The 131700-nt window shown below is 45.8% G+C and overlaps 4 protein-coding genes across 16 annotated transcripts; 1 reads left to right on the plus strand and 3 right to left on the minus strand.

Annotated features, from left to right (window-relative positions):
* Positions 1 to 35536: 35536 nt before the first annotated feature.
* Positions 35537 to 101459, minus strand: LOC122681791 (guanine nucleotide-binding protein G(s) subunit alpha isoforms short). 6 transcript variants are annotated; one of them, XM_043884229.1, is made up of 13 exons: positions 101330 to 101459; positions 49945 to 50017; positions 46961 to 47005; positions 42677 to 42731; positions 42471 to 42590; positions 40609 to 40706; positions 37439 to 37493; positions 37234 to 37307; positions 37052 to 37110; positions 36823 to 36943; positions 36537 to 36667; positions 36254 to 36321; positions 35537 to 36031 (listed from the first exon to the last, which is right to left on the minus strand). In XM_043884229.1, the coding sequence occupies exons 1-13, from the start codon at positions 101370 to 101372 to the stop codon at positions 35885 to 35887; spliced, it is 1089 nt and encodes a 362-aa protein (XP_043740164.1). In that variant the 5' UTR covers positions 101373 to 101459; the 3' UTR covers positions 35537 to 35884. The 6 variants fall into 6 exon arrangements, with proteins under 6 accessions (XP_043740164.1, XP_043740165.1, XP_043740161.1 ...); XM_043884230.1 differs by lacking the exon at positions 101330 to 101459 and adding an exon at positions 56189 to 56250 and having other exon boundaries at positions 42677 to 42734; XM_043884226.1 differs by lacking the exon at positions 101330 to 101459 and adding an exon at positions 53697 to 54159.
* LOC122681795 (neuroendocrine secretory protein 55) lies at positions 42705 to 102097 on the minus strand. Of its 2 annotated transcripts, none has more exons than XM_043884237.1 (3): positions 101330 to 102097; positions 49945 to 50017; positions 42705 to 42731 (listed from the first exon to the last, which is right to left on the minus strand). In XM_043884237.1, the coding sequence occupies exon 1, from the start codon at positions 102095 to 102097 to the stop codon at positions 101372 to 101374; it is 726 nt and encodes a 241-aa protein (XP_043740172.1). In that variant the 3' UTR covers positions 42705 to 42731; positions 49945 to 50017; positions 101330 to 101371. The 2 variants fall into 2 exon arrangements, with proteins under 2 accessions (XP_043740172.1, XP_043740170.1); XM_043884235.1 differs by having other exon boundaries at positions 42705 to 42734.
* On the minus strand, positions 85846 to 89297 carry LOC122681790 (guanine nucleotide-binding protein G(s) subunit alpha isoforms XLas-like). Its single transcript, XM_043884224.1, has 2 exons — positions 87126 to 89297; positions 85846 to 86861 (listed from the first exon to the last, which is right to left on the minus strand). The coding sequence occupies exons 1-2, from the start codon at positions 89068 to 89070 to the stop codon at positions 86776 to 86778; spliced, it is 2031 nt and encodes a 676-aa protein (XP_043740159.1). The 5' UTR covers positions 89071 to 89297; the 3' UTR covers positions 85846 to 86775.
* On the plus strand, positions 91198 to 120987 carry LOC122681793. Of its 7 annotated transcripts, XM_043884234.1 has the most exons (6): positions 91198 to 91832; positions 93400 to 93584; positions 99963 to 100044; positions 100374 to 100553; positions 118316 to 118408; positions 118929 to 120987. In XM_043884234.1, the coding sequence occupies exons 2-6, from the start codon at positions 93514 to 93516 to the stop codon at positions 118950 to 118952; spliced, it is 450 nt and encodes a 149-aa protein (XP_043740169.1). In that variant the 5' UTR covers positions 91198 to 91832; positions 93400 to 93513; the 3' UTR covers positions 118953 to 120987. The 7 variants fall into 7 exon arrangements, 4 of the variants coding, with proteins under 4 accessions (XP_043740169.1, XP_043740166.1, XP_043740167.1 ...); XR_006337107.1 differs by having other exon boundaries at positions 93400 to 100553; positions 118316 to 119832; positions 119997 to 120987; XR_006337109.1 differs by lacking the exons at positions 99963 to 100044; positions 100374 to 100553.
* Positions 120988 to 131700: the final 10713 nt, after the last annotated feature.

The following is a 131700-nucleotide window of genomic DNA, read 5'->3' on the forward strand; positions in this document are numbered from 1 at the left end:
AATCACATGTAATGTCAAGTTGTTTTACCTCTCATGCTTCAAATTTGAAACAAGAGTGAAGATCTCAATTCTCAAACAAACTCACAGTGTATTTAGTTTCTGAGTTCAAACTGCAGTTCAAGTAGTGTCTTTTAGACTTTGATGCAAACTCAAAAGAAATCTACATATTCAAAAATCCATTTAACTCTGTAACCGAGCAGCTTCTACCCAACATTCAATGGGAAGTGATTAACCTGTAATGCAATGACGTGCTAAATGGAAATGTCAGGAGAAGAACCTACTAGAATTCTGTGATTGCCTTGTATGTGATGAAGATGCTCGATTAAAATCACATGCTTGTGCGCTGATGCCAGTTTTGGAAGTGCCTGTCTGTGTGAAAGGGCATTTTCAAAGATGGAAAACGAAACCTCATCACAGATCAGCATTTACAGATGAATATTTGCATTTGATTATAAGGGACACTAACTTTGATCACCAACTAAGCAAACATTATCCCCCGCCTAAAATATTCCATTCTTCTCATTAGCAGACCTATATAACAAAAATTAGTTATATTTTTAATTTCATCAATTAAAAACTTGTTTCTTCTCTTGTTTTATAAATATGTACATCATTGAGTTTGCTCTTCCTCCACAGAACCTAAAATATTTACTATCAGATGCTTTCTTTAGAAGTTTACATGTTAGAGCAGAGAAACTTAACTTACTACAGAGCTACAGTAAATCAAAACAGTGTTTGCTAACATTGTACTAGCATATAGAGAGACCTATAGACCAACGGAATAGACTAGAAAGACCTGAAATAACCAACACGTATATCATCAAATGATTTTTGACAAGACTATCAAGATCATTCAGTGAGGAAAAGGGTAGTTTTTAACAAATGGTGCAGGACCCTTACCTAACACCATGTAAAAAATTAACTCAGAATGGATCGAAGGTCTAATGTATGTAAGATATAAGACCCAAAACTGTAAAAATCTTGGAAAGCATAGGGCAAAATTTCACAATGCTAGGTTCAGCAATGATTTCTTGGACATGAACCAAAGACACAGCAATGAAAGAAAACAGAAAAATTGGACTTCCTAAAAATCTTTAAAAATTTTGTGCATCAGAAGACAAAATTCTAAAATATATATTTTTCTAAAATATATAATCTACTATAGGTTGTAGGGAATGAGTATAATTTCTTCCTTAAATGTTTAGTAGAATTTACCAGTGAGCCCCTCTCAGGCTCTTGTTTTCTGTTTTGGAAGATTATTAATTCAATTTCTTTAATATAGATAGGTTCATTTAGGTTGCCTATTTTTTTCAGGTTGTCTACTCTTGCATGAATTTTAGTAGATTTTATCTTATAAAGAATTGGCCAATTTAATCCCTATCAAATAATACTATTCCTTTTTTATCATTTTGATGTCTACAGAATCTATAGTGAAGTCCTTATTGCCATAATGGATCTTTTCAAAGAAGCAGCATTGGATTAATGATTTTCCCTATAGATTTCCTGTTTTCAATTTCATTTATTTCTGCTCAAATTCTTCATTTTCTTCTGCTCACTGTCATTTCTTTCTTTTTTTCTCTATTTTCCTAATTTGGAAGCTGATTGATTTTAGATCTTTTGTCCTTTCTAATGTATGTATTCAGTGCTTTAAATTTCCCTCTGCGCTCTGCTTGGGCTGCATCCCACAAATTTTGGCAAGTTGTGTTTTCATTGTCACATATTTCAAATTTTCTGTTGAGATTTGTTCTTAGTCCCGTGTGTTATTTAGAAGTGTTTTGTTCAATCACAGGGATTTTCCAGTCACATTTCTGTCCTTGATCTCTAGTTTCATTCCATTTGGGTTCTGAATGTATGTATGATTTCTCTTCAATTTGGGAAGGTGTGTTTTATGCCCCAGAATGGGGTCTCCGTTAATGAATGTTCCGTGAGAAACTGAGAAGAAACTACTGTTGTTGGATGATGTAGTCTGAGGATGTCAGTTAGATCCAGTTGATGGCTAGTGTTAAGTTCACCTGTGTCCTTTCTGATTTTCTGTTGGCTGAATCGGTCTATTTCTCATAGCGGGTGTTAAGTCTCCAACTATGATAGTGGATATATCTGTTTCTCTTTGTAGTTCTATTAGTTTTTTCCTCACATTGTTTGATGCTCTGTTGTTTGATACACATGTACATTGAGGATTGTTACATCTTCTTGGAGAATTGTGTATCATTATGTAATAGGCTTCTCTATCCCTGGTAGCTTTCCTTAAAGTCAGCTCTGTCTAAAACAAATATAGCTACTCCTGCTTTCTTTTGTTTAGTGTTAGCATGGTTTATTTTCCTTCATCCATTTACAGTTGACCCTTGAATAACTTGGGTATAGGGGAGCTAACCCTCTGTGCAGTCAAAAATCCAGGCACAACTTTCCAACTGACTCACCATATCGATGAATTTAGACATCCCTGGATCATGTAGTACTGTAGTACATACTTTGTGAAAGAAATCTACATATAGTGGACCCATGCAGTTCAAGCCCATGTTCAAGGGTCAACTGTACTTTAAATCTCTGTGTCTCTATGTTTAAAGAGGATCTCCTGTGAGCAACGTATACTTTGATCTTTTTGTTTGCTTTTATCCACTCTGACAATCTGTTTTTCAATTGGTACAGTTAGACCTCTAATGTTCAAAGTGATTATTGATATAGTTGGATTAATATTTACTATATTCGTTAATATCTTCTATTTGTTGCCTTTGTTTTTGTTTCTGTTTTTGTATGTCTTTTGTCAATTCAATTGAGTATTTAAATAATTCCATTTTCTCTATTTTCTTAGCTTATCAATTGTACTTTTCCCCCCAACTGTTTTTGGTAGTTGTCATAGTTTGCAACATATGCAGGTTCAATCCCTGGGTCAGAAATATCCCCTGGAGTAGGAAATGGCAACCCACTCCAGTATTCATGCCTAGAAATTCCTATGGACAGAGAGGCCTGGCAGACTGCAGTTACAACCAATCCAAATTCTTTTTCAAATAACATTATACCATTTCACAGTTAGTGTGAATGCCTTATAATAAGAAACTATTCATGATTTCTTCCTCCTATCCCTGTGTTACTGCTATCTTTCATTTTGTTTATATCTGATCACATATAAGCATATATGCACATTAAAAGACATAATCAAATATATCCTTGCTATTATTATTTTGAACAAAGTATTATCTGTTAGCTATATTAAGAACATGAAAAATAGAAGTTTTGTAACTTCCCTGGCAATCCAATAGTTAAGACCCCATTCTTCCAATGCAGGGGTGAGAGTTCAATTCCTGGTTAGGGAACTAAGATCCCACATGCCTCGAGGCCCAGCCAAGTTAAAAAAAAATAGAAAGTATTTATTTTCACTATTTCTACGTCAATGCTCTTCCTTACTTTATGTATACTACTTTATTTTCCTTCTTTTCAAAGAACTTTTAATATTTCTTGCAAGACAGGTCTACTGGCAACAGAGTTCCTTACTTTTTTTGTTTGCTTGTTTCTCTGAGAAAATCTTTTATTTCTCCTTAATTTTTTAAGGATAACTTCCCAGAATAAAGAATTATAGGTTAGTGGGGTTTTCTCTTAACACTTCAAATAATTCAGTTCACTCTCTTCTTGCTTGCATGAGGAGAAGTGAAGTATAATTCTTACCTTTTTCTCCCTCTTTAGTTAAGATGGGCTTCCCTCCCAATCCCCTACCCACCTCTGGCTTTTTCAGGATTTCCTATTCATCTTTGATTTTCTGTAGTTTGAAAATGATCTATCTTGGTGTAGGGGTTATCCGGGGATGGGGTGGGGAGGGGGGTTGGCATTTATCCTAATTGGTGTTCTAAGCTTCCTGGATGGGTGGCCTGCTGACATTAATTTGGGGAAATTCTTGAAAGTATAGTTTCAACTATCTCTCTGCTCTTTTTTTTCTTCTTCTCCTGGTATTCCATGCATGTTACACAACTACAGTCTTTGTCCTCTTTGCTTTTCAGATTTTCAGGATTCTATCTGTAAAAGAATCCACCAGCCAATGCAGGAGATACAGGTTTGATCCTCGAGTTGGGAAGATCCACTGGAGAAGGAAAGGGAAACCCACTCCAGTATTCTCACCTGGAAAAAATTCCATGGACAGAGGAGACTCGAGGGCTACAGTCCAGGGAGTCGAAAAGAGTTGGACGTAGCTTAGCTACTTAATACAACAAATTGGTACATCCTACAGCTCAGAGACTCTTCCTGGAATCATGTTGTCTTCCAGTGAGCCTACCATCAAAGGTATTCTTCATTTCTGTTACAGTTTTTTTTTTTTTTTTAACTCTAGTGTTTTTTAGTTTTTTCTTAAGATTTGCATCTCTCTGCTGACATTGTCCATCTGTTCTTCCCTACTGTCTACTTTATCCATTAGAACTCTTACTATATTAACTGTTTTACTTTCCTGGTCTGATAATTCCAACATCCCTGCCATGTTTAGTTCTGATGCTTGCTCCATCTCTGCAGATTGTGATTTTTGCCATTTGGTATGCCTTTTTAAATTTTCTTCTCTGCAGGTGTTTCTTTTCTTGATAGGCAGATATGATGTACTGGGTAAAAAGAAATGCTGTAAATAGCCCTTGTAAATAGTAACATGGTGGTGAGGAGTAGGGGAGGGGAAGAGTCCCATAGCCTGTGATTAAGTCTTTCGTGAGCTTGTGCCTCTGGACAGTGAAGTTCACCCGTGTTTCTCCATTTTTCTTCTCCACACTTGAGCTCAGTTCAGTCACTCAGTCCATGGGGTCACTCTTTGCGACCCCATGGACTGCCACATGCCAGGCTTCCCTGTCCATCACCAACTCCCGGCGCTTGCTCAAACTCAAGTCCATTGAGTCAGTGATGCCATCCAACCATCTCATCCTCTGTCATCCCCTTCTCCTGCCTTCAATCTTTCCCAACGTCAGGGTCTTCTGAAATGAGTCAGTTCTTTGAATCAGGTAGCCAAAGTATTGGAGTTTCAGCTTCAGCATCATTCCTTCCAACGAATACTCAGGATTGATTTCCTTTAGGATGGACTGGTTTGATCTCCTTACACTTAGGCCAAACCAAATGACTCCAATGGACTACAGTTGGGTGTTTCCCTTCCCCAGGTGCTGGTTACTTGCTTCCCCTGAGGGGCAGGCCATGTTAAAAAGAACAGATTGTTCTGAGTATTTAAAATGGTTCCTTTCCCCATCTCCATGCTGGTAGCCTGAGGGGATTCTTCTCAGATACTTGTTAATACTAGGGGAACCTCATGATATTTGGGGCCCCCCCACCACTGCTGAGCTCCTGCTGGTGAATCTCATGATATTTGAGGGCCCCTCTACCCCTGTGGTCTTAGGTTTTTAAGCTCAGAGTTATCCACGCTGCGCCTCCAGCAGTCTTTCAATTACAGTTCACCTTTCCCTGCCTGATGTTGGTCCCCAGGGTCTTGACCTGTGAGTCTCACTCTGGTAAGTAGCAATTCCTGCATTTGCTTCTTGGTCTCTCCAGTCTCAAGGCAGCAGTCTGTTCTGTGTCCTCTTCCATCTTAGAGATCCAAGAAGAATCTTGGATTTTTTTGGTTTCTGTTTTTAATAATCTGCCCAGCTTTTTACTTGTTAGGATGGAGTGACTGTTTCTAAGTTCCTTACACAGGGACTCGGAAACCAGAAGTGGTCCACATTTTCTCTTTTTTCACAGTACTCTTTTTCTTTTTGGGCGGGAAGGCGGGGCACTGTGCATCTTGTGAGTAGGAAATGGCAACCCACTCCAGTATTCTTGCCTGGGAAATCTCATGGACAGAGGAGCCTGGTGGAGTATAGTCCATCTGGTTTCAAAAAGTTGAATACCACTGAAGTGACTGACCATGGGCGTCTTATGGGATCTCTGTTCCCCAAGCTGGGTTAGATCCCAGGCCCATGGCAGTGAAAGCCCTGAGTCTTAACTGCTGGACACCCGGGCACAATGTTCTTTTCCACATACATTTATGGAAGTGGGAATGCTGAGTCAGAATGCCTCAGTTGCCCTAACCTGCCATAATTTCTGTCCTTCTCCAGCCTAATTTTCATGCTCTATCATGTACAATCATTCTTTTGCTAAAGCCTTGATTCCACTGCCCTGTTATCTTATCACATGTGCTTTCAGAACCCCAGCCCTGGGTGACTCTACTATGCCTGCACCTGGGTAGATAATTCCTATAGAGAAAAAAAGTACATACCAGGGTCACCTGATTTCCTAGAGATTCCTCATCACCAGCATCAAGTGAGCCACCTGTCCTCACCTGTCCTCAACATGTTCTCCCCTTCTTTGCAGAGATATTTCCAACTTTCTTTTTTCTCCCCAAACCTCTGACTTCACCCTCCCCACTCACGTCCTCACAGAGAATAGAGCGGCTATCCCACAAGCACCCCATCGCATTCTCCACATTACAGCTTATATAAGTGTGTATAAGTGTATATAAGCTTGTATAAGTGTGTATACACACATTATAGCCTTGTGAACACCTGGTCCTCTCCTACAGCACGCCCTTCCTACACCTGATAACAAGGAAGTGGTCCCCCCTCACAGGTGGGCCAGCCCTCCACCTGTGTTTAGAACCGCCTCCACTCTACCGCATCAGGAACCTTACCTTATGGACACAGCCTCTTTCATCTGAATATTCAAGTCTCCTTTAAAAAAAATGTATTTTATTTATGTGTCTGTGATGGGTCTCCATTACAGCATATGAGATCTTTATTTTTTTAACTTTTTTTTCCCAATTATTTTTATTAGTTGGAGGCTAATTACTTTACAATATTGTAGTGGTTTTTGCCATATATTGACATGAATCAGCCATGGATTTACATGTGTTCCGCATCCTGAACCCCCCTCCCACCTTCCTCCCCATCCCATCCCTCTGGGTCATCCCAGTGCACCAGCCCCGAGCACTTGTCTCATGCACCCAACCTGGACTGGTGATCTGTTTCACACTTGATAATATACATGTTTTGATGCTGTTCTCTCAGATCATCCCACCCTCGCCTTCTCCCATAGAGTCCAAAAGTCTGTTCTATACATCTGTGTCTCTTTTTCTGTCTTGCATATAGGGTTATCGTTACCATCTTTCTAAATTCCATATATATGCGTTAGTATACTGTATTGGTCTTTATGTTTCTGGCTTACTTCACTCTGTATAATGGGCTCCAGTTTCATCCACCTCATTAGAACTGATTCAAATGAATTCTTTTTAATGGCTGAGTAATATTCCATTGTGTATATGTACCACAGCTTTCTTATCCATTCGTCTGCTGATGGGCATCTAGGTTGCCATATGAGATCTTTAGTTGTGACATGCGGGATCTAGTTCCCTGACAGGGATCAAACCCAATCCACTGAAAAACTTACCCATGGACTCGTCCTATTTCATTTGAATATTCAAGTCTCCTTTTTAAAAAATATTTGTTTGGCTGTGCTGGGTCTTATTAACAGCATGTAGGATCTTCAATCTTCATTAAGGCCTGTGGGATCTAATTCCCTCACCAGGAATTGAACCTGGGCCCCGCTACATTCAGAGTATGAAGTCTTAAGTCACTGACCACCAGGGAAGTCACTCAGGTCTCCTCACATGGGTATTTCTTCCCCTCAGTTGTAAAATGTACTCAGATTGCTTCCATCTTAAAGAAGCAAAATACAGACCAGCTGTCCTTGACATACCTCCCTTGGGTCACCCCCTTCCCCCAGTTTCCTTCTCTCCTTCACAGAGAAACTCCTTGTAAGAATTATCTACTGTCTTAGTTACTGTGGCTATGTAACAAATGGCCCCCAAACTTAGTGACGTGGATTATTCTCATAGTTTCTTTGGGTCGGGAATTCAGATCGAGTGCAGTGGGGGGCTAGCTTGTTTCTACTCCAGTGTCTGAGCTTTGGCCGGTGGTCTGGAAAGGGGGCTGGCGTCAGCTTGTTTACTCACGTGAGGAGGGGCGTGATTGCTGTCATCTGGGATCCAAGTGGTCTCTTCATGAACTCCTTCAGGCTTCCTCCCAGCAGGGCAGCTGGGTTCCGAGGATGAGTGTACTAAAGAGAACCAGAGGTTGTTAAATGCATAGGGACAGAAAATCAAATGGTGGTTGCCAGGAGCTAGGGAGCCAGGACGGTGGAGGGTTAGAGTTTAATGGGGACCGAGTGTTAGTTTTGCAAGTTGAAAACAGCTCTAGAGATGGGTGCGCCATAATGTGAAAGGAGAGACACGCAAAAGGGCCCCAGGACCCCTCATGCAGCAAGACCGTAATACTTTTTCCAGCTTCTCCACATCACAGAGGGGACCTTCGATCGTACCATGTCCCTGTCACTTCAGTTCCTCAGAAGAAGCCAAACTTACACCCTAACAATCAATTTAATAAATTCTCAGATGCATTTTTTTTTTTTTTACATTTTGTCTGAAATCAGAACTATTCACTCTGGGGCATAGTATAGCTGAATATCAGCACTTTTTCTTCTTTCTTAGTGGTATCTGAAATAATGGTAAAGCTTCCAGTAGGTGGCACCTTGGATGATGTAAAATCTAGTCTTGACGCCACGTGTCTCCTCAACCCAGCCTGTCCCCAGAGCTCTGGACCTAGTCATCCAATTGCCTGCTTGGTATCCCTGCTCGGATGTCTCAAAGGCAACGAACTGGATGTGTCTGTGGTCTCCTCTCCCCGCTCCCTCCCCACCTCCCACCAAAGCTGAATCTTTGTCCAGCTCCCTGTCCCAGCAGACTGCACCACTGCCCACCAGTAAGAGGTGCCAGAAGCCTAAAAAGTGACCCCTGATCCCTTGCTCTCTCCAACCCCATATAGCATCCATGACCATGTTTGTTTCTCCTCCTCACTTTCCCCTGTTTTTCCAATGTAAATTGCCATCATCTCTGTTTTGAATTACAACAGCACTCTCTCAACCCTTCCCTCTTCTTCCTTTTTAATGTCATACCCATTCACCCCCTTGAAGCCAGAAGGATCTTCTAAAAACCTGAATTTATTCCTGCCATTCTCTTTACCAAGAATCCTTCAGGGGGGGGGCCTCCTGTTGCTCTTAGGATAATGTCCCTAATTCTAACCTGGCTCTCAAAAGCTCTGAATGATCCACCCCTTGAGCATCCAAGGGACCTGAAGCAAGCATACAAACAGAGGTACCTGGGTCTGAACCTTCTCTTTCATCCTTCAGGTTCCACCCTGAAGGGACTGGACATGCATGTGTCAACACCCCAGCCCACACCTCCAAGCTCTGTCCACCCCCTTGGTCATTCCTCGGGCTCAGAGTGTACACACCAGGACTCCATCTGCTTTTGGAGGGTGGCCCTGAGGGAGAAGTCTGAGCACATTCATGTTTCTACCCAGAGTTGGCAATTTTTTTAAACTTTTATCTTTTTCCCTCCCATCTTTCAGACAGGCACTGCACTTGCACTGTCACTTTCTGAATTAACTCATGTCATTTTCTCAGCTTTCCATGCGGGTGTCCACCTTGTCTGAATCTCTAAGCACTCTTTGGCACATGTGGGATCCCAATACTTTGCCGTGTGGATTACAAATGTTTTCCTCCCAATTTGTCACTAGTCTCTTGATCTTGCCTATGGAGAGTCTGATTGTTTGGTTTGTGTTTGTGCTATGGAAGTTTAGAAGGCATCAGTCTTTGTCATCATAGTGCCTGATTTTAGTGTCTTGGTTGGAAGGGCATTTGCTGAGCCCCTAATTCTTTCAGTCACCAATATTGTATTCTCGCTCCTGTGGTTTCTTCCCATTCCCGCTCCCCCCCGCCCCACGTCCAAGTCCTTGTTCATATGGAATGCATATTGATGTTAGGAATGAGGTAGAAATCTGGTCTGGATCTGGCACTTCTGGGTTCTGCTTGTCCAGCATGTCTTCTCTCTCCTGGCAAGAACTCTCTCCCTCTTTTCTATGGGGCACCCTCTCATTGTGTCTGAAGTGGCTTATCCATCATCTATCCTTGACCCCATGTCTGACCAATCAGGCAACTCCATCTGTCTGGCCACAGTGATTGGTTTAGAAAAGGGTGTGTCTTGTAGGTTGGACCAATTAGAAGTCCTCCCTATGATGTTTTTCTACCACAGAGATTAAGAAAAAACCACTTTCTTTATGCTGCTGCTGTTAAGGTCCTATGTGTGTCTGGCTGTTGGAGACACCCTACCTTGGAGAGAGCTTATCAGAGAGATGGAATCAAAGATGGGGACCTGAAGATATTATTGGAACACCTGGATTTAGCTATCCTATCCATTAGACTTTTGAGTTACTTGAACCAGTACATTCCTTTTTTAAAATTTAGTTTCAGTTGAGTTTCTGTCATTTGCAATCAAAAGAATCCTGATAGATGCATGGACTTATTTTTTATATCAAATGCCAATCCAGGGATCATCTGTTACTTTGTCCAAAAGAAGAGCATCCATCCCTTTCTCTCCCCTTCAACCCTCCCCTTTATTCTGGGAAAATTTTTTTCTTCTGTTCAGCTTTGTGGTTTAAATAGAAGTTGTCACTGTATAAGTCCCACCTTCTCAGCCACCTTCAATTGGCTCAGGTATGGCTTCAATTGGCTCAGGCTCTGATTCAAGCCTGCTCTATCTTCCTTTAATTTTTTTTCCTGCAAAGTGTTGGGAGGTGATATGTGAGCCATTAAAATAATATGTAATTCTGGGGAGACAGAAGTATATTCATATTGCTTAAATCCAAAAGATATTATAGGCCATACAGTAAAAAATTTCTACCAAAAACTCTTGAAAATCAACAATAAAACTATAGTAACCCTAATAGAAAAAAAATTAAGAAAAAGGTATGAACAAGCACTTTATAGAAGAAGACATCTAAAAGGCTGATAAGTATATGAAAAGATGCTTTAACTCATTAGAACCAGAGACTACATTAAGAACAATAGTAGCTATCACTTTATCTCTATTTGACTGGCAAAATTTTGAAAGGTGGTTATTTCCACCACATCAGAGGGATGTGGGGACAGACACACTTTTGTGCCTGCTTGTAGTTCAGACTGCAGCGGCCATCTGGAGAATCACCTGGTACTCATGAGGGAAATGAAATATGTGCTCTACTGCCCAGCAATCCCACACCTGGATGTATGTCTAAAACAGTGGCCATGGGCCTGTATGGAACACATACAAGTATGTTTATCACACCATTGTTTGGGGAATCAGGGAGTTGAAGGCAGTCCGAGTGTCCCTGGTGGTCATTAAGACTGTCCACAAATGTTCCAGCTTTCTCTTTCCATGACCACGTGGTGGGACTGAACTTCCCTGCCATGTAAGTAGGTGGGACCATGTGAAATAAAAGTAAAAGGCCATGAGAATGTGGGCAGAGTGGCTGTGTATCACCTGCAAATGGAAGTCAAGGGTTGGTGTTTTATCTACAGTGGATGTGCAGCATCTATGAGAAATAAGCCTTTGTGGTTTTAAACTATTACACAGACATCCCTTAGATGCTGCAGTTTCAGTTCTAAGCCACAGCAATAAAGCAAATCACATAAATTTTTTTGGTTTAAGGGCACATATAAAAATATGTTTATACTGTAATCTATTAAATGTGTAATATCATTGTGTTTTTAAAAACAAAAAATAAAATAAAAATAAAAACAATGTACATACCTTAATTTTAAAATACTTTATTGCTAAAAGGCATTAACACCATCTGACAAGACAGGGTTGCGACAAACCTTCAATTTGTTTATAAAAAAATGCAGTATCTGTAAACACAATTAAGCAAAGTGCAATTAAACAAGATATGCCTGTAACCTGGGGAGTATTTGTTACTGCAGTGTAATCTACTGTAACTGACTGATACAGTGGCCACACATACACAATGGAAGCTGTGGACCAGGCACACACACAGCATCGGGGATAGATCTTAAAAACAGCTGTTCAGTCACTGTTCAGTCACTAAGTTGTATCCAACTCTTTGCATGCCCATGAGCTGCAGCATGCCAGGCTTCCCTGTCCTTCACTATACAGTCAAGACATGGAAACAGCTTAAATGTCCTTCGACAAGATGAATGGATAAAGCACACAAGAGTGTTCCTCACACATTAAAAAGAATGAGATACCACCTGCTGCAACATGGATGGACCTAGAGATTATCATACTAAATGAAGTCAGAAAGAGACAAATACCATATGATGTCACTTACGTGTAGAATCTAAAATCTGACATAAATGAACCTACCTATGAAACAGAAACAGACTTAGGACAGACTTGTGCTTGCCAAGGGGAAGTGGTTGGCAGAGGAATGGGTTGGGAGTTTGGGATTAGCAGATGCAAACTAGTATACATAGAATGGATAAACAACGAGGTTCTACTATATAGCACAAGGAACTATGTTCAATATCCTGTGATAAGCCATAATGGGAAAGAATATGAAAGAGAATATATATATATAGGTATGACTAAATCACTTTCCTATACAGCAGAAATTAACAACATTGTAAATCAGCTATTACTTCAGTAAAATGCTTTTTTAAAAGTGCTGGATGAGAGAAAAAAACTGAAGGAAATCTGTATCGTAACACCATTTATATAAATTAAAAATAACATACCCCATGTTGCTTAGTGGGGTCAGAAGCAGGAATCACCATCACATCCTTGTGTCAATATGTCAAGGGCAGCTCAGGATAAAGGAAAGGTCAGAGAGGGCAGTTCTGATAAGCTCTTGATGGAAAGATATTTGATAAACTATTCTTGGTCTGATATGAAAGTTCTGTTGAAGATTCCTGGAAATATGAAAAATGGAATTTGGATACTATAGCTGCTGCTTCTCAGCAGAGCAACCATCCTGTTTCTACAATGAGTAAAATCGAATGACTAAAGGGAGCAATATGCCAGCACACATACACTCAGTATGTCAGCAAATTTGGAAAATTCAGCAGTGACCACAGGACTGGAAAAGGTCAGTTTTCAAAATTCCAATCCCAAAGAAAGGCAATGCCAAAGAATGTTCAAACTACCGCACAATTTCACTCATCTCACACGCTAGTAAAGTAATGCTCAAAATTCTGCAAGCTAGGCTTCAACAGTACATGAGCCATGAACTTCTAGGTGTTCAAGTTGGATTTAGAAAAGGCAGAGGAACCAGAGATCAAGTTGCCAACATCTGTTGGATCATCAAAAAATCAGGAGAGTTCCAGAAAAATATCTATCTCTGCTTTATTGACTATGCCAAAGCCTTTGACTGTGTGGATCACAACAAACTGTGGAAAATTCTACAAGAGACGGGAATACCAGACCACCTGACCTGTCTCTTGAGAAATCTGTATGCAGGTCAGGAAGCAACAGTTAGAACTGGACATGGAATGACAGACTGGTTCCAAACTGGGAAAGGAGTATGTCAAGGCTGTATACTGTCACCCTGCTTATTTAACTTATATACAGAGTACATCATGAGAAACGTTGGGCTGGATGAAGCACAGCCTGGAATCAAGATTGGTGGGAGAAATATCAATAACCTCAAATATGCAGATGACACCACCCTTATGGCAGAAAGCGAAGAACTAAAGAGCCTCTTGATGAACATGAAAGAGGAGAGTGAAAAAGTTGGCTTAAAGCTCAACATTCAGAAAACTAGGATCATGGCATCTCGTCCCATCACTTCATGGCAAATATATGGGGAAACAATGGAAACAGTAACAGACTTTATTTTGGGGGGCTCCAAAATCACTGCAGAAGGTGACTGTAGACATGAAATTAAAAGACGCTTACTCCTTGAAAGAAAAGTTATGACCAACGTAAGCAGCATATTAAAAAGCAGAGACATTACTTTGCCTACAAAGGTCTGTGGTTTTTCCGAGTCATGTATGGATGTGAGAGTTGGACTATAAAGAAAGCTGAGCACTGAAGAATTGATGCTTTTGAACTGTGGTTTTGGAGAAGACTCTTGAGAGTCCCTTGGACTGCAAGGAGATCCAACTAGTCAATCCTAAAGGAAATTAGTCCTGAATATTCATTGGAAGGACTGATGCTGAAGCTGAAACTCCAGTACTTTGGCCGTCTGTTGCGAAGAGCTGACTCATTTGAAAAGACCCTGATGTTGGGAAAGATTGAAGGCAGGAGGAAAAGGGGATGACGGAGGATGAGATGGTTGGATAGCATCACCGACTCGATGGACATGAGTTTGGGTAAACTCTGGGAGTTGGTGATGGACAGAGAGGCCTGGCGTGCTGCAGTCCATGGAGTTGCAAAGAGCTGGACACGACGGAGTGACTGAACTGAACTGAAGCTGCTGTTTCTCACCAGAGCAACCATCCTGTTCCTATAATGAGTAAAATCGAATGACTGAAGGAAACAATACTCAATATTTTGTAATAACCTATAAGGGAAAAGAATCTGACAGTATATATAAGTATAAATAATATATATTATTCTTTAGATTCAGATGTATATAACTGAATCACCATTCTGCACACCCAAAAGTAGCACAATATTGTAAATCAACTATACCTCAAAAAAAATCCAAAAAATATTTGATCTATCCAACATGCATGCATGCTAAGTTGCTTCAGTCATATCTGACTCTTTGGGACTCTATGGACCATAACCTGCCAGGTGGCTCTATCCCTGGAATTCTCCAGGCAAGAATACTGGAGTGGGTTGCCATGCCCTCCTTCAGGGATTCTTCCCGGCCCAGAGATCGGGAAGTTCTGCCTACTCTCTCCTGCATTGGCAGGAGGGTTCTCTACCACGAGGCCACCTGGGGAGCACCCAATCTATCCAAACCTTTTTTTTTTTTTTAATGAATGAAGATAGGCAAACAGAGCCCATTGGGATTATTGGAAACTGATGCACAGTGAACTGTGATCCCTGAAGGAGAATAAAAAAACAAGAATAGAAGGTTAAAAGTGAAATTTGAAGGAATGAGTGGTGGGTGAAGTCTGTTATGTTTGTGTTTAGTTTGGTGGTTAATCTGAATCCAGGTTTGTTGCTGCTGGTTGATCAGAGTACATGTTGCCATACACCATCTAATTTTGGGGTGACTAATGAGATACCATAAGATAACTAGCATAGTAACTAACATGTTTAATCCTAAAAACATCAACTTGTTTGATGTTGGCCTACATGTTTTCCACTTATTCTTAGAGCTATCACATTTGTCAAATCCAAAGTTACAAACTCATTGGGAAGGAGAGGGTGGGATGAATTGAGAGAGTGGCACTGAAACACATATATTACCATATGTAAAATTAGATAGCCACTGGAAATTACTGCATGATGCAGGAAGCTCAAATCTGGTGCTCTGGGATAACCTAGAAGGATGGGATGGGGTGGGAGGGAGACTCAAGAGAGAGGGTACATATGTACACCTATGTTTCATTCATATTGATAAATGGCAGAAACCAATATAATATTGTAAACCAATTATCCTCCAATTAAAAATAAATTTAAAAAATGAAGTTACAAACTCATTGGACAAATGCAGATACTGAGCAAATGTCTGTGTTCTCTTCAAAACATTGCAGATATATCTATTAAGAAGCATGTTCAGGAGAAGGAAATGGCAACCCACTCCACTAATCTTGCCTGGAAAACCCCATGGACAGAGGAGCCTGGCAGGCTACAGTCCGTGGGATCACAAGAGTCAGACACGACTTAGCGACTAAACCATCCACCACTACAAAGTGAATATATGCCTAAAGATAATGCGTGAAAAGGATATTTGCCATATACTAGCTAGTTTTTTGGTGGGAGGGTGTGAGTCAAGGAAGACTTGGGGTTATTTTTTCATCAACTTCCATTTTATACTTATTTATAATGGCCATTATTTTTACTAATACTGTAAAACTATGAAAATGAATAAAATACTAAAAGTTTCATATAGCCAAAAAAAAAAAAAAGAAGCATGTTCAATATTCACATGGAAATTCAAGATAAGTGACTTCAAAGCCACACGCAATCATTTAGAATAGTTTCATTTGGTGAAGGTGCAGAAAATGGAGAATGGGTTCAAGTAAATGACATCTGATATGCCTCTTGCTGTGATCGCACTGTTTTAATATATAAACTTGCTTCATTGTTTTTGAAAATGTGCCCCCAGACAATTTTCACATTTTCCCCAAGCACACACACACCAAAGGGTTAGATATCTAACATCCTGGAATTGCTGGCAATGGTGGAAAGGGAAATTGCAGGTAAAGGGGAATAAGCAGATCAATAAAACAAGATGTGCCCGCACAGAGCAGAGATGGCTGGGCTGTGACCTGGGGACCATCTTTAACGCTTTTCCTGAGGTCCAGTAAAGGGAAAAGATTCTCACCTTGTACCTGCTCCCTGGAGGCATCCAATATTGCCTGTTTACTATGCATCCTGCTGGGGTGGGCAAAGCTTAAACATATGCAAACAGATACACATGCTCCCCCAACACCACACGCATGCATGCTTTTCGTACAAAGGGAAGTGTGGGTGAAGGTATGATGCTTGGTCTGTTGCTTGGTTCCTGTTTCTCAGTCAAGTTTTGATGGTGAGATTGGAAGAACTGGGGCAAGGGACAGAGTTTTCACCATATGAGGGAAAAAAAATCTGGGAGGATAAATCCAAGATGCAGATATCCACCCTTGATCTTCCTGGAGTGTTACGAATCTCCATCCAATCCTCACTTTGCTTCAGCTATTTCATAGTGAGTTTCTGTTACGTGTAACCCATGAATCCTGACCAATGCATTCAAATGCCACTTGGATCATACATTAGATTTCCAAATACTTGAGTCTCTTCTCTGGACTTGTGTTTTGTTCTAATGCTCTGTCTCTTTATAACATGGTTGGACTATTTAGAATATTTTTATATCTAGTCGGCAAGTCTCCTGTCCATAACCTTAACTGTCAGAATTTTATCTGCTTTTCTTTTGTATGATACAATCTCCAGGGTGAACTACATAGCATAATTTTGCTGCTTTCAAAAAATTTTGTGGGGAAAAAAAAATCAGGGTAGGAAATTTCCTAGAGGTCCGGTGGTTAGGACTCTGCCCTTCCATGGCAGGGGCCATGGGTTGGATTCCTGATTGGGGAACCAAGATCCCACAAGCCACATGGAGTGACAAAAAAAAAAAAAAGTGTACTCTGAGGTTGTGTTACATTTAGAGGTTGGTTTAGAGAGAACTGTCATCTTTCAATGTGGAGTCCTCCTAGCCAAGCACAAGGAGGGTTTTTTTTTTTTCCTTTTTCATTTAGTCCAATTTTCCTTTCTGTATTTCAGTAAAGGTACAGTTTTCATCTAATAAAAACCTGTGCTTGTTACGTTTGTTCTTAAATATTTTATAAGTTTCCTTGTTGTTGTGGTTTGTATCTTTTCCCAGTTTTACTGTATAAGAGGTTAGTGTTAGTGTTGATACATATGCTATAAACTGAGTGCATTTACTCTGTATCCAACCATCAGGTGGTTTTTAGGGTGGGTCTAATTATTGATGGTAAACAATCTGCCTGCAATGCAGGAGACCCTGGTACCGGAAGATCCCCTGGAGAAGGGAATGGCACCCCACTCCAGTATTCTTGTCTGGAGAATTCCATGGACTTCTATGTCCATGGGATCACAAAGAGTCGGACACGACTGAGCTACTAACACACCAATTATTGCAAGAAATATGTGTGTGGGCTCAGTTGCTCAGTCGTGTCTGACTCCTTGCAACCCCAAGGACTGTAGCCTGCCAGGCTCCCCTGTCCATGGAATTTTCCAGGCAAGAATACTGGAGTGGGTTGCCATGCCCTTCTCCAGGGGATCTTCCCAACCCAGGGATCGAACCCATGTCTCTTAAATCTCCTGCATTGGCAGGCGGGTTCTTTACCACTAGTGCCACCAAGAAATATAGACTCCCTGGAAGTAATCAAGGTGTGTATGTGGGAGGGTAGGAAACGGAGTGGTGGCTGAGGGGAATCCAGGCCAAGCACAGAGGCATGGGTCTGGGAGGCTGGTGAGAACCCAGCTCGGCCACCTGGCTCCTCCCACCATTCCTGGTTACCATTTCAGCTCCAAAGCGGTCCAGCTGCCGCTCCGTGGCCTCCCCCCACACGCTTCCTCTGCAGCATCTGTCACCAGTGGTTGTTTCCATGTGGTCCTTTCCTCACAGTCCTGAGGGAAGAAATCCAGTGGCCTTGCCTCCCTTTCTTTGTCCTGCATGCGCCCTGCCTTTCTGCGTGTTCCTCCCACATTCAGTGCCATGTAGCTGGGAGAATGGGGCCATTTGGAATTTTAAAAATCACACACGACATGCTCACTGAGCTTTTGACCCTTGGCAGAAGCGTTAGGACTTCCCCGGTGGAGCTACTGGTAAAGAATCCACCTGCCAATGCAGGAGATGCAAGAGCGTCTATCTATGCCTGTCTCTTTCCAGGCACAGAGCAGGCAGAGGTCTCCATGGTCAGTGGAGAGCTCAGCGGCGCCAGAGAGGGCAGGGAGCGCAGAGGTTAGGAGCAGGGGTTCTGGAGACTTCCCTGTGGTCCTGTGGTTAGGACTAGCGCTGCCACAGCAGAGGGCACCAGTTCGATCTCCAGTGTGGGAACCAAGATCCTGCATGCCCTGTGGCCCCCAGCACTGCCAGAAATCAAAAAGGAGCGATTCTGGAGTCAGAGCAGAGTTCCAGGAGCCTCATGACCTCAAATGAAGGATGCTTTCCTCCTGTACCTCAGTTTCCTCCTCCATAGATGGAGGGATTAAAAACATAATGTAGTTTAGTTGTATATAAGTTAATGTGTACTATTGTATCCATTATACACATGTAACTATGATATGAGATATATAACTATGTAGTAATGTAGCATATTGTGTGTGCTCAGGCATATCTGACTCTTTGTGGCCCCAAGGACTGTAGCCTGCCAGGCTCATCTGTCCATGGGATTTTCCAGGCGAGAATACTGGAGCCAGTTGCCATGCCCTTCTCCAGGGGATCTTCCCAACGCAGGGATCGAACCAGAGTCTCTTGCATCTCCCGCTTTGGCACATGGGAGGCCCTAAATAAAACACATTAGTAGATATTAATCTATATAACAAAATATAGTATAGCACAATAAATTATATAATTGGTAATATATTACTTTATATATATGTAATTATAGCATGTGAAATGTTATATAAGTATGTAGTAATATAAAAATATAACCATGACTAATCGGTAATAAAATTAAATTTATAATGCATAGCATAACAAATTATATATAATTTAATAGATAATGTGTAAATTCACATACATGTGTAATTATAAGCTATGTTATATAAATATATGTAGTAACAACACATTTTTAATCTATAATATCATATGACACAAACAGGATTTAAAGCCTCTTACAATTGTCAAAAGTATTGAAGTATTTTGACAAGGCCTAGCCCATAATAAACACTCAGTAGGTATAAAATTTTATTGCTATAGTTGTATAGTTTATGAGTAGCAAAGAATTCAACAGTGCCTGGCCCAGGGTAACCACTCCATAGATGTCATCTTTTACTGGTATGTAGTAGGTGAGTATTAAAACACAGTGCCCAGTGCTCAAGTTAATTTCATACTGTAGTTCACTTAGCAAGCTTTCTTTGGGATTTTCTTCCAAAGTCATACAATCATATCATCCACACATAATGAGAATGTTACCTTCTACTTTCTCATGTATTTAACTCCATTTGTTATTATTATTTTGTCCAATTGTTCTAGAAGTGCAGTTTTTCAGAACAAAATTAAATAACAGTGATGAGAACAGAAATGTGTTGTTCCTGACTTCAAAAATGTTGAGTATTGCTGGCTGTTGAATCCATTCTCACTACCGGTGATGTTAAGGAAGTGTCCTTTTATTACTATTCTGCCAAGGCCTTTAAAAAAAAAAAAAAAACAACGAACCAGGAAGAGACCTAATGCCCTCAAACGCCTTTTCAATTCCCACTGAGTTACTGAAGGGTCTTCTTTGTTCTATTAACTCGAGAAACATACTGACTGATTTGTGACGCTCATCCTTTGCCTTCTGTCCCTAAACCCCACTTTCTGTGGTCTGGATCCTGTTTATCACGATTCAATTTATCTCTTAATTTGTAAAGAGGTGCATCAAGCATCAGGGTCAGGAGACAAAGGATCAGTATCATTTGGGGGAAGAACTAAATCAAGCAGAAGCAAGCCCAAGGTAATAAGATTCCTCAGATGGTACCAACTGGTGGAACCAGGTTTGATGAACCTAAAGTCACAATGGAATGCAGAGGAAAACTGTCAGAATTGCTTATTTGAGGATAAGGGCAGAAACTGACTCTTGAAACTCACCTGAATTTAAAATCTTACAGTAAAGGTTTGAGTTGCAGCAGATTCATTGAATCAAGCCTGGAAAAGCTCTTTTCATGGTCATGTGTGAGGATGAATTAATTCCATGTCTGAATTTAAAACTCCTAATTGGGGGGGGGGAGTGACATAAGTTTAATTTTTCTCTTCAGTATGTAGATGTAAAATAAATCCTCTTTTATATAGAAAGAACAGTTTCACTTTGAAGACACGATGGATTTCATCAAGGGTTGAACCTTGATCGACTGAACTCATCACAGGCACACACCAGGGACCTCATTGTGTCTCTACTACTATTATTACTACTACTTAATAAAAGTAAAAGCCATAAGGCAAAGGGTAAGCTACTACTACAATTTATTGCTGAAACTATTATAAGAATATTTGAACCTCTATATGAAGAAAATGGAGATGTTTATAGTTGCAGAGAGAAGCAATTATGGAATTCTTTATGGGGTGATTTGTCAATGGATTGTATGATGAGTTACAATTTTATGGGTAAAGGTTTAATGCTTTGTTATAATGTACTGTCATTTTGAATTTAACCTGAATTATCTCCTGGTTTTTAGATTTTCCAGTTACTAATTAAAGAAAGGTCCCTTCTCTTTTGCAATATGTATTCATTTCTGCAATATATATTCATTGGATTCTGGTTCCTAGAGACAAATAAGAATTATTCCAGCTACTTCAGTGACAATAATTCTTTTTTTTTTTTGAGGAGAGAAAACTTGAATTTCTCCTTAAAACTTACTTCACCAGTTTGATTTCCCCCTCACCTTTTTACCATTTTTTTCTTTAGGAGCTTCTATTTCTCTGATCTACAGCTTTTTAGTGGCCAGTCTATTTGCAATTTGGTACTAAAAAATTTTTTTTGGCTTGAAATTAAGGGGAAAATGCATCATCAGATCACCTGAATGAAACTACATTAAAGGGTTCATCAAACTTAGAGAACCTAAGGCATTAGAATCTTGAGAGCCATGAGAAAGATTTTGGTAGGTAGGGTCAGGGAGGTCTTACATTCACCTTCTTTTTTTTTTTTTTTTTTTTTTTACATTCACCTTCTTATTGAAAGAGCCACTGTGGTGATCTCATTAATTTCAAGAGACAATTGATGGAAAGGCCCTCCTGTTTCTCCAGGTGTTTTGTTTTCAAAGTCTTCATGACTTGGGATGACAGGTGCTCTTCTGGGCTGTATGGTCAAGGCCATTGATTCCAGATTCTTAAATGGGAGTGTTTCTTTCTTTCACCCTCTTCCTAAACCTACTCCCAAGTGTGACCTCCCAGCCAGAATCGTGGCTCTCAGTTTGTATTTCTTACTTCAGAGAGGAAGGAATCTGGGATGCAAGGCTGGAGACCACCTACATAGCAAGACCCAAAGTCCCTAATCACAAAACCACATTTGTGTCTCAAAATGTGTGCTCTAAAGGCATGGAGGGCACCCAGACTTCCTTGGGGTTGTGCTCAGCAGCTTGAGCTCCTTGCTCATCATTTGGTCCAGCACAGGTCCACAGGGTGAATCAGTGATGGGGAAAGGATTTCCTGGATGGCACATTGACTTCCCAGGTGGAGCAGTGGTAAAGACTCCACCTGCTAATGCAGGAGAGGCAAGAGACTTTGGTTCAATCCCTAGGTCGGGGAGATCCCCCGGAGAAGGAAATGGCAACCCCGCTCCAGTATTCTTGCCTGGAGAGTTCCATGGACAGAGGAGCCTGGTGGGCTACAGTCCATGGGGTCACACAGAGTTGGATGCGACTGAGTACTGCACAACACATAATTGACTGTCTTTCAACAACATCACTGATTTATTTCCAATCCAACAAATTTGGGTGTTGAATCAAGTGTCTTAGGTCAGAGTTTAAAACCACAGGCTCTGGAGCCTGATTACCTGGATTTGACTCCCAGCACTGCCCCTTATGGCTGCTTGATTGTAGACCAAGGAAGTTGTTCAGCTTTCTGGTTGTCGGGTTCCTTGTTTGTGAATCACGGATGATAATAGCCCCTTGGGTTATTCCTTGTAAAGCACTAGACAAGGTCAACCAGGTAGTGGGCACTGAGTAACACCGTGGCTCTTACTTTTATCGTTAATTTACTTTGGCAAGTCTCTCATGGACCACTGATGTAATTACATGTAATTCTTACTTTTTTTCCATAAACTTATTTATTTTTGGCTGCACTGAGTCTTCCTTGCTGTGAGGTGGCGCTCTCAAGCGGTGGAGAATGGGTGCTACTCTCTAGCTGCGATGCATGGGCTTCTCATTGCAGTGGCTTCTCTTGCTCCTGACTATTGGGCTCTATCTAGAGCACGCAGGCTCAGTTGTTGTGGCTCATGGGTTTAGTTGCTCCATGGCATGTTGGACCTTTGTGGACCAGGGATCAAATCCATGTCCCTTGCACTGGCAGGCAGATTTTTAACCACTGGACCACCAGGGAAGTTCTAATTCTTGTTTATAATTATTTGCACTGACCACTCATTACCATGGAAGTTTAAAAAAAAAACAAAGTTTAATCTTGATATTTAGGATTTTTCTTTCTTTTTTCTTGTTTTTAAAATATTGATACAAAATGAGCACATACAGAATTAGATGGGGGTGTCATGTACAACATGGTGACTATCGTTAATAAGATTATTGTCTATTTGAAAGTTGCTAAAAGAGATCTTGAAAGTTCTCATCACAAAAAATTTTTAACTGTGTGGTGATGGATGTTAAATTTATTGTGGTGATCATTTTAATAAATTAGTCAAATCATTATGTTGCACACCTGAAGCAGATATAATATTGTATGCCAATTATGTCTCAATTTTCAAAATTAGAATAATTAATGAACCCTCCAGGACTCATCTTTCAGGTTCAACCAGGATGGATTCAAAGCTAATCTTATTTGGCCTCTGTCCGATACCAGTGATGTCCTGGAACTGACTTGTTCTGCCTGCCAAGACCCAGTTCCATGTTCTGTTCCAAGACCCAAGATTCTCTTCCCAATTCTGTGTTCAATGACACACTGCTGGGAGTTTGCAGCCAACCATGGTGGGAGTATTTACATCATGGAAATTGGCAAATGCTACAAATCAAGCCTTCTCCCCTGCTCCCACTTCTGTGCTGGAAGAGCCTGTTGTTAAGGAATTACCAGACACCTGCTGCTACAACTCCCACCCCCACCCCATTAGATTCTTTTGGAACATCATATTATTTTGTTTCAGTGTGTACATCTAAAATATTACAGTTCCTTTAAAAATAAAACCATAACTCCCTTGTCACATACTAAAAAGTTAACACTAATTTTTAAAATATTGTCAAACATCCACGTGTTCAAATTTCCCTGATAATTTCATTACTTTTTATATTTCTATTTTTATTTTTTTCATAAATGTTTCATTCAAATAAGAATTCCAAATAGGTCTGAACTGCAGGGTGGCAAAATCTAAATTAGGGAAAACCCTAGAGGACAAATAACCCTTTTCCTTCAACAACTAAATAAATTGTAATAAGAGCTGTTTAAAAAAGAAAAAGGAAGAGAGGGAGAAACCTATGAATTAGGCAAAATTTCATAGTTATATATGAGGGAGAATGGATACATGTATGTATGTGGCTGAGTCCCTTTGCTGTCCACCTGAACTATCACCATATTGTTAATCAGCTATGTGTATGTGTGTGTTAGTTGCTCAGTCATGTCCGACCCTATCCAGCCCCACAGACTGTAGCCCACCAGGCTTCTCTGTCCATGGGATTCTCCAGGTAAGAATACTGGAGTAGATTACCCTGCCCTCCTCCAGGGGATCTTCCCGACCCAGGGATCGAAACCAGGTCTCCTGCATTGCAAGCAGACTATTTACCATCTGAACCACAAGGGAAGCCCTATGCTCCAATATAAAATTTAAAAAGTCATATAAATGAAATACAACATGTGAGTCCTATCCAAGCAGTAGATTCCCATGTTTTCTCCTAAAAATTTTTGTTATTTTACCTTTCACATGCTAATTGATTTTACCCATCTTTATTGAGGTATAATAGATAATGGAAGGACTTCCCTGGTAGCTCAGCTGGTAAAGAATCTGCCTACAATACAAGAGACCCTGGTTCAATTCCTGGGTTGGGAAGTTCCCCTAGAGAAGTGATAGGCCACCCACTCCAGTATTCTTGGGCTTCCCTGGTGGCTCAGTCAGCAAAGAATCCGCCTGCAATGCAGGAGACCTGGGTTCAATCCCTGGGTTGGTAAGATTCTACAACAGCTACCCACTCCAGTATTCTGGCCTGGAGAATTCCATGGACTATGGAAAATGTGTGTATTTAGCTTGTACAATTTGATGTTTTGGTATATGTATACATTGTGAAACTATCATCATAATCAAGTTCATTAACATATTCATCATCTCACATTGTTATGATTTTCTTTTCTGTTTTTTCTTTGTAGTGAGAACACTTAGGGGCCACTCTCCTAGCAAATGTAAAGCACAATGCAGTATTAACTACAGTCATATTGTGTACATCAGATCCCCAAACGTATTCATTTGCATAGCTGAAACTTTACCTCCTAAACTATCCCTCCCCTCCCCTGCATAACCCCAACCCCTGGCAACCACCAATCCTAACCCTCTGCTTCTGTGAGTTTCACTCTGTTATATCCCACACATAAGGAAGATCACCCAGTACTTGTCCTTTCGTGTCTAGCTTATTTCACTTGGCATAATGTCACCTACGTTCATTCATATTATCATAAATGACAGGATTTACTTCTTTTTTTAAAGGTTGGATAATATTCCATTGCATATACACTATTTTCTTTTATCTATTTGTCCATAGACTGCTGTACGCCTGAAACTAACACAACATTGCAAATTAACTTCACTTTAAAAAATGGTAAAAAAAAAAATAAGTCAACTCAAAATAGATTAAAGACTTAAATATAAGACCTGAAGCCATACCACTAATACAGGAAAACATAAGAAAAAAGTTTTTGATAATGGTCAGGGTGGTGAGTCTTTGGATACTGAAAACACAGGCAACAAAAGCAAAAATAGGTGAGTGAGATTGCATTAAACCAAAAAGGTTGAGCACAGAAACACTCAACAGAGGGAAAAGACAGTGTAGGGAATAGAAGAATAGATGTGCATAAATGGTTAATATCCAAAATTGGTAAGGAACTCATAAAACTCAAAAAAAAAAAGAATCTAATAACCTGAATATAAAATAGACAAAGGACATGAATAGATATTTCTCAAAAGCAGACATACATATGGCCAACAGTATATGAAAACACATTCATTATCACTAATCATGTGGGAAATACAAATCAAAACTACCATGAGATACTGCCTCACCCCTGTCAGAGTGACTGTTATCAAAAAGGTAAAATGTAAGTGTTGGTGAGGATGTGGAGAACAGGGAACACTTACACACTATTGATTGGATATAAATTGGGGTGGCCATTATGGAAAACAGTATGGAGGTTCTTCAAAAAATTAAAACTAGAGCTCCCATATGGTCCAGTAGTCCTACTTCTGGGTACTCACCAAAAGAAATACAATCAGTGCCTTGAGATAACCCTCCCCCATTCACTGCCGCATTAGGCACCATAGCTAAGATATGGACACAATCTAGATTGATCTATTTACAGATGGATTAAAAAAAAGAATGTATATGCAATGGAATATTATTCAGCTTTAAGAAAAGAAGTAAATCCTGTTGTTTATGATAATGTGAATAAACCTGGATGACATTATGCTAAGTGAAATAAGCTAGACACAAAAAGACAAGTACTGGGTGATCTCCCTTATGTGTGGGATCGATCTAACAGAGTGAAACTCATAGAAGTATAACCATAGATATGAAATACATATAATGTAAAATAAAGTTATATGGGCATGTATTATATAGTATATAAATATATAATAATGATATACATTATGTAATAATTATATGTTATGTATATCAAATAATTATATATAATTAAGTATCTATTACATATATTTCTATTTTTATTACTGTAGCTTTGTAATGTGTTTTTTAGAATATTTATTTATTTGGCTGTGCAAGGCCTCAGTTGCAGCATGCAGGATCTTCGATCTTTTTGTTGCAGCTTGTGGGATTTAGTTCCTTGACTGGGATTAAATTTAGGCCCCCTGCCTTAGGAGCACACAGTCTTACCACACAGACCACCAAGGAGGTCACTGTAGTGTATTTTTAAAAAGAAAGTGTATTACCCCCACTTTGTTGATCTTATTCAAATTGTTTTTGCTATTTGGGGGTCTTTTGTTTCATATTAATTTTAGGATTTTTTTTTTTCTATTTCTGTAAAGAATGCCTTTGGGGTTTTGATAGTGAATGTGCTGAATCTATAGACCCATTTTGGGTACAATGGACCCTTTAATAATATTCTTCTAATCCATGAAAATAGGATGTCTTTCCACTCACCTATGTTTTCTTTAATTTCCTTCATCAGTGGTTTATAATTTTTAGTGTACCAGTCTTTCCACTCTTTGGTTTATTTCTAAGTTGTTTTTTCCTTCTTGCTATTGTGATGGAATTGTTTTCTCTATTTCCTTGTAGGATAATGTGTTGCTTGTATAGAATTGAGACCCATTTTCTATATGTTTTTCATCCTGCAACTTTACTGAATTCGTACTAGTTCTAACAGTTTTCTTGGTTTTTGTTGAGTTTTGAGAATTTTCTACATATACTATCATGTCATCTGCAAACACAATTAATTTTGCTTCCTCCCTTCCAATCTGGATGACTTTCATTTCCTTTTCTTGTCTAATACTCTGGCTACAACTTCTAGTACTATGAGAGTGGGCATCTCTGTTTTATACTGAATCTTAGAGGAAAAGCTTTCAGTTTTTCCCCATTTATTACGGTATTGGCTGTGTTTTCCTTGGTAGCCTCATTGTACTGAGGAAAGTTCCTTCTACACTGATTTTGTTGAGAGATTTTTTTAAAAATTATTTATTTATTTATTTATTTATGGCTATACTGGGTCTTGGTTACTGCCCGGGCTTTTCTCTCGTTGCAATGAGCAGGGGCTACTCTTCAATGCAGTAGCCAGGCTCTCTTAGTGCCGTGGTGTCCCGTTGCAGAGCACAGGCTGTGGGCAGGGGGGCCTCAGTGGTTGTGGTTCCTGGGCTCTAGAGCACAGTCTCAGTAGTTGTGGCACACAGGCTTAGTTGCTGTGAAGTATGTGGGATCTTCCCGGACATCTCCAGCATTGGCAGGCAGATTCTTTAGCACTGAGCCACCGGGCAAGCCCCTGTTGAGAGTTTTTAATCATGAATGGATGTTGACATTTGTCAAATGTTTTTCTGCATTGATTGAGATGATCATGTGATTTTTAATCTTCATGCTGAACTATCTTTATATCCCAGGGATAAATCCCACTGGTTCATGGTATATGATCTTTTTAATGCATTATTAAGTTTGGTTCGTTAGTGTTTTGAGGATTTTTGCATCTATGTTCATCAGGGATATCGGTTTATAGCTTTGGCTATGCCATGTGACTTACAGGATCTTAGTTCTCTGACTATGGATTGAACCCAGGCCCTAGTAGTGAAAGCAGAGTCCTACCCTGGGGCATGAGGGAATTCCCTCTTATGGTGTCTTTATCTGGGTTTGGTATCAGGGTATCAGATGCTGGCCTCATAAAATGAGTTTGGAAGTGTTCCCGCTTCTTCTGTTATTTTGGAAGAGTTTGAGAATTGGTATGAATTCCTCTATGAATGTTTAGTAGAATTCATCCATGACACCATCTTAGCCCTGGGCTTTTCTTTGTTGGGAAGGATTTGATTACTAATTCAATCTGCTTTATTTGTTATTAGTCTGTTCAGAATTTCTTCTGTTTCTTCTTGATTTAGTTTTGGCAGGTTGTATGTTTCTAGGAATTTATATATTTCATCTAAGTTATCCAGTTTATTGGCATATAATTGTTCATAATAATCCCTTATTATCTTTTTATTTTTAATAGCTGAGGCATCTATTGTAATGGCTCCTCTTTCATTTCTGATTGAGTCTTCTTTTTTTCTGTTAGTCTCACTAAGGGTTTGTTGGTTTTGTTTATATTTTCAAAAAACCAATTCCTAGTTTCCCCCCCTGTTTTTCTATTCTCTATTTGATTTGTGCCCTCTATTTGATTTACTTCTGCTCGAATCTTTATTGTTTCTTTTCTTTTGCTAGCTTTCAGCTGAGCTTGTTCTTTCTCTAGTTCTTTGAGATGTAAAGTTATGTTGTTTATTTGAGGTCTCTCCTCTTTTTGAATGTTGGAGTCCATCATTATAAACACTCCTCTTAGTGCTGCTTTTACTGCATCCCATAAGTTATGGCATGTTATATTTTCATTTTTGTTTATCCCAACATAGTTTTAAAATTTCCTTTTAATTTTCTCTTTGACTCAATCATCATTCAAGAATGTTTGTAGTGTCCACATATTTGTGAATTTCCTTATTTTCTTACTGTTTTGATTTCTAGTTTCATTCCATTTTAGATGGAAAAGATACTTAGAATGATTTTATTGTTAAATTCATTGCAATATGTTTTGTGACTTAACACATGATTTACCCTGGAGAATATTTCATGTGCATTTGAGAATAATATTTATTCAGCAGTATATATCTGTTAAGTCTTAGTGTCTATGTGTTTGTTATGTTGTTCAAGTCAGCTATTGGGTAGATCATTCAGAAGGAAAATCAAACTTGAAAGGCTATTGATTTTTGCATGTTCATCTTAGAACTCTGTTCTTTGCTAAATTCTCAATTTTTAGTAATTATTTTTCTGTGAACTTTTGGGGCAGTTATTTAATTATATCATTTGTGATAAAGAAGAGTTTTATTTCTTTCCAATTCTCAGACCACTAATTGTTTTCTTTTGTCTAATAGAATTGGCTTATATGCTCAATAAAATGATATAGTATGGCAACCTTGTCTTTTTTTATTCTTATTTCTGACATTAGTAGAAAAGCTTTAGATATTCTTCATCAAGTAAAATGTTGATTATTAGAGAAAAATATATTTTATAGATATATCATATATAATAATTTATCTATATATAGCATTTATATAATATAATTAATGTTATGTATATGTTACATAAATTCATCATATTAGGGGGCATCCATTAATCACTATTTTCTTGGATTATTAAAAAATATAAATAGGTATTAAATTCTGGCGAATATTACTGTTTTGCTAATATTGAACCAACCTTGAATTTAAAGAATAAATCTCACCTAGGCATGATGTTTTATTTTTTTAATCTAATATTGGATTCTGCTTGCTTATATTTTAAAGCTTTATGATTGATATTCATAAATGAGATTGATCTGTAATTTTATTTTTGGATGCAATCTTTGGCATGTTTTAGAATGTGTTTTACTTTATAAAAATAATTTTGAAATTTTCCTTTGGTTATATGCTTGAATAATTTAAGTAGCATTAGAATTATTTGAACTTTAAAGGTTTAGTAGAATTCCCCTATATAACTACCTGGATCTGCCTTTTTCCATTTCCTCACTATATATAAAGAATCCTTTTTTCCCTTTCATCCTAGATTCTTTTTTTTATGTATACATTACTGAAAAAAAAATCAAATGAATCATAGGTAGATAGTTCTGTGAATTTTCTCAAATAGAATATGCTTGTTTAATCAGCATTTAGATCAAGAAACAGACCCTGGAGCCCCAGAAACCACCCTCATGTTTTCTTGCACTCTCTAGCTTCCCACAAGAGCCTGAAGCTCTTTGGTCATGGTGTTCTCTAGGCTCTGTATTTTTTTTTTTTTCTATATTATATGGTCCGCTTAGTCTTTTTCTTTTTTTTTGATCTCCAGTCAATTTCGATTAAACAGTATTTTTCTGGAAAATTATCTATTTCATCCAAGCTTTCAAACTGATTTACATATAATTATGCAAGTTAGTCCTTTATGATTTGAATGTTTTACCTGTTGTATTCCCTAATCCTTAAAAACAACAGGTTCTGGGTGGAAGTATTCCGTTAAGGTCCGTGCAACAAAAGATTACAAATCCGTGTGTGTGTGTGTGTGTGTGTGTGCGTGCGTGTGCGCGCGCGCGCCTGCGCGCGCACACACACATGAATGTGCAATAGTGTTATTGAACAGATACTTTTCTGGCTGGCTGGCTAGCTAGCTAGCTATTTATTTAGCCATGTAACTATCTTGCTATCATGTGCAATAGTGTTATTGAACAGATACTTTTCTGGCTGGCTGGCTAGCTAGCTAGCTAGCTATTTATTTAGCCATGTAACTATCTTGCTATCCTGGTATCTCTGTATATTTCATATGGTAGAGAGAATGAAGGGCATCTACAAAGCATGTGCATTCCAGATGAAAGAGCTGATTGGGGCGTCCTGTTCTCCTTTCTGCTTTAGGCTAAGATATACCATTTTGCAACCGGGAGAGAGAAGCCAAGAGAACTGTGGAGGCATTGGCTCTGCCATTTGATGAGTTGCCGAGATAAAACCAGGAAACACCTACCTCCAGAATTCTTGGTGAGAGATGTAAGCCTCTGTTTGTTCCACTCCAAGTCAGGTTCCGTTATGTGTAGCTGAATACATTCCTAACTGATACAGAGAACAAGACAGGCAAAATCAGACAATTGTTTTGTTCATAGTGTATAAATGTTAATACATAGAAAAATTATCGTAGAGACACTAAATTCCCCAACTCTCTATTAGCAACCTGAGTAGCAGTTACACTAATTAAGTGAATATTTCATGACCTTTATAGTGTAACCAGTGTTAAAAGCATAGTCTGCATAAATTATTCACGATGTCTTAGATATATTTTACCTTTTTTATTTTTGTACAGTGGGGTAACAGATTGGGCACATCTTACATGGATGATAGGGTACATCCTCCTAGGGTTTCAAAATGATTAAGTGGAATAACCCCTATAAAGGGCCTAGGACACTGTCTGGCACATAAAGTGCCAGTAAAGTGTTCCATAAATGCTGACAATAATATTTTAATAATTAATATCAATAAATAAGAGTGATGTTTGCTACTGGTAACTCATACTTAAATGACCAGCTCCTTCTTATCCTCTGTATTCCAGTAAGAAAAGCCTCCTCTTCCAAAAAGCCCTCCCTGGCTATTCTATCTCAAGTGGAATCCCTCCAATAGTTCCCATTCCCCATTGCCCCCAACCTGTTTACTAGCCCAGAGGCCTTGTCATCATCTGTAATTCAATTATTTATTTGGTAAATGCATGTCTCCCCTGAGAGACGTAAATCCCATGAGAGCTAAACTCCCAGTGGCTGGCATAGATCCTCTACTCTCTATTTGTTGAGTAAAAAGACCAAAAAATGTCCAAGAAACCATTATGACAAGAGAATACCATTTGACATAGAAGGGCTGTGCTGAGGTGGCCATTTCTTTGGGGATAATTTTGAAAGTGAAGATGGGTAAAAATTCTAGACCTTCTTCAAACTAAAGCTTCATCAGGCCACTTAGTGGTTTATTATTAGTGGTAAAGAATCTGCCTGCAATGCAGGAGACATAGGAGATGCAGGTTCAATCCCTGGGTTGGGGCCTGTGTCCAGTGTCACTCTGAGGGAGCAGGACACTCCTCCCTTCCACTCTGCTGCCTACTCATGAATCTCTCTACCCCCATCACCACCGGCTATGGAATCCAATGGAGCCATGCAGGATTTCCCCTTGGGGTCCTGGGTCATGGTCTCCCCACAACTGACATCCTGGAAAGACTAGCAGGAGACCCTCTCTCTTTTCCCGTATTGTCTACAACTATAGGACCAGATAGCAGCCAAACAGTGGGCTTTGGCTACCTGAGTTTGAAGCCCATCTTCCCTGCTTACTAACCTTTCTTGGGGCAAGTTACTTTGGCCTCTCTAGGCCATGTTTAGTCATTGGTAAAAACGGCGGAAACAGCGGACCTTGCTTGGTTAGGCGCTGATGGGTGCCTGGTAGATGCTGGATAACTGTGATTCTTATTACCTTCCTTCTGGACGTCATCACAATCTCTGCCAGCTTTGATCAGCAAGGGCCTGGGGTTCTGCGATTGCATTTTTCACATATACATGTTCTATAGCCTGAGAGTTTGTTTCCTAACTGTGATGGATATGTGGCCACCGCTATGGCAACTGAAAGTGGATTATTCGGAGAAGGTTCTAGAATCCCTGGGTGGGTGGGGCCTCCGGGCGGCCATCTTGGAAGAGGGGCTTGGGAGCTATTCTCTGCCAGCACTTTACCTGGATGGGTGTTTTTATGGTGGGCTGGTCCTGTAGTTGTTGCCAAGGGTTTAGTGTTTATTTGGGGTACTTTGGAGGATTATGTGAATATAAGGGGTCTTTGGATGTATTTGCATAGCAGGCACTCATGTCGATTGTATGTTCATTTGGGTGGCTTTTGAGTGTCATTTTGTCATGAAATCTCGCTAGTAAGCACACAATTTTTACGTGGAATGAATGTTACATAGGAACTTTGGGAAGGTTAATGGATAGGGGGTGTTTGCTACTTTTCTTGCCCTCGGTGGCACACTCTTTGCTCACCTCTGCAGTACTGAGCTTGAGGAGTAATTGGCTGGGATTAATTTGACCTGGAAAATAGAACAGGAAATAGGGTTTGGGCCTGATGTACAGAGTCAACTTAACTGATGTCCCATTTGGCCTGTTTCAGAGGGTGCAATGGTTGATGCTGGGGGTGAGCTGGTCTCTCCCTCCCAACCTTCTGGGAAGCCACACCATGGGTGACCATGAGCTTAAGGGATGAGCCTGGGGATGAAGGACTATAGGGAGCCCAAGAGAATCTCAGGTCCAAGCCTTAACCCATCAAGGATTCAGTGAGTTTGGTGTGGGACCCATGAGTGCTGGTGCCCATTCCCTTTCACTTCATTATGAGTGAAGCTGCATGGTTTCCCCAATGTTAGTTAGTTAGTTGTACCTTTTTAGAAAGTGAAATTGCTTGTTCTTGTACCTTGCTCATTTTTGTGATGGGCTTGTTTATTCTTAACTCTTTGCTTATGAGGGAAATTAACCTGTTGTTGTAGATTTTTACCCAGTCTTCACCCCCGCCCCCATTCACATTTAAGTTTTGTACTCTCCTTGGCCAACCCCCCCTTTATGGTTTTTAAATCTTATGTCATGCTTATACCTTCTATAAACCAATATTTTATTTTTAAGGTAGCCATTTTAAAGATATATTTTTATATTTAAATATATGTTTTTGACCAACATTGAGTCCATTTGTGTATGGAATGAGGGTAGGGATAGTTATTTGTACCTTTTTAAAAAGTAAAATTGCTTGTTCATATACCTTGCCCATTTTTGTGATGGCTTGCTTATTAATTCTTAGAGGTTCTTTGCTTATTAGGCAAATTAATCCTTTCTTACATATTTTTACCCAGTTCCACCCCCACCCCCATTCATATTTGATCTTACATTTTATACAGCCCTCTCCTACTCCATCCCCCACTCCCACTATACATTTTTTTAATCTTAGGTCATGCTTAGATGGGCCTTCTATAAACTAAGATTTCAGTTGTAAAAATCACCATTTTAAAAGTACCTGTTTGTGTTTAAACATATGTGTTTGCCCAACACTGAGTTCATTTGTGTATGGGATGATGTAGAGATAATTAGTTATTTGTACTTTTTTAAAAAGTAAAATTGCTTGTTCATGTATCTTGCCCATTTTTGTGATGGCTTATTAAATAAGAGCTTTTTGCTTATTAGGGAAATTAATCCTTTCTTATGTATTTTTACCCAGAGTCCACCCCAACCCCATTCTTATTTGATTTTAAGTTTTGTGTAGCCGTCTCCCACCCCACCTCCCCACCCCCACTTTATATTTTTTTAATCTGAGGTCATGCTTACAGGGGACTTCCTTAAGATTTTAATTGTAAAAATCACCATTTTAAACATACATGTTTGTATTTCAACTTATGTGTTTGACCAACACTGAGTTCATTTGTGTGTGGGATGAGGTAGAGATAGTTATTTGCAGCTTTTTTAAAATTAAAATTGCTTGTTCATGTATCTTGCCCATTTTTGTGATGGCTTGCTTATTAATTCTTAAGAGCTCTTTGCTAATTAGGATAATTAATTCTTTCTTACATATTGTTACCCAGTTTCCACCCCTACCCCCACCCTGATTCATATTTTATGTACAGTCCTCTCCCATCTCCCCACTCCTGCTTTATATTTCTTAACCTTAGGTCATGCTTAGAGAGGTCTTCTATAAACTAAGATTTTAATTGTAAAAATCACTATTTTTAAAGTACATTTTTATATTTAAACATGTGTTTGACCCACTGAGTTCATCTGTGTATGAGATGAGGTAGAGGTAATTAGTTATTTGTAACTTCTTAAAAAGTAAAATTGCTTGTTCATGTACCTTGCCCATTTTTGTGATGGGCTTACTTATTAATGCTTAAGAGCTCTTTGCCTATTAGGGAAATGAATCCTTTCTTTCATATTTTTACCAAGTTCCCACCCGTGCCCCCATTCATATTTGATTTTAATTTTTTTACAGTCTTCCCCCCATTTAAATTTTTTTAATCTTAGGTCATGCTTAGAGAGGCCTTCTATAAACCAAGATTTTAATTGTAAAGATAGCCATTTTTAAAGTAACTTTCTGTATTTAAACATACATGTTTGCTGCACATTGAGTTCATTTATATATGGAATGAGATAGGGATCCAACCTAATTTTTCCCCAAATCACTATACCATTTGTTTGTAACTATTTGATAGCTTTGTACCAGCTTTATTCCTCCCCGGCCCCCTACCTCCCACCCCCCTCCCCCCACCATTTTTACTGAGTTATAATTGACAAATTTTAATATATTTAGTGTGTGCTGTGTGATGATTTAATATACATTGTACACTATTTCTTGAGTAAATCCACTTGATTTGAAACTGCATTACTAAATTCCTCCCACCCAATTGAGATGTTGGACGGACAGAGAGCTGAAAAGCAGACACCTATTTTGGGGAGAGTAGGTAAGTAGGCACACCATGAGACAGTATATAAAGGTATAAGTTGGTAGAATACTTGGATAGGGCAGCAATGATCAAAGTATAGAATTTTTTGATGGACCTTAGTGGTTTTCTTCTGGGAATGGGTTTGGGAGGAGGACAGGGTGGACATTTGGTATTGTCTGAAAATTGTTTTCAGAAACCCAAGATTAGGTCAACAAAAAGTGTGGCAAGATTTTACACCCACTTACAACCTTGGAGCCTTGTCACCTAAACATAGGGGCCTCCCAACTTTTGATGTAGTCCAAACCCTGAACAGTGCGTGTTTGCTCGAAACTGCAAATAATTCACAGGAGTCACATCTTTGCTTACATTTAATTTTTATTGATTTTTTTAATGCTGCACAACACGATATTTATTTCATTTGCTGCATTTATTTATTTCTGTTTGCTGCTATTAGTTACTTAAAGAGAGAAGGGAACATTTGTGGCCTTTTTTTCTTAACCTTAATCTATAGGCCGCCTTAAGCTTTCTAAATTTAGAATATTTAAGCAAGCTGTAGGGTAAAGGGGGTTTCGCAAAATCACTTGAGGGAAAGGAAAGGTTGCTTTGTTAATCATGCCCTATGGTGGGTGATCAACTGCGTGTACATTATATCTTACTTTTAATTAACTGTGCTTAAGGCCTTAACTAAATTTTGAGGTTCCCTTCTTAGAGCAGCTCATACTGACGGAGGTGCATGCGCTGGATGATGTCACGGCAGTCGTTGAACACACGGCGGATGTTCTCGGTGTCCACAGCGCAGGTGAAGTGAGGGTAGCAGTAGTGGCGCCCATCTCCACTAGCAGTGCTGATTCTCTGTGGGGACAGAGGGAATGGTGGTTAGTGCCACCTCGCCAGTAACTCACCAGTAGATGTCACCTACCACGTTCTGCCCACCAGTTATTGACATTATGTTGAAACAATCCCCAACAGAAGGGCACAAAGTCTAAGAGTCACGCTGGCTATCGGTGAAATAACATGGAGGAACTGGATGGTTTGATCCTCAGATTTAGAATTAAGTAAACAGTCTCTACTCACCAGAAATTCATCTCGAATGAAGTACTTGGCCCGGGTCACGCGTGGGTCCTCTCCGGGCTCGGGAGTCGCTGCAAAGAATATAAATATTTTGTTACTTAAGTAATTAGAATGAGATTCTTTTGCTCCCCCTACAGGCCCCTTATAGTATGGTGGTGGCGGCTGGGGAAGTGGAGTTCCATTCTTAGAGATCATTCATTTTTAAAATCAAGAACAGAAATCTTTAACATATGCAAGACCCTATGGGACCAATGGGTACTAATCAACTGCAGAAGGCCATACATACCATCCTCAGGAGTAGTGTAGCGAGCAAATTCTGGAAAGTAGTCCTCAATCTTCGATTTTCCAGCAAGGACTTTCTCAGCCAGCAGATCTTGCTTGTTGAGGAACAGAATCACAGAGATGGTGCGCAGCCATCTAAGAAAGAGGGAAGCAGGTTTATTGCCCAGGAAAAGAGAGTATTCTTTTTGCAAGTGGTTTGAGATGCTTGCACAAGAACTTGTACAAGATTCTCTTCTATTGACCTTGACATCAGTAGGGAGGAGATGGGAGGGGGCCGTCACTGCACAAACCTGTTGTTCCAGATGCTCTTGAAGAGGTTCAGAGCCTCCTGCAGGCGGTTGGTCTGGTTGTCCTCCCGAATGACCATGTTGTAGCTGCTGCTGGCAACCACGAAGATGATGGCAGTCACATCTTCAGCACAAGAAAGCACACATAAGGCATGTCATCAGAGAAAGTGATCCTTAACAATTAGAAAAGCACAATGTCCTTAAAGAGCAGAGAAGAACATGGCTTCCGTACCATTGAAGCATTGGATCCATTTGCGGCGTTCATCGCGCTGGCCACCCACGTCAAACATGCTGCAGGAGAGAAATGATACCTGGTCACTCAAAGGGCCAACAATGGTCCACTGCTCTCCCTACCAGAGGGAACGATAAAAAAAGATATCTTTTTTTTTTTTTTAAAGGGAACCATTTACTTACTGGAAGTTGACTTTGTCCACCTGGAACTTGGTCTCAAAGATTCCAGAAGTCAGGACACGGCAGCGAAGCAGATCCTAAAACAGAATCTCAGGTCAAGGGGTCTCAGTGACACCAACTAAAACCCGTTAATAACTGCCAACCTGGAGTTGCCAGTTAGTGGGGACAGAGGGCTCTGAGTCCTCTGCGTGTGAGAACGTGTGCGTACCTGGTCGCTGGGCACGTAGTCATCCTGCTTGATGACATCAATCTTGTCCAGGAAGCTGGGAGAAAAAGAGGCACCAGGGTGACCACATGCTCATGCCACTTCGTCCACCCACTATTCCTGCCTCTCTGCAAAGACCAACTAATGGAAATGATCACCCCACAGTTCCATGGCGTTAAGTCAGTGGGAATTTTGTGTGTGTTCATGAAGCTTATGATTCCAAGCTTATGCTTTAGAGAGGTTAGAGCAAAGATAATATAAGATAAATGTACCTGGCTGAGCAGTAGTAGGTCTAGGAATCAGGAACTCGGAGTCGGCTCTCCTGGCCTTGTTTTAATTTTAAAAGGCTAGTTCTGTGCAAATCAATCAGCTGATTGATTTTGTGCCATTTGATAATGACTGAGTTAAAGTCAAATTGTTTGGCTTTGATTAAAATGGCAAGTAGTCTGAAAATTGTACCCTTCCTGTCATGCAGTGTTTTAAAAAATGAAAGAAGAAAAAAATGGCACATTTAAAAGCAGCAAGGATTTTTTTTTCCCTCCCAAGGGACTAATGAAAATGAGATTGTTTGAGTTACTCAGAAAGGGTATCCCTTCCTTCTACTTGTAAGAAGGGGCTGGGCCCTTACCACACTGAACAGGAAACAGACACAAAGTTCCCTTCCGTTCTACTTGGTCTATGAAATAGCACAGTCCAGATATTAAACTTTAGCGTTTTCAAAAACCCTCACAGTCACCCAGCTTAGGGGCCCTTATTCAGGCTGGGAGCACTGCACAGTGGAGGGGTGGAGGTCTTAGGGGCCATCCTTAATGATGAGAAAGCTTTATCGGGAAAAGCAGTGTTTTCTACCCCCCTCTCCACAGCTATACACTGTCCCCAAAGCAAAAAGTACCTCGCTTGTGTTGCCAGACTAGATAACACTGTTAGGAAAAATAACTTCTAAAACACGAATTACTGTGTTAATGTTAAAACCAGCTCCCCGCCCCCTTGGGGGGAGGGGTCTGGAATTATTTTAAAGTGGGCTAATCAGAGGAAGAAAATCACAAAGAAAGAAAAGTCTATTTAAAGAAATTCTGTACCTTTTTTTCTTCTTTCCTCCTTCCTTTTTACCAGTTTAAAGTTAGTCTGGCTTAGAGGATATACTAACTTGCCCAATCAGTCTTACATTACAGTACCAGTCCAGAAATAGCTCCCCAGCCGCCCTGGCCTCCAGCATGTTGCCATGGCAACAGAACCACAGTTCTAAAAATAGACCATCAGCACCAAATCTTGTGAGAGAGACATCTGGAGTGGGGCCAGCCAAACCCCTGCTCAACAAATAAAAACAGGCACCTTAAGAAATGGGCAAGGTAGCAGTAGATCAACTTTTTAACATAAAGGCAGTGAAACCAGAAACACACTGGTCACTGCAGGGGCAGAGCTGCTTTTTAATCATTGGTCTGGGGAAGACATTTTATAAAATTTGAGCTGTGTTCTCTTTTTCTTAGAGTTTCCTTAAAACTTTCCATAAACTGCAAATGTTGCCTTTTTCAGATAAAGTTGCAGGAGTAATTGAGTGTTGCTTTAAAAAAAAAAAAAACACAACTTTTAAATGGTGTGAGATTTAAAAAAAAAAAGCTGGCTAAACTGTTAATTAATGAAGTTGTTACACCCTGCCCCCTCCCAGAGCACTCCAAACCGGGATGGTTAAATCCTTCTAATCTTGTACCTGTACTTCTGACTTGGATCCAAACTACAAAAGGCAAACAATTCCAGGATTTCCATTTGTTTTGCATTACTATAATTAGCACTTCCAGCTTTAAGCTCAAACTTTTGAGAAAATCAGAGACTTTGTTGAAGAGGGGGTGGGGGTGGGGGGGGATGTCACAGAGACTGGCCAAGATGGACTTTTTTTTTTTCTTACTCATTGAAAAAATATACAGATTTGCTTGTATATGAAATCACAAAATAGCTATAGGTGTGACAACTGAAAATAATCAAATGCACTTCCAATGGGAAAGCAGGGCCAGGGAGAGAGAAATTGATAGGCTTCACAGCCCCTAACATAAGCTCTTGTGATGTGTAGATAACAGGAATCTGGGGCACTTGCTTTGCGTTTGCAGCTGGAGCACTGTCACCTCTTCCTCCCTCCTGTTTATTCAAGTGGTTTTCATAAGTTCCTCAGGCGTGGGGCTCCTAAGTAATGCAATTTTAGCTTTTTGTGAGCCAGCCGGGTACCGTGTTCCTGGTTACTTAATATTTTCAATAGCAAAATTGTGTGTGTTTCAGTTACTTACATAAGAGAGGCTGAAACATCACAAATATCTCTTGCCCTTCCCCTAGTCATAAAAGACAATCCAACTTGAGAATATATGATAACTGAGACTGCTGAGTACATTTGTGCAACATCAGCAAACAAACGATACCTTTAAAATATCTTTTATGGCTCTGAACATCACATATTTGCTATATTATGTACAGGATAAGGAAGGTCGTAAACTATTTAAAAGGCAACTTTCCAGCTGTGTTTACCCCATCACTGGAAGAGAGCCCATGAAGGGACACAGCAAGGACCCCATGGGGGGAGCATCCTTGAATTAAGCCCGGTGTGAATGAATCAATAAGGATAGGAAATGGAATTCAACACAATACCCAACTCTAGATGAACTAGACATATTGGACTCTGGCAGCTACCACAGTCACTTACCTGATAGTAGAAACAGCAAGCAACGGAATGGCCACGAAGGAGGGGGGAGGCCTATTTTTGCCACACTGTTCCTCTTTGTCATGTTTTTAAATTACAGCAATAAAATATGATAGTTCTACCTTATCCAAAGTGTGAAAGCTGTCCTATCTCCCCACATGCTTTGAGGTCAATTCAATTAATTACTTCAAGGTAATTAATTATGAACATCACTTTACTGCAGGTAATTATCATTTTGCTCTACCAGGCATTACCTGTTTGTTTAAAAATAATGTCACTGCACTAAAAAGTGCAATTAAGGGCTTTATAAAACCAGTGAATTGGACTAGAACTTTCAAACTGCAGGTGGGAATAACTGGCTGGCTTCTCTGAAAAGTAACTTGAACAGTGCGAGTTGTGGTTTTTAGGATGTTCTCCATGCGTTCGTGTGTGTGTGTGTGTGTGTGTGTGTGCATGCGTGTGCGCACTGATGTGGAGACAGTGTACTTACTACTGGGCGCAGTCAATCAGCTGGTACTCGTTGGAGCGCTCATAGCAGGCACGCACCCCTTCATCCTCCCAGAGAGCCTTGGCATGCTCGTAGAATTCCTGGAAGTGAACAGAGAGGGAATGTTCAGACACGGGGGCTGCTCCCACTAAGTGAGACCAGAATCCACCCTGCCACCAACCCTGGGTGCGATTATTCCGTTTCGAGGCAAACTAAGGAGTGAGTGTTCATAAAGAACTTCGACGAGCTACACGTATTTGGAAATTGAGACCAGCTGATCTCTTATTGTGGATTACTGGTCTTGGGTAGTTTTCACCCTATACTTTTTGGGAGTGGGATGAAGGGCCAAACTAAACTAGTGAATAAGTTTCTTTCTTCACACAATTGCTTACCTAGAAGGAATATAAGCTACTTAGGACTTTGCCAATAAATGATTTGATGTCATGGAGATGAGACATCTCATTTATGAAGATGTGGTGAGACCGCAGTTTTCCTTCCAGGGAAGTGTGAATTTTAGCAAGAAATATTATGATTGGGAGTCATTGGCAAATCTGACCTTGTCAGTCAATGCCTATCAATCAAAGGAGCAAATGACCTCTGCCTGGTTTTAAACTGCAATAGGTCACAGTTCATATGTCATCTGATGAAAAAAAAATTAAAAAAAAAATTTAATTATATGGGGGCAATCTTCCCTTACAAGGGAAGAAAAGGTTTTTCTGCAATGTGAATGCAGCAAGAAAAGGGTCAAAAGCTCAATGGGAGGACTCGTAAGAGTCACCATCCTGGTGCATTTTAAATGGGCTGCCTTTTTTCTCCTATTAGAGCTATAGAATCACAGAAGAGTCTGTGTTGGGCATTATGTATGCTGTGTTTACTGCTTGACTCTTCTATTTTTTCTTATTTAAGAGAATTCACCTAGCCATACTTATTAATACTGCTTCCTGGATAGGAGACGTTTGCAGCCAAACCCATTTAAAATATACAAATACAAATTCCCACGAAATCCTGACAAAAGGCAACAATAAGTCATTGTTTTTGCCATAGACAAGTCTTTTCCTTCTGGACCTTATAAACTGGCCCATCTTTCCATCTTGTTTCCTGTTCCCCTCTTATAAACTATTCTTCCCCCACTAAGGGTCAAAACATATATGCTTAGGGCATGGGCGGTTCTCTGTTCCCTAAAAATAGTTCTTTATGGAGCTGACAAATCTGTGCAAAAAGTGTCCTGCACGCCAGCCAGGGAACAGAGAAGACAATCCCTGTGTTATGACATTTAGGTGAGGGCCTTTTGTAATTATTTTTATTAATAATAATGAGAAAAGACTTCATTTGCCCCAAGGCAAGGACTGATTTTAGAAAAAAATTTAATAACAGCTAAATGGCAAATTGTCTAAAATGAGAATATCTCCCATTTATAAAATTCAGAGCTGGCACTTCATTTCTTTATATCAGAATAGTTTCAGTCAGCTAGACAATTAGCATTTCTGTGCCATACTCAGCATACAGTACTTCGTCACAAGACGTGTATAAGGGAATAATTAAGGCTGCCACAACTCATGACTTTTTCTTCTGTGAAAATTTACTGTCCAATGCAGTGGGAACAGTAGTACTGAACTGGGATGTTTACTTGTGGAGAGGAGTGGGTCAAGACTGACAAGGGGTGACAGAACTTTGCTCAATCGTGTTGAAAAAAGCCCTAAAGATTATTACTAGTTGTTGCTGTCCTTTAAAGATTCTTAATGGGTTAACTGTTTCCTAACAGTGTCAAAGAACTGGGTTTTGCTGGCAGTGTGCAAACTGGGTTTTGTGGAAGAGTAGTGGGGGAGTCCCTGGTGGTGTGGGGAGGGGGTGCAGGCTTGGCTTACGGGAGGGAAATCAAAGTCCGGCACGTTCATCACGCTCAGAATGTAATCCACTCTGAACTGGTTCTCAGGGTTGGCCAGCTCCACAGGGGGCACCAGGTTGCTCATGGCGGCCACGATGGTCTGAAAATGATGGAGCAAAGGTCAGGGGGAGAGCACTGTCTGAAAGGGAGGCCAAAAGAAATGACAGAAAAGGACTAGGCACGTACTTCAATGGCCTCTTTCAGGTTGTTTTTGATGTCCTGCACTTTGGTGGCCTTCTCACTACAGTGGGATTGAAAAGGAAAAAAAAAAATCATATTGCATCACGTTGACTCACAGTGTCGTTTCAATCACGACTTTCCAACTAAAATAGTATTCTGTTCTCGAAGGAGTGGGGGGTTCAGATCTGTGCTGAGGTTGGAGGTTCCTGAATAATGGTGGTTTCAAATGATAACCACACATTGTGTCTTGAGGACACGCCCAAGTGGGGCAGACCCCAAGCATCTAGACAAGGATTGTAGCTACTGTACCATAAGTGTGGACTGGTTATTTACCATTCAGAGGGGCTTCTACCCTCTTGTGGCCCCCACTGCATACTAGCACTTCCTAAAAGGTTCCTACTGGTCTTTATTAGCATCCCTATTGGGGGTTCAGTTGCTCAGTTGTGTCTGACTCTTTGCAACCCATGGACTGCAGCAGGCCAGGCATCCCTGTCCTGAAGCTTTTGGCGGGGGTGGGGGTGTTATTGTAGGGTTAGGAAGGTGGGGAAAGGCCATGGTGTGCCTTGGGGCTTCGTCAGTCACTGGATTAGCGTAGGGACCAGCAGTGAATGAAATGTAGGTGGTAGTGTTAATTATAGACTTAAGGGCCCTGTTTTTATTTATTGTAAGCATTGTGTGTCCCTCTATGCGGCCAGCAGCAGTGGACAATATTTCTAGTTGATGATGTTAATATACATTGATCCCTTGATGTGAATAGGGTAAAATGGAATTCTGCCACCCCTCCCTGGAAGTCTAAGATCTGGGACTTGTGGGGGGAAGGGGAGGGAGGCAGTGTGGCCTATGCCCCATGGTTAAGTAGATGTTAGTGGCTTCACTTTTTAATTCTGATTTTAACTTGCACACCTGGGAGGGCAGGTGTGGTTTGTGTGGAACCAGCTACTTTCAGGATCCCTGGGGCCACAGGTAAAGGCCCTTTGACTCTGGGGAACCCCGATGTTGTGCTTGTCCCCATGTCTTCAGACACTGTCCATCATCAAACACAGCCAAGAAAGGTTCTTTGGGGTTGTGTTTTTAGGGGTTAGGGACCTCTTGCTCAGAGTATAAATCTTGCCACAGTATTGCCCAGAGTGGGTCACCTGTGGGCTAGGGGGTTGGTCCACATGCACGACACACCTACTGTGTATCAGGTCCTGGGAGGTGACAGTGGTGTCACAAAGATGTCACAGTGCTGTCCTCAGGGGATGGGACGGGACGGAGGGTCCCAGTGACAGAGGCAGAAGGGGACAGGGCTTATCTTTTTCTTGCTGGGGGTTTTTAAAAGAAATCTCTGGAATCCAGTTGTTGATGTATTCACGGGGTTAATTCACCTAGAGTACTGGGATGGAGGTAGAAATTATTAAACTCATAGCCCCCCAGGGGTCAAGACACGACAGGACATCAGCGTAGAGGACACGCGGAGAGGGGCTGTTAACAGCAAGAGCAGCCGAGCCGGGAGGTCAGTGTGACGTGGGAAGCAAGAGGCGGCTCCTGGGTCGGGGGTGTGGCTATGTGATCGCCTGCAAAGCCCCGCCCACCGGAGAACCTGGCCTTTCCTTTCAAAATAAGCCTTTTGCATATTCGTTTGAGCGGTGGGCTCTCGTTTTCTGAATGATCTCATTTCATCCCTGCCCCAGGGTGCAACTGGCCACTGAGACACTGCCCGTCTCGTATCTGAATGGGGGGAGCTAGTTTAGAGGTACTGCCCTCATCAGGGGCTTTAGAGGTGTATGCTTTGTGGGTGCAGGGCTACAGATGGTACCAGGAACCCCCTCATGGCTCTTTAATAAAAGTGCTGCAAGGTGGGAAAACTCCAGGAGAGCTGTGCTGCCAACCAGGAGTGGGGGATTTGTGCCCCAAACCCATGACTCTTAATGCAACCAGCCTAGATTTAAAGGGATCTCATTCTGACCCCCTCTGTGAGTTTCTGAAATTACTAATAGTGTCCCGACTTGGCGCTACATGTTTGTCCCCAACCTGCATACAGGAATTCAAAGTTAAAACCCCACAGGACAGTCCCATTCCCATTCATTAGAAAGAAGCTCCATTTCCATAGTAATGAGAGCCTTGGAGGTTTGGTTTTAAGGTCCCACGATAGTTAAAATTATGTATGTCTGGGTATTAATGCCCAAATGAGCCCAAAGCAAGAGAAAAGTTATTTCCAGAAACCTGGTTCTTTCATTCAGTTTGATATTTTGGTCTACGTAGTAGTATGGTAATTGGAAAACTTCCAGTCTTAAATACGGATATTCTGAGAACGTGTTCAGTATTCATCTACGTATGTGAATAGGTGTGGGAGTATATCAAGTATAAAACAGCTAAAATAGAAATCTGAAATCTAATTCGGGTGTGTAATACTAAAACAAAAATTCCTCCATTGAAGCAATTACTATGTAGATGGAGATATTATACTGGGGGTTGGCAGGTCTATCATAATTTTTACTATCGCTTAATGAATTTAACATTGATTGTGACATTCTCAGAGAAAGTTCTTCATAGGTCTTTGAAGTACTGAAAGCCAAAAGGTATATCAACTACATACAGAATTCTGATGGATGAAAAGTGGGGGCTGGAAGTACTGTTTGGATTTTGTAACACCCCCTCCCCCCAACATGTATAAAGCCTAAGATCAGGGCTGCTTTATATGCTGGGTTCAAATTTTAAGAGATGGTCACCCCCCCCCTCCCCCGCCCCACCCCGCCAAGTAGGGGAAGGCTATGTTGTATACTGACTCCTATACCTTTTATCTTTATGCTTTTCTTTTTATGGGGGGTGGGCAGACAGACAAAAGAAGGAAGACAGAAGACAGACGCAAGATACAGGGATTGCTGAGACATGCAGAGAATTTTTATTTATCACATTTGTTAATACTTAAGTTTTACTTGTAGAACAGAGTCACAGATAGAAGAGCAGGCCATTAGTAGTTATTAGTAGGGTTCAGTCAGGGATCTAGCATAGCATCTAGGAAGTACACAGGAGGTGGTTCAATAGGGAGGTGGTTCAATAGAGAGGGGTCATAGCTCTCAAATGCCAACTTTTGGTACAGTAAGCTGTCAATCACTGTTTATGTAGATGCTTTGGGTGGTTGATACACTACATATTTATCAATTAGGGATTACTTTTTTTGTTGATTTTTGTTTTTTTTTTTTAATTTTTTTTTTTTTTTTTTTTTTTTAGTTATCTTTAGCAGTTAGGTGTTGGGGCCCCATCCCCCCACCCCCCCACAACAGAATAGTATTCTTATTAGAAGTTCCTAAGACGGGCAATTCCAGCATGCAAAGTGTGATAGGACATAGCCGGGAAGATGAGAAATTGAAGCCATCATCTAGGGGTTATATAGTCTAAAAAAAACAGATGAACAAACATGTGTCAGTTACTTGGTCCCGACCCCCCAGTCTCCTTTGCCCCTCCCCTCCCAAGTCACAAGCTATTTTTGAGGTGCCCTAGGCTAGGTCAGTTGGCTCTGAATGTTCTCAGGACAAAGAGCTGCTCCCTCACTGCATGCTGCATACGAAGAGCAGTGCTTGGGAGAGTTACCTGGCATGCGTGTATGTGTGAGTGTGATGGGCAGTGTGGATGCAGGAAGTGAAGGGAAAAAAAAATAATTTGATAATGAGTGGAAAAAGATGGAGGCCATCATTAATTTCCTGTCCACTCGATAAAATGTCAATTTTAAAAAGACCAGAGACTTTTCGAGATCATTCTCAACAATGACCTCCCTCCTCCTCAAGGTGCCAAGCATTTATCTCCCCCCGCCCAATTAAGGACGGTGCGGCACCATGTATTTTCATAGAGGTAAAAAGTTTTTTTTTTTCCCCAAAGAGGTCTGAAATTTTAACATCAGACCAGCCACAGGGTAGATAGAATTTAGTAGTTTTAAAAACAAGTAGCCAGTTTTTAAAATAAGTAGCCAATTCAAATGGAGAGCTGGGGGTGGGGAATAGAAACTATCGATTTTTGAAATCCTAAACTGACCGTCTTAATGCTTAAGTCTATAGCTTTCCCCCAGCTGGATCTAATTATACTTTAAAGATGGCCAAAAAAACAAAACAAAACAAAAAAAACCTGTTTTGCACTTCATTTGCTCTGAAATGACAAGAAATTGTGTTGTTTGCAAATGTATATACCAAGATGGCTGATGGCCCTTAAATGATTTTGGTTTTCTTCCCGGGTCTCTGTGTCCTGTTTCCCCGTATGATCTTTGTGTATCAGGTGTGTGTGTGTGAAAGTTTTTCTGTTTTTCAATGTGCCTACCCATCGCTGTTGCTCCTTGCAGCCTGCGGGTCCTCTTCGCCGCCCCTTTTAAAGAGAGATTGAAAGCTCACCTAATCTGCAAGGCACCGCAATTTCACAAAAACCCCACACAGCCTCCCTACATTCCTAAACAAACGGCCGCCATCCTCCCGTTAATTCTTAGGTCGCCTTCATGGCTAAATTGGCACGTCTACTGAGACTGCAGGCCATGGAGGGAAGAATTCCACACCTTCACTGCAGCATTAGCAGAACCCTCTGGAGACTTCCGTCAGGTACAGGAGGGACGGATAATTATTTTCTTGTGCTTTCACTAAATGTACATGCATCAGGGAGCTAACGCAGTGATTTATCTCACAGTTCTTTGGAGAATATAGCAGCGCGTAAGGCCCCTGATGGTCCCAAGACCTCATTCGCCGTGTTGTACTGAACACACAAAGGTCCATGATTTTGGGCCCGTGTTTTCCTAGTGCATTATTAATTCCCTCCCTTCTTGGACCTGGGCAGCTACCTATGTTTTTATTTCTATACAATTGTTCCCCACAAATTGTCATCAATTAAAAGTGTGCCTGAACTGTGAGGCACACAGCAAAAAAAAAAAAAGAATAAAACCCACTACCACCAAGCCCCTCCCTCCCCAAACCCAATCTTCGTGATTGGCAGGAACTCCTTCTTAGAGGTGGGAGGGGCAGGATGGCTTAAGCTGTATACCAGGTGTTGTAATTGATTAGCTTATTAGCTCATCCAGTGTTAATGGCACTCCCCTCACCCCCAAATGTAAGGAAGACAGTTAGCTAGCGTTGAGTTAGGAAAATCCGCATTTGACCTCTGTGTTTGTGAAGGTCAGATTAATATGCAGAGGTACTCGGCACAGCAGTCTGCGGACAGTTAAGGCAAATATAATAGCTCAGCCCAGCCCTGACAAAGCGCACGTTTACGGAGCAAGGAGGCAGAGACCCTGAGCCACCACACAGAAACCCCTTGGGTGGACGGATGTCCTCACTTGGCAGGGAATTCCTAGTGGAGAAGGAAACCGCCTTTGTTGCAATACCGCAGCGAGGAAAAAGAAAAAAGGAGGCTCATTTGTATGAGATAAAAATAAGGTTTCTAGGCTCACATAAAGAATTCCCCTGTATGTCACTTTCACAGGCTAAATTTAACATCCTCAGAGATTACCTATGGCTTCCTCTACAAACAGGCAAACTGGGAATGTCTCTTCCTCTTTCGGGAAAAAAAAAAAAAAAAAAACTCAGAAAAGAGAAGTGCTGGTTTAAATGCCTCGTCTGCATTACAGACAGGCTCACTTAGGGGGGAGAAACTTTTCTCTAAAAATTAAACAATTTTAGGGCAATCCACAGAGTAATAAAACTTTAAGTGAATTATTTCAAGGATGTCCTATCTTCTATTGGACCTGAGCTAAGGTAAACAGTGGCTGCTGCATCCTTTTAAAAATGCAGGCCACATCCAGTTTTAATCAAAATATTTATCTAGAGGGTACATGGTCAAATTATTTTTGCTTAACAAGCCTCCTGAAGCAGCGCTCCCCGGAAAGTTGCTGGAGGGAAAATTATGCAAGGTTTTTCTTTAAATTACAAAATCACAGCAAAAAGCCTATTTCAGGCTTTTTGTTTTAATTGACAGGCAGCAATCTCTGGTGGCAGGGCTTTACCGAAAGGTGTGTCAAATTAAGAATTTCAGAATTGGTTTGTGACATGTGAACGTGACTTAATCAACATGTACTTGAATACCAGTAACTCATTGGGAGAGCCATTCATAAAACTGGTAAAAGAGCTCATCCCTCTAAATTTTAAACTTAAAAAGCATCCTAAACTAAATGTCCATTTGTATGGATGATGTCATCCTTTTCTCTACCTTACCCCTCGGTGATTATTTGGTCTGAGAAATTCTAGAATTTTCCATAAAGAGCTGCCTCCCGCAGTTCTTTTACTTCTAATAGGTGATAAAATTCATCCCTGTTTTCCCCTGTGTAAGTGCATAGTAGGAGACAGTAACTGGTCTTTATTAGTTTGCTGGAGGGAGGGGTTGGTGCATAACTGAATTAAAACTATGCCCCTCTGACTCAACCTCCCCTTTGGAAACTTAAGGGGAATGCAATTTTAAATTGAGCCCAGGTTTAAGAAAAGGAATAGGACTGCTAACCAACTAGTTAACTGCAAACCAGTGCCTGCAAGTGACTGTAAGGTTAACTACCCTTACCAGCCCTCGGAAAGTACACGTGGGTCTGGGGAGACCTATGCCCCTTATTTGCATTCTTCTCTATAGTTTACATCTTCATATATGCACTCTCTCTTTTCACCTTTATTCTCACTGCGGTATTGTCACATTGTCCTAAAGCAAGATGCCTTGAAGGACTTTTCAAAGGCAAAAGTGCCCCTAGGTCTGGCCGGAAGTACCTAACTCCCAGCCTTTCCATTATTTAAATATCTTTTTGTTTTATTTAGGCAAGATCATCGATTTTTAAAAAGGGAAATGATGATTTGCCCGTAATAATTCCAAAGGGGGGGGCGGGGGAATGAAGAATTACTAACAAGGGCTGACTCTTCCCACTTTGTTTTATGTGAGAATATTATTGAAACAATGTTTCCCTAATAGTGTAAAACATCCTGCACTGGTGCATTGCGCTGCAATGTGCTGGGGGTGGGGACCAGCTCTGCAGTGGTCAGCGTGGCCAGGCAAACGGATGGCCAGGGCTGCTGTCAGCCACGTTGGAGACCCACTGCACCAAAACCTACCGCAGACCTGTCATGGGGCCAACACAGGGGCTTTATTACTATTACTGCTTGTTGCTGCACCAGAGAGTAAAAACGGAGGAAAAGAGCCCCGAAAGAGCTCTTTCCTGGTAATGTGGGCTGAAAAAATTAAGCGGACATTGGCTGCCCAGTCCCTAAAAGCTACCTAAACTTCCTAAAGGTTAGTATAAAATGTGGTACTCTGAACCTTGCCCTTGGTACAGATTTGACACTTACTCTCCATTAAACCCATTAACATGCAGGATCCTCATTTGCTTCACAATGGTGCTTTTACCAGATTCTCCAGCACCTAGAAAATGAAAGTAAGTCTCAGGTTAAGAAAGAGGCATTTTACACACTTTGGGCAAGGAGGAGAGAGAGGGAGAGAGAGAGAGAGAGACACTACTGCTGTTTTCTTCATAGAAGCAACACGCAAAACAGAAGCAAAATAAGAGACGTGCAAATTTCCTTGACATTTCGACGCAGAAAAAATGAAATAAACATCCAACTTTGTGTGTACCTGCAGTATTTCACCATCGGAACAACAAACAAGAATTAAAGGTTTTGGTTTGTTTAGGTGTTTTCTTTCTTTTAGTTGTTTTAAAATTTGTGGGGTGGGCACAGAAAGAATGATGCAATTTTGTCATGGTGGGGGGAGGTAAGAAAATTACAGTTATAACTATGAAACTGGATCTTTGAACTAGGAGCGTTCACTGGTAAAAACGTACACCTTAATGTATATGGGCACATAATTCATTGTTTGTCAGCTGTTTCATGGTTAAAATACCCCAGGGTTCACAGACAATGCCCAGACCCCTATGGTGCCCCCAGATCTAAACTGACGCAGCAGCTCTCCAACATTTTCTCAAAGTAGCTGTTTTGTCTGCAGGGTTCTTGTCCCCTGGGCTACTTAAAAACCACCCCCTTAGCCCCACAATATTCCATTTGATCCACTTCTCCACACCCCTCCCCCCTTTTCACTGCAAACTTTATTTTTCTAAAGCTAAACCCTCTCTGGACATAACAACCATTTGGGGGTGGGGGGGAGATGAAAGACCATCGATTTGCTGTCTTCTTGAAAAATATTTAAATATAGTGCTTGAGAACAACCCTATTAATAACATGTTAAAAAGGACAAGACTTTAATCATAAGGGAAAATATTCCTGAAAACGACTGAATTTTCAATGATTCCAAGCCCTTCACGACTAACAGAGCTAGAAAAAGGGCGTATGCCCCCATTTGAAATCACCTTAAATTTGTAAAAACATGTATTTTATGGAAAAAACATAGTTCCACCAAGCTAGGAGGAGGATTGCTAGTTTCTCGGCCTCTGTAAATGGATACTCTCTCCAACAAATAATCCTGAGTGGGCAATTTTTGCCCCCCTCCCACACAAACCTATTTGGTTTTTTAGCCCCTTTTCACTTTTTATTGTTTTGTTTTACTGCCCAGAGAGCAAAGCATTCCTCCTTCTCTTGCCTTTTCACAAGGCTGTAATCAATATCTATAAAAAGTTAAAATTAGTTTCCACAGAAACATTGATTTCAAAGCAAACATTCTATCTTAATGAGCCTAACTCTCACAAATTAAAATATTAACGGTACTATTGAAGAGAATACATAATATTAATCAGAATCTCCAATATTGTTTCGTGTTAAAATTCGTAGCACCTCTTTTACATGCACAGAGGTCCGTGCCTCAGTTTCCACATTTAGGAAATCGGAGAAACTGAAAAACTACTGCAAGATCTTCTGTGGCCCTGTAATTGAAATTTTATTTCATAAATTAAAAAAAGAGGATCCTGGGCATCATTATGTTTCCTCCTTTTTTGGGTAGGGGGCATCATTTGGTGAGAATCACCATTTACAGATGTAAAATGCGTGGCACTGACCCAGGCTGCAAAGCCCCATGCCAGAGGTTTTTTATGATAATAGGATTAGGACACCTGGGGCAGGTTAGCCTAGTGATGCCCGGTGCATTCAGAGTTAACAGTCTCAAATTAAGGGGAGACTATGATCACTGTGCAAAGGTGTTATAAATTTAAGGTACCATTCGCATCACTTATTTAAAATAAGTATTCAGATAGCAAGAGTGTTCCTAGGAAAGATTCTAGACTTTTCTAGGCTTATACTTTGAAATCAAGTTATACGCAATTAATATTCACACACCATAATTCCACCTTTAGAAGTTTTGACAACAGCTCAACATAGGTACCATTTAATTACTGTAATTGCAAATGCATAAACACCAAAGAGACTTATTTTCACTTAATAATTTTCTGCTTTACATAAATCTGGACCCAGGAGAACAAAGACATGACCCGTCCCCCAAAAGCAAAGGAGACGCCACCACAAAGGAAAAACAGCCCTTTACATTTTATTCTTTATAATCAAGCTCTTTTGTTGATATGTGACCCTGAACTAGGTCTTAACCTAGCAAATTCACTCAGATAGCCAAATTACTAAGGAAGTGGAAAACTTCCATGCTAATTAATGCTTGTGTAATTCTTCTGGTCATTTCAACAATTTCTTTTATGCTTCTTTTATTTTTCCAAATCAGCACCTTTAAGAAAAACGGGGGAAAGGCCATCTCCTTAGAGTTAACAGCCCCCCCCCCATGCCTTTATTTATTTTTTTTTGCCAAAGATGAAAAACCGCAATCAAAAGAGAAAACCCCAAACCGAACAACCAAATGTCACTTGACAAACTACTAATTAATGTATTCTCTCCTTCCACCTGGAAAAAAAGTCTTCTCCTTCAAGTGCGCTGGATTCCCTCCCCCCCCCACCTTGAAAAGGACAAAAAAAAAAAAAAAAACCACGCCATTTCCAGACCAAGAAGCCATTTACAGACAAATGTCATTTTCCAGTTTTGATTTGTGCATGTCTTTTTTTTTTTTTTTTCCTCCTTTTTTCACAAAGCGCTCTCAATGTGGCCGACTAACAGGAAAATGTGTGTGCGCTAATGGTTTATGGGGGGGGGGGCGCTGCTGTTGGGGGGGGGGGTGGGCGGCAGCTGCTACAATTAATTCTCTTCTTTGCTTTTCAAAAAGCCTGCATATCTGGAAGGGGAAAAAAAGGTCATACTGTAAAATGACGTGTCATTTGGCTTCACTGGGCACTTCAGCGTACTAACTCCATTTTTTTTTTTTTTCGGCCTTATTTTATTCGATTCTCCTTCGCTTCCTTCCACGGCCCGACCCGGCCCGGGACACGTCTGCTCCGCGCACACAGGGTGTCCTGCCCCAAACGCACCAAGTCGCGCCCAGCGGCCGCCGCGCAGCCTCCTCCCGCCCCCCGCCCCCCCCCTCGGCTCCGGCGCCACGACTCGCCCGCGCCCCCTCCCCCTCGCTGCACCACCTTTACCACCCGGAGCCCTTCCGAGGGGCTGATGTCACCCGCCCCCCCCAACTCTCTACGGCCACTTCCCTCGCCGAACCTCCCCTCGACGAGGCCCCCTCCGCCACCGCGGCGTGCCCCCCACCCGGCTGGCTGGCTTTCTCCCTGTCCCTCTCCCGACAAATCACACACCCCACGGAGGCGGGTCCCCCTCCCGTGGCCCGCCACCCCATTTCCTGTCCCCGAAACCCTCTTTTTGTCGCAGTCTCCCGAGCCCTGTGGGACTCCCCCTCCCCCTCCCCAACACGCACCCGAAGCCCCGGCGCCGTGTAGGCCTCGCGGAGAGAGAGAGAGAGAGAGAGGAGGGCGCGGGGAAGACGGGAGAGAGACCGGGAGCGGGCGGCCAGGGCAGGGAGCCCCGCGCCCGCGTCGCCACGGCCCCCCGCCCTATTTCAGGCCCCCGCCCGGCCGAATGGCGCCCCGGGGTCCCCCTTCCGGCCTCGCCCCCCAGAGGCTGAGCCCGCGGGCGGGCGGCGGGCTCGGGAGCGCGCGCCCGGGGCGAGGGGCGGGCTCGGCGCGCGCGGCCTGCGGGGCGCCCTGAGGGGCCCCCCCGGGCCGGGCCGGGGCCGGCGCCCCCCGCCCCGCCCTTACCCAGCAGCAGCAGACGGTGCGTGGCCCGGTAGACCTGCTTGTCCTTCTGCAGCTGCTTCTCGATCTTCTTGTTGGCCTCGCGCTGCGCCTTCTCCTCGTTGCGCTGGTCCTCGGTCTTGCTGTTTCCGAGACAGCCCATGGCGGCGGCGGCGGCGGCGGCGGCGGGGCCGGGCGCGGGCGGCCTCACGCGGGCCGAGAGGGCCGGGGCAGCACCGGGCGGGCGGGCCGGGCGCGGACTCGGCTCCTCGGGGAGGAGCGCGCGGGGAGGGCGGTGTCGCTGTGTTCGAGCAGAGCGCGCGGCTCCCAACCCCTCGAGCTTGAGCCCAGGGGTCTGATGGCCGCCGCGGAGCGAGGCGGACCTGAGACGGAGCTGCGGGCGCTGCTGCCGCCGCTGCCGCCGCCGCCGCTCTTATTGCCTCGGCCGGAGCCCCGCCGCCGCCCCGACCCAGAGCTCCGCGGCGGGCGGGGGGAGGCGGGGGGAGGCGGAGGCGGCGGCGGCGAGGGGGGTGGAAGGAGGAGGAGGAGGGATGAGGAGCGGCCGCGGCGGCGGGGAGGGCGGGAGCTGGCGGAGGGAGGCGCCCCCCCCGGGTACCCGGGGAGGGGGGTCCCTCCGCCCGCGTCCGGCCCGGGACGGGACAGGCCCGGGAGACGCCCCCTCGCCCCCCCTGGCTTGGGCCCCAAGCGGGCCCGGCCTCCGGGGGGAGAGGGGGCGTCTCCGAGCCGGTGACGACCCCTCGCACGACGCCAACGCTCCACCCCCCGGGCCGCGTCGCCCTGCGGCCCCCGAGGCCGAGCGCCCCCCTCCCCTCCCGCGGGCGCCGCCGAGGGGCCGGGGTGGGCGGAAGGGGAGGGAGTGCGAGCCAGAGCCCGGACTTAGGAAAATTTTCGAAAAGAAGTGAGAGACACAGAGAGAGCTAGAGAGCAGGGAAGTGTGGAAAAAGCGAGGCGAGCACGAACCAAAGGACAGAGCAACCGAAAAAGAAAATGTGTCCAAACACACATACACAAATACTCAATAAAACTCCACACTACACAGCGATGGTGGTGTCTGGGGGCGGGGGCGGGGGGTCTGACTTAGATGAGCCGCTCCTCGCGCCCCCGGCGACGGGCGCCAGGGCCGGACCCGAAGGCACTCGAGGCCCCAGAGTGCCCTCGGCCTCTGCGCTTGGCCGGGCCGCCCACGAAGGAAAAGAAGGCGCAGCCCAGGAACATTCGGAAGCAGCAGGTCGCCCCGAAAAAGAAGCCGCAGCCGCTGCCCTCGTCCGGGTTCGGGTGCATTAGAAAGTCCAGCACCCACGCGGGGTTGCGCGCAGAGAAGACCAGGAAGGTCAGCAGTGGCAGGTGGGCGCTCAGCGCGCTCATCTCCAGCCGCCCAGACCCCCACATGGCGCTCCTGAATCCTCGCAGGGCGTCGAACAAGTCGTCGTAGTCGTCGTCGACCTCGTCGTCGTCGTAGTCGTCGTCCTCGTCACTTGAGTCCGTGTCCCACTCAATCCAGATCCTACTCGTGGCCCCGGCGCCGGCGCCCACGCCGACCCCGGCGGCGCCCTCCGCGGCGCCCTCGACGGCGGCGGCGGCGCCGGCCGCGGCGGCGACCTCCGGGCCTCGGGCCGCCTCCTGGGCTTCTAGCCCCTTCTTCTTCATCTTCTTCTGCATCTTCTCCAACTTCTTCCTCTCCTTCTCCTTCTTCTTCTCCTCTTTTTTTCTCTGCTCCAGCAGCTTCTTCTCCATCTTCCGCCGCTCTTTTTCGGTCAGCAACTTCTCGCCGGGCGCCTCTTGCTCCGACTTCTTCGGGGGCTTCTCGGCGACCCCTTTCTTCCGCGACGCGCGCTGCTCGGCCAGCGCTGCAGCCACCGCCGCAGCTTCGGCAGCCACCTCGGCCGCAGCCAACGCTGTCTTCCTCTCGCTCTCCAACGCTCGAGCTTTGAGTTTCATGGCCATCTTCAGCATGATGGCTTGGCCACCTCGGGGTGCCTGGCTCTCGCCTGGCCCGGGCGCCCTGTTTGCCCCCGGCCTCGGGCTGGCCGGACCCCGTGCGCCCCGTGTCGGGGGAGTCTGTTGCGATCCCCGCGGCTCTGTCCCGGGGGGCCGCGGAGCGCGGCTGCCGGGCTTCGTCCGGGCTGCTGGGCTGGCTGCCTAAGAGTTAGCGCCAAAACGGATGAGCAAACGAAAAGGGGGCGAGAACAAACCAAAAAGCACCCAACAATACGAGAAATCAAAAAGCACCAAGAAATGTCAAACAACTCAAAAAAGAAAAAGTGCAGAAGGCGCGATGGCACGAGTTTGCTGTTACCCTCAGACGCTCCTTGGTTAGGCTCTTGGGCACGCCAATGGAGAAAAGAGAAGAGAAGAAAGAGAATTGGGGGGTGCCCCGCAGGCTCGGGCAGGGCGGTAGCGCCGGGGCGCCCCTGCCCTGTCCCGGCCCCGGTGGCTGTTGCCCCGCGCCGGGCGACTCGCACTTCCGCGGGAGGCCACGGTGCCCCCGGACTTACATGTGAGTGAGGTGCACTCACACGCAAGGCAGTGCCTGCCTGCCTGCCTGCCGGCCGCCCGCCGCCGCCCCGTGCCGGGAGGCTTCGCTCCAGCCGCGGCGCCGCCGCCGGGAGCCGGAGAGCCAGCGAGCGAGCAGCGCGCCGGGCCGGCCACCTGACGCAGCCCGCTCCGCGGTGCCGACGCGACTGAGCGTGCCGCCGGAGAGCAGCGCTCCTAAGCGGCCCGATGACGCCCCAGCCTCTCTTCAGAGGACGGACCCACCGTGGTGGCCCCTATAAACCGAAGGGGAAGCCGAAAAATCGGCCCGCCGAGGACGTGCCTAAACGGGCTGCCATGCACCCCGAGGGTGCGGGCGGGTGCGGGGGGCTACGCGGGTGTGTGCACGGGGCGTGGGGGATGCGGCGCTGGGGGTCTCGGGGGCGCCCAAGTCGGTGGGCGCCGGACCCCGCCTCCCAGACCTGCCTCCCAATTTTCGGTGAGTGGTGTAGCCCTGAGCGGCGTGCAAAGTGTGCGACGGCGGCGCTCGCCCGGCCACGCGCCTCCTTACCTCCCGCTTCCCGGTTAGCGTGCGCGGGGCCGGCCACCCAGCCCTCCCTCCCAGCGGCGCGCGCCCGCGGAGGTAGGTGTCGGCACTAATTAATCGCGGCACTCGATAGGTGATGTGCGGTGTGATATGAGTGCGGGACCGGCATCATCGCCAGGGGAAGCCGGCGACGCAAGAGCCAAGCGCTGGTGGCCAGGTCGCGGGGTCGGCGCCCTTGGAGTCCTCCAGAGTTGGCGAGGTGGTGGGCCAGGGTGTCCCAGTTATCCGTGGCTGGGCCTGCGGGCTGTGGTGGCTGGGGGTGTTCTGGAACAGATGGAAAAGTAGTTTATTGATCATGAATTTGTTTGAGAATTGTTTAAAAACTTTGAAGTGTTTCCCCCACCCCACCACAGCACTGTCCCATTTAAGGATATGGCAGACTGAGCGCAGTGGGTTAAGGGCAGTGACACCGAGTCAGTCCTCAACGGCTCGGAGGCAGCTCGCTTTTCCTGGGACCTTGGTTGAGTCGTTTGAAGTCAAGCGGGTGTCTGCTTGGGTACAATTCATTCATTCATTCAATAAAAGTTTGGTCCCAACAGCCCACTTTGTGCCCAGGTGAGTCAAGAGTAGCCAGGACGTCAGTCTAAGACCTTGGCAACTGCCTTTGGTGGTTGACAGGCCACCTGCCAGTCAACCCAAATTCACAAGTATTCACGACTACTACTCTCTCTGTTCTTTAAGTTTCTTTCACTTTGAAACAGTCATTAAAACTTTGGATAAAAGTTGGAGTGATAAAAAGAAAACAGCCTATTTGTAAATGGAAACACAGCTAACATACCTAGGGGGGTGGGGTGATTGATTGGTTGGGTCAGAGGCCTTGAGTAAATTGTCCCTATAGTTTTTCTTTGAAAATAGAAAGGCACTGTTAATCATTCAACGGGACTGTTGAAATTCCCCCCTTCCCCCAGTTTGCTCAACTCAAAATAAGAAAAGGTGTGACAGATGAAGGTGTCACCTATTATTTGTTGTTGACCCCATCAGGTACACCTCTGCACCCCCCTTCCCCATTTCTACAAGGCCTCACTTCATGAGAGATGGTGAGGGCAATTCAAAGTCAGCAGAGAACACTCGGAATTAAGAACAGGAAGCGAAATCTTCACGCCAGACTCTCATGGTCTATATCTGCTACCTCTCCTGACAGCAGGGTCCAGACATTCTCGGACTCTGCAGAAAAGTTGCTGTGTTTGCCCTTCCACCCCCATTCCCAAATCAGCCAGGTTCTGATCACGCTCTGGATATGTCCTCTCTTTCCACACAAAAATACACCTTCTGTCGACAGAAACCTCAAAGGAACTGCCATCCACCAAAACAAAACCGGATAAAAATATTCACCCTATAGACCGGAGTGTTCTCATAAATAAATTCCACAGTAAGGCTGTCTGAAACTATGACTTAATCATTCGCCAGCTAGATTAGAAACTACCTAAAGATTGAGTTTTGTATCTTTACCTATTAAATAAAAACCTCTTGCTTGAATTTGATTAATTGATCTACTGTCGTTTTTAAAAATTGGTGAAGGCTTATGAGGAGGAGGAACAGGCCAGATTTTTGTTAAGCTTCATTTGTTCCAAAACATCTTCCTTCCTGCTTCTAATGTGGCGAAGAGCAAATACATTGTATTTAAGAGGAACAAGGTAAATAGTAACCAATACAACCTTGATACTTATGCCAGTAGCTACACATTACTACAAAGAATATAATGAAGAGTCTCCTTATTTGGAAATCCCTGAGTTGGGTTACCATCTCCCCCTTTTAGATAAATATGAAGCCTGAACTTTGAAAGGAGTGAAGCTGTCCCATGTCATATGCTGACACATATTCCAGGCAAGTACAATCAGGACTATTGTCCTAGAATGTATAAAGCAAGGTCAGGCTTCAGCCATTTCAACTTCTAACCTGGCAGGTCATTCTTGGAAAAAATTTTTTTTTCTTTAAGTGTAGGTTTCACCTATATTTTATTATGACCAACCACTGATGAACAAATAAAGCATTTACTTTGTAAATATATGACAGCAGGTGGAATCAATGGTTTACAGGTAAGCAAAGGCCACTAAGAGCTCTGAAACACAAGCTCGTTTGTGGTCTGTTCAGCTTTCTGTTTTCACTCGACACAAAGTGAAAGATGAGATTTTACTTAATTGGCGTGGTGAGCTGACACTGTCTACAGTTTTCAGTCTGGCAGTTGACCTACCCAGGGCCTTAAAAGTTTTAATTTAAAAAAAAATTTTTAAAAGGGCTTTCAGGTTCAGAGGCCACCATGCGTGACCTTTTCATATGAATTAGTGATTTATTTTAATAGGTTGTTACTGTTTTAAGGGCCTGGTTTATGCTCTGAGAGTGAGCAATCCATTAGCATAATTCTTGGAACAGCCCAGACTGGTGAGTTTTCCAGTGGAAGGGGCCTCTTGTTTGGCTCAGGGACAGATGGAAGTCGTGGAAATTTCAAGCTCTGAAGAGGGGCGAAGGGCCAGAATGTCCCGGGTGTAAAGTGGCTGGTTCAGGTGACCTGCTCCCTGCCAAAGCCAGCAAGTGGGGATAACAACACACCCGTAACCCGAACACTAAGTCACCTCCCGCTATGACTTTGTGAAACAGGGGGGTCTCATGCTATACACAGGGCTGACGGATCAGCAGCTCCCTCCAGCAAAGCATACTTTGCAACAATAGATGGGTTGGCAAGTCGGGGTTTGTTTTTTTTTTTTAGTGGTCTTGTAAGCTTCATATTTATGGGTGGATGTGCTCCTTGGCTCTTTTGCATCTTCCTGTCTGAGAAAGAATGCCTCGTCTGCTGTTAGAAGCAATATACTCGCTATAGCTCAGAATCTTGAAAACGTTTTTTACACTTAATGGTGTAATTAAGTTTTTGGACAAGCATGTGTTCTTCTTGGACTTTCATTAGATGGGTCATTGTGAGGTTCCAGAGAAAATAAAATTATGATATTATTTTAATAGCCTAGCAAACAAATAGGTTTCCAGCGAAACAGAAACCTTAGCTGTAAGTTTTTAATAATAATGCTTAGTACTTCAATGGTGCTTTCTGTCTTTAAAGCACATTTTGTACTTTATTTAACTAGAATGACTTGAGACCTGTACTATACACATGATGAAGCAGGTATTGTAAAATGCCTTCCTAGTTAATCCCTGATGAGAAGGTTTTATTACTTAGTCCCATAAAGTTCTTAAAAATCTAATGTACTGCTTACCTAGGGCATTTTTTTCCTTGTCACATTTACTAGTTAACAGTGACAACCACAGTTACCCTAAACTTTCATTCAAAACTAAACATGGTGTTCAAGTGAGTGAAACTTCCTTTCCAAAGCTGACCTCCAGGAACTAACTACAGGGCCACATGACATTTCTCAATTTGATTCCTATTAATTAATTCTAAAATAATTTATTTTTAACTCAGAATATACTCTAACCAAAACAAAATATGGAGGCATGTTGGCCAATGTGTTTGGACCCAATTTCTTGAGCCAGCGGCTTTGGGATACCAATCAAACATTTGAAAAGCACGGTTCACAAAATGAGGGAAACTGGGTCTTTGGTGCCGTGACTGGGTCTTTCCTGACTCTGCTGGACAGACGTCATCAAAGAGAGGAATGTCCTGGTCTTTGTGATGCCCAGTTCCCAAGACCCTTAGTGCCTTTCTTATGACATTCCCAGGAGTGGACTTTTAACAAAGTCACCAAACACTGTAAAAGTGGGACACAATAGAGTCTACGCTGTTCCTTTTAAAAGCGGAAACCTTAATAACGATACACATGATAGCCCTGAAAAGATTCAAGATAGATAACTTGGATGACGGGCTTACTGACATCAACCACAGATCAAAGGACCCACTTACTGGAGGTCCTAATTGAGGGATGAGGTATGTAAAACTGTTACCACTTTATAGCAGAAGAGTTAATTTTCCTAAACCAAACTAACTTCAACATCTTAGTAAACAAGTACCAACAGGAAAAAACAAAAAGCAAGTTGGCGCAATCAAGAGAGCCCTAAAGTCCTAATAAGATATGTGGAGATAAAAGAAATCCTTTAATTGTTCTGATTTTAAAGATTTTGGGTTTTTTTTTCCCATTGCATTCAATTCTTCAAATTTAGCCCCATATAATTGTTTCAATCGTTAAATACTCTGGATGAATCAGGTAATAAACTTTCTTTCATTAAGTACTGTTTTGTGTATAAAGGAAATAATTGCTAAATACAACTTTTACCATCTTGGAGTTTTTACTGTATTTACCTACCAACCAAGTGTAGATGACTGTTTTCAAACAGGCCTGCAATTAGTTACTAGCCTCAGTTTGGGACAAATAAGATTCTGATGGGGCTGTGGGTGTTACTTGCCTTCGACCCCACCCCCCCCAAACCCACTTCTATCTGTTGTTGGTAAACCCAGAATTAAGCAATTAATGGGACATAATTAGTCACACATTTATCTAAAACTGGGTACATTTTCATCTTTCTGTGCCCATACATGTTGAAAATGAAATAGAAAAATGTGTAATTATAGTTTAGCTCCACCTCCTTCCCTGGGTTTTTATTTTGAGGGGCAAAAATACTCGGTTCCCAGAGAAGCCCCGGCTTTGCCCCCTCTCCCCTCCATTTCCATTTAGCCTCTGTTTGGTCAAAACTCAGGACTTGCCCAGAGAATGTGCCCTCGACTCTATCAGCAGTCCATGGAGGACTGGGCGCCGTGTACAGCCCTCTGCCTTGATGAGCCAGGAGCTACTCAACTCAGCAAAGCCCAGATGCTACAGCGGCTTCCTCAGGTCTTTGCCGACCTCTGGAAGTTATGAGGAAGAGAGAACTAGCCAGCTGAAACAACGGGCATTTGCAATCAGTCTGCGATCAGATGGAAAGATGTTTTCATGAGCTACAGACCTCAGCTGTGCCCACAGCCGCGTCCCAGGGTCTCTGCCTGCCGCCCAGAACTGGGAAGGCGGCCTCTGCCTGCTTTCTCGAACATTCCTGTTTCTTGGTCGCTGAAGTCTCTACTACCTTCTCAGATTACGGCTCCTTTTGTGCTAATTACACCGAAAAAATTGAAAGAATGTCGCTGACTTTACAAAGAACACAAAGCAGACTTGCTTAAAAAACTAAATATAGCCAATTTCTTTCAGAAGGCGGACCACTCAGCCTTCAAAATGATTTGCACTGTGTGGATTAACTGCAGATGGACAATTCATTTATGAAGACCCAGGTGACAGAATGGAGGATACATTTAAAACGTGGGTCGCTTTGGGGGGCCGTTCACATGAAATCTGAAGATCTGATTAATGATGAACTGCCCCCCTACACCCCCCCCCACACACACACCCAGCGCTTAACTGTAAAATAAGACTTGCCAGTGATAGTAGGCTAATATAAGCTACCATAAAAAGAGGAAAGAAATGGAATGCCGCTGTGTAGAAAGCTATATACTATACAGGTAAAAATATAAATGAGAGGAAAAGAAAGTCTAACTTCTCACCCTGGAAGGCTGCGCCTGCCACAAAACAAGAAGATGCTGTTTTTGCAACTCCCTGTTCTCCATTATATAAGGAATGGTCTTTTAAAAGAGAATTGGGAAGCACATGTTGCTGGCCAAGAAAATTATGGATGGCGTCCCCATGCTCCTTCTATGAAATCCTCTAAGGGTTAATAGGTGAACAGTAGCCGCTTGAAATGATTTATTTTTCTAAGGAACATTAAATACTGAATTGCTCATGCTGAAATAATGCCACAGCTGTGACCCTTAGGGCTGCATTTTGGACACCGGTTCAAGTGACAGGTGTACTTGGTGTATGCCCAGCTTGGCTGAAATTGTGAGGCCTAACTCAAGTTTTCCCCCTCAACTCGTTGGTGGCAACTCTGGAGCCAGCCAGGAAAGGGCCTTTTGCCATAGAAGACCATGTGTGCTCAGCTGTCAACGAAAACCGCCAGCCTTGGATTGGGGAGGGGGAGGATGGGGGCCCCTGCTCCCTGAATAGAAAACAAGAAAATCAAGACAGACAGAAGACAGGGGGAAGAGGAAGTCGGAGCTGAGAAGTCTGATTTGAAATCCTTCTAGGTTTTAAAGCAAACAGATCTGTCCTTGGAGGATTTTAGCAAATGAAGCAAGCCTGGGATTCTAGGAAATGTGTCACCAAAATTGGTATTACTAGAGGAAGTGGCACAAAGCTGGAAATTCAGAGTCTAATCTGTAACATACTAACTACACCTATTTTTATCCCAGGGTTGCAGTGACCTAACACCAAGAAATGAAAACTCTACAGAAAACTAGCCCTTCATCGATAAAAGACATGAATACCTTGAGAGCGGGGGTGGCAGGGCAAAGGTTTCACTAGGTCCCTTAATCTGACCAAGGGTTAGACATCAGCAGTCACTCATGAAGGCAGCTGATTTTTGAGGAAAGCCAGTGAAGGCTCCAGACCAAACCTTGGGAGCCCTGGTGTGAAGTGAGCAACTCTGCAATGTCAAAAGTCTGGCCAGAGCAAAATGCCTATACGGTGTCCTAGTGGTTTGCAGAGGGCAAGAAGGCTGGGTAAGTCAAGAAGGAGCCCAGATGGAGCTTCCCTTCATCTATGCTACCAGCCACAAAGGCATGGGGTCCCTGTCTTTTGGCAAGATGGTGCCAGGTGGCTGATGAACAGAGAACCAGCTCCAGAAGTTGACAAATGTCCCACTTTGGGGCCTGGTTCCAATAAGGATGCTTCTCATGAAGATGATGGTTGAAGCTATTGCTCCCTTATTCTGAAAAGGCAAACCTCTACCTCCTGAGTACAGGATGCTTTCATAATTGGAATCCCTGGGAGCTGCTTCAAAAAGCTAGTGAAAGAATCTTTCAGAGGAAGCTGATATAAAACTTAGTTGGGATGCAAAGACATCTAATCTTCAAGCTAAATGGATGCTCTGTTTACTCATAACCATTCAAAGCATCCTAAAGTCTGGAAAGACCTAACTCAGTTCAGTTCAGTTGCTCAGTGGTGTCCGACTCTTCGCGATCCCATGGACTGCAGCACGCCAGGCCTTCTTGTCCATCACCAACTCTCTGAGTTTACTCAAGAGCCTAGGCACAAAGACCTAACTAGTTAGCTGCAAATTCCTATCATGGTGTTATTATTAACCCGAGCCTCAGGGGGGCGCTCCAGAGCAGGGGAACGGAAAGTCTTCCTCAGCCTTCAATTTCTTAAATAGTTTTGAGTAAAAATCAGTAATCAGCCTAAATACATTTCAGTGATCTGCCACAAGTTAGTTGAATGCAAAAGGGAAAAAAAAACCCAAATTGTGAACTAACTAGGGTGATCCCCAAGGACACTTAATGTTTTCATCTCAGATATAAGATAACTTTATATTTCATTTGCCTTGCACATTCTTAAGTGTGCTAAATAGATATGTATTCCTCACCTTGGCATAACTATATATCCTCTAGATTTACTGAGGGTACAGAAGGCAGAGAAGGGAACTTTGTAAAAAAAGAAGAGGAAAACTAAAGAATAGAATTCTACAACAAAAATTTAGTTTCTGAAATGGATGCCAAAGTAGAAGAGACTGAGAGAAAAATATATGCGTTTTCAGTAAAACTACAAACACACCAAAAAAGGTACTAACAACATGAAAACCCCAGGGAAACAAACAAAATCACTCTAATTTATAGTAATTGAACCCTTGGTGTACCTTCCCCCCAACACCTGATAGTTCTGTGAAATCACCCAGCTGTCACTCTTTTTCTCTTAGCAATGTGACACTGATCTGTCATTATTAGAATTCAGAGGTCTGCTTAATGAACTCTTAATAAATGAAAGTCATCAATTCTTGACCTTTTCCCCCTGAAATTCTCGGTATGTGGTTAAACTGCTAAAAAAGTATCTTCAAGGTTCTGTGACTATAACATAAAAATAAAAGATCAAGGCTGGGTGGCTTGGGAAGCCTGAGCAGATTTGGGTTCTGCCCTGCCTGCACCCCAGAGGGAAAATGAGTAAGAACGATTGGAAACAGCATCTAGGGGTAGTAGCAATGCTCTGCTTTGGCTGAGCTGTCTGCAAATAGAACTACTCTGCCTGAGACTGAAGTCCAGGAGGGAGGGGTGCCAAGGAGCCCTTCCCCCTTCCTCTACCCCCAACTAGCATCCCCTTCCTACCCCACCTGCCTGGCTGTTGAAAGAAACTGGAGCCCAAAGAGTCTGAATTAGCTAGCCAAATGAGAAAGAAAGAGAAGAGATTGATGATTGAGTCCTAGTTTTAGTGACTCTGAGAATAAAGGATGGGGGAGGGGGGCACTTTTTCAAGAAACTGAATCATGACCATTTTTTTTTTTCCTATGAAAGCAAGACTCCTCGTCCGTATTTTTCACTAACTGCCCTGAGCTGGTGGTAACCTAAGACAAGATGAGGGCAGGTGGCTTCAAGCCTCCTATTCGTGCTAAGGTGGCCGCAGGCACCAGATAAATCTTGACCCTGACAATGGTGCTGCCAAGAGCCTAATCACAAAGACTGCCCTCTGTGTGCCTGCCTATAAAGACCGGTGACCCTCTGCCCCTCTGCAGCAGACTCCAGGTGGCCACTGCAGAGAAAGCATGAGGGTCTCACGTCTTATTCATGCCCCTTCTAGTTCCTCATTCCTCAGAGAGCAGGCTGACTTTCTAGGTCTGTCTCCTCTGATCCCTAAAAATAAGTTTACTTGTCGGGGGGAATGTCAGAGGGGGTCAGATAAGCTGATCCTCAAATATTCCACAAACTGGCTGTCTGGGGACAAAACATCCAGATGCTTTTTCACAACTGGACTTTTGACCAAATTGATTGGATGCTTCAGTGTCAAGAACACAAAAAGTCAGAAGGGTCACCAGAAGAGGAAGTTTGTGGGCGACAAGAAAAAACATACTATAGTAGGAAGCATTACATTTTTCGAGCAAGGAAAATCTGAGTTTTCAGGTTGTGCTAAATGACTCAAAGTTTGCCAGAGTGAAGACGAGGCAGAAAGAATGGATTTTGTAAAAGGTTATATTGGTCCTATTTATTTGGCTCTGGTGCCCGCCCCCCCCTTAAGCACTCTGTAAAATGCAAATGGTCTAAATTAAGAAACCATCTAATCTCAACCAATATTAATTCTGACATGAAAAATGAGACCAATTCTTCAGACAGGATTATGATCACGGTCGCCTGACATTAACCGATCACCCCCGTTTCTCAAAGAACAGGATATTTTCCTTTTCCAAAGTGCCTATTTATTTCTGAGAGAGACCCCCAGTCCTCTCAGATGATCCTTATTCTGACACTGAAAAGATACAATCTCCTAACATGGTCTGCTCTGATCCTGTAGACTCTGTATCTTATTTGTCTGTTTTATTTTTCCCCCCCTCCAAACTAAAATCCCTCTAAAATACCTACAGACCCCCAACACAGCGGGAGGTCAGGATGCTGTCCCTCTATCTTTCTCTATGCAGACCCAAGTGCCGGCCCCGAATATTGTTTCCCAAGCAGAAAAGAGAAAACTGAGAAAAAGATTTGTTTTTCTGTCGTGTTTTCTCAACCGGTCCATTGAAATCAGCAGGATCACGGTTCCTCCATCTCTGCAGCAGGCAGTCGCAGAGCATCTAGATAAAGAATCTGCCTTTCGGCGGGGCTCAGATGGGGACACTGCAGTTGTTCTAGAAAAATGAGGCGTCTCTGCACCCTGAGACCACTGCCACCTCCCGTGAGATCCTGTGGGTGTTGCACTTGGCTTGTGAATTCTCTCGGCGAAGTGCAAGAAATAAAGTGGCTTCACTGGGAAATGCCCATTATTCTCCTGCCATAGAGCCCTAAGTCCCTGCTGTCTCACTACCCTCTGCCTGGTAATTGTCATCACAACCGGAAGGGTCTGTACCAGCCTGATGATTCAGTGAGGGGCAGAAGGGACCCTGGAAAAGTCATGGACTGTTTGGAAGAACCTGCTGGCGTAGAGAACCCCACCCCCAAGGGCTGGGGGAACTACGCCCCTAGGTGTTTACCGCAGCCTGCAGGGTGCTCTGCCTGCGGTGTGTAACAAACATTGGGTAATTCAACAGCACAAAGTCAGGGTCACATCACGTCTCCTGCTTTGTGTAGTTCTGTCCTAGAGGCTCTCCGGCAGCCGGTACCCGGTGTCTGCATGGCATGAAAAGGTTCTAAAACGGAGGAGGGGGCTGAAATAATGCCCCACCACCTCCCTCCATTCCTGGGCCCCGTGGGCAGCCTGGATCCATGTTGCTCTCTTCCTCACATTTCCAAGCCCAGGAGCTAAGGCTCTTTTCAGCTGAGAGTGAGTCTAGAATTCACTTTTCTTTTTCTCTAAATACTGCCAGTCTGAATCCCAGGGCCACCTTCAGGGGCTGGGGGGGTTGGGGGGCGGGAGGAGGAGTTCCTGAGAGCTCAAGGTTGAAGGTCAAGGCAGGGTGGGTGGAAGGGGAAATGGGCCTTTTCCCTGATTCTCGCTAGAGCTGAAAGAAACTGATTAACATCTGCTTTCCACCTCTCTTCCCATTGCTACAACTCGGGCCTCAGCCCTCAGACCTGCAGGGTTCTCTCTGGCCTCCTCTGCAGCTCCCAGGCCCTAGAACCTGACTTGAAAAAAAAAAAACAAAACCCCACCATTTTCAACAACGAGACGTGTGACCACTGAAAACCCCTCAGCTGCTTTCAAAGCCAATGGAGCAGAACACTAGGAGACTCCCCCAGCTCGAGGTTAAAGTCACAGCTCACTCCACAGAGGGGAAGGGAGAAGCCGGCATTCAGGAGGCACTGGCTAAGGCCTGTCCTGTGGGCTCTTCCCAGGCCAGGCTCAGCCCTGGCTACAAACAGCCGGCCTGACCAGCACAACTGGGGCAAGGACCCGGGACCATGGGCAGGGGGCTTCCCTCCCTCCTTCGGAGTATCCATCACTGTGTAGTAACAGTCGGCTTGGCACTCCCCTCATCTCTCTTTCAGAGCCCCCCTCCCTTCCCCCCAGCACAAGCCTTCTTGGTTTAAAAAAAAAAAAAAAAAAAAAAACAACAACCAAAAACCATCTTGTTCTTTCATCATAATTAAAGTGCTGTCAGGGAAAATGGCATGGCTGATTTTTGCCGCAGTTGAAATGACCCTTAGCTTTCCTCTCCTCTCATTTGCTAAAGTGGTCCTTTCTCTGCCTGAAATCAGGCCCCTTTGGTGATGGAAATTTTAGCAGGAAGCAGAGAGTTCTAAGCAGAATCCTAACCTTGGGAGTGTGGGGAGAAAAATCGATGTTTTTGGAGCCGGCCTCTCTGCGGCAGCAGCCAAGGTGCCGTGAGGCCATCTTCCCCGGCAGCGAGGGTGCCCTCGGCTCCATCATGCCGGCTCCCTCCCTCCCAGACGTTGTCAGGGGGTCGTAATTTAGCCACACTTGGAGGTCGATTCTCCCTGTTGACTTATCTAAGGGGCAGAAGGAAGCTGCTTGGAAGGAAGATAAAATCCGAGCGCCTTCCTCGCTCAGAGGGAAAGCGTGACTGCATATTTAATATCCTCGCTGGCCTGCATGTTTGTGTTTGAAATAAAGCTATAACTTCCCCGCGTAATGAAATGCGCCCCCCTCCTCCTGCCCGCCGAGGGCTACAGAGCTCGGTGACACTCCTGCCTGTCACAGCCACCGCAGTGCCCAGGGCCCTCTCCGGCAATCTCAGCTCTTCTCATTTTGTAAAGACGTCACCAGCCTGTGAGCTATCAGAGAACTTTCTGAAAAGGACATTTCAGGTGAGCAATGCAGTAACATTTAAGGGGGGTAAGAAAAAGGAAAGAAAGGAGATTAAAAAGAAAAGAAAACAAAAGAAGGCAAAGGAAGCCAGGACCCTGAGTACTTCTGAGCTGCACCTTTGGAAACCATGTGTGGAAGCCATGACATATATTCAAACACGTATCACGTGAGGAATTCATAATATTCAATCCTAGCCTTCAACTACCTAGATGTTAAGGAAACATGTCAGGCACTTTCACAATTAGCTTAATTTCCTTTTCCTAAATATCAGGCATCTTGGAAAGGCCCCTTCTGCGTTTCACTGGGGAGCTTAATTGGCAGGTTCCGGGTTTCTAGAAGGGTATGCTAATATGTGGCAAGTCAAAATGGCAATCCAGGCATCCCTCGATTGAATCATTAGTTGTTAATGCACCTCTGAGTAACTCCAAGCTCAGGTGTGAAACCAGCCCGTGTCACTAAAGCACCGCTTCTTCCCTGGGCTGCAGCAAAGGATGGTGGGGCTGTTTATGTAACACACCAGCAATAAGCTTGTTTTTGCGGCATGCATCATTATTTGCCGGCCTAGTCTCCTGCCTCCTTGCTCCTTTCTCCCTCCCCACCCCGACTCTTTTTTTTCTTTTTAAGAGAAAGCCAAACAGCTGTATAGTACTCGAATCTTTTATTTCCTGACTATTCTGTGTGTCAGAGAAGTGGACGCTGGAGAAAAACATGGGGCTTGTTATTACCGGCCTGAGCCGGAATGAGTCAGGCACCTGAAGCTTCGATGTGGACCTGACTCTGCCACTCGGATGAGGCCCCCTCCTACATCCGCTGAGCTGTACCTGGAGAACTGAGGCGGTGGGGGTGGGGGGAAGCAAGCCCTGGGGGTCATGGGGCAGTGGGGGCAGGGAGCCAATTTGCTGAATTCACTGCTTGGGGGTGCACAGAGCTGGGGGTGGGGGTTCCGGTGTCAACGGCCCAAATGTTCCCTCCCCAGTCTTCCTCCACCGCCTCTTGTTAGAATTCTATTTCACTATTAAAAACGTGACTCTTTCAGCTCTCTGGCCTCAGAGAGCTCTTTATTAAAATGCAAATGTCCCTTAAGGGTAGCCCCATAAGCCTTTGCTAGCTAATGGGATTAACTGAACAGAACACAGTCACCTGCAGGGAGGTAAGGAGACCTGGGGCCAGAAGCCCCCTTCTTCAATTTGCCACAGGCTCATCCCTGAGCAGGGAGGAAGCAAAATCCAGTCTTCCCAGTCTCAGATGTCCAGATTTCTTTGAAAGGGGACTCTGCAGCCGGGGCCCCGAGTCCCAGCAGTGGGACCATTTGCTCACTGCAGTTCTTGGCGCCTTGGTGGCCCCATCTCTTAACAATCAGTTCTCTCAGGATGGACAAGGTATCCTAGCAGAGTGGTCTGGATTCAAGAGAGCATCAGGCTGCGGTGGGGAAGTAATTGCACATAACTAATTCATTTACAGAGGCAGCCACTTGTAATAAAGGACGTTTTCAAAGTGACTTGGCAAACTGATTTTTTTTTCCCCCTGAGCTGGTAAACAAGCTTCACATTATGCCCTGAAAATGGGTTTTCACTCACATTGATTTCGAAGTGTGCCTCTCAGGTGAAGAGTATGAAAATGTCACAAACAAGGAGAAGCCCAAACTTATTAATTCTGTAAATCTGAATTTGACTCATGAAATAAAACCAGTCCCTGTTGTCTGGGGAGTTCCTTCAGTTCAATCGCCTTCACAAAAGCACTTTCCTCCTCTTATATCTAAAATAAGAATTCTCTATTTACCTATCTGTATATATACACACGTAATTTTATAAAAACCGCATATCCTATGCTGAGTATTACAAGAGCCCTATAGATAAAACAACTCTTCCAAGGCTCTGAAGCGATGACTGAAAAGTATTTATGAGACAAAAGCTGGAAATTAAATTCTGCAATTAACTCTGCACTTTTCTTTCCGCAAAGACTGGGGGTTAATTATACTAACCTGAATAGTGAGTATCTCTATTTCCATTAGGAAAACAGGAAAAAGAGTCCCAGAGCCCAGAAGCTAAAATGGAAGACAGAACCTAAGATGGAGGGCAGGCCAGGATCTAAGATGGCGGACTGGAGCCAAAATGGAGGGCAGTTGAAGATCTAAAATGGAGGACTGACTAAAACAAAAATGGAGAGCAGCCCAGAAGCTAAGATGGAGGACCCAAGCTAAGATGAAAACACTTCACAGTACCTCAGGATTTCTGGATGCAAACTGTGAATGCTTTTTCACCCCAACCCTCAGAACACAAATCCTAGACATAAACAGAAGATTCTAAGCTTAGGTGGAAGAATTTAAGGCTATCCCCTAAGAGGATTTTCAGTCCCAGAAGATCCTGAAAGGCTTAGGCTCCAGACAAATCAGAGAAGAGAGAAGGAGCTGGCTAAAGGAGCTGGATGAAGAAGGAGCTTCACCATCCCAGGGTCAGGCCTCTGGAATCCCTTCTGAAAGCAAGTCCACCCCTCAGTTTGCCCAGCAAACCCCCAGCAACACCTCCTGAAGAAAGGCCAGGTTTGGTAGCTTCTCTGAGACCCACACTGGGCCTGGAGAAGGTCCCACCCTTGCTGTTTACCTATAACTCTTTAGCCCTGGACTGATGTGGAAATCTGAACCGTATGCCTGTTGAATATCTACACATGGACATCTGTTTTGATCCTTCTGGGTTTTCCACAGTCTCATTATCAGGACTCAACAATCATTTTATGTGACCATTGATTTGCTTTGCTCAACTAGGTTGGAGAAGGGTTGGAAGGCCACTGACATCTGTGTTTTTAAACAACCTTTCTATCTTTTCTTACCTGCCATGTCTATTTCCTATTTAATCACCCAGCAGCAATGGTTTACGGTTAACTTCCTGGGATTGTTTTGACTGTAAGACCAAAGAGAGCAGCAACGCCTTATACCTTTGTCTTCCCCGTGGGGAAGGGCACATTTTAAGTGTATATTGAGTGAATGAATGAATAGATAAACAAAAATGCCCAAATGAAGGCAAACTCACCGACCCAGCAAGGATTTCATGCTTCTGAGAGGCCTGGCAGACACACGCGTGGCTACTGCAACTTAAGAGATGCTACTAGAAAGGCAAAAAGGAAACAGCCATTTCGACATCTCATTGAACCCAATTCGGCAGTGACCTATCAGTGAGAGAAAATGGGAGCATTTGCACTGAGAACTGGGCAGTATTCCATGCCCTTTGCCAAGTTGGACACAGTCTACATATGAGGTAAACCTCAGATCTGCCAATGGTCAAAAATTAATTCGTGACAACTGTTTTCACTTGGAACCACGATTTCCTTCAATTAGGTGTGTCATTTTATGCTAAATTCCCATTAAACACTTCCCAACAAGCTTTTCTTTTTTTTTTGAAGAACAGCCATGATGACCCTTTTCCCCTCAAGGATTCTTTTCTCTCCGGGCACCCCCCCTCCCCCGGCTCGGGCTCAAGGATTCTTAAAGGTCACAGAAGGCCCATTCGATAAGCATACTGGTGGTGAGGCTGCTTTCTGGGCTATTAGGCTAGCAATTACATTTCCCCCCTCTGGCCCCTTAATCAGCCATTCTGCTGGGTTTCAAAGCAATGCAAATTTAGCTCCAATCAATTAGTAACACGTTTCTAACTTGGGGGCTTGGGAAAGGGGTGAACTTTTCCTGGTAGAGGGAAGTTAAAACCTTGAGAACAAACGAATCCTGTTCAACATAGCAAAAGTCTTCTGCCTCTGTGGACTACGTTTTTTGTTGTTGTTTTTTGCTTTAGGCCCAACCTGGGGAGAATGGGGTTCTACTACAACAAATTAGGACAAGATTTTTATTTTTTTTTGGCTTGAGCTAATGAATCAAGCACAGGACACAGAGGCAGCTGACGGAATATTTTCCCCACTAATGCCAGGAAGCTAAAATCAGCTTTTGTGTTGTTGTTTTTTTTTTTTAAACAGCCTGAGAGATTTGCATCTGGGTGTGATATGCTTGAGGGCCCCCCCAGCTCAAAGCAATCAATCTTGTCTCCTCTTGCAGAAGCCCCCTCCCCCTTCCTCACGGAACAGAATTGTCCCCTCTCTCTAATGAACATACCCAGGAGAATAAAACTTGTTTTTCAAAAGTGTGGGGAAGGAAGAAAGGAAGGAAGGGAGGAAGGAAGGAAAAAAAAAGCACACAATGCCTATACTGGGTCTGGCAGGAGCCAAGTTCTGGAGGACACTAACCTATAAACTTCTGAGGATTTCCTCAACGTCTGAGAGGTATACGTAATATACAGGGTGTTCACTTTCAACTTGAAGATTTACTTTGCTTTGTTTTGAGTAACTATCAAATCAAAGAACTCATAAAGATTGGCTTTTTTTTTTTTTTTTTAAAGGTCAAAAAGGTCCAATGGGTGCCAGATTTCTTAAAAATCAAACCACTCAGTGGGGTAAGGCTTGTGAAAACACTCAGAAAATCAGGCTGTGCCAGAAGGGGGCTTATTACTAATTAAGGAAAAAAAATTGAGGAATCATTTTAGGGTCAGGAGAATAATGTTCTGGCAAGTGAAAAGGGGCCAACTGTGGTAGAAAGAGTGGAGGTCACAGCTCAGGGGGTGGCGGGGAAGGGAGGTAGGGGCCTTGGTCTTGGCATTCAGCACCAGCCCCCAGTCCCTGGCCTACTGGGGTGGGGTCCTGAGGGGTGATGGAATGGGGAGGGAGCGAGGTGTTGTGTCGTTCTCCCGCCCCCCTTCAGATTCCTGGGCCTGCACCCCAGGCCTTCAGTCAAGGGCAGCCTGGCCCCTCAGCTGTGCTGGCCATTCAGCCGGAACTGACAGCGCTCCATCCTCTACCTAGTGCAGCTTCCAATCCTTGTAACCAGACCCCCCCCGCCCCCCTTCTCCCAGACTGTAAGTTCCTAGAGGGCAGGGACTATGGCTCCTGTCTAGAGCTACATTTAGCAAGGGTACTTTTTCTTTCTCTCTCCCCTCTTCCCTCCTCTTTCAAACTTTTAATTTCATCTCTATATTGCTATATCTCTCTCTTTCCTTTTGTACCTTCTTTTCTCTCTCTTTCCTCAAGAAAGAACTGGCTTGGAGGGGAGCTGGTTTTTCCACTTCTGAGTTCACAAAAGTTCAGAAAAGAAAGGAATTCAGATTCCTTCCCCCCTTGTCCCACCCCAGGGGAAAGCGCTGAGCAAGTAAAAGAACCCTGAAAAGACACAATGGAGAATGTGGGAAACGCGCTCAGGAAGTCAGCGAGTGTTGGGTGGGGGGGTGAGTTAAAGGTGAAGTTGTTTGCGCACCGCGATCCGTACCCTCTTTAGAAACATCCATATGTCTGGGTAGAGAACAGGAGGAGATAAGGAGATATAAAACCCTGACAGGATAAGGGCAGGGCGGGGGGTGGATTTCCTGTAATATTATAATGTCATTTTAACAATAAGTACAACTTCTGGAAGAAAAAGGGAAAGGGGTCAGGGAAAGTGTGGGGTGTGGATTCCCAGTCCTGTGGGCAGCGAAAGTGGGCAGCTTGGCCCGATGTAGGAGACTGGGTTCTAAGAGGACATGGCCCCCCAGAAGGTAAAGATGTGTGTGCTGTCCAGGGGGGAAAACTGGTAGAGAAACCCACCAAATGAAGGGACCTAAGCTCCCTGTCTCCCTAAAGTACAGAATGGCAGCACTGGTGTTAAAACTAAACTCCCAGGGACCCAGAACAGGATGAGACCCTAATCTGAGATACCCACCTCCCAAAACCTGGGGCTTTTTTCCGTAGGGCTTGCTACATTTCATCTAGAAAATTCTAAGTGATCCCACTTCCTGTGAGCATCCCAGTCATTCTGAGCTCTCTGCTGACCTCTGGTGGGGGAGAATTCTACTGGCCCGGAAAAGGTGTCTTTAAGAGGGCAGCCCACCTGCCCTGCTTTCCCAGGGACCCCACATCCAGAGGAACCCCCACCTGGGGGAAGGGGAGAGCTTTGTTAAGCTCCCTTGTCCAAGGTTCAGGGCTATGGGTTGGAAGGTGCAGGGAGGAAAAAGTTAAGAAAAACTTTAAAGGAGCCCCAGGAAATTAGGAGTTTAAGAGAAATCTGTTGGCATAAAGTCTATTTTATTCAGTTTCATTGATTTTTTTCAGCTATAAAAGAGGAAGGGGAGAGAGCATATTTAAGGATGCTGTGTGGGGGGTAGGTTTTGTTGGACAGGAATGAACTCCTGTGACAGGATTTGGTAGGTCCTGGCATGGGAGGAAGTTCACATGGCCCTTCTCAAATAGATGACCTCATGATTTTACAGCTGCTGCAGGGAGGGGAGAAGAGAAATGGAAGGGGTGCCTGTTCTCTTTGGAACCAAAGAACTTGGCCCCGGACACCATTGGATCTCACTGTCCCTCCACTGGACTTGGCTTCATCATGACAGATGTGACCTTCCTTTAAGCCCAGGGTTGGGCCTGAGATGGAGGTCCTCAGCTGGGGAAAACTCTTCTTAGTAAGAAGGGCCCTGAACGCTCAACAGGCTTGTAGCCCTGAGATGGAGAGAAAGGTCATAAAGGGGAGAAAAGAAAAATTAGCCCTGAAATCTCAGAGACCCTCAAAATCCCCAACCATTTTCTCATGAATGGAAAAAACTGTAAGGATTCACCCTCAGCCAGTATGTTTTCTGTAAGACAGCACTGAGTATCTACTCCAAAGTCTACCCCCTCATCTCCCAGCATCTTCCCATATTGTCTCAAATGCTAACTCCTCCAGGAAGCTTCCCAGGGTTTCTCTGTTGGACAAAAGGACCTCTGCCACCTCTGAATTTCTTTTCTAGCCCTTGATTGGGGTGAGAAAGAATCCCACCCTCTTGAGCATCCTGAAGAGGTTCTTCCAATGACGGGTACCCAGAAATTATTAATTATGTACCAAAGGGCAAAAGACAGGCCTAACATTTCCTGTACAAGCTGCTATTTTGTAAAGGATGCTTTAAGAGAAAAGAGAGAAAGACATTGTGTGTGTGTGTGTGTGTGTGTGTGTGTGTGTAAGTGTAGTGGGACAGGATGGTTGTTTGGCGTACCTGTCCTATTAAAACTTTTAAGAAGAGAGTTAAAGAAGTTTAAAGTGAAAGGACAGCTCTCTTCACTTTTCAGATGAGAAAAACTGGGACCCAGAAGATAAGCAATTTGCCCAAGGTCTCAGAACTGGTTTCCGGAAGACCCAGGGCATGCACAAGGGCTGGGAGGTTAGAGGTTACCGTGATAGTGTGTTTTTCTGCATGGGCCATGGTCTAACAGAACCACAAGTTAAAAGGGATATCTGTCCTTAGAGATCCATTGTTCCACTGGAAAACCTTAAAAAAAAAAAGAAAATAATCCCTGGGCCTTGGGGGGCGGGGACTATGACCCTGGGAAAGAGGATTAGGGGAGGGGGCTGCGGAATTCTGTCTTGTTGGGAGCAAGCTCCCTGTGAATTCTGGAAAGCCAGGCTCTCAATTGTAAAAGCCGAGCGCCATCTGCCAGCCAGATCTGAACAGCCTTGCTTTATTTTATTGTCTCCACTTCCCAACCCTAAATGGTTGGTGTTTTGGTCCCTTTCCCTAAAAAATAAAGGTATTTCTTGCTCAGAAACCTCCCTAAAATAATAATCTTTTTTTTTTTTTCCTAAAAATCTCAAAAGAGAGGAAGAGAAAACGAGAAAGCAAAGAAAAAATGAGGGAATCTCTTAAGCGGCTGATTTCTGACCCCACGTTTGAGCTCGGCAGACCTCCGGGGAGAATGGGACAGCTCCCCCCTCCCCTCGCCCTTCTCCAATGAAGCAGTCCTGGTGGCCTTTCCCCTGATCCTTTCTTCTTGGCAGAATGCAAGGTCAGCGCACAGCTTGGAGCCTGCCTTAATATGGGAAGTCAAACCCTATCTCTGGGGAATCAAGGTTTTAGGGTCAGAAAGAATAAAAAGCGAGACCTCTGCCACCTGTCAACTTAAATCTCAGGGTAAGACGTCTACAAGGGATTTGGCTTTGTCCCTTGGGTCTTTACCTCTTTCTGCATAAAGCTAAACACTGAGAGCCACACCTCCTGGCTCTCTAGGACCGCCCACCAAGTTTAAGCATCCCCCTTGACCATGGCCGAGTCTTCAGGACAAGAAGCCTTGTCGGTACCTTAAGAATCAAGTTTCAGCCTTTCCTGGCTATCACTTGGAAAATTCATGGAATCCTTGAATAGAGCAGTGGAATCAACCAAGGTTCTGGAAATGAGAGCCTGCTCATGTTCACCCAGTGCACTCTTTCCATGATCCTGGGACCCTCCAGAGAAGCCAGGCCTTCTCTGCCCACCCCCTCCACAATCCGGGTAACTTGGGAGCATGGCAAAGGATGAACATCACAAGTCCACCCCGGACCAAACCTCCCAAGGATAAAGATCCCGAGAGCCCTCTGAAATCAGGAAACCCTCCAGCTGGAAAAGAGAACCCTCCGTCAAGTGTCCATCTTAAAACCAGCCATTTGTTTGCAAAACAAAATGATCTTACTATGCTTCCCTTTTAGCAGCTAAAAAGGAAGAAATGAAATCACCTAAGTGTGGAATTATAAACAGCTATTAGTTTTATGACAATCCAACTTTAAAAATTTTTCCCCTAACGTCTGGCATTTGTTTTGGGTTCTGCCCGGAGCCTTCTAAGCATTTCCTTGGAAAGATGTTGCACTTGGTCCCAGGCAAAAAGTCAAAATCAACATTCAGAAAAAAAAAAACATGCCTTGGGTAGTTTCGAGGATTCTGCAATAAGCAGATCTTAGTTAGAGGGCACTTTGCTTAACTAAACTTGGAACCTATTAAAAAAAAAAAATGCCCAGTAGGTAATTTATTAAACTACCAACCAGTTTTCACCCTTTATCCTAAAGTAATCTTAATAGTAAAAGCAAAAATCTAAGTTCTCATAGGTGTGTAGAATGGAGAGGAGGCTTTTTCTTTTTCCTTCTAGACTTTGCAATTAACTTAAGGGCCCCAAATTCCAAGTTTGCTAAGGAAAATGAAAAAAAAAATTCTTAAAAAATAATAAATCTCAAATAAATCTGTAATAGCTGTATTGGAAGACCAGAAGGGGGCAAACATGTAAGTGTTTTAGGCTCAAAATATAATAAAGAAGCAAAAAGTCTCCTTCTGTAAGGGTTACTTGGGCGGTTAGGTGCAAGCTGGGAGGTGCTAGACCACTATTTAAAAATAAAATGACTTACTCAACTATACTTGAGTAAAAAAATAATCTGTAAAAAATTTTAAAAATTACTTAGTCCTGTTATGACTATTCCAAGATATTGGTTATAGAATCTGCCCTAGCACTGGGGGTATGGACGGGTGGGTGCATCCACCATCTTACCAAAAACCAAGTGCAACTCTTGAACAGGAAACGTCCTTGGGTTCTCACTTCTGTTGGCACAAGTATGTCTTATTTCTAAAAGATCTTATTTTACCTTCATCAGTAACAGTCATTCAGAGGCATTTCTTCCATTGTCCCCTACCACCCCTACAACTTCCTGTCTTGAAATCTCAAGTCCTAACAGTTAGGGGTCACCCCCATGCAGTGGGCTGGTTCCCCATGGGGCTAGGACTACAATGACCCAGCTAGCAGGGTCTGCACCCTATGGTTGCAATGCACACATTACCAATCACAGGCTCCGTTTGTGTGTTTTTTTGTGGGACACACACAGGTGGGGCGCCAGCCACCTAGAGCTGTTGTGTGACCAGCAGCCATCTGAGTGCCAGTCCTTACTATCCTGACCATACTCCTCTCTGATGCAGAGTGAACCAATTTATGCACATCAGATAGGGAGAATCCCCTCCCCTGCCTGCTTCAGACAGAAGCCCCTAAAGAACCCCTAAGTGGTAGAAGAGATCACTGAAGGGTTAAAACCTATTTACGCCCTGATCTACTATTGATTAGTAATTACTAAGATTGTGTAATCAGCAATCTTAGACCAATTCATTATTTCCTTCCCTGGAATAATTTCCTTTTCTCTTCCATTTAGGGTCATCTAGTGAAACTCTGGAGGTCACCTTCTTCTCAGAGATTTTGGAAATCAGTTCTACCCAAGAATGTAGGATCACCAAGGCTGGAATTAACATTTCTGAGTGGTTACTAGTAACTGAAGTTAGCAACTTTTTCTCTGATGATAATAGTTTTCTTTTTAAGGTGGTCAGGTTATGATCTGTATGAGCCTGGCCTTTCCTAGGATTTGATGTTGCTGTGAGGGCAGTGGCTCTCAGCTGGGGGTGATTTCTGCTCCCCTCCTTCCAGGGGACACTTGGCAATGACTGGAGGCAGTTCTAGTTGTCAAACTGTGTGTATGTGGTGGTGGTGGTGGGTGGGGTGTGTGTGTGTGCATGTATGTGTCTGTGTATGTGTGTTTGTGTCTGTAAAAGTGTATATGTATGTATGTGTGCATGTTTGTGTATATGTGTGTATGCATGTATGTATGTTTGTGTGTATCTGTGTACACTTGTGTGCATGTATATTGTGTGTATATTTGTGTTTTGTGTATATGTATGCAAGTGTATGTGTACATGTTTGTATGTGTGCACGTTTGTGTATATGTGTTTGTGTGTATGTGTATATGCATGTTATGTATATGTTTGTGTGTATGTGTGTACATTTGTGTGTCTGTATGTGTATGTGTGCATGTGTATTGTGTGTGTGTACACGTATGTGTATTTTTGTGTATGTGTATTGTGTGTATGTGTGTGTTACTGGCATCCAGTAGGCAGAGGTTAGAGATGCTCCCACACATCCTACATTGCACAGGTTGGTCTCCATGGCAACATGTCAGTGGTCTGCCTATGGAGGACCCCTCTGTTATACGAAGCCCCCTGAGAATGCTAAAATCCCAGCAGAGAGACAGCAGGGAGAAGTCACAGTTTAAGTATAAGAGACTAGGTTTGACCAAAGCTCCAGGGCCTTACCAACCATAGGGGTTTTGACCAAAACCTGGGCTTGGTCCTGGAGTAGGGCTGCAGGGGAGAGGGACCCTCCTCTGTCTTGGCTGGCTCTCCCCTTCTCCTCTCACTGTCAGTACAGATGTGACACCTTTCTTTTGCCTGTACCGCCTCACCATCTAGTGGTCACCTGAAATATCAACTCACTCTCACCATCTCTTGGCCCTTCTAGATTCAGTCAGTAAAAAAATAATTCATACTTAGGGGTGGGCAGTGGGTGGAAGGACCCCTGAATGACATATATGATTTTATGAATAAGTTAATGAAGTAGACTGTGGGCCTCCTGGACCTCTCCAGAGAACAGTGATTGAGAATTAACACCGACACTTTCTATAACTTCAGAAACTACAAAGGCCAAAAAAACTTAGGAGCTTCCTTAAGGAACCACAGATAAACAAGCAGCATCTATTTAAAAGGGAGTGTCCATGTGCCCCAGCAATTTCAGTAGCCATGTACCTCATAAGTGACACGGCCTATTTCAACAGGGTGGTTTGTTTTCTTTTTCAGATGGACCAGTTAGCTACTTGTATGGCTAAAGGGACTGAGGCCCAGGCCTGTGGTCCCCCAGGTCAGTGGGGCCTGGACGCAGACTTGCTCAGACGCAGGACCTGCTTCCTGTACCCTTCAGCAGAGCCCTGGCAAGCAGCCTTTCTTGGCCGTGGACTACATTACAGTGTCTGCTTTTAGTCTGTGTGCCTCATCACAGGAATTACTGTTTCTTTTAAAAACCCCCACAGCTATAACCTTACCTGAATGGAGGTTCCCTGTAAAAATATATATCTCATCACAGTCATTTGCAAATTAGCAATCAGTTTGCGGCAAGGCAAAACAGCTCAGAGAGGAAAGAGAAGTGAGGTGCTCTGGTCTTTTGATCGAAGGAGGGAGGTGAGAGCTGGATAAATCGAGTTCTTTTTCCCTTGGAAGAACTGGCTCTGTGTGCTGATATGGAGGTTGGGAAAGCTTGTCTGTGCCACGCCTTCAAAAGTGGGTACAAGATTTCCCTTCCCATTATCAACTCATTAAGGGAAGTTTAAGGTACTCATTCTGTCCTACACACCGAGTGTGTGTGACAACTTCAGAAACATTGACTGACTCATAATAAATTTGGAATCCGATAACAATTTATGCCTTTATACCTCCCTCCTCGCCCCAATTTGAATCATTAAGAAACGTTCAGTAAGATCTCATGTTCAAGTTCTGTGGGCAGAACTCCACGAGTCAAAAGGCTTGAGAATTCTCCTGAGGTTTAACAAATTACCCTGCAGCGCATTCTTCCTCTAAGGCAGGATGGCAGCACATGCTCCCTCAACATTCACTGCTCTGTCAGAGATCAATCACCTACTGTCCTCTGTTACAGCCCCCAGTTGCTGCCTGGGTGAAACTACTCCAGGAATTCTGATTGGAGGGGGCTGCACCTCTCAAGGGTTTGCTGTCTGTCAGAGACCAGAGCGTCTCATGTCTCAACTGAGCATGTCATCAACAACCAGGAAAAGTCAAATGTGTTGTTCCCTACCTCATTCTTGGAGGGTCTTCTCATCTTCCATTCCCAGTGGCTGGCCTTCTTCTCCATCTGGCTGTCGGAAGGAAAACTAGAGACAATCTTTTTTTTTTTGGTGTGTGTAATAAGCACAGAGCAATCAGTGCTCAGGACCCCGGGCTCAACCACAGTATTGATTTGATTTATAGATAAGGGCTAATAAAGAGGAGGAGGTGGCGGGTGGGGGGGCGGGCAGCGAGGGATCCGAGAGGGGGGTAGGTAACGCTTTTTCAGGACAGGTGAAAAACAAGCTCCCACCTCATCTTGTCACTCACCTACCAGTGACTCCACACCATCATAAATGTGGCAATGTGTCGGTCTACTGCTTGGGTTGACTCTTGTTTATAAAACCTGTATAAAGAGTGTATTCGGAAATGTTGAGATGGAAAGACAGGATGGGTGCCTAGGATTTTTAGAATTTGTAAGTCTCACAGGGAATACTGTAAACAAAGAAAACAACCAGTGACTTCCCTGGTGGTTCAGTGGTTAAGACTCTGCGTTGCCAATGCAAGGGGTGTGGATTCGATCCCTGGTAGGGGAACTAAGATCCCACATGCCAAGAAAATAGGAAACAAACAAGCAAATAAAAACCCTCACTTGGACCAAGGAGAGAAAAATCCAGGAAGACAAGTAGACTCCTAAAAATAATGGCTGCCATTTATTGGACACTTAATACGTGCCAAACCCTTAGTTAAAGGCTCCTCTCAGTTTTTAGTATCTGATGCCCATTTTAGACAATGAAGGAAAAGGACACATCCTTCTCTGATTCTTCTGGAAACACCCCTCCCCTCCCTTTTCAGAGGCTCCTTGGCCTATGCCAACAGTCAGTTTGTATCTGGGGCTTCCCGTTAGCCTTCCTCAGTTTTATAAAGACCACTTGGACTAGTTGACCCTTTAGAGGAATCCCAAAGAGAGAGACCCCGGCCCGACTTTCACCACCTTATGCCCCGTGTGACCAAGGGCCAGAACAGGAATCTGATGGAACAAAGACCCTTTCAGTGTAATTCAATGAAACCTGTTGAGGTTGGTGTTAACAGGGTCAGAGTCCGAGTCCCTCTTCCTGGGGGGCCACGAGGGCTGGAGAGTGTTAATTAGGCTGACCCGTGCTAGCAGTTTCCTCCTCAACTAACTTTTTTCATTGTTAGTGGGGACTCTGTCACATCAATTGGCCCTGCCCTTTCTATTTTGAAAATCCCTACACTTTCAGTGGAATCAGATTTTGAAATGGACAATGGGCATGTTAATTTCACATTCCATTAGGAACGCCAAGAGGCACAAGGTGAGCTGGGATGAACCCCACCTCTGACACAGGTTAAAGAACCCAAGAAGTGTAGAGAACAGATTGCCTTTGCAATCTATTCGTCTCCCCAAAATCACTTCATGGGGAGGGATTTGGAGGGTCACAGTTCTGCTGGGGGTGAGAGGTACGTTTCATATGGTAGGGAAATTGACTCTAAAAAGATGCATGGTTGATATGAAGAATTTAAAATCTAGTCAATTAGGCTACCTTCTCTAAAAAAGATTTCTAAAAAAAAAAAAAAAAAAGATTTTTTTTCTTTTTTGCTTTATATCAACCTTCCTCCATAAAATTCAAAGTTGATTTCTAAGATTATGCACTGACTCTCACTAAGAAGGAATTAACCCTGACTAAAAGGAAGGAATACTTTTTAAAAAATAATCACTATGAAGAATATTGAGCAAGAGTTATTTTAATAGGGTCATTAGATCCAGGCCAGGAGATTCTAAACAAGTCTATTACACTGGAACACTAAAAATGGAGGGGTCTAGGTATAAAAGCAACTATTTTTAAATGATGATGATGGTGTATTTTTTGGTGTGTGTTTTTTTTTTAGTAGAAACCTGAGTAAAGAGAAAAACTTTAGACCTCACTAACGAATACTTCTGGGGGATTTTTAAAAGACTTTAAGGAAAACCTGCTTTTAAAAAAAGAAGTCCAACAAACAAACTAAGGCTGTGGTGTTGGCAGATGGGTTACAACAAATGTGGAAACAAAATACCACCAGAACAGTGACAGGTATTCCAGAAATGGGGAGGCTCACGTTTCACGGACACACAGTGGACATTTATAAGCAGGGATCTGTCTGGTTCTGGCTATAATTCAGGAAGCAGAAGACTGTCGGACACCTGTCATCTGACAAGGGATTAGGGAACACACAGCACACTTCCAAAATGATGCCTTATAGCCTATCACCGCATTTTGGGGACAAGCAGGGAATTAGAAACTTATGACTCCCTCACTTACCTTGCAGAGTTGAGCAAAAGTACCTGACATTTAATCACTAGGCTTTTGGTTTATTTGCCTGTGAAATGGGGTCCCATCACATTTTTATTGCCCAAGGCTGTTGCAAAGGACAAATGTGACTGGATTAAAGGCTTTTAAAAATACAGTAAGAATGTGCTATCATTATGTGTAATCATTACTATTACAGGTTACTAATAACTCTGAAGGCAGTGAGGCTGTTCCTTTCAAGCTGGGGGTGGGGAAGGTAAGGAGGTGGGAGGAATAAACAAAAAAGTGACAAACCTTATTTATTTTTTTTGCTTAATACCAGTTTTCCATGGTATTTGTAATGTAGGCAAATGATAAAAATTAACATAGCTATATGGAAAAACAGTTTTATTTGAAGGAAAATCTGTAGGAAATTGGATTTTAAAAGGCAAGGAAGAGATTTTTGGCTTGATAAGCCATGACTTTCCCACTGCAGCAAATGACTCAGTGGAAGCATTTTGAAAAAAGGAAAAAAGGGCTGAACTGAAAAAGAAAAAAGGAAAGGGGTACTGTAGCAGGATGAGATGAAGCCCTCACTGTTGTACTTGGTGGCATAAATGATCTTACAATTAATTGAGATGCACTGTATAAATAAAGTGTCATGGCAGAATAGTCATTATTATATATAGCATTTTCCTGCACAATTTTAATAAATGTAGCAGCTACTAAGAAATTCTAACCTAGCAGTCCCTTCAATTCTTAAAGGAAAATGAGGGAATCACCCAAATTAGGTTTCCAAAATACATGTTTAAGCCACTGAAATTACTCAGAAAGGCAACAGAAACATGGAAATAAATCTATCATTGGATAGTTTTGAGTAAGAAATGGGCTTCACTTTTTTTAGCTATTATAGAACTTCAGTCATGTTATCGATGATCTAACTATTTATCTATCTTTTTAAGATTCTCTGTGATGTGGTTAAGCTATTTGGGCAATAAAAATGGAGAAGGTATATACACAGAAATGCACACGTGTTGTTAAAGCAACAGTTGAATCTGTATGTCACAAATTATCAAAAGATGGTCATTTGGTCTGCATTTTCAGGGGTGGGCATGTATGGCTGTCTTGTTTTATGTGTTAGGATTTAAATGTTAGTGAAAATGTTTGTCCTAGATGTACATGGGTCTTCACCCTGCCTTCTCTCCCCCTCCCCAATCAGTCATTCAGATCTAGTGGGGTACCTCTCTTGTCACTTTGGTAAAAAACAAAACAAAAACAAAAACGAAATCTTATCAGATTGCAGCCTGGCTCAACGAGCCACACTGACACAGCAGGCAACCTGGCTTTTTGAATTCAGGTTTTCCTGAAAGACAGGGCCCAAGGCTCACTGGACTACACTGCATGCAAAGGTGCTTGACCTGGGTGCAGGACCAGGGTGATGCAGGGTGACCCCAGCTAATCTTCTTTATAAGGTGAATTTTCCCCCCTGCATCAAAACAAGGGTAAGCAAGGGAAACTTGTAATGTTCTTAAGGCTCAGCCCCAGACATGGACTGTTTGCTGCAGGGTAGATGTTTGTATAACCTATGGCAATAGCCTCCAGTCTTGATTTAAGTGGATGGTGCTCCCCACCCTAAAGCCCTAGAATAGGGGATTCTGGGCATGGAGCAAAGGAGAATTTAGTAAAGATCTGCTTGCAAGATTTTTACAAATAAGGCAACTGAGGCTGCAGCATGTGAAGGACACTGCCAATTAGGTGTCAGATGCACACTGTACCTTGGCTCACCTGTCTGCCCCATCACAGGTGTGCCACCCAGTGGTATGTTTGGAATGTTGAAATGGAGCTGTTGTGGCAAAATCAGGTGTCCGCAGGAGAAGAACTCATTGTCATTTGAGGCTCTGGGCCTTTAGTGCAGTTGGGGCATCTGAAGTGTAAAACTACCTCCCTCCTGGATGTTTTTGAGGGCAATGATGCTGTCCTTATTTCCCTAGGTGGGCACGAATAAAATGACCATCACATTTAAAACTGTGACTCGTGAAAAGCACACATCACAATAGCACACAGTTATATGGCACATTACAAAATATTTCACAAATGTAGCACAGCCTGAAAAATTGTAATCTTGAAATTCCTCGAGAGGGCTTAGAGAATAAGCAAAAAAAAAAAAAAAGAAATTAGGATTGTGGAGTTTCACTTTTGAAATCTTCCTTTAAGCCACACATTCAGATCTCTGCTAATTTGCTGCTCTGATTAACTGTGGCACAGGAATCAAGACCCAGATTTGAGGTATGGAAAATCTAGGGGAGGGTGCAGGAGGGAGGGGGCCTGGGTGGGGCCAGGGAAGGACTGGGGAGATGCGGCAGAGGGTCTTGTTGTTGGGGGGAGGAGTAGGCTGTTGGAAAGGGGAGGGACCCCTGAAGGTGGCATAGGTGAGGGGAGGAGGGGGGGGAGGCCAGGGCCATCAACGGTATCCTCCCAATGGGATTATTAACAGATCTTTCAATGTTTTTGTATCCCAAGCCCATATGCAGAGGGTCTTACCTTTGAGCCTCTCTGCCCCCAGCTAAAGCTGCTTGAAAAAAATTCACATGTAAACATTTACATGTCTCACAGTTTTTTCACATTTTATCCATACACTTAAAATACACTGGAAGCATTTTTTAAAAAGTTTTATTTGAATTGCATTTCAAACACAAGATGGGCATTCCACTCCCAACGCATAACCCCTCTCTTAGAACCAAGCCCCTCCTACTGTATCCGGAAAAAGGGTAAAGGATTGGCTTACCTCAGGCTCTTCCCTAGATTAAAAAAAAAAATGATTTCATAGTTTTTAAACATAGCCACGCCCAGCCCCTGGAACCAGCCCCGGTGTGGTTCGGGATCCGAACTCGCCTGCAGAAGGTTAAGTACGACTTTTTTGCCCCTCCTCCCTTCATCCCCCACCAGGTAAGCCGAATGTGTGCAGAATACCAAATTTTTGCGCACAGTCCCGGACGCCCCAGATACCTGCGTGTCTGGTTTTTCAACCGTAAAGGCGGGAGGGTTTGGCGAACGAATAAGAAGTGAGGAAACGCTTAGCGCAAAGGGGAAAAAAGAGAGAAAGACAGACAGAAAATAGGTTATGGAGGCCGCCCGGAGGCGGCCCCCGCCCCCAGCTCAGCTAGCGGCCCCATATCCCCCCGGGCATCTCCCGCTACTTTCTCAGGCTTTTCGCGCCGCCAGTTTCGCGCCGCCCGCTGCAGAGCGCCAGCGCCAGCACACAGGTACCGCCGGAGTGTGTGTACACGGAAAGTTTTTGCCCGCGCAATGGCTCAAAACACAAGACAGCCCATTCCCCACTACACAGTCGGCGGGTAATATGGGGGGTGTCAGGGATGGGGGTTGGAGAACACTTGAGGATACCATGCACAGGCGGACACAATGTGGACACCGATGCACACCCACAACAAGCTGTCCGACAAGGGAAAGCCGTGCCGGGCGAGGCAGGGACGCACGTTCTCCATCAACCCCCAACCCACCAACGGCCCCAGCCAGCTAGCATGAGCGACCCCCGAGCGCCCTCCCACCCCACCCCCCCGCCCCGCAGTTCCTGGCTCACCTGAAGCCCCCGCCTTTCTTGCCGTCCCCCACCCCACGACTCGGCGACGTGGTCTTACGATCGCTGGCGCTGGTTTGTCCAGCTGGAAACGACCCTCAAGTGTTGTATCGCGCCATGTTTATCCCCCAAAGGGCACATACTTCCCCACCCAAGCCCACCCAAGATCCCTCCCGCTCCCAGGGCAAAGTTAGGGCCCCATGCTGGAACTTTCTGGCAGGTTCTTCCCGCCTCGGCCCAGACACCCCCCTCCCGCCGCCAGGCCCGGAGGCCCATCGGGCAGCCCTGCCACCCGCTCCCGGGGTTCCTGGGTGGCCCTGCTCCCCACGGGCAAAGTCCGCCGCATTACCTAGAAACAGCATGCGGTGCGTATGCGAGTTGTCCATCTTCTTGTTCTGGAGTTGCTTGTTGGTGAGCTGGCTGTGTCTCTTCTCGGACCACTTCTGGCCATGCTTCCCCGCGTTTTCCTTGCGGTCTTGTCTGCGCTTCTCCGCCAAGGCAACCTTCTTGACCTTGGGGCTGAAGGAGCCTCTGAACTGGGGGCTCTCGGATCCAAAGACGCAGCCTCCGAAGACCCGGACGAGGAAGTTGTGGAGCAAGTTGCGCCGGGGCTTTCGGCGGCGGCGGTTTCGCTTGGACGAAAACCAGCGGCGGCATCCGAAGGTCCCATCGTCGGATTCGTCTCCGCTGTCGCTGCTGACCGATATCTGGTCGTTGTAGAGGTAACAGCAGCTGGGCTCTGACCTGCCCCGCCAGGCAGATGCGCGCGGAGGCTGCGGAACAGGCGGATCGGCAGCCTGGATCTCTGGGCTTGGGGGTCTAAGGAAACTGATCTCGGGTCGGGCTCCCGAGGCGGGGTTTGCCCAGGTGATAGGAGTGGCCCGGGGAACGGAGGCTGCCCGGGGGACAGTGGCTGCCCGGGGGACAGTGGCTGCCCGGGGGACAGGAGCCGCTCGGCCAACAGGGGCTCCCCTGGTGACAAGAGCGGCCGGGGCTGCCCCAGCGACAGAAGCGGCTGGGGCGGCAGGAGCGGCTGGGGCGGCAGGAGCGGCAGGGGCTGCTCCAGCGGCTGGGGGGTCTGGAGCAGCCGAGGCTGCCTCGGCGGCTGGAGCGGCCAGTGCTGCCTCGGTGGCGGCGGCAGGGGCTCCGTCCCCGGGATCGGGGACCTTGCCTCCCTCCGCGGCAGTGGTGGCTGAGCCTCCCTCCATCTCGGCTGCTTCTCCCTCAGCTGGGGGTCTCTCTCCCTCTGCTTGCTCTCTCTCAACGGGCGCTCTGGAGACCTCGATGCGCAGATCGTCAAGCGCGACTGGGGGGCTGTCCATGTCGCCGGGAGCGTCATCGACCCCAACGGGGGCGCTGCCAACCTCGCGCGGGGGTCTGGAGACCTCCATCGGGGGGCTGTCTCCCGCGAAGTGTGGAGGAGGTCTGACAGCCTCTCGAGATGGGCTGCCGATGATGCCGGGGACCCAGAGGGGGGGCTCGTTCGCGGCGGGAGCGAGGAGGATCGCACTCGAGACCGCGACTGTCGTGATCTGGCTGCCCCCACCGCCGTCGATCTGTGGGATAGCTCGGGGGAGCCCAGGGGGTGGGCTGTCGTCCCCCAAGGCTGCTCCATCAAACTCGAATGGCAGATCCTCCTCGTGGGGAGGGCTGCATCCTCCTCTGATGCCTGCGTTTGCAGGTCTGATGGCTCTGGGCTCCTCGGGAGGAGCCCTGAAGACCACCGAACCTGGGCCTCCTGGAGCAAGGTCTGAGACCTGCAAGGGAGGTTGGTTGTCTCCCTGGTCAGGCTGCTCAAACTCAAAAGGCATAGCTTCTTCTGGTGGAGGGCTGTAGCTTCCCAGGCTTGGAATGGCCTCATGGGAGGCTCCGGGCTCCATGACCGGTGGGCTGAAGGCCTCAAGGCCTGCACTGGTCCCAGTGGTGTCTCCAGGATGCTCCAGGGTAGGCCAGAAGCTTCCCAAGCTGGCCTGCTCGACCTCGAAGGGCATGGCTTCCTCGGGAGGTGGGCTGTACCCTCCATGGGCCCCGGCTTCCTTGATGGCCTGGCTGAGGTCCTGGAAGTTGGGTCTGGAGATCTCTGGGGGTCCACAGGCTTCGCCTTCAGTCTCGATGGGGATGGGCTCGCTGTGAGGCGGTGGGGTCTCCATCTCTTCGGCTGGGCCAGGCCCAGCACCGGGGGCAGCTGCCCCTGGGGCCTCCAAAGGTGGTTGCTCGGGCTGTTCCCCGAGTTCAAGGGGGTTATTGCGTTGTCCTGACATATTATTGCCGTCGAGGCAGTTGCGCACGCCCATAACACGGTGGCGGCTTCTTAAAATAAACTTGGGGCCCCGTGAGACGGAGCACCCAACCGAACTAGGGTGAAAAAAATTATTTTCAAAAAAAATAAATCAAAGTACCAGCTGGAAAGTTCTCCTACCTCACTTTCCAACCCTAGTGAGGTCTAGGGGTTCAAGGGTTCAAGGCCTCGAACCCCAGACCATGGCAAAAACAGGTCTACTTTTGCTTGTTGAGTCTTGGCTCCTTTCTGGTCACTTTTTATGCCCTCAGGCTGCCCCTGGCCCCCTCCCCTCCCTTTGGCCTTACTTGTCCCCTCCTCTCTCTTTTGCTCAGTCCCAGGCCAGCCCCGCCTGCTTGGATCAGAGGAGCGCGCCGATTCGGTCCGAAAATCGCTCGTAGTGCTCTTTTTCTGCCACCAGAGGACGCAGGTCCAGTGTAGAGATGGCTCCGGGAGCCGGCGCCAGGCTCCGGGAGCCCCAGACTTTGGGTAAGGGGGCTGATGCGCGCAGGCCTCGCAGGGATGTTTTGGCTCCTTCCAGTCCTCTCCCTGACTGATTTGGAGTGTTTCTCCTCTCTTCTCCCCTGGTCAGAGAGAGCGCTCTTCTGCGTTGCAGGACACGTGACGCAAGACGTGGGCCCCGGGCTGCGGGAGCGCAGGAGCTGAACCCCTCCCTCCCAGACCCAACAGACTCTCCTCGGGGGGAGGGGGGGACTGCAGGAGTGTTTCGTAACCCCAAATTACCCCTGAACCCCTGAGCCGCAGCCCCCAGCCCTGAGCAGCCTCAGATCCTAAGTCCCGAGTCTGGAGAGCAAGGCTTCGGGCGCGTGCGAAGGGGGTGCAGGAGCGCGCGGGGATGCGACAGGTGGTCGTGAGCCCACCGGCGGAGCAGACAGGTGGTGAGGGGAAAGGGGCTGAGGAGTGTGAGCACGCAATTTGTTTTTAAAATGTGTTGTGGGTACTTTACATCGCTCCTGCGGCTTTTGTTTGCGGGTTGCCGAGGCTGGCTCCTATAAAGCACATCAGTGTCCCCCATCCCCACCACATTCTGGGGTCTCTGCAGTGGCCCAGGGTGACGCAGGCAGGGTTCTTCCCCGTTCATGGGGACGACGACAAATACAAGGGAGGCAAGAGGGTCTTGGGTATCTACTACCAAGACCCTCCAAGCGGTAGCTGCCGCGGCACGGAACTGGGGGTTGCGGGACGCACACAGGGACCCCACAGACTGAAAGCCCGAGTTCCTGCTGTTCTGGGAAAGGGCTAAATGGAATTTCAGTTGAGATTTATGGCCGGTTTAAGGTGGTCTCGGAGACGGAAAAACCCCCTGCGCACCGAATCCCAAAGATACACACCGTGCCGTGCGGGCATTTGCGACCGCGGTGCGCTGTTGCCCGCTTTGGGCACCGGCCGCGGGGTTGGTCAGTCAGCTCCTCTAGCCCCTCTCCAGCCCCCTTCAAGTTCTTCTCGTCTCGCTACGGGTCCCCCAGAGCAGCTGCTTTACTTTTCCAATGCCTGAGCCCGCTGAGGCGGCACTGAGTCCGGCCACAAAACCGGCAGTCGCCCGGCTTGAGCTCCCATCGCAATCGCTGTAGCGCGTGGTGGGCTCAGAGCTCGCAGGGATAAGTGCCAACACCACCTGGGTGGGCTTGACATGTGATTGCACACAGATCAAGATTTGGGGGGTTGCGTAGAGATTTGAGCCCCAAGAAAAATTTGCTGCGTGTGGATCACGTAAGACCCGGGACTCAGGCATCGTATCTGTCTCGCCAGTGGGTGACATGGACCCATAAGCCACTTTTAGGTGGAAGGTAGCTGGGCAAGAAGGAGGTGATCACTTGGCCTTAGGGCGTGGGGACGGATGGCTGGGTACGTGCAAGGTGGGCTGCGGCAAGTGGGGCGCATCACTTAGATCGCATCGCCTGGATCGCTGTATCTACGAGCCGCAGGCAGGCGAACCACGTACGCACACACACTCCCACCTCGTTAAACCTAACACATCCCTCTTAGAGCGAGGGGGTCAGAGCCACTGCGCATCACTACCCCCGTAAACCACCACTCATGCGGATGAGCTGCGCCGAGGAAAACGGACAAAGTCGGACCCCGGGTAACGTTTGGAGCCCCCCCAAGGGCGTATCATCTCAGCTCTTCGAGTCAACACACTTCCAAGTACCAACACCGAACTTTGGTTCAAACTTTGGACAACTACCCCCACGCGTAACGGCTCAACCTCTTGGGCATCCACGGAATGTGCCAACTGGGTCGCAACAGTCAACTCACTCCCCTCCGACCCCAGCGCTGGGTCAGCCATTGGGCTGGGGTCACGCCAATCAAGGCTGCCTAGCGAATGAACGGGGGGCGCCAGACCGGAAACCGGATATGAGTGGGAGGTCCAATAGGGGGCGCCGCGTTGGAACGCCCTAAGAGGTTGTGCCGCTGGGGTGGTTTGGAGCGGTTGGTGGGCGGGCGTATGGCGGTCAGGCCTGGGCCGCCACGAGGCCGGCGGGCACTGTGGGGTCACTTTCTGACGCCCCAGGTCACCGAAGCTGAAAGGGGAGGTGGGATCTCTCAGGGAGCAGCCCTCGTTCTCACTGATGGCGGTGGGTAAACCCCTAAGAGGGATCCGCTGCCAGGGCGAGGTGAGGAGGAGGCGAAAGGGCCTGCAGGTAGAGGGCCAAGACCCTGAGGAGAGAGGGGGCTCCCTGCCCCGATGCAGAGGATCAGCCCCAGATGGATAAGGAGTTGAGGTCGCGGGGATGCTGAGCCCTGCCGAAGTGGAAGGTCAGTAGGCGTCGCGGTTTGGAGCCTCAAGGAGGCCGCGATGGGGCCCCTAAAGGGACGGTTTACACTCGCCAGGCCTCGCGCGCAGCCCACGTCACCGAGGCTCTTTTCCACAGCACCATTCAACAAGGAATGGGTGCAGAGAGTCTGTTCTACATCCCCAGGAGCGTCTAGCACCTGGATTATTTGCCAGGAGAGCACACGCACCGATGGGATGAAGATCGGGCCGACAGCATCCTCCCTCCTAGAGGCTAAGCAACATAAAAATTAAAGAAAAGACCCCTCAACTGGGGCAGGGTGGGGGACCTTGTTGGAGAAAATGGAGTTACAGATGGGCCTCCACGGAGGGATGGATGTCTAGGCTGTGAGCAAAAGTGGGGGGATGGGAGATGTCGGCCTACCACGAACAAAGATCGAATAGTAAGAAACATGGCACATGGCTGGGTAAAGAGATCAGGTGACACGGCTGGGCCTGGGGGGAGCAGTGGGAGAGAAAGGCAGGGAATACTGGGTAGTGTTTCTCTGAGGATGCCATGGAATAGCAGGGCAAGCAGTTTGGAGGCTTCTTTGGTAGGAAATGGAACAGATATTGAACTTTTTAAAAAAAATCCTGCAAGTGAGGATTTGAGCCTAGTTTTAGGGCAGGATTGAGGCAGTGTGGAGGATGGCCCTGATGAAGAGAACAGAGGAGGACCTGGCTGGTCCTGACCTTTTAGGAAGAGAGAAACAGGCACAGTGAAGGAAGCAAGAAGGCTGGAGGGAGGGACTCAGAGGGATCCCAGAGGACCCTCCAGAAACTCCCTGGTGCAACATGCAAGGGGCAGGGGAGCCCAAGTCTGGCACCTAGGATGGAGAAGTCAGGGAGGACCTGGAGAAAAGCTGGCATGGTGCCTAGCCAGTCTGGTTTTGGACCTGACAGAGGGGGGAAGGAGGTACAGTCTGGGTGGAGATTTCTTTCAGCCTGTTATTTAGGAGGACAGGACCAAAGTCAAGACAAGACCCCAAGTTCAAAGTGACAGTAATCCTTATTAGGATATGAAATCACTCGATCAGATAAAATCTTCAAGGGGAGAAATAAATTTGATGATAGGCTCTCAAACACTTGGAGCACTGGAGAGAAAAAGGGGGGGACATTACAGGAAAGAGTGGTGGGCCTAGGAAGGGCTCCCGCGTGGGAGCATGGCAGAGGGAAGAATTTAAGAATTGGTTCGCATCGCTCATCTAGATGGTCGTTTCTCTGCCTCTGTGCTGGTTACCTTCTGGGGCCAGGGAGCTCTGTGCTGTGGGGACTGGCCTGGGCGCTGGAGGACATCTAGGAGCATCCCTGGCCTCAACCCACTAGATACCAGCAGCATCCCCTTTGTTGTAGCAACTAAAAATGTCTCTAAATGTTGCCAAGCCTCCTCTGGGAGGCAAAACCGCCCCCCTGCCATGGGCTGAGAAAGGACCCTCAGACTCAAGTAGCAGTTGCCTTAATTTAAAGATAAATGAGGATCAGGAAGAAGAGATTGCGGCATTTAACTCCAGTGTCCCCCCTTTTGTCCTCTCTTTGTTTATTTCACTGTAGTGACTGGCTACCAGGATCTGAAAACCCCAAATCTCTTGGATGAGTGGGGATCAGAGCTGAAGCTTCACCACAAATCAGAAGTGGGACTTGAGAGACTGGCAGAAGGGTAGCCAGATGTTGGAAGAGGTGGCTAACCTGAAAGGCAGCTGGGGAGCCTTGCCACAGGGGCCCAAGAAACCAGTATGGTAAGAGCTGGGGGTGATCAGCTGGGGGGCTAACTGGGGGCCACTCTGATTGGTGGGACTGTCGGGCGAGCCCATTCAGGGCTGGTGATCTTGTTGGCCAAGACAGAAACGTGGCCTTGACCTGGATGGAGGTGGCCAGAGGGCCCAGTTTTTTTTTTGTTTTTTTTTTAGTTCTACCAGTTTATTGCTACCAGCCCATCTCCCTCCACCCTTGTGCACACATGCTCAGTCATGTAATCCCATGGACTTCAGCCCGCCTGACTCCTCTGTCCATGGATTTTTCCAGGCAAGAATACTGGAGTGGGTTGCCATTTCCTTCTCCAAGGGGGCCCAGTTTTTAAGATCTGCCATTATGATTTATAATCGCAAAGTATTACCTTAGGCATCGATTTCCAATTCTGGATGGATTTCTATCAGGGAAGAGGTAAATATTTTCTAGAAATGAGCACGAAGTGGGAAGGAACATTAGTTAATGGGTTCATGTGACCCAGAAGAGGAAGGCAGAGACTAGGCAGGGTGCCTGAAGAAAGACTGAGCTGGGGTGAAGCTGCAGGCTGGGGTTTGGTGCCCACCCAGCAGGGCTTGTCCTAGGGTCTGCAGTGAAATGGTACTCTGAGAGGAGAAAAGGCTGGGCTGTCAGAAGCCAGGTGGAGGTTTCTTGAAAATTGTGTATCCTCAACTACTTAAAAAGAACAGGGTTTCTACACTTCATGCATTGAGAAAGGATGGGAAATACTACGCATGTTTCAGTTAAACATTGCACTTCTAAGGAAGTCAGTGTGTTCAGACCTGACAGGCCAGGTGCCACAGGGAGTGATCAGCTGGCTTTTTGTAAAGAAATAACCCCAAATGGAAAGACAGTATTTTTTCACTGTTGACTCTAAACAGCACCAGTGTTACCTGCAGGGACGTGGCCCCCTTCCTTGGCGGCCCCACATGACTCCCTGCCAACCCCCCCACCCCCCGCCCCAACTCCGTCTTCTGCTCTATTGACGCCTCCATGGCAGCACACGTCATAATCAGTGAACGACTGTCAGTGTACTTACGTCTGGAGGTTCTTACTCATTGCTAAAGGCACATGGCCTATCCAGACTGTAAGTAGCTGCCTATCAGCTTTCTGTTTTAGTTCATCCCTGTATCCAATAAAGAGAAAGCAAAGTGGAAGAGGGTCCCTTGAGAGGGAGGGGAGGTAGGCAAAAGAGAAGAGAGCACAAACTAGGACAAAAAACGATCGCTTTTCCCCTGGTGGTTGCATTTCCTCCCGGAAGGTGGGGGGATGGTTGGCAGGGGGGCAGTTTGCAGAGCCTTCTCTGCAGCCCCCATGTGTCATTAGCTGGCAGTGGGTTACTGTCAGGTGAGGAAAAGGAGAATCTTTTCACCAGTTGTGAGGAAAAGGCAAAAGCAGAAATGAGAGGACAAAGGGAAGAGAATTCAGGCGACGATTACGTTTCTCAGCCTCCCAGTGACAAATGTTTTCTGAGTGCTGAGTGAGTAGCAATAAGACTTTGATGCTGTTCAATTAATTACTGTTCAATTAGGACTCACTGCGCCCATCCTTTTACCTCCCAGCATCTCCTCTGCCAGCCTCAGCCGGTGGAGGCAGCAGCAGCCTACTGCTGTCTGCAGAAGGGTCTGCGTGACCAGGCTATTTCAGCAAATGCCAAGTGCAGGGAAAATGCCTCCAATGGATGAGGCTTAGGAGCAGGCACAGAGCTGACATTACAGACAGTGGCAGCCATAGATGTGAAAAGACTTGATCTCAGATTAAAAAGCCCCAGGGGCCAAGGGTTCCCACCAAGAATCCAGACCTCTTCGTTCAGCTAGTCCCTTCGTTCAGCTCACTAGGTGTCCTTGGTGGCCCTCATCTTGGAATGGCCACCCCATTCTGCAGCCAGACACGAGGCTGGCACCTGACCACCTTGCACTTGTAGGGTGGGTCCAGACATTCTCTACAGCCACCTGGACAGAGCTGTGGATTCCTCCTCTAGGCTGGCTGATGGTGCAGCTGAGAATTCCAGGGGAGGAAGTGGCTATTCCAGATTAGAGGAACACCACCACCCTGGGAAGAGGACTAAGAGGGGGCAAAAGTTGGGGGCAGAGATGGTGGGAGGAAATCCCAGAAGAGAAATTTGGCTTTAGTGGAAGCTCTATTTGAAATTTCGGTAATTCTTGGTGGAAATTCCAGGCCCCCAGGGGCTTCTTGGCTGCATGACTTATTCCGCTTGACTTTGTAAGGGGAATGGTATATTTCACCTTTGTGCACAATCTCAATTACCCAGAGCAAAGTCTCCTAATGAAATCTAATTGAGACAGCAACATAAGCCAGGGCACTCAGAAGCCGGCTCTTGCCTGGGGGAGGAAAAATTTGTCTTCTTCAGCGTGGGGGTGGGTGGGGGCAGTCTTGGACTCTGTGATCCTCATACCCCTCAAGTTTGAGATTTGGGGACTCTCCCTGAACCAGAATCTAGGACTTAGGATTTAAACCATATAAAGCAAGGTTTCCTAGGTTGTAAATCTTCCCATTTGATTGAAGCAATTGAGGTATATATATATGACAGCTCGACTGCACCTATGAAATTGAAATTTCTGGGCCAGGCCTGTAAGAGACTCTCAGGGGGACAGTGACTGTAGGGTGACTAATCCACTGTCACCCTCATCTGTGAAAAATGCTCTTCCTGATACTAAACTGATGTTGAAGACTGCCATGGAGGCTCCTCTAAACCTTCTCCTCCCCAAATCTCTTGCTTCAGCCTGTTCTTTCCAGCCCTAACACAGGTTTTGTGACCCCCCATCTCCAAACCTTAGCCTCCTGTCTTCTCAGGTGTCTCATCTCCCTCCGTCTTTCCTTTTTCCTGTGATTTCCCCCACACTTTCCTTTTGTAGTCCTCGAATCCCCCACTGAATTACAGCACTGCATGCCCTGGAATGGGGAGGTGGGGGTGCCGCAGTGCCAGCTCCTCTCAGATGTCCTGCCTTTACTGGCTGAGTGTTGTCAACAGGTGACAGTGGCCCCGCACTGCACACTCTTGGCCTTGGGAGAACTAAGTCACTAGGCTGCTTACTCGGGCTTCTCTGCCATGTGAATTCACTAGCACCAGTATCGGGGATCTTGGGGGAAAAAACACAAGATTTAAAGAAAACAAACATCAGTAAAATTCATCTTATATATAGCCTTGTAATATGTAGCCCCCCAAAGGTTAAAATACAGAACAAAAATGGGATGTTAAATCACTTAACTTGACATACATTAGTTTTTCTTAAACACTTAAAAAAAAAAAAATCTCATGCATTTGCAAGAGAGGTAAGATTGGTTTGGGGGGGAGTGCAAAAAAACCTTAGCTATTCCGAGAGCCCACAGTAGAGAGGCAGATACACGGTGTGTCTCTGAATCTGTGGTATTCACATTTCATGAGTCAGGACTAATTCAGAAAGAAATATCTGAAAAAGCTCCTGGGAGGAAGCGATAATGAAGGGGGGAAAAGGTTGAAAGAAAACTGGTTTATCCTAACTAGCTGCAGCCTCTGAGCCAGTTTTTCGGGTCAGTCCTCATCAGGGCACTTGTAAGTGTTACTAGAACATATACTCAGCACTTGAGGTCAGTTTGACGGTGGGAGCATTTGTCTGCTCTCTCCCCAAACGGCGGGCATCTCCAGGCTGCCTGCCCCCACCCTGAAGAGCCTATCTTCTGACCCTGTGATGAAGGAGGGCAGATGAGAAAACAGCACACCTAAAACAAACAGTAACTCTTAAGTGTAACAGCTGCTCTTCAGAAGGCCGTTCACCCCCCATCCTTGTTAGTAAGAGGTTGTGGTGGGGTTAGGAATTCCCTAACCTGTCTGCCTCAGTTCTCTAAATCCTGTGTATGAATTTTTTTTTTGACTTGCTTCTACACCATTTTTGCCCCCAATGCAAAACCAGATTTGAGAAAATCAAATTAGACAAACACAAAACAGAAAGATTTCTTCACAACTGGTGTTTTTATTTTATCAACCTTTCTTTCTTTTTTTTTTTTTTGGCGGGGGAGGCTCTTTTAACATTAAAATCATTGATCTGAGTCAAATTGGGCAACTCTGGGCAACTCTGTAGGTACTGGGAGCAGAAAGGGATGCTAGGACCTGCTCTTCACCTCCCTCATGTTCCACATGAAGAAACTGAGGCAGACACCGCTGGGCCTGACCCCAGGCAGGGCTGGGTGATGAGCCTGAGGTCTTTGACCCAGCTGTCCAGCTCTGGGGCATCAGAATTTAGAAAACAGCGTCATTAATGGCAAACCCGAAGAACAGGATGAGGGATTCCAGCCCTCATTCTGAAACGGGATTATAGATGTAATTTGAGAATCTCATTGCCTCTTTGCTGGACAATTTTTAAGGGAAGGGCAGTCCTTGAGTTGGCATATGACATCACTCTGGAAGCTTGATTTGATTCTAATGATTTGTTTGTAATTGGTCACCTTTCTGTTAAGAGACATACTTTCCTAGCCACCAAGATTTTTGCTCAGTTTCCTCTCTGTAGCCTCCCTTTACATGAAGCGCAGTGATAATATAGAAAAACTGAGTAAAATCTATGCATTTTTTTAAAAACTTATTTCTTAACAACACTGAAGTTTCAGCTTTCTTCCTCATTAAACCTTCTATCACAGCTGCTAAAACTGAGGCTAAAGAGTAAAGGGGTGATAGCAGTTCCAGGGGAAAAGTTTCTAGTGCGTTAAATAGACATTATCTTAAAACAATTCCAAACTTTAAAATTCCCAATTCCCGAATTCTGAAATGTTTTGTTTGCCAAACCTTAGAAGTAAACCTACATCAGATTGTTGACACCACACAGTATTTGAACACTGATGCATAATTTCCCAACTCAAGTTCAGCTAAAAGAACGCTTTTGTCCAAGAAAAAGCACATTTTTATTAAGCAAATGATTAATGTAGCAAAAGAAAAAATCCTGAATATTGGAGAAGACCATTTAACCAGCTTTATTTGACTAGTTTTCCCCTCCTCTTCCTCTTTTCCTCTCCAATGGAAACCGTGTAACTGGCTGGTAATTCACCCCTGTGGTCAACTCTTAAGGGCTGCTTTTGGGGAGCCAATTTCCTAAATTGCAAGGGCAAATAAGGCCATTCAAATGCTAATGCCTCGATGCAGCAGGGCAAGACAAAGGGCTAGTTGGGAGACTAGAGAGTGGGGAATGCTTGGAGAACTTGCCAGAAACGCTTCTAGGAGAGAAAGGCAGCTAAACACCAGTGCCTTAGGTAGAAAGAGGGCTTTTTAAATTGTGTGTATAGCAAAAGCCCCTCTCCGTGGGGTGGGGGTCCTCATCACAGGGCTTTGGTAAGTTCCTCAGGTGTTCCGATTGTTCCTAATGACTCTTCCACCCTGGAATCAGGATGGAAGGAGGGAGGGGGTGGGGGAAGGGAACTGAGTGGGGGAGGGTAACAGGTTTTCTCAATCAGGTAGTTCATGGAGGAGTGTCTGAAAGAGGTGCGTTCCTGGAAGGGGGGACCCTGCCTCCGCCCCCCAGCTAACCTGGCATAATGCCTACAATTAAGAAAGCCGCCCTCTCCCGCGCAGGCTTCTGTTTAAAAAACAGCCCGAGACTGGGGTGACAGGTGTGGGCGTTGCACTGAGGACTTTTTTTTCAACTTGTATATGCTAAAGCAACATGCTAGTTTCTCTAATGCAAAACCCAGCTCTGCAGGAAAACAGTCCCCCTAGACTCTCCAACCTGGGAGGGCAGCCCCCACACTGAAAAGCCACGGCATCCTGACCGCAGTCGCCTATTCACCAGAGACCTTTTACTGGGTGAGCTCAGGCTGCCAAGACATCACCAGAGAAAAAGCCAGCACTTTCAATGCTTCGGATAGGAACACTGCGCCGCCGTTTTTACACTAAGTAGAAATGTCAGCTTTGGGGAGCCCCATTTCACTTAGGCAGTTTAACGCTTTCAAGCCAAAGACAGGGCACGCGGGACCCGCCTCCAAGTCCTTGGCAGCCTCCAGACTTCTGGACACTTCCCCCGCTGCCCAGGGTAGCCCCCTCGCCGCTATTTACTAGTTAAGACCAGAACAGCATCCAAGAGCCATTAGTCAGCGCCGCAGCCCACCAGAGCTGTTTTGGTGCGGCGCGATGCCTTCCCCCGGGCGGAGACCTGGAAGGAAGACCCCTTAAAATATGTTCTGAATATAGACCGAAACCTTATTTTAGGAGTCTAAGAACCCGACCCGCCTTTTCAAGTCTCCAAACTACTCACTTTCCCCCCAAATCCTTCTCATCAGAATAGCTCAAACCGGCACCAAACGAGACGCCCGCGCAACAAGAAAAGATCAGTTTCCAAATCGGGGGAGGTTTTGTAAATACATTTTCACTAACCAGTCTTTCCCCCCAGGATTGGCGAGAGAGGCACACTTTACGCACCGAAGATGCGTTACCGGATTGCGGCTGTTTCTGTGCTCCAGCTTTGCCTTCAGGTTACAGATTCCAAACTTAGCCCCACCCGAGCCAAAAATGGCCGGTGCGCGCCGCCTGCCCTCCCCTCCCCGAGGCTGCCGGAGCCTCAGGCCCCTTCCTTCTCTCAACTAATCGCCCGGGGATTTGCGGCGGCTCCTACACCTTTCCCCAGCTCGGCGGGTGCTGCGCTCTGTCGGAATGCGCTCTTTGGCTATGCGCTCTTTGGGGGTGCGTTGTGGGGTTCCCTGATGATAGGCGCGACTCCGTCTCCAGCCTGTTTCTTGTTCCGCTTTACCTTTTCGCTCGCGACCACCTCGCTGACCTTTTAGCTACTATCTAACATCCCCAGGCAGCTGCGCAAAAAGCCCGGGACCTCTCCAGCCAAGATGTACCCAGCGTCACCATCAGACCAGCTGCGCCAAAAGGTTGGCGATGCCGCGACACGACCACGTCTGCGCCCCCAACCCTGGTAGTCCGTCGGGCACCTCCCGAAACTCCCGTACCTCCTCTGCCTGCCCTCCAAGCACAGGTGATTCGTGGGGAACCGCCGGCTGGCTCGGGGAGGTCGGCTACGAGGCGCGCAGGCAGGTGCGCACGCTCTTTGTAGCGGTCTCTGGCCCCGCGAGCGCCCGGGGACGGGCAGTGGCGGCCAGGACTGGCGCACAGCCGCGAGGGGCACTGGTGCCGAGGTCCCGCGGCTCCAAATTGGCAGCGACGGGTCCTGGGCTCCAGGCTCCAAGTGCCTTAAGGGCCGCGCGCGCGCGAGACTTTCTGGGAGCGGGCAAGTCTCCGGAGTTCTCACCCAATCCCAGCCTGGTTACTTTTCGCACATTGCAACAGTGTCGCTACAGCGCGGCGGCTCAGCTTTCCGAAAGTTGGCGCGAGCACTTCCGAACCACGTTTTTGGCACCCGCCAAGGCCAACTGGCTTGAGACTAGTTCCTTAGGAGGGAAAAAAGCACGTAAAATAAGTGACTTACCCGTGCCTTCTGGTTGTGCAGCTTGGAACCTGGGGTGCGCCCGGGATTCAGTCGCGCGTCCTGGACACCAACTTGGAGACCTCTGGCTGTTTCCAGAGGGGCGCAAAGACGCCCCACTGTCCAACAAGCGTTTGGCCACCTGGGCGCCCTGGGGGAGATCTGGGGAGCCCTTCCCAGTTGGACCCTGTGCCCCTGGCCCTCCCAGGCTGGCTCACCGAACCCGCTCTCTTCCCGCTTTCCCTCTAACCTGCCCCTCTCCTCCCTGCTTTCCTCCCGCCGGTCCTGCACCGACCCCAGACTCCCCAGTTTAGCGGTGGGCAACTAACCTGGGTCAAAGAACACAAGGAGAATCTGGGGCGCGTCTTCCATTAGTGACGCCGGATGGGGATGGGCCCCCTTTTGGAAGGGGACTCCGGGGATGGGTCGCGGCGGGTGGGCTTCTTCGGCTTGCAGCGGCGCTGCTGCTGCTTCTCCTCCTCCTTTGGCTCCTCAGACTCTTCGGGGTCCCTCGGATCCTTGTCCTCGGGCTCCTCCCCTTGTCGGGGGCTCTCAGACTCCTGAGTGCTGGGCGGCGCACGAGCCGGGGAGGCGTCGGGGCTCCGCAGCCTCAGGGCGCTGAGGCGCTCGGTGAGAGATTGGTGGAAGGTGGGGCGCCTGGGCACCACGGGGCCCGGCTCGTCCTCGGGCTCGGTCTCCGGCTCAGTGGTGGGGGCGGTGTCAGACTCGGTCTCGAATTCGGTCTCGGACTCGATTTCAGACTCGGACTCGGTCTCGGATTCGTAGTCGAACTCTTCTTCCTGGTACTCTGGGCACTCGGGGAGGGAGGGCTCGAGGTCTATGTCCTCGTGGTCAGATTCAGGGGGCTCGGGAAATACCTGGGCGGGAGTGCGGTGGTGGGCGTTTAGGAAGCTCCGGCGCTGGGCAGCCGCGCGCTGCTGGGCGCGGGTGCTGGAGGTGGCAAGGGCGCGGAGGAGCGCGATGGAGCAGGAGAGCCAGAGGAGCGCGGTGGCTGCCCGGCGGCCTATGGGTGGGCACAGATCGTTGTAATTGTGGCGAGCTCGGCGCCCTGGCTGAAGTCGGGATCTACGATCCATCCTCACGCACACTCGGCGAATCCGACCCACCCTCTGGCTCTGCAGAGAGCAGCTCCGAAGCGCATCAGCCGCTAGAGCCGAAAAAGGTGCTCCTCGCGAGGGAAGAAGCTGGGTCCAGTGGTCCCAGCCCCACCTCGACTCGAGGGGAAAAAGGGAAGCACCTACCTTCCTGACCACTCAACTTTCTAAAGCTCCGCGCCTCTGCTTGCCTCTCTGGGCAGAAAGAAGGGATGGGAAAAAAGAGTGGCAAAGTCCGTCTCCTCTGGGGCCCCTCTCTCTAAGTCTTAGACTCTGCAGCCTAAGACTCCGGAGAGGTGCCTCCGCTGGTCCTCTCGCCTGGGAGAGGAAAGAGGAGACTGAGGCGAAGACAGACGGGGCTGAGAGGTTCTGCAAAGTTGCGCGCCCGGACTTCTGCCGGGCATGTGCAGTAGGGAGGCGGGGGCGGCTCCTCGCGCGCTGCGCGGTGGCGCGGAGCCGAGGCTCAGACCCTAGTGGACCGGCAGGTGGCAGGAGGGAACCTTGTTTGAAAGGTTTTGGACGTCTCGAGCGGCTGGGGGACCAGGCGGGTGCCATGGAGCAAGCGAGCGAGCCAGCCAGCGAGCCACAGGTTAGAGTGTTTGCGCAGCGGGGCATGGGTTCTCCATGGGGTCCGGACCCCTCCCCAGCTTCTCTCGGGTTATTGATAAATTCAACAAAGCCTGAAGCAGCTAAAAAATTTGCAGGTATTCTGGAGGAATGAGCGTTTGTACGACACTATTAACTATCCAGGGCATTTTCCAAGGGCTTAATATTATAGTTGGAAAAGGGTAATCTCAGGCTATCATTAATCGTGAGACAACTTTGACAGATCTGGTCTAGAAACTGTAATTAGACGTTTCCAGTCCCCTCCCCAATGCGATCTGAAGCGACTAATTAATTACGGAATGGTTAGATAAGCATCTTCTCTAAGAAGGACGCTCACAGACAGACGAGGTGATGCTTTACACTTCCCCAAACCCATTGGTGGGCCACCCTGAGCTCTAGATGAGGTCGCGAGCTTAAAGTGTCTCTTTGCCCAGAACATCCCTCAGGGAAGATCTGTGCTGATGTTCAGTACGTGCAAACCAGTTCGCCGTCCCTGGAGGGCGCTGCAGGGCGTCCGGCTAGCAAGGAAACCGCCGGGTACCGTTCACAGCTCTTTTCACACGTTTTCAACAAAAAAGTGCGGTCATTCAACAAATATTGAATGCCTAGCTCTTGCCAACCTCTGTTCTAGGTGCTGAGGGTGGTAGAGTAAGAAGAGGAGGAAAGGAAAGGCAATCTTATATTAAGGAGAGAATCTTTAGGACTAACCTTAGGTTAATTAGAGCATTAAACCACTCAGGACCCACTCCTTACCCATCAGCATTGTTTAATCCAGTGTGCATTCTATGTGAGAAAATTTATTAGGTCAACCAGAGTATTAAGGCTAGAGGACAGCTAGACCCCCTAGGCCATATCATTGAACCCCAAAGGAGATGAGACCATCTCTTGGCCCTGGAAAATCAAAAGAGCTCCATGTTCTCCTGGAGTGGTCCTTGCTCAGGAAAGGGTGGTGCTTTGGAAGCTCGGGGGTTCCAGTTGCAACCTGACTGCTGCTTCTGCCCACCTTGTTCAAATATGGAGCATCCCTTTTGCCCTAGTGACAGGTCCACCAGCGGTACGACTCAGCAAAACCATCTTCCTCAAGTCTGTGCAAGTACCAACAAGCTTCCAGGTGGCACAGGTGGCTTTTCTTGTCTTTGAGTCAATGTGGCGGAGACTTGAAGAGTCCATGAGGTGATTCTTTTTCTTTCCTTTCTTTCTTTATGGCTCTGCTGGGTCTTTATTCCTGCACTTGGACTTTCTCTGGTTGTGGGAAGCAGGGGCTTCTCGTCGCGGTAGCTTCTATTGTTCAGTAGTTGTGGCACATGGGCTTAGTTCCTCCATGCCACGTGGGATCTTCCCGAACCAGGGACTGAACCCGCATCCCCTACATTGGCAGGCGGATTCTTAACCATGGGACCCTCAGGTGAGGGTGATTCTGTGAGGTGATTCTGCTTTACCTTCTGCGGTAGTCCACAGTAGAGTGCCCTGCATCCACAGCGGTTCCTCAGCATGGTGGGGCACACCCTCACCCCTGTCCTTCCACGTTTGCCTTAGAGCTGTCAAGCCCAGAGTTAAGACCTTAGTGAGATCCTAGCCACTGTTTTAGTGAGATCCTAGCCACTGTTTTGGACATGTGGAGGTTTTATATCTGCGTCTTGGCTGTGAATGGTCTTGAATGTTCCTGACCTGGCTTCTCGGCAGTGCCTGTCTTGTGTCTTGAGTTCATTGAGTTCGTTTGTAGCATTAAAATACTGATTGGTCTAATAAAGTGGAATCGATTTGCAAAACCTCGTCAAAGGGCACATGTCTGCATTCTTGTTGGGCCCTCCTCCTCCTCAGTCCAGAGCGACCGAAAGGGTTTTACTGTCATAGATGTCTGGATGGCACCAATCACATATGGAGTTATTACAGGACAGGGGACAGGGTCCTTTGGAGCTCTAGATCTCAAATCCTGGTCTCTCAGCCCCGCCCGGAGACATTTCCAGAGGTTCTGCTCACACTGACCCGTCTGCTTGCTTGCTTTCAACCAGTGCAGCACCCCCTGACAGTGAGTGGGACATAAAGACATCATTTGAGTGGTTCTCAGGGCACACTGGAAAAAAATCAGGCAGATGTGGGTGCTGCTGAATGCCCTTTCAATGGAGACAAATGCCAGCTGTCAGCAATGAGGGGGATTATGATTCTTTAGTGGACATAAGAAAGTACTTCATTTTGCAGAAGGAGTGCTTTCTGCCTGTAATGGAGATGGCAGCTCAGAGCTGATCCACTAATACAGATACACGAGATTGCCTGCATTATTAAAAAATGTGCATTACATAATAGGTAGTTTTGGACTACAGTCTGCATTAGAAATGCACTTTCTTTGCAAGATGCATTTTAATCAACAAACGAACATTTAACAAAGCACTGCCTTTAGAGCCCCAGTCATGTATAGCTACAGGTACATTTCTGGCGTTCATTTGACACGGGCTCCGAGAGCAGGGGGACCACACTAAAATACTGTTCCATCTCACGCTTAGTGCTGAGGCCAAGCAAATGGCTCTGTGCAGAAAACGCTCTTTAAAATGCATTACGTGTATGACTTTAAAAGTGCTTGCTGCAGAGTGAATTTCAAAAAGGAGCAAGTGGTGATGAACGACCTCGGGTTGTTACCAGGCTGAGGAGCGAGGGGCGGGCTGTCTGCGGTAAATAAAGTGCTGATGTATATCACCTGCAGGGCTCGGCCGGAGGGTGGCCCCTGAGCCCATAGGTTAGGGAAGTACAGTTCCCAGTTCATCGTGAAGAATATTGTCTCCAGCCCTTTACAGGATCATCCTGGGGAAGAGGCACTAAGATGTCTTTTATGTGGCTTGGGAGGGTAGAATTAGAACCTATGGGACACAGTTCCAACAGGCTGAGATGTCAGCTCAGCCCAAGGAAGAGTATTCGAACAGTTAGGACTGTGAAATGGAATGGCTTTCAGGAGGTGGTTGGCTCTTTGTCAGGAGCAGCATTAAATCAAAGGACAGAGGACCACATATTGGAGATGTTTTCCCCAGGACTTCTGAGCGGGGTGGAGTTAGAACCCCATGCTCACTGAGTTCTTTTCAAGTCAGAATCTGATTTCATGAAAGGGGCCTGGAGGCCCTGGGAGAGGAGCTGGGGGCTCTATCAATGGACGTGTTCTTCCAGCTCGGCTTCTATTTCAGAGGCATTTGAAAGTGCAAGTGGCTTAATGGCAGGAAGGAATGTCTGGGTGGCAGTTTCAGGACACAAGCAAACAGGTGTTAACTGGGGAGACTTGGCCAGTGGTGGGGGGTACCTTTGGGAATCAAGGTGGGACTCTCTGGCTCTCTGCTCCACAACTCACTGGCAGAGAAATCAGCCGTCTATCCATTCATTATATTGGGCCTCTTTGCCTCCCTGCCCTGAGCTGTCTCAGAAATTAGAAATGAAACTAGCTGTATAGCAATTGCACATTGAGTCACTTCTGTGACCAGGACAGTCTTCCAGGCTTCGTGGGGAGATGAAGGTGATTGAGAGGGGACCATCCCTGCCATTCGACAACATGCACATCAGTGGGAAATGCCGCCGATTAGAGAGTGGATTGCCAACAGGTGGCAAGTCCTCAATCCTTCCCAGATGGGCAAACCAGGGAGGGAGGCCAGCGGAAGGTGGTAATGTCAGGGAGTGTCCACCTGGTGGGTTTCTGCAGGAGGTGGGCTCTTTCCTTGTCCGACTTTGAGGCTTGCTTTTCTTTTCTCTTGTTTTGAAGCCCATTAGAAGGCTTTCAAGCCACGTGCCTACTGTGTGCAAAGCCCTGCTCTGGTCCCTCTGGGGAGACAGATGACTCACAGGAATTCTCAGAAGGCTTGCCGGGCCATTGTCACAGGTCCCCTCGACACCAGCTCATTTTCCAAGATGAGACAGAAGATAAAAGATTGGTTCTGCTCCTCCAGGCGAGTGGGTACAATCACTCTTGAACATATTTTTTGGACAATCATTCGAAAAGGTTATTTTTGAAGATGGAGAGCTTTTCAAACTTTCCTTTGGGTAGAAATGAATTCAGGGAGTTTGAAGTGCTCCCCACCCCTGACTGTGGCAATCAGCCAGACGGCTCAACCCCTCCAGCCCTGGAAATTTGGCTTCAGCCCTCTTGCCTGCCCCCTACAGAGGTCTGGGTTTGTCTCGCTTCTCTGGGCACCATGTCACTTACTCAAGTGGTGCTGGCATCGATTGGCTCTCATCAGTAGAAAGGGCCACAGGTCCGGGCCCCTGGTTTTGGGATTTGGGGAGCACTCCCGTCCAGAGCAGAAGCAGAGAACAGGAGGAAATCATCATTTTTTTGACCTGGCTGGCTTCTGTTGTTGGGATTACGATTCTCTATTCTGTGTCCCCATGCAGCGCTGCTGGCGTTGTCCTCTCACGAGTGGCCTTCTTTCGCCTTGGCTTTGTGCTCTCTCGAGGTTCTTCCACCAACCCTACATCCACCTGCCTGCCCACCTGCTCCTGTCACGGGCAGAGCAATTTCTAGGCTCCTGATCCAACAGGAAGTGCCTGGAAGGCCCCTCCCCGAGGCAAGGTGTAAGCTTGGGTGGCCAGGGCCTCCTGGGGCGTGATGCCTCCCTTTCTCTGCCTTGACTCTGGCTCTCAGCTTTCATGTGATGTGGTCCCAGGTTCACATTGGACTCTGGCTCTCTGCCTGCTCTGTCCTAGAGAAATGAGGGCTGGGCTCGGTCATCTGCCCTGCCCCAGTCTGCCTGGTGCTTTTCCGTGGCCAGCACTGCCCACAGCCCAGGTGATGCAGTGTGAGCTGCACCCTCTGCCCTGCGTGCCAGCCCCTCATGGAGATGGTGGGCGGTGGGTGAAAGCACTGCTGATGGCAGAGAACACTCAGCCGTCAGGAGCGTCCTCAGCACGCTGTTTTGCTTTTTTGTTCAGCTCACCCTGACTCCCACCTTGTCCCCCGGCCACTGGCATTAACAGAGAGCCTCCAAGTTGTTTTTCTCTCCTCTGATGAGGATCTGACTCACCCCTCCAGACTTGGTCCTGGCTGGGGGGTGGGGTGAGGCAGTGGCAGGCCGGAGGGAGAGAGTCTGCTGGTGTCATGGTTCAGGCTGGCGCTCGGAGCTGTCCTTTGAGCCCGAGCTCTTCAAGATGTGATTAGACCAATTTTACACGCCTAGTCACTGAGGCTCGGGTAGATTGGGACTGTTTCTATATGGGCAAAGTGAAGTGGAGAATTGAGGCAATTATCTTCAGGCAAATGATGCTGGGCTTTGTAATCAGTCTGTTCTGATAACTAGGGAATCAGCCTCATTCATGGTGGTGGTGCTTGAGTTGAGGAGGATTCTAAGGTATTTGTTTGTTATTTGCACTTGGCTTTGTTTTTCCCCAAGGCAGTCAGGGGAGGGCCATCCTACCCACACAGATGCGAGGGGCTGTAGGCTGTGGGACCTGTCAGCCAGGCAGGGGCGGGAGGTGCTCCAGACCAGCTCCCTGTGAGCAGGTCCATGGCCTGCTGGGGTCCGACCTCTGCTTCCTACTTCTGGCAGAGGCCTACCTCCCGTTCTTCTCTCGTGCATGCTCGTCCTGAGATGTTGGGCCAGAGGATGAACAAGGTCACTTCCGGGGCCAGGATTATACAGGTCTCAGCAGGCCCACAGTTAGACACAAACTGCTGGAGAGAATGAAAATGTCACAGAACTAGAAGAATGAGAGAACAGGTCCTCTTAGATCGGAAGTGAAAACTCACTCTTGGCTGGTGATGACTTCTGGACCCTCTCACTTCCATCTGTTTTTTGTTTGGGTTTTTTTTTTGAGGGGGAGGCCTAAAAGTCATTGTAAATTGGGAAGTTTTCCCTTTGCTGGTCTAGAAATTTCTTCCTGAAAGAGCCGACACTTCCCTCCCAGCTCTTCACTGGTGAGAGAAGGAAAAACAAGACTTGTTTTCCAAATGGCTGAGTCTGATTGGTTTGTGGCAATTGAGGACTTGGAGAATTCCTGATTGCTTTCTGGAACAATCTGTGTAGTTGGGAAGTCGAGGGCTGCGTGGGCCCTGCTAGATGCCAGGCAGGTGGGCCAGGGCCCCTGACTAAAGAACTCAGAAAATTCTCTGGTGCCCGCTGCCAGCACCTCCGCCACCCCATCCTCACACTCACAATTAGAGAACAAGATGAATCTAATGAATTTCAAATTGTGATTTGGACAGCCTAGGAATGAGGAGGTAGGGCTTGAGATGACCCCAGGGAAACACACAGGAATTCAAGAGGTTTTTTTTTAGATTGCCAAGAAATCTTCATCTTTGTCACTTTGAAATTTTCTGGTATTGCTTGGTTTGGTTTAGTCGTAAGTCGTGTCCGACTCTTGGACCCCATGGACTGTAGCCTGCCAGGCTCCTCTGTCCATGGGATTCTCCAGGCAAGAATACTTAGAAACTCTAAAATGTCCTGTTCCAAATTGAGACAAGAAGGTTTTGAAAACTATCACTCTGTCTTCAGACTATGGGGACAGTAGTGGTGCCTGTGTATTTTTCTATTGGTAGCGAATTTGTTTCTGCTGTATTAAGTTGTGGTCTCTTTGCCTAGTGTTTTAGTTGGTTTATAGCCTTACGGATCATCATTTCATACTGTAGTTTAAGATCTGCTGGGGCAAGAATCTTCTGTGTGTTCTCAGAATCCTCTGATGGTTTTGCCCATTGATTTTTCTATAGAATTTAGGAATCATTCTTACCAAATTCTGTAATGACCTTGGTGATGCCTTGACTGGAATTTGAGTCAATCTATAAATTAAGTTGGGAAATAGCGTTGTTAAGCCTGCAGCCAGAAGTTTGGTCTCTTCTTCGTTTGAGTTTCTATTTCTCACGTTAAGGATTTATATTTTCTTTATATAATTCTAATATATCCTTTGTGGAGTTTGATACATGAATATGTATCAAGTATTTCCCAAGTGTTTGATGTTTGTTGTTATTGTGAGCAGAATCTGCTTTATTGTTATGTTCAGGCTGTTGATTATTGTTTATAGAAATGGTATTGATTTTTGTGCATCTTTCTCTTGTTTTGCTCCCTTTAGAATTGGTTGGTTTATGAGGCTTCCAGGAGCTGCTCCAGCAAGTGCTGAGAGGTGGCTGTGGGAAGGTTTGTAGAGGAGAAAAAGAGTCCCACTAAGTCACTGGTTGCCAGATGCCAGTGCACAGTGGAGGGAGAGAAATAAAGACGATGTCGTGGGGTTTCCGTCAGGTTAAATGTATTCCGAGAAGGGACTGTCCTTGAGATGGAGGCTACAGAAGCTTCCTACCTTTTGGTATTTCAGTGTCATTTCTTTTTGGATGACAATTGATAGGGCTTTTTATTGGAAGATATTAGAGGACTTTTTAGAAGTTTATTTAAAATTTGGTTTTTATTTAGTTTTTTAAATGATAGCATATTAAAAAAAACATGTTGACAACCTAGGTTGGCATTCCATATTAATTTGAACATTTTAGCATTTTCTGAAATGTCAAAATCAGGAACTTCCAACTCATGTTCTTTTGGACTTCACAGTTCTGTGTTATTTGGTAATTCTGGGCTTTTTTTTAAATTATTAATTTGAAAGTAAGTTTTGGTTTATCCTTTTATCTTCTAGTTAGTCTTGTCATGTAGTTAGATTTGTGTTTTTATTTCTTCCTTCTTTTCCTGGCTTCTTCACCCTTCCTTTTTGTGTTGCCATGTTCCTGAGACTATGTGAAAGACAGGAGTCATTGCTCCTCTTCTAGAGGAGATGGGTGCAGTGGGGCATCCTCACTGTGCTTCTTTGTTTAAAGGGATTTTCTCAGTGTCTCCTCTCTGAAACTACTTAGGTGGGACTTCCCTGGTGGTCTAGCGGTTAAGACTGAGCTTCCAATGCATCCCTGTTCAGGGGATTAAGAGCCCACATGCCATGTGGCATGACCAAAAGTGTACAAAAATAATAATAAAATAAAAATAAAAGGAAATAAGATGGTATTCTGTGAGAGGAACTCAACAGAAAGGCTAGGATGAGAGACAAGAAGCCGGATTGGGAACAGCTGGGGCTGGAGATACATCTTGCCTCCTGCTTCATAGCTAACCAGTGGCACTACCTGTCCCGTCTTCTGCCTCCACAGTGGCAAAATAAGGTCCTTCTAGGGTCCAAAGTGCCTTCCAGGGTTGTGAAGGTGATCAAATGAGGAAAGGAATTAGCAAGCGAACTGGTATTGAGTATTGAGCTGCTGAATTGATAGCTTAATTGATGGTAGCAGTTGGTGGTGGTGGTGGTGGTAAAGGCCGAGAAGCAGGAAGGCAGTGGTGCTCCTCCCAGAGAGGCAGGAAGAACCTAATGGAAAGTTGGGGCAGCCAATCAAGTTGGGTCTGTGTCTTGGTGGCCTCTTACGTACCATATCTTTATCCATTCATCTCTTGAAGGAAACTTAGATTGCTTCCATGTCTTGGCTATTGGAAATAGTGGAATCTTTCCAAATTAGAGTTTTTGTCTTTTCCTGATATATGGCCAGGAGTGGGATGCTGGGTCATATGGTAACTCTGTTTTCAGTGTTTTGAGGACACTCCATACTGTTATCCATAGTGGCTGCACCAATGTACATTCCCACCAACAGTGCAGTGGGAGGGTTCCCTTTTCTCCACATCCTCTCCAGCATTTGTTATTTGTAGACTCTCTGGTGTGAGATGATACTTCATTGTAGTTTTGTTTTGCACTTTCCTAATAATTAGTGATGTTGGGTATCTTTTCATGTGCCTCAAGAGATGAAGTCTTAGCTCCTTGGCTATACAGGTGGAGAAACTTGAGGCTCAGAGGTGGGACCTGCTAGGAATGGCAAAGCCATCTCTTAGATGAGAACTTTTGTGATTCAGGTTCAGTGCCTTGTTCATTCCGACAAGTGAGGCATCTTCACTGAGGCGTAGACCGTGAGCTGAGGGCTCGGATGTCAGCCCCTTGTTATCAGATCTACTTTTTGTGAGCATCCAAATGGTCAGTTCCCAGCTTCACATTCTTTTCTTGATCACTTTAGAGCTGACATTCTGCCGGCTCCTTGTTAAAGAAAGAGCAGAGCTGGAACTGACCAGAAGTAGTTTGGAAGCTAGAAATAGAACTATACCTGCCCTTAGTAATCAAGCCTGGCAGAGTCCACCCAGCAGCCAGGAAAGGCTTGGGCAAGGTTAAAGCGAAGATGATTTGGTGACACTTATTTCTGCCGGTTGTTCAAAAATTCACCCAACTCCAAAAGCACCTGTTACTACTTAAAGCTTGTCCCCCAAACATGGAAGTTAGGTACAAGAAAGACAAGTCCATTTTCTCAAGATGTCTGCTCCATGATACCTGTGACATAGCAGCAGCTTTTCCCTGGCATTACTTTAAAAAATTTGATGTTTAATTACATGTGGAATATATGAACTAGTACATTACATAAGAAGTTTCAAATACTAACTAGAGCTAAAGGCCAAAGTCTGTCTTAATAACCCTCAACTTGTGACGTCTCCATATGCTACCTCTCGAATGCCCCTGAGGTTACCAACTTCACATACTGGCCAGTTTCCACAGCAAAATTGCTTTGAAAAAAACAATAGAAGTAATGTCTGTGCCACTTTGTGGCTTTTCACTTGGCCCTGTATCTTGGAGACCCTTGGCTGGTTCACAGAAGCTGCCTGGCTCTTAGATTGTCAGTCATCGTCTCTGTCTGAATCGAAGATGCTGATAGTTCCCCCCACCCCCACCCCATGCGCTTGGTCCCTGTTAGAAGACCCCTGTCCTTTCACCTGCTTCTGTGTACGTATTCACAGGGGCTTCTCTAGGGTTGATCTCAGGCAGTGAGGCTGCTGAGGTAGATCTAACTGTCTCTCTGGGTCACAGGTAGACACGGGGCCTTGGCTCAGCTGCCCTTCAATACAAGGCCACCAGTTTGATCCCCAGCAGCACATGTGACTCCACTGTCCACACCACCCTGTTCTTCTGGCTTGGAGAGCCCAGACCGCCCCAGGGTGGGAGTGAGGGCTTGGGGCTGGGTCTGTGGGGTCATGACCTGGCCTTCATTATTCTTGTCTCTAATGGGTCAAGAAAAAACACTGAACTTCAGTGAAGTTTATTTCAGAGTCTGCCATGAAGACAAAGGGTGGGAAAACCTCAGTAAAAGATCTGAAAAAGAGAGAGGCCGTGTATGCTGGGGGCAGGGCCACTTTTAGTTCTTGAAAGTAACTGAACTCCTGTAGAAATAGCACTGTTCATACTGCTACCATGGGGCAGCTGATCATTTTGAACCCAAGAAGTAGACCTCTTTTCCTAGTCCTGGATCTGGACAGTTTAAATTCGGAATGGCCACAATTTAAAGAATGCTCTTCGGCCTTTTGAATCTCTGTCCTCCCCCTTCTCCTACCCGGCCACTCATTGCAGGCATAGACAAGTTCGTCATGGTGCACCACTAGGGTGACTGTGTCATCTGTCATCCAAGTGGGACATGCTTGAGTGTGAAAGGCAGTGCTAATGAGGAGGGTGCTAAGATGATAGGTAAACCCTGGCTTTCCCTTAATACTAGTATTAATAATGTGGCACTAAAATACATAAGTAAAGGAGGTAATACAATTAATAATATAATTATTTTTAATGATGTTTAAAAGAAGTCATTCCCATCTCAAAGTATTTTTCAAATAGGCTTGTGTGTGATGAGAGAGGGTCTGCGGTTGAGAGCACTTGTGGAGTTGGTGAACTGCCTGCATGGAGTAATGTGTTTGTTTGTTTTTTTCTGAAGTCACTATGGAAACTTGGGGCAAAGATCAAACTCAGGAGAGAAAAACAGGAACTTTTTGAGAGGTTCCTTGGGGTTCCTGACCAAGAGCTGAGCCCTGTTATTGGGGGCTTCCTTCAGCAGCAGCTTTGGGGGGCGGGCAGCTCTGGGCTGGCAGAGCTGTGGAAATGCTCCAAAGCACAGGACCTGGACCAGGGAGGCTCAGTCTAGCCAGGGTGACTGCCTACTGTGTGCAATGGCCACTTCTAGGCAGAGAACATAGTCAGAACTTTCTGAGCTCAATGGCAGCTTAGAAATTAGAGAAGATTTTGCAGTCTCTTAGAAGTGTCAGGATCATTTGTGCTCAAACTCTTTGCTCTTGTAGGTGCACGATTTTGCCCTATTGCCATACTCTAGCCACGGAATGGTTTTCTTTAGGTTCACTTGCTTTCTTTACATAAATGAGTTTGGTTTTAAAGCACAGTTATACCACCATCACTTAGCTCCTGGCTGAGTGTTTCTTAAATACACGCCAAGATCAATGCATAGCTCTTAAAACAGATAGCGGTGGTCCTCGTCCCTGGAAATCGGCCCAGATACTGCCTACATCCAGTCCAGCACCCTCTTGTCCCTGATAGACACTCGTGTGGAACCCAGAGGGGTTGTGAAGACAGGTGGTCTTCCTGTATCCCTCCCCATCAAAGGGGACAGCTTAGATTTGACCCCAGGACCAGAGAAGGCCTCTCCTGGTGGACATGCGGAGAGAAGAGTTCTCTTCCCATGCTGCAGCGCCCTGTGGAGTCTCACCAGGACCCAGTGGCTGGGGCGGGTCTGCTTTCAACGACACTTGCCTCCTAATAATACATCGACAGACGCAGTTGTCTTGCTCTGCTTTTACCATGACATTTGCCATCACTTCACATACTTCAGTTCTGTTTGCAGACACAGCCAAGAACGAGGCTTAATGGGGGGCTTCACCCCATGCCCTTGGCCTCAGCAGAGCTACCTCATAGGCAGCGCCCCCGGGCCCAGGAGGGCTGCAGCTGCCCTCCTCACTCAGGAGTTTGGTGGAGGAGGGGGTCTTCCATCGCACTCTCTGTTTTTGACTGACTGCCAGAAAATACCAGGAAAGAGAGCCTGTGCCTGAAAGGCCGTATTCAGACATAGTGAAGTTCAAAAGCAAGCGGTCTCTGCATGATGAAGGCCAAGTGCTGTTCATGAGCAGCACACGGTCAGCCCAGATCAACTCGTGTGACGTCTTTGCTGCCTCCATGAGAAGGTGGGCAGGGGAGCAGGGGGTCCAGTAGATCAGGTTACCTGTGCTTTCTTGGGTCGGCTGGAGGGTTTACAAGGCTCATTGTGGTATTTTTAAACACTGAATTTAAAAGGTATGCATCAGTGGAATGGGACATCTGACACCAATCTGGGGCACGCGAGGAGGGGACCCGATGTTCCGTCACCTGCCAGGCCCCACTCCCTTCTCTGCCAGAGAGTACCAGCGCACACTAGGCCCTCAGCAAACTTCTGCTGAATGCTTTTTTGAGATGTATATTTTTAAGCTTGTTATGGAAGTTGCCAAGCGCCCCGAGGCAGAGAGGGAGGGGGCCAGGGCCCCAGCACGTCTGCATGGCCATCAGCCCGGGTGCCCTGCTTCCCTCGGTTGCCTCTACCTTTTCTCTGGGCGGACTTTAAAGGATCTCAATTCCAGAAATCATCTCATTTCACCCCTACTCTTTCTGAGTTCTTTTGGAGGCTGTTGAGGCCACCCTCTTCCTCCATTCCCCAGGGGTGAGCATGTCAGGTCAGGAACCTGCTTTCCCTTCTTCCCCACAAGATGTGTAATCACAGCACAGACCGAGGGGACCTGGCCTGGGAAGCAGACCTCACTCCCGCGAGCCCGAGTCTCCCAAAGCCACCACCCGACATCTGGGTTCCCTCTTAAGGGCCCCCAGTTGCTCATTGGAAATGTCTTCAGTTTCCCCAGCGAAGTGGACACATTTCCACTGAGCAGGCAGGTTGCAGCTGTGGTCTTTCCAAAAGAATGCACACATGGAGCCTATGGGGCCCAAGTCAGCGTGATGTCAGTTGTCACCGTCCGTGTGGAAAGATTTTGCCCCCGCCAGCTGCCGGGCCCCCTTGTGCTCTATTAATCCCAGGGCTGTGGGCCCGTCGGGGTCGGCAGCCAGGCAGAGGGACAGCTGTGGTGGATACCGCACCACGCTCCGGGCATGTGCTCTGTGTCCTGGACACACAGATGGCGCAGAGGCCCCAGCCCGCGCCTGTCTTCTCCTTGTAGGGTCGGGAATGGGCTGGGCTGACAATACCCTTGACACAGGAGCCAAGTTAAGAGCTCTGAGATGAGATGGAGGGCTTGGCCGCCGCGTTCCAGGTCAGCTGACGCGTTTTTTGGAAGCGGTGGCATGTGCCGGCCAGTGAGGCCCTATATTCCAACAGCTGGGGGCACTGGGCTTTTATGTGCCAAGGCTGCACAGATATTTTTAATTTCCCAGGACACATGGAAGCCCAGTCGTGGCAGGGTAGAGGGGCAGGGGGGTTTGGAGGCCGCCGCCTCGCCATGGCCAGATATGGTCAGGAGAGCGGGGCGGGATTAGGTCTGGGAAGCAGCCCAGCATGTGAAGAGGTAGCAGGAAGGTCATGTGAGTGAGCTAAAGGCCTTGGCAAGCAGAGGGGGGGGCAGGTGAGGACTCTGAGCGGGTGCTGGGGACAGGGGACCCGCCGGTGAGGGACAGGTCTGGAGGTGGGAGGTCAGCAGGACCCAACCCCCAGCTCAGAGGGGAGGGGGGATACAGCTTTGGTTCAGGCCCTGGTTTTGGCTGTAGAACAGACCTGAGCACCCACCTTAGTGCCCACCCAGTGCCCCCTGGGCAACTGTTCCTCTGCCTAGGACCTTTCTCCCTTCCCGCACAGGCCCCTAAGTGCCACCGCTGTTAACAGCAGAAATTCATCTGTGCACGCCCGCCACCCCAGAGGGGAGCTAGACGCTGCCCCCAGGCCTGAACCCACGCAGGATGTGTTTCATCCCCACAGATTTTTTAAAGTCTGAGCTCTGTTAGCCGCGAACATTTCGATCATAGATTTTCCCAAAAGCTTTGGAGATTTGACTTTTCTGCGCTTAAGGGAGCCTTTGGGTATCTAGGTCCTGCTGTCCACAGGCCCCGAAGCTGAGGGGCGGCCGCCCCCTGTCGGCGAGCCATAGACCCGCCACCACCTGGCCCCGTCAGTCAAGGCTGAGCAGGCCTGGCCTCTGTAGGCATCTGCACTTGCCTCCTGCAGTAAAGTGGAGCTATTATTATCTCAGGAGGAATGAGGGCCATCAGAATTAGCCTCTGAGCAGCTGCCCAGGGCCTCCTTGACTTTGCCTTGACATTGGGCCGGGAGACCTGGGCTTATGGACCTGCCTGGGGTGGCCTGGGGTGGCCTGGTCTGGCGAGGAGGCAGTGGAGGAAGGGGGCTGTGACCCCTCCCTGGGCCTTCGCCGAGCCCACGGGGCCAGTGAGCTGGCCTGGTTTTCTCCGGCGGCTGCTTAGCAGTCTGAACAGACTCCACAAGGTCAGGGTAGTGACCACAGCTAGCCCAACATCTGTGCAGCTCTGGGCCTCTCAGCTGTGGTTAGGAAGGCACCAAGGAGGCTGGGGCAAGGCTGAAGCCTGGGTGTGGCTCAAGACTCAGGGGAGGGAGAGGAGGAGGGGGCTGCGCTGGGGGGGTCTCTTGGGACTTTCGGGGCCTTGGCTGTGGACAGCCCTCAAGTAATTCCAATTCCTGTACAGAATTTCCTCCTGGTCCTCTGTGGTTCTGACTTCACTATTGTTTGTCCAGGCTTCTGGGAGGAGCCGCGGCAGCTGTGACTACTGCTAGGCCTTCAGAGCCACCTTCCTGGGGGCTTGGGAGGTCCTCTTTCCTTGAGGAGCTTGGCCTAGAGAAGCTCTCCTCCTGCCTTGTTTGTTCCTCTTTATTTGATGAGTCTTTTCCCTGATGGCTCAGTGGGTATAAGAATCTGCCTGCAATGCAGGAGACGCAAGTTCAACCCCTGAGTCAGGAAGATTACCTGGAGGAGCAAATGACTACCCACTCCAGTATTCTTACCTGAAAAATCCCATGGCCAGAGGAGCCTGGCAGGCTCCAGTCCATGGGGGTCACAGAGTTGGACACAAGTGAGCACACACAAGAAGTGGTGCCTGCTGTCTCCCAGAATACATTCACTCACTCAGTCTTGACAGTAATCTCACAGGGAAGCTGAGGCACAGAGGTCAAATAACTTGCCTGAGGCCACACAGCTGGAAAGTGGGGGAGCCCAGATTCGAACTCAGGTGGTGGGTCAGGCTGGAGCGGGGGTGGCTTCCAGAGGCCAGTGTCTGGGAGGCTTTCCCTCTGAGACCTTCTATGGACTGTGTAGTACAGGGTCTCTGCTGCTTCTGGGCCCTTCCTCTGCTCTTGGGGCTCAGTCTGTCCTCAGAGCTGGTTCCTTGGGGCCGGGAGCCCACGGGGTGGGGAGGGGGTCCCCACTGACCTTACAGACCCCAGCAGTGCCTCCCCTCCTCTGGCCCCCTTTGAGGAGGCCGCTCATCCTCACCTTCCAGACAGGGTGATACAGGTTTTCCCGGGTTTTCTGACCAGGGAGGAAAGTGATCCTAGAGAGAGGTCAGTACGAGAGCCACATCTCTAGTCCCGATGGGAACAGCAGGTACCTGGGGGTCAGCTGGGGCAGGGGGTGGGGGTGCCTGGTGCAATGTGTCCATTATGATGGGGGCTCCTGGACACCTCCATGATCTCGCTAGAGCCTCACCCATAGTACTGCTCTCTGGGTGATTGACCTTGCCGGGACTGGAGCCTTGGCACAAAGTGCCCCAGGCCCCCACCAACAGGTGGTGCCCCTTTCTTAGGAGACTCTCCAGGGTAGCTTCCTATGCCTACCCGCCCCCCCAACCCTGGACACTTCTTGGACCTGCTCTGGACCTGTGGCCCTGTGGTCTCAGGTAGGTGGTGTGACCCATGTGGATTTCCTTGTCTTGCATGGTGGTTGGGTGAGGCATCACGGGTTCCACCAGCTTTTTTCCTCCCATCGTGAAGGAGGCCTTGCCATACAGCTCCCCACCCCACCCCTGCTCTCCAGCATCAGCAGGGCCTCGCGACTCCGACTCCTTCTTCTGGCCAAGTAGAAGGGCTAAGGCCCGCAGGAGTTAACTTCACACAGGTGATCTGTCTGAGATCATGTTGGAGGCCTGGGAGAGCGCCACTCGGCCCATTTCATTACAGCCTGCTCGCATTCACCTGAGAAGGGGCCCGTTCTCAAAATCATGGCTACTTCTCTAAGTCAGCAGACAACAGCCTGAAGATCACCCGAAAATGTCCCCTGCACTGAGGGCTGTTTTAGCTAATGGAAGGACACCAAGTTGAAGATCCATCCGGGTGTGACCTTGGGGGTTGTGGGCATGTTGTGTGTGAGGGAGGTTTATCCTGTTAACCCTTTGCCCCCTTTTCTCTCTCTCCCCTAAGGCTTTCTTCTTTCAGTGTCCTTGAAGCCATCAGCAGTTGTGTCCCCCCCAAAGCCCTAACACTGTTCTGTGTGGTACCACTGAGCCTCCTTAATGTCCCTCCTTGCTGCAAAATCTTAGTGCTTCAGCCTCTTCTTGGTGGGCATCTCACCTTGCCCTTGAAGGAGAGCTTTGCTGGGAGGTAAGGTGTGGTCTTCACCCTCCAATAGAACCCACCTATCCTTAAGGGTCTCCGTGTTGCAGGGTCTGCAGATATCAGTTAGACTGGGGTCTTATCTGGCCCAGCGATGGGCCTTTTAGAAATACCTCATCACAGCTGACCTTAGGTTCACGACTGGGCTTCTCAGAGAGGCCTGATTAATTCATGGTGCCCCGCTCCCCGCCACCCATAGCCACCCGAGACAAGAGGATTTACTGTACCAGTTTATTGCCAAGCTGTATCGGTTGATAAGCAGGAAACTCCAGACCATCTGTTTAAAAATAAAAAATGAACAGCAGCACAGCCCTAGAGCTAACACTTTGTACTGCTGCATAGTAAACGAGCCCACTGGATGCAGTGACCTCGGCTGAGGTGGCGACAGGCTTGTCCTCCATCCCTCTCATCCGGGGCGCCAGATTTGTGGAAGGCAGAGCACCACCACTCCCCCACCCCAACAGCCAGCATCACTCTCCTCCTAGCTGCTCCCAGGCCCCTCGTCCACGTCTGGCTGCATTCGAGGGTTTCTAACTCTTCTTTAGACCCCAAAGACTGTTCCCAGCAGGATGTCCATCCCATCAGCTGAGAGTCCTCGTGGTCAGCCTCATGGACCTGTTGTGGAGGCCAACCCGCAGGACAGGACACGGGAGCACGGGCTGAAGAGGCCTTCCTGTGGCCGCTAAGGACAAGCCTTTTGCTTGGCGCCTGGGTGAGCTGCCAGCCCCATTTTGATTTGCAGCTTTTGTTGGGTCCAGGGCAGGCTCTCCGTCCGTCACCATGGCCCTGGGTTGTTGGGTGGGGGTTGGGCATGGTCACGGCCCTCTCTCTGGGGCCCCTGTGCAGGACGACATCGTTAGCACCACCGTCTTTCAGATCAAGGCAGTGACAGAACCTTCCCAGAGAAGCCTTTGGAAGTGAAATGTTGAGGCCACGGCAGAGCAACGGTCAAGTTCTTCTGTTTCCCATGGTGCCCTGAGCCTGCTGCCAAGCCCACGTTCAAAGGCTGTTTCTTCAAAGTTAATGGTGCCGCCTTTGAGCTGGGAGGGGAAGCGGGCAGTTGGGAGGCCCGTTTCAATGTGCATGTTTGAAGGGGAGGCAGGGGTTCTTTGGTTTATGGTCGTGTGAGAACTTGGGGTGGGGAGAGGGGTCCATGTCCACCTGGGTGCTACCTGGGCCCCAGGTGGGCGGGGCTGGGAGGGGGCGTCAGGCATCGCCTTGTGGAAAGTGACCATGAAGGACCCTTCCGGAGGGCCCCCCCCAATCCTGTTGTGTTTGGTTCAGAGGGTTGGGCGGAGGCTTTCCTGAAGGGTCTGAGAGAGCAGCACCCACAGGCTGTGTACTCAGGAGCTAGGACGTGGGGGTTGGATGAGGAGAAGGCCAGCCCGGCCTGGCTGTGTGTCTGCCTGCCTCCCTGATGGAGGCCTGACCCGGTCAGCCGCCCTGTGGTGGCCAGTGAGCATCGAGATGAAAACCCAGGAGCACAGGCCCCCGACCCCAGCCTCAGCCTTGAGCACCTGGGGCTCCCCGTCGGCCCTCACACTCTTTAGCCCACAGCTGTCGGCCAGTCTGCACCTGCCTGTGTGCCCCCTTTTGGGGTCTTTCTCCCTCACCCCAGCTGCACACCTGGCCTGGCTAGCCCTCCCCACCCTTGGGAAGCCTCTCTGACCGTCCAGCCCTCCTTGGACATCACAGCCCTTTCGTCTGGTCTCTCTGCCGAAGCCTGTTTGCTGCCCATGGCTTCTAGTTCTTCTGGATGAGCACCCAGGGGATGGCCAGAGCTGCCGTGGCGACTGCATGATCCTCCAGCTTCTTTCTCCACACGTGGCACTCAGTAGGTGCCTAATAAACCTGTTTAGAACGAGTAGATGGGTCTCTTTCCTCTTTGTTCGTTCTGCATGGAGTGTAGCTCCACACATGGCAGCCCTCCGAGCCCGTGTGCACACACATCCTTGTCTGCCCTCCCGCGGGCGCTCCTAACTCGTGAAGCCTAACTACACCCGAAAGCACACTCAGCGCGGAGTAGGCATTGAGGCGATGGTTGGATGAGGGGATGGGTGGGCAGACAAATGGATGCACAGACTCAGACCCTCGAGGATGTGCAAAAGGCAGTGAAGTTGAAGACCATGTCAAGTGCAGAGTGGCCTCCCGACAGTTGATGGGACGCTCTGGGCAGGGGCGGGAGGGGTGGGGGTGACAGGTGGCCCAGGATGTAGCGATCTGAGCAGAGGCAAGAAGAGGACACCCTGTTTCCAGTATAGCAGATTCATTCCTCTGAGAAACTGACCGCTCCCCCCTCACCCAATCACAGCAGCAATTGGAGTTGATGTACAATTCCTGGGGCCCTGATGCCCATTCACTAACCTTGCTGGGTGTGGCCTGGCTCCACAGGCTGGGAAGGGGAGCTGAGGGGGAACTGCAGGAACAGTGCCAGGCCTCCAGTCACCTCATGTTGGGGTTCGCCTGGGAGATGGCTGTCCCTCTTCTGCTCCAGGAGTTAACACCAACCAGGCTCAGGTGCCCCCACAGCAGGGTGCAAGGCAGAAAGGGCCTTGGGTGGACAGGACAGGGAGGCCGGGGGTTCTGGGGAAGGTCAAGAGTAAGACTGAAGGTAAGCCTCAGTAGAAACTGATAAATTCTGCAGAAAAGTGAAGCAGCCTAAGAGAAACAAGAAAACAAGGTATGCAGAAACAAAAGACAACCTACAGTCCAAGACCAAATATTTGCAAATGAGGCAACTGACAAGAGCTTAAATTCCAAATATACAGCTCAGGCAACTCAATATCATAAAAACAAACAACCCAATCAAAAAACGGGCAAAAGCCCTAAGTCAACATTTCTTCCAAATGTCTATATGGAGCACTTATTCCTTGCAGATGGTCAATAGGCACATGAAAAAATGCTCCACATTGCTAATTATTGGAGAAATGCAAATCACAACTACAATGAAGTAACACCTCTCACGGGTCAAAATGGCCACCATCGAAGTCTACAAACAATGAATGCTGGAGAGTGTGGAGGAAAGGGGAATGTTCTCCTGTTGGTGGGAATGTAGATTGGTGCAGCCACTATGGAGAATAGAATGGAAGTTCCTTAGAAAACCAGAAATAGAGCTACCATGTGACCCTGCGGTCCCACACGTGAGCGTGTATCCAGAGGAAAACATGATCCAAGAGGATACACGCACCCCAATGTTTGTAGCAGCACCACTTACAATAGCCAAGACACGGGAGTTCCCTAAATGTCCACTAACAGATGAACAGATGAGGAAGATGTGGTACATGTGTATAATGGAGTATTAGCCATAAAAAGGAATGAAATCATACCATTTACAGCAACATGGATGGACCTAGCGATGATCATATTAAGTGAAGTCAGAAAAAGACAAATGTTATCACTTATATGTGGAATTAAAAAAAAAAATGATACAAATGGAGTTATTTACAAACCAGAAACAGACTCAAAGATGTAGAAAAAAACATTTATGGTTACCAAAGGGGATGGGTGGGGGGAGGGACAAAAGGAGGTTGGGATTAATATATACACTATTGGTAAAGAATCCACCCAAAATGCAGGAGCTGTAGGTTCAATCACTGGGTTGAGATCTCCAGGAGGAAGGCATGGCTACCCACTCCAGTATTGCCTGGAGAATCCCAGGGACAGGAGCCTGGTGGGCTACAGTTCACGGGGTCGCAAAGAGTTGGACATGACTGAAGTGACTTAGCACGCATGCATATATAAAACAGATAATCAACGAGGACCTACTGTATAGCACAGGGAACTCTACTCAACACTATGAAATAACCTATATGAGAAAAGAATCCGAAAAAAGGATATATGTATAACTGAATCACTTTGCTGTACCCATGAAACTAAAACAACATTTTAAATCAACTATACTACAATATAAAATGTTTTTAGAAAAGCAAAATAATGCACTCTAATGTTCATAGCAGCATAATTTACAATGACTAAGACATGGAAGCAACCTAAATGTCCACTGACAGATGAACGGATAAAGAAGATGTGGTACATGTATATAATGGAATATTTTTGAACCATAAAGATGAAATAATACCATCTGCAGCAGTGTAGATGGACTCAGAGATTGTCATATTAACTGGAGAAAGAGAAAGACAACATCACATGATATCATATGTGAGATGTAAAAAAAAAAAAGACTGAAATAAAATTATTTACAGAACAGAAACAAATTCCCAGACATAGAAAACCATAGAAAACAAACTTAGGGTTACCAAAGGGGATAGTGGGACAGGGGGCAGGGGATAAATAGTTTGGAATTAACATATACACACTAGTATATAAAAATAGGTAAACAGCAAGCACTCTGGAGCACAGGGAACTATATTCAATAGCTTGTAATAACCTATAAGGGAAAAGAATCTGAAAAATGTATAATTAATTTATAATGTAGTGCTAGTTTCAAGTGTACAGCAAAGTGATTCATATATACACGAATTAACACATTTAAAAAGTTTTAAGAAATATCACCAAAAAACAATCCAATCAAAAAATGGGCAGAAGACTTAATTCTTCCAAATATGGTCTATATAGACCACAGTCCATACACATAGCCAAGAGGCACCTGAAAAGATGCTCCACATTGCTAATTATTGGAGAAATGCAAATCAAAACTACAATGAGGTTATCACCTCACACTGATTAGAATGGCCATCATCAAAAAGTCTACAAAGAATAAATGCTGGAGAGTGTAGAGAAAAGGGAACCCTCCTACACTGTTGGGGGGAATATAAACTGATGCAGCCACTATGGAGAACAGTATGGAGGTTCCTTTAAAAAACTAAAAGAAGAGCTACCAAGGGAAAGGCTACCCACTCCAGTATTCTTGCCTGGAGAATTCCATGGAAAGGAGCCTGGCGGGATACAGTCCAAAGAGTCAGACACAACTGAGCAACTAACACATGTATGCATATGACCCTGCAGTCCCACACCTGAGTGTATATCCAGAGAAAAACATGATCCAAAAGGATACATGCACCCCAATGTTTGTAGCAGCACTACTTACAATAGCCAAGACATGGGAGTATCCTAAATGACCACTAACAGATCAACAGATGAGGAAGAGGTACATGTGTACAATGGAGTATTAGCCATAGAAAGGAATTAAATAATACCATTTACAGCAACATGGATGGACCTAGGTTTGATCGCTAGGTCGAGAAGATCTCCTAAAGGAAGGCATGGCTACCCACTCCAGTATTCTTGCCTGGAGAATCCCATCGACAGAGGAGCTTGGTGGGCTACACAGTCCATGGGGTCACAAATGTCAGACATGACTGAAGTAACTTAGCATGCAGGTGTATATAAAATAGATAATCAACCAGGACCTATGGTATAGCACAGGGAGCTCTACTCTGAAATAACCTATATGAGAAAAGAATCTGAAAGAGAATGGGTATATGTATAACTGAATCACTCTGTTGTACACCTGAAACTAAAACAACACTGTAAATCAACTATGTTGTTGTGGTTCAGCTGCCCAGTCATGTCCAACTCTTCTGCAACCCCAGGAACTGTAGCCTTTCAGGCTCCTCTCTCCGTGGGATTTCCCAGGCAAGAATAGTGGAGTGGGTTACCATTTCCTGCTCCAAAATAAACTATGAAAGTGAAAGTGTTAGTCACTCAGTCATGTCTGGCTCTTTGCAACCCCATGGACTGTAGCCTGCCAGGCTCCTCTGTCCATGGGATTCTCCAGGCATGCATACTGAGTGGGTTGCCATGCCCTCCTCCAGAGGAACATTCTGATCCAGGGATCAAACCCGGGTCTCCTGCATTGCAGGCTGATTCTTTAGCATCTAAGCCATCAGGGAATTCCAAAATAAACTATACTACAATATAAATTTTTTTTAAGTAAAAAAAAAACACAAAAAACAAAAAACCCATGCACTCCAATGTTCATAGCAGCATAATTTACAATAGCTAAGACATGGAAGCAACCTAAATGTCCACTGACAGATGAATGGATATAGAAGAAATGTTACATATTTTTATATATATATATATTATGAAACACTTTTTAACCATAAAAAATGAAATAATGTTACTTGCAGTAACATGGATGGACCTAGAGATTATCATATTAAATGAAAAAAGTCAGAAAGACGACTATCATATGATATCATACATGGAATCTAAAAAAATGATTGAAATGAAATCATTTACAGAGCAGAAATAGACTCACAGACATAGAAAACAAACTGACAGTTAACAAAGGGGATAGCAGGGCTGGAGGTGGCGGGTAAACAGGAGTTTAGAATTAACATATGCAAACTTTTGTTGTTCAGTTGCTCAGTAATGTCCCACTCTTTTCAAACCCATGGACGGCAGCATGCCGGGCTTCTCTGTCCTTCAACGTCACCCGGAGCTTGCTCAAACTCTGTCCGTCGAAATCAGTGATGCCATCCAACCATCTCATCCTCTGTCATCCCCTTCTCCTCCTGTCTTCAATCTTTCCCAGCATTAGGGTCTTTTCCAGTGACTTGACCCTTTGCATCAGGTAGCCAAAGTATTGGAGCTTCAGTTTCAGCGTCAATCCTTTCAATGAATATTCAGGGTTGATTTCCTTTAGGATTGACTGGTTTGATCTCCTTTCTGGCCAAGGAACTTTCAGGAGTCTTCTCCAGGACCACAATTCAAAAGCATCGATTCTTTGGCGGTCAGCCTTCTTTATGGTCCAACTCTCACATCCATACATGAATACTGGAAAAACCATAGCTTTGACTACACACACTACTATATAAAAATAGGTAAACAGCAAGAACCCACTGTGGACCATAGGGAACTATGTTCAATATCTTATAATAACCTATAAGGGAAAAGAGTCTGAAAAAATGTATATGTATAATTGATTTACAATATAGTGCTAGGTTCAAGTATATAGCAAAGTGATTTATATATATATATGAATTAAAAATTTTTTTTTAAGTTTTTTAAAATATAAAAAACAAGCCAATGAAAAAAATGGGCAGAAGGCCTAAAACATGAAAAGATGCTTCACATTGTTAATTATTAGAGAAATGCAAATCAAAACTACAATGAGGTATCACCTCACACTGGTCAGAAAGGCCGTCATCAAAAAGTCTACGAACAATAAATGCTGGAGAGTGTGGAGAAAAGAGAAGCCTCTACACTGTTGGTAGGAATGTAAATTGGTGTAGCCGCTCTGGAAAACTGTATGGAGTTTGCTTAAGAAACTAAAAATGGAGCTACTGTATAATCCAGCATTCCCCCTCATGGGTATATATCCAAAAGGAGAAAACACTAGTTTGAAGAGATACATGCACCCCACTGTTCACAGCAGCATTGTTTACAATAGCCAAGAAAAGGAAGCAACCTAAGTGGCCATCACCAGATGAATGGATAAAGAAGACGTGGTATATATACATATATATGTGTATATGTAGGTAATGGAATATTAGTCATAAAACTGAATGAATTCTTGCCACTAGCTGCAACGTGGGTGGACCGAAAGAAGTTAGAGAAAGAAAAATATTATGTATCACATATATGTGGAATCTAAAAAAGTAATATAATCAACTTATTTACAAATCAGAAACTCACCTACAGACATAGAAAATGACTTTATGGGTGAAAAGGGGGAGAGAGATAAATTATGAGTTTAGGATGAACAGCTACACAGCACTATATATAAAACAGAGAGCTCTCGGCCTTAGCATCATCTTCTGAGAAACCTCCACACCAAGAGAGCGAAGTGGAGGAAGAAGAGGATGTGCAGGCTGAGTGCAAAAGAAGAAAGATGAGGCAGAGGTCCAAGTAAACTGATACACCCATGGAAGTCACAGAAGCAGAAACAAGGGAAGTCAGAGGCAAGAGACACGGTACAAACTGTTGGACTGCATGCCTACTACCTAGAACTTGTCTCAATGGGTCTGGAACATTTATGGCCATTCTGATCACCTCAACCACCTCTGAGAGATCCACCTGGCTTTGCCCTGGACCTGTGACAGTCTCGTTCTTGACTAGTTCTCTTCTCAGTTGTGGTTGAATGTATATATATTACATGTATATAATAAATCATCTCTCTTTGCTGTCTTAGTTAAAGAAAAAAATAGATAAACAATAAGGATTTACTGTATAGCACAGGGAACTATATTCAATATCTTGTATTAACCTATAATGGAAAAGAATCTGAAAAAGAATATATATGTATAATTAATTTACAATGTAGCATTATTTTCAAGTGTACAGCAAAATGATTCATGTATCTATGTGAATAAAAATTTTTTTAATGTTTTAAAAAATATCATAAAGACAGCCCAATCAAAAAATGGGCAGAAGACCTAAATAGACATTTCTCCAAAGAAGACATGCAGATGGCCAATAGGCACATGAAAAGATGCTCAGCATCACTAATTATTAGAGGCATGGAAATCAAAACTACAGTGAAGGGACTTCCCTAGTGGTCTAACAGTTAAGACAGTGCTCCAGTGCAGAGGGCCCAGGTTTGACCTGGGTCAGGGAACTAGGTCCTGCGTGCTGCAACTAAGACCCGGCGCAAATAAATAAATGAACAAAACAAAACTACAATGAGGTATCCCTGAACACTAGTCAGAATGCCCATTATTAAAAAGTACAAATAAAAAGTGCTGGAGAGGGTTTGGAGAAAAAAGAACCCTTCTACACTGTTGGTGGGAATGTAAACTTGTGCAACCACTGTGGAGAACAGTATGGAAGTTCCTTAAGAAACTAAAAATAGAACCACCCTATGATCCTACAGCCCCATTCCTGGGCATATATCTGGAGAACAACTAGCAGTATTATGTACAATTGCCAAGACATGGGAGTAACCTAAATGTCCACTAACAGATGAATAGATAAGGAAGATGTGGTGCATGTACACAATGAGGTATTAGTCATAAAAAGGAATGAAATAATACCATTTACAGCAACGTGGATGGACCTAGAGATGACCATTCTAAGTGAAGTCAGAGGAAGACAAATGATATCACTTACATCGGAATCTAAAAAGAAATGATACAAATGGATTTATTTACAAACCAGAAAAAGACTCACAGACTTAGAAAAGAAATTTATGGCTACCAAAGGGGATAGATATTTTTTGGGGGGGACAAATGAGGAGGTTGGGATTAGCATATTTGTTGTTGTTTAGTTGCTAAGTCACGTCAGACTCCTTTGCAACCCCATGCACTGTATTCGCAGGCAGATTCTTTACCACAGAACCATCAGGGAACCCCTGGGATTAACATATATGCACTATGACATGTAAATAGATAATCAATAAGGACCTATTGTATAGCCCAGGGGACTCTACTCAATACTCTGAAATAACCTATATGGGAAAAGACTCTGAAAAAAATGGATATATGTATATGTATAACTGAATCACTTTGCTGTACAGTTTGTATGTGCTCAGTCATGTCATCAACTCTTGCAACCTCATGGACTGTAGCCCAACAGGCTCCTGTAATCCACGGGATTCTCCAGGCAAGAATACTGGGGTGGGTTGCCATTTCCTTCTCCAGGGGATCTTCCCGACCCAGGGCTCTCGAGTCTGCTGCATTGGCAGTCAGGTTCTTTATCACGAGTGCCACCTGGGAAGCCTGTACTCCTGAAACTAAAACAACTTTGTGAACCAATTATACTATAATATAAAATAATTGTTTAAAAAAAGCAAAAACAAAAATGCACTTCAATGTTCATGGAAGTGAAAGTGCCATTCACTCAGTCATGTGTGACTCTTTGTCACCCCCATGGACTGTAACCTGCCAGGCTCTTCTGAATATGGAATTCTCCAGGCAAGAATACTGGAGTGGGTAGCCATTCCCTTCTCCAGGGGATCTTCTGGATCCAGGGATCGAACCCAGGTCTTCTGCATTACAAGCAGATTCTTTACCAATAGCAGCATAATTTACAATAGCTAAGACATGGAAGCAACCTAAATGTCAATTGACAGATGAAAGAAGAAAGAAGATGTGGTACATATATACAATGGAATATTTTCGAGCCATAAAAATTGAAATAATGCCATTTTCAATAACGTGGATGGACCTAGAGATTATTATATTAAGTGAAGAAAGTCAGAAAGACAACTATTACTATCATATCATATGTGGAATATAAAAAAATGATTGAAATGAAATTATTAACAGAAATAGGCTCACAGACATAGAAAACAAACTTATGATTACCAAAGGGGATGGGATGGGGTGGGAGATAGATAGGACTTTGGAATTAACACAGACATGCTACTATATAAAAGTAGGTAAAGAGCAAGGGCCTACTACACTAGGTATCTTGTAATAACATACAAGGGAAAAGAACCTGAGAAATGTATGTGTATAAGTTATTTACAATGTTGGGCTAGTTTCAAGTGTATAGCAAAGTGATTCATACATATACATATTAAAATTTTTTTTTAAGTTTAAAAAAATCATAAAAAACAAACAACCCAATTGAAAGATGGGCATAAGACCTAACTTGACATTTCTTCCAAATGTGGTTTGTATGGACCACATAGTTCATACAGATGGTCAATAGGCACATGAAAAGATGCTCCACATTGCTAATTACTGGAGAATGCAAATCACAACTACAATGAGGTTATCACCTCACACCGGTCAGAAGGGCCATCATCAAAAAGTCTACGAACAATAAATGCTGGAGAGTGTGGAGAAAAGGGAACTCTCCTACAGTGTTGGTGGGTATGTAAATTGGTACAGCCACTACAGAAAATAGTATGGAATTTCCTTAAGAAACTAAAAATAGAGCTACCATATGATCCAGCAGTCCCACTCCTGCTGCTGCTGCTGCTAAGTCGCTTCAGTCGTGTCTGACTCTGTGCAACCCCATAGACGGCAGCCCACCAGGCTCCTCCGTCCCTGGGATTCTCCAGGCAAGAACACTGGAGTGGGTTGCCATTTCCTTCTCCAGTCCATGACAATGAAAACTGAAAGTGAAGTCACTCAGTCGTGTCCGACTCTTAGAGACGCCATGGACTGCAGCCTACCAGGCTCCTCTATCCATGGGATTTTCCAGGCAAGAGTACTAGAGTGGGTTGCCATTGCCTTCTCCATCCCACTCCTGGGTATATACCCAAAAGAAGAAAACATGAGTTTGAAAAGATACAGGCACTCCAATGTTCATCAGTTCAGTTGCTCAATCGTGTCCAATTCTTTGTGACCCCATGGACTGCAGCATGCCAGGCTTGCCTATCCATCACCAACTCCTGGAGTTTACTCAAACTCATGTCCATTGAGTCGGTGATACCATCCAACCATCTCATCCTCTGTTGTCCCCTTCCCCTCCCGCCTTCAATCTTCCCTAGCATCAGGGTCTTTTCCAATGACTCAGCTCTTCACACTGTTTACAATAGCCGAGACATGGAAACAACCCAAGTGTCCATCAACAGATGAACAGATAAAGAGGATGTGGGCTATTACTCAGTCGTAAAAAAGAATGAGTTCTTGCTAATTGCAGCAACACAGATGGACCTAGTGAAGTAAGTTAAAGACAAATATTATGTATTATGTATATGTGGAATCTTAAAAAAACAATACAATCAACTTATTCACAAATCAGAAACATACCTATAGACATAGAAAATGGACTTATGGGAGGGGGAATGGGAGAGGGATAAATTAGGAATTTGGAATAAACATATACACACCATCATATATAACTAAACAATAAGGATTTACTGTGTAGTACAGGGTAGTATATTCAATATCCTGTAATAACCTATAAAGAAATATAATCTGAAGCTGTAAACTTGAAGCTAATGTAATAAATTAACTGTAGTTGAATTTTTAAAAATTAAAATATAAAAATAAAAAGTATAATAGATGAGAAAATATAATGCATCACTTCTACAAATTTAAGTATTATTTCATGAGAAGACAGAAAACAGATTATGACTTTAAATGGGGGCCCCCCAAGTGTTCCTCCCCACTTGCCTCTTTGCGCCCTGAGGCTTCTCCACCTTCCACAGTATGGAGACTTGGGGCTGGATCATCCTCTATGGTGGGGGCTGAGCACGGTGGGATGTTAAGCAGCATTCCCAACCTGCATCCCTGGGATGCCACCCTCACCAGCTATCACAACCACAAATGTCTCCAGATACTGCCCCATGTCCTCCTGGGGGCTATTCATGCCTGGCTGAGAACTACTGGTGCACAAGCAGCTTGAACAAATTTTACCTTGTCCTGCTTGGCAGAGAAAAAAATTTTTTTAGGACATCAGCTGTTTAAACCTGATCTGGCAACTGTAAGTTCGTTCTCTATGTCTGTGAGTCTCTTCTTGTTTTGTAGGTACATTCATTTGTATCATTCTTCTTAGATTCTACATATAAGGGATGTCATACAATATTTCTCCTTCTCTGTCTGACTTACTTCGCTCAGTATGACACTCTCTGGGTCCATCTATGTTGCTGTAAATGGCATTATTTCATTCTTTTTAATGCCTGAGTAATATTCCACTGTATATATGCACCACATCTTCTTTATCCATTCCTATCAATAGACATTTAGGTTGCTTCTAACCTGACCTAGCCTCTAATGCC

Source organism: Cervus elaphus, chromosome 23, assembly GCF_910594005.1.
Source record: "Cervus elaphus chromosome 23, mCerEla1.1, whole genome shotgun sequence".
NCBI classification, from domain to species: Eukaryota; Metazoa; Chordata; class Mammalia; order Artiodactyla; family Cervidae; genus Cervus; species Cervus elaphus.

What these genes read in the sequence shown, in the direction of transcription:
- LOC122681791 (XM_043884225.1), bottom strand. Translation starts at nt 53,835, where the DNA reads ATGGGCTGTCTCGGAAACAGCAAGACCGAGGACCAGCGCAACGAGGAG. An exon ending in GTTAATGGGTTTAATGGAGA is followed by an intron (nt 47,006 to 49,944) that starts GTAAGTGTCAAA and finishes TCTCTTTAAAAG; the next exon opens with GGGCGGCGAAGAGGACCCGC. An exon ending in GTGGACAAAGTCAACTTCCA is followed by an intron (nt 37,111 to 37,233) that starts GTAAGTAAATGG and finishes TCTCTCCTGCAG; the next exon opens with CATGTTTGACGTGGGTGGCC.
- LOC122681790 (XM_043884224.1), bottom strand. Translation starts at nt 89,070, where the DNA reads ATGGGCGTGCGCAACTGCCTCGACGGCAATAATATGTCAGGACAACGC. An exon ending in GCACCGCATGCTGTTTCTAG is followed by an intron (nt 86,862 to 87,125) that starts GTAATGCGGCGG and finishes GGTCGTTTCCAG; the next exon opens with CTGGACAAACCAGCGCCAGC.
- LOC122681793 (XM_043884231.1), top strand. An exon ending in TGCTCCAGCTTTGCCTTCAG is followed by an intron (nt 100,045 to 100,373) that starts GTTACAGATTCC and finishes TAACATCCCCAG; the next exon opens with GCAGCTGCGCAAAAAGCCCG.
- LOC122681795 (XM_043884237.1), bottom strand. Translation starts at nt 102,097, where the DNA reads ATGGATCGTAGATCCCGACTTCAGCCAGGGCGCCGAGCTCGCCACAAT.